At 42.8% G+C, this 123,687-nt stretch overlaps 2 protein-coding genes and 1 pseudogene across 2 annotated transcripts; 2 read left to right on the top strand and 1 right to left on the bottom strand.

Moving 5' to 3' along the window:
- Positions 1 to 921: 921 nt before the first annotated feature.
- On the bottom strand, positions 922 to 46,619 carry FAM124A (family with sequence similarity 124 member A). The gene is made up of 4 exons (XM_075086273.1): positions 46,471 to 46,619; positions 35,183 to 35,214; positions 16,885 to 17,624; positions 922 to 4,941 (listed from the first exon to the last, which is right to left on the bottom strand). Exons 1-4 carry the CDS (start codon positions 46,527 to 46,529, stop codon positions 4,138 to 4,140), a joined length of 1,635 nt encoding a protein of 544 aa, XP_074942374.1. The 5' UTR covers positions 46,530 to 46,619; the 3' UTR covers positions 922 to 4,137.
- Positions 46,620 to 74,389: 27,770 nt separating this feature from the next.
- On the top strand, positions 74,390 to 79,339 carry C1H13orf42 (chromosome 1 C13orf42 homolog). The gene is made up of 3 exons (XM_075081910.1): positions 74,390 to 74,803; positions 78,122 to 78,269; positions 79,098 to 79,339. Exons 1-3 carry the CDS (start codon positions 74,390 to 74,392, stop codon positions 79,337 to 79,339), a joined length of 804 nt encoding a protein of 267 aa, XP_074938011.1.
- A 7,163-nt stretch (positions 79,340 to 86,502) lies between these two features.
- LOC142052027 (guanylate cyclase soluble subunit beta-2-like) lies at positions 86,503 to 100,300 on the top strand (annotated as a pseudogene).
- The last annotated feature ends 23,387 nt before the right edge of the window (positions 100,301 to 123,687 follow it).

Here is a 123,687-nt window from a genome sequence, read left to right on the forward strand (position 1 = left end):
TAGAGCATATGATGTGCAAGAAGAGGCTCCAGGAGCAACTGAAGGCTTCCAATATGTAAAGGGGAATTATAGAGAAGACGGTGCCAGAGTTTCTCAGAGGTACACAGCGAAACAACATGAGGGAAAGATCACAAGTTCAAACATGGGAAATTCTGACTGCAGGTTACAAAGTAATTTTTTACCATGACAGTGGTTAAGCACTGGCACACATTGCCCAGAGACACTGTGAATTTGCCACCTTTGGATATTTTGAAACCTGACCGGACAAGGTCCTGAACAACCTGATTTAACTTCAAAGCTCTGAGGTTTGAGCAGCTTTGTGCCTGCTTTCAGCAGACACTTTGGACTACACGACCTCCAGAGGCCGCTTCCAAATCCTGATGTTTCTACGACTCTATAACTGCCATATAAATATATATAAAACCCACAATGTTAAACCATAAAACCGTAAAAACAAAGCCAAACTTACATAGCTCTGCATATACAATGTAACGCTGACATGCAGACACGTCCCATGAGGGGAATAAAGAAATGTATAAGATATCACCACACACTGATGGAAATAAGAGGGAAGCACTGTAATGAAGACCAACATCCATGAAACAAACCAAGATGGGGTTTAAGCATGCAAGTCACCACTATGGGTCACAGCTCCTAATTTATCATTCAGCTTTACTGGAGCAAATGATTTGCAACAACACAGTGATAATCAAAAGATCTGGTCTGCAAAGGCAAAGCGGAGTCCAACATAAAAATATTTTTGCTGTGTTTATTTTGTAATTATCCCACCGACACACACTGCCAAGAGCTGGAGAGCTTGTGTCACTGCAGTCATTTTGAAAACTAGTTAAAATCGTCAGTGAGTGTGTAATACTTCATAAATGAACACACAGAAGGTTAAGCGCGATTGACTTTTCATCTCTATTTTATTTCACAGAAGCAACACATTCTGGGGTGAGAAGGAGAGAAAGTTCAGGTAAAAACTTGCAGTTCTCAAATGACATTGTTCATAACTTAACAAAAACAATAAGTAAAAGCCATGAAACTTGTGCATATTCAACTCTCTGAAGAGATCAGCCCCTTCTTAAATAATGGGAAGATAATTAATGAAGCCTACCTTCAGTGAAACACTCTTCAAAATCTGGCTTTCTTTATTATAGACAAAAAGTTTTCTGTACACTATCATCTCTGTTTTATCTGACAGTAGGCCACTCAGTTATTCCAAAATTTGGTTACAAGCACCATGAATGTAAACAATTAAAACTTCAATTTCTAGTTAAGTATCAGCAAACAGAAGATAAATACTTGGAGACAGAACCAGTACAGACAGCAGAAATTCAGAGTCCGTGGAAGCTCATTTGGCTTTCTTCCCATTAGGATTAACGTGGTAAAATCTGGAGCTGAGATGTTTGCAGAGCTGCTGGTTAATGCTGCACAGGAGCCTCACAACTGATGCTTGAGCTATCCTGTGCTTGTTTGTAGACCTCCAGTACCAGGGCTTCCTGCCACGTCAGGAGATGGGCCCCAGATGCGCTGACTCCTCCTCTCAGAGTCACACCCTAGGTGGAAAGCTGTTTCAAAGCCTCCTCTTCATTAAAAGCCCCAATCAGCTTTTGTCAGGGGTCTGGATGTTGGCATGATTCCAGGATCAGACACATCATCTCAAACCAGTTTTTCATTTCATGTTCACATCAAATGTTACCTATGTTATTAAAATATTGTGAAAAGGCTTTTTTCTTCCTGTTCCAAATAATGAATGCTAAATTTTTTAACAGATTTGAACCAAGTTTATCATATTATTATTGGTTGTCATATCTGTAAGTGGTTAGTGTTGATAAAACGGCTGTCCCATAAATATACAATGCTATTTTCATAACTTATTTTTGTACTACCACAAATATGACAGAAAATATCGAATAATAAGTTTAAACCTGTGGAGTCTGACTGTCCTAGGCATTGCTGCTCTTTTGGTGAATTGCAAGCTGATGGAAAAAACTGCTGGTCTGACCTCACAGTGTTTTACAAGTATTTTGACAAGGTACAAACAATAACATGGAGCACAACTTTGGATAAATTGGGTCCGCTGTGTTCAGACGGGGTTTGATCTAAAGGCCACAAAAGTCAGACGAAAGACCACGTGGATTCTGAAGGAGTATAGAGCAGGTAAACACATGCACACCACGACAAATCCTTCATTGGTGCTATTTCTGGTCCCAGACATTTCTTAAGAGAACAGTTTACCCAAAACTGCAGTAAGCCTAAACAGTTTGGAGGGTAGGAGGAGACTCATAATCTCCTGTGCTCTCAGAGCTTGAACAGATTTTCCTATTTATACATTGCGTTTAGCACAAAAGACAAGGTCTACCTCTGGTACCTGCTATGATAGCATCTCACAAAGAGGAAACTTGGACGTCAGCCTGATGCCTCTTTCCCTGTGTGTAGAAAATGACAGCAAAAGGAAAAAGCCTTGAGCAGTAGCATCCTGACTCTTGACTATCCCTCTGGCCTCTTCTGGACTGGGGGTGCAGGTTTAATGGAATCCCCCCTCTTCCCCTATAAACCTGTACTCAATTTCACCCAGGCTTTCCTCCAGAATTGTTTGTACAAACTGTGCATTTACTTAAATGGGCCAGGGGAGCTGTTCCACTTTTTGCAAATATTATTTAGAGTATGTGTGTGCTTTTTATTTTTTTTTTTTTTCCAAAGCACTAATTCTTCTGAGTAAAACTACCTGGTAATATAGCAAATATTTTTCTCCACAAATGTGTTTTTATTCCATCCACCACAATGCCACCATGGCAGGTCTTCAGCATCTGTACCTGTATTTAGTTACATACAGCATTATACATACACCTTTTAACATGGTCATTTTCTCACTGGCTAGGCCAGAGCTGCAATCAGCACCACTTCTCCACCAAAAATGTAACTTTCCAGAACATGCATGATACAATCTGTATATACAACTTTAATTCTGGTGAAGGTACTTAGCTGTCATATTAACAGCTTTTTACTTACTTTTTTTGGTTTTTCTTTTCTTTAAATACCAAATGCATTGTAGCAAAACAGGTTATCAAGAATGCCTATTTTAAAAACGTCACTTGAAAAGCCAGTAAATTGGACTTGTTCTCCCTTTGGACAGAGGTATTTGAGAAGAAACATGTTTTATTCAGAAAGAAATATGCTTTCACTGGAAATAATAAGTTTCTGAATTAATTACTTTTAACAGTAAAATAATAACCCCTTAAAAAATAGGGAGGTGCCATATATTTGGGACTAGTGGTGTAGCAATATATAAAAATGCTGGGTTATCTTCCTTGTTTTGTATTCCAAAAACGTAAGCTCTGTATTGCCTGAGTTAGAAGTAATAAACATGGTTTACTTGGGTTTACCACTGTTTACACAAGCGAGTCAGACAACAGCCCAGATGGCTCCCTTCTAACTGGAAAGGATGGGCTTTTTGAGGGGATGGGTTGAAAATGTTCTGTAAGGTTTCCCTTTTGGCACTTTTTGCATCCTGGACTGTCAAAGCACCAGAGATTCCTCTTCCCTGGGGAAGGAGTGAAGCTTCTCCCCACCTCAGCACTGCCAACTCTCAGAAGTTAGAAGGAACTGTGTGTGTCCTCACAGGAATCATCTTGCCTGGCTCCACTGGAGACATGTTACTGGGACCTGCTGTGCTTAGAGCTGCCTTTGGAACTTACGAAAGGGAAAGAAGACACCTTTTCCCTCCCATCTTTCCTGAGTTAAGGGAATTTCTCAGAAAAGTTAAAGCAGTTTGGTGTCACAAATTACCCTTCGGCTTCTCCCAGAGAAAACTGTATTATTATGTGCCTCTTCTGGCATTTCCTTCACCACCAGTCCAAGGGTCAGTCATAGAAACCATCCACCTTGCACTGCCGCAGACAAGCCTCTGATCATCCCCTCCAGCACAAACGTACAGGTTGCAAGCTCAGACTGCTTCACTGTACATAGTTTGGGGACACCCATCTCTGACGGTTCCGAATGCTTTCGCCAAATATTTAGCGTGCTCTGCTGCATCACCTTCTCCTCAGCGAGGAACCTTCTGCAAGCTCAAGGTGGGCCCACTGCTGTCGTTCACAGACACACTTGCCCTGGAAGGTGTAAGACAGAGAAACCTCAGATATAAAATTCTTCTTCATTAGCTGGTGAAGCTGGGCAAACACCACCACGATCATCCAGAGAACAAGTAGCTGCTCTTGAGGACTGTTTGGGCTGCTTGGAGAGAGATGCTGATGTGAATGAGCTGGAAGACCATTCAGACAGAGAAGGCAGTGAACTGTCAACTGATTCAAAAGTATAGCACATGGCTGATACAGGCCTTCCACTGGTGGCTGCCCGTTTAGTCTTACCAACAGTTTCCTTCTCTGGGGGAAGAGAGGTTTCCAAGTCATTGCAAAATCCATTAAGGGCAGAGTATGCAGAGACCACAGACAGGTCTGAGAAGGACAACTTCATCCCTGTGTCTACATCAGTCTCCTGGGCCCCCTCCAAATCATCAATGTTAAGCCTAGGGCTGCATCTCCATGTTTTCAACCTGGTTGCAGGTGAGCCAGTATTTAAAAACTGAAATGGTTCACTGAAAAGAAAAGTCTCTGAGGCTGAGGAGGAGCTCACTGTGGGCAAGCAGAACAGCGACTTGCTTCGTTGAAATGACCACGAAATGCTGGAGGCACTGCTGGATCTGCGTGTGAAGTCTCCTCGATCACTGTGTCTCAAATCCTGCTGGGAGAAACCAAGATGATGACCAAGGCCGTTTCCGTGATGTACCTTGTTTTGACCCATTTCTTTTGGTTGTTCAGGGACAGATTGGTGGCTCTGAGGAGGAAAGGCTGGCAGAGTGGTGAAGCGGGAATCTGTTGACACAGATGGATATAGTTGCTTGTTCTGCCTTGCAGACTTCCTACACCAACTGCGCGCTTGCTGCAGCCGGGAGAGGGAGAAAAGAAGATCACATTAATACAGAATTGGCAGTCTTACAACTGTAAGTCTCCATTGCTGAGTTGTTACTGCAAATAATTACGAAGCAGACTTCATTCAGTATGCTTGCAGCAAATGTTTCACTTCAATAACAAAGAGAAAGCACCCAGCCAAAATCCCAAATATTTACATAAGAAGCCTTGAAGACAACAAGAATAAATGGTAGAGAAGCCCTGCCTTGCAGGCTGAATTACACTAGCTTGAAATTCTCACTTACTATTGACTTGTTCAGATTCATTCATATTCTGTCTTCCAACATTACTGCCTTAGTGGACAGCTAAAGAACAAAAATGAAGAAATGGGAGATGTATGTTACCATCTTTATTATTTCTCATTTCTTCCTTACTGTAGTGCAAATGTTTTTATTTTCTTCTCTGAAATCGCAACAAGATTTTAGCAAGCAACCTCATTCTGTGTTGTCTCAGTGGGAATTTGCTACTTCTTTCAACGCTTTCACATCTGGTTAGTTGAACAGTGCACCCTAGAACCCACTTGCTGTATTATCTAGCTCCTAATTACTTTAAGGACAGCTTTGGACATCTAATTTGCTTGTAGACATCTAGCCTGAAGAACTAACCTGATGGTTATGATCGGAATCTGGACCTGCATCTCATCCCTAGGGCAGGATTCAGTTGTCTACCTGCCAGATACTTGAGCGCTTGCACAGAGACAGCAGCTGTGACAAATGGGCAGCCAATGTCCTTCTCCAAAAGCTGCTGGAGGCCAGGTGGCCTTCCTGTGGGATTAGACTGTTGTGTGGGTAACTGAACTGAGCCCCTACTGTCCAAGCAATCATAAGATTTTTCATCGTCCCACTTATCTCAGCAAGGCTTTTAGAAGTTCGCATTCTAAAAATTTTAATTTAAGTTCTTTTTTCTGGAATTTCTCACATAACACAAAATGCTAGATTTCTGTCTCAAAAGGGACAGCAGGACAAAGTGCAAGATCATACCCTTGAGTACGAACATTAATCTCAGCTATGGGACTTGTCATTTGGAAACAACAGAGGAGAAAGTACTTGTTACCTTGGTCACTATGTGCTATTGAAGTGACAAGGCTATGACAAACATGCGTCTGGGCAGTCTCAAGTAAGTTAACACTGTGTACAACACTGCTATGGCCTCATCCAGAATGCTGCACATGAGTCAAGTCATGTCTACGTGAAAAAGAATAAATTCAAACTGAAAAAGATGCAGCCACAAGAAAAAAAAAAAAAAGATGAACTATCCATTAAAAAACCTGAACCACAAACTAATAAAAGGTTTCTAATGACAACGGAAGTAGGAGAATCTTCTGGGTGAGTAATGGATAAAGAAGAAGCGTGATCATTTTACCACAGAGATTATATGACATGACAGGAAGGGATGAGACCTGGCAACCAAGGAGATCCTTTGTATCCACTGTGTCTAAAAGAACTCCATACACTGCTGCTTCTAACATGTTGCTAGTGCACGTCACATTGTCTTAGTGACCCAGATCTGTCACAACCATCTTCTGGTTTTTACTGCAGTGGTTTTATAGGCAAAAAAGGATTTTCACATCTGCAAAAAATGTTTTGCTCATTCATGTTCATGTAGCTAGAGGTGATTCATAGGACAGCCAAACTATAGGAGTTCACTTAGGCGTTGTAGATTAATATCTATATATACACCAATGTATATTTAATGAGGTATGTTAATTCATAACCTATTTCTGTATAATATAATAAGCTGTTTTCCTTAGTGGCATAAAGAATTAAATCAATTAATGGGGAAATTAACTACAGTAGTATAGCGGTTTCATTAACTGGTGAGAAATTGAGTACAAAAGAGTCAAATAAAGTAAGTCAAATTGTTAACAAAACATTAACCAGAAATCAGTTTAGACTTCTACATGCAACATTATTTTATTTATGCAACAGGTGAGCTGATTTGTTTAAAAAATTGCTCAGCAAGATAAAAGACTTGTGTCCATGAAGAAAATACCAGATGTTTCTTTACTGGAGACATTTCTGGATAACCCATTAGTAACAATATGTCATGCTGAAAGTACACAACCACATCACCGTACTCTTTTGCTGAATTTTTTCAAGAAAACACCCCTCATTACATTGCTGCTTTCACCAACCAAGGTACTCTTTTTTCCTGTTCAGTAGTTCTGATAACAAATACACTACATGGACTCAACCACCACGCTTGCTAATCAACATAAGCACCTCCAGAACACTTCTCCCACCTCTCTCAGAGAAAATGGTGGGTTGCCTGACCAGGGCTATTTTTTATGCTACCTTCTTATGTTTTCGTAGATTTAGTTGATAATTTGGCAGGTCAAGCATCCAAAGGAACCAAGGATCCAAGCAAGTGCAGTCTTTTTGTTTGTGAAAAGGTAAGGAGACCCCTGGGATCACAAGGACTGGTAACAACTCAGACAAAACTGTATGTGAAAACACAAGGCTTCTGGGGGTCAGATCTGGCACTTGCACTGGGGAGTTCTGTGGGCAGTATGAAAGTGTCGCCTTTACCATGCACAGACCATACCATCTGACTATATATAAAGTAGAGCCCACAGACATCACAGGTAGGATTTAGTTGTCTAGTTAATACAACCAATGGAGTCTGGAGAGCAATTCAGTCTTCCCTAAAGGAAATTCCTGTGTCTGGCTAGCTGAATTGTTCTCTAGGTCTGTGGGCTGTACTGACTACACATCCATTGACTACAGTGAGAACACAGACTGTAGCTCACGTAAAAATACCTGCAGTTAGACACCAGTTTTAAGTGTCTATGATCTGGAGCCAAACCAAATCCTGTGGAGATAACTCCCATGTGCTCATTTTGCTCTGATGTATAGATGAGACATTCTGCACACTAGTAAGTCTCATGCATTTAGATTATGGTAATAATTTATTATTCTTATTTATTGACACAACTTTTGACACCTGTTCCAAATAAAAAGTAATTTAATTTGGTTTCTCAGGTCACCACTGGTGAGAGATACTGGGTCTTATTCAGCTGTGTAATTGTGGGTACCTGCTGTATCCTGCCTGGCCTAAAGCACATGCATGGGCCACTCCATATCAGGGATTTCAGTGCCTGGGAATGTTTCTGGGCACATTTAATTTATTAATACAGGTAAAGTCTTAAGCATTTTGGGAATAAAGCACAGACACAAGAATAGCTGTTTTGGCTCTTTCTAATATTTACAAACTCTCCAGTTTAAATCAGCTTGTGTTAGTTTTGGTTTGTAGATACGCAGCGCAATCACTACAGGTGCAACAAAACTACCAGTACTCAAAAGGATGCTTACCCAAGGCATCACCTGTGAGGGTGTGGAGCGGAGGATAAATGGATGAGGTGAGATGGAACACCCCTGCTAGAAGCCCTGGGGGCTCTCGTGTAAGAACTTTCTAACCAAAATGCAGATAAAAAGTAGACACTCAAAGGAAAGGGGAAATGCACTTCTAAGTGGGAGCACTTGGAAGGGCCAACCTGCCCCATGCATCTGAACAGCTTTAAGTACTTGGCCTAACTGGAACATACTTACACTAATGAGAAAAATCTACTTTAGGTAAGATATTAGTTTTAATGTTTTGATATTTTAAACTTTTTTCCTAGCTCTTTTAACATTCCTGTGGGCAGATAAGAGCATTTCATTTTATACAAGGTATTTACTGTTATTCTTGCTACTGGGTCACAGCTCCCGGGTCAAGCCCAGTTGGCCTGGCAGGAGGTAATGGTGGATCAGCGAGGAGAAGGAGACAAGTACAGCCTGCCCTTAGGATGCAGGGCAGGCCAAGAGACATCACTAACACAGCTTATTTCTGAACAGCTCTGTTTATAGGAAGAATTATTTACCTTGATCGTTTTTTGTTTAGATGTGTTAGAATTTAGAAGACCTATTTTCCAGTGCTGCTCTTCATGATATGGGCAGAAAAGGGAAATAATAGGGGGAGATTTTAAAAATACTTTCATCTTAAAGCAACATAACTGAAAACTTTCCCAACCGTGAGAATTCTGGACTGCACAACTGTACTACAGGTAGAGTGTCAGAAGTACCATCTCATGAAATACTAGTGAATAAAGACTACAGGCTAATCCTATATTGTAGAGAACTGGATTATGTGGACTAATAAGACTTTTCTATGTCTACGTTCTGTAGCTTGTCAGAGATCACAGAGAGGATTCGATGATTTAGCCAGGATTAAAACTCAGGCAAAACTAGCTCCTAGTGCTGTGCCAAGGCCGTTGACTGTGCTCGCTCGTACCAGCCTGGCACGGCAGAGGGTGAGCTGCATGCAGCCTGTGCGTTCATGTGATTGCTTCTCTTCGTTTTACCCTTACAGTGCCTGACAGTCCCACAAAGTTCAAACTGGGTTTCCATGTGTGACTGCTCTCAGAAGAAACCACAAAAAGCAAGCAGGAGATGCTGATCTTCCACTGCCCTTTTCGCCATGAGATGCTGAAAACGGCAAGACCTATTTTTGTGCCTTGACGACAGTGTGATGCACGTGCAGCTACTCTTTTCAGCAGATCTGCCTTCTTCCTCCTCCCCAGTTCTTCCTTTGGCTTTGGAAGCCGTTGCATCTGCTTTAATTTCTCTGAATTCTTTTCTTTTTTAAGTCCTTATCTTCAGCCTTCTCACAGCTTGCTTTCTGCATTGCCTGTTATCTGGCTGCAGCCCAGCAGAGCCCTGCCTGGTACAGCCATGCTGCCTGTGTCAGGCACAAGTGTGGCAGAGATGCTGGAGAAGGGGTCAGCTACCAGAGAGGACAAAGACTCAGTCCAAACCAACATGTTGCTTTTGACTGAAATTCCAAATACAGGGAGAGAGATCTGTCAGAGCTCACCATAAAGACACACAACAACCCTGGCCATTGGGTAAACTGACTGAGATTAGCTTTCTAACAGAACAGATTTTTTCATCTGGCACTAATCTGCTGCTCATTTATAATCTCTGCACAAATCTTTGTGAAGCCTGGAGGGATTTAGAGTCTTTGTGTATTACAATGGGCTGCAGAAGAATTTCATGATGAATATCCACGAGCACCATAAACAGCTTGGGGCAAACCTCACAGAAATGCACTTTCGACTTCACTTGGGCTTCCTATACCTGACACAAAAAAATCTACGAGTGCTTCTGCAGTCTATTTTAAGTTATCTGCTTTTTAAGAAAGCAGATAGTGATCTCATTACACATTATCTGTGTTAAGCACTGCCAGCAAGGCTCTGCTGAGGTCAGAACCCAGCCAAACAGCCAGCACAGCAATGATATCACCATCTCAGGCCCAGATTTTGCCTGCCTTGCTCAACAGGAGTGCAACGGTGTTTATATAATTGTATTAAAACCAGTGGGATTGATCCAGGAAAAAAAAAAAACAACACAAGAAAAAGTGGCAGAGGTTGGTCCTCAGTATCACCATAATAAGTCTTACTTGAAAGGCAAAATGTATTCAGAAGTGCAGCATATCAAAAGGCAAAATTTGCAAATTTGATTTAAAATTGTTGAACATATTTGAAAAGTGGCATGTACTGTGTTTACAAAACTAGAACAGGAGGGTGTTTTGTAACGCTAAATATTTTCACTCTCAAGAGTTTTTGCTGGGTGTGTAGAGTCATCAGAGACCTTGCTATGCCATGAAACATAACTACACTAAGGGAAAAGACAGAGAGAAAGTACCTTAGGAAACAACTAAAAAATCTCCTCCTATGTGTGTTAGTGACTGATTCACTGTGTCCCCCCAAAACCCAATCATTAGCACTAAGAAGAACCAAACAGCTACGGCAATAAAAGGAAAGGAAAAATGGAGTAGAAGATTTTTAAAAACAGGAGCCTGTTATTAGACTTACATATTAATTCAATCAGTTTAAGGCACCTCCCTTGACTGAGTCAGTTTTTACTCTAAAAGTCTGTTCTTTTCACCAGTTTCAACAGAAACTAGAAGCAATTTTTTGTAAAGGGGTCCTGTATACATCCTTGCTTGTCCTTGATGCTTTTCTTGACATTCTTCCTCTTTGTGTTCAGATCTGCTCTATCTGCACTATTAATTCCAGCAACCTTGAAGCTCTTTTCTCACCTCCATTTTCCTTCTTGCAGGCCAAACTCTTCTCTGTAAAAGTGCCCTCTCTTTGCCTGTTTTGTCTCCTTTTTACTTTCTCTGATTCCTGGTTTACTTGCTCCTCTTGCTCTTTTCTACTTGTACTTAACTGTAGTGACTCATGACTGCAGTAGTGGGACTGTGCTTTTGTTCCTTTATTTCTCAGAGTTTGTAATTGGTAATACTTTGAGTAGCAGGGACGAGATGATTTAACTGCATTTAAGGCTACAGGGGTACATTATGTCATCCAGTCTGACCTTGTGTTCATCATTTTACAAATCATTAAGCCATTTCTTTACTGAGCCTGCTGACACTTAAGACAGATGAAAGCTTTTCAGTTTTCAGAAGACTAAATTGCTGCTGCAGGCAGGAGTGTAAGACAGAGGTGCCACAAAGCTCAAGGCTCCTAAAATGGTAGCAGGTTGACTAATGCTCCTTGGCTGCATGTTTTATCAAGATCATACAAATGCTGGATGACCATCAAGGCACCCAAACTGGAAACTAAGGAAAGGAGAAGGAACACTGCTTTGTGTTGGTGAGAGGAAACGCAGAGCCAGGTGAGGACTGGAAGGGTTTGGAGGGTCAGCTGAAGTAAATGCAACCGTGACCACACTGATCTGGGTCCTAAATCTCTCATCAGAAACAGAAGTGGACCCTGAGCCTCCAAGATTTGCCTCTTCTTGTCCAAGATAAGCTTGAGACAAATTATTCCCCATGCTGCATTTCTTTTAGTCTCAGTTGGAGCTGTGAGAGGAAAAGGAAAGGCTTTGTCCTAACCTCAGATCTTGTAATTATTTCGACCTCAGCAGCTCAGTAATTCTCACCCTTGCTGTCCATGTATCTAAGGCAGGGTATTTTCTGCATTATCTGATCCCTCTTTCCCAGCTCCTTGCTTCAGTTATGGGCAGTCTCCAGCACTCTGTAAGACAGCACTATCTCTGCTCCCTAAAACACGTTGGGTCCGTTGTGCATCATGGAAAAATTTCTCCCCCTGATTTCAGCATTCAGCTATCTCGCGTTGTGAGGTTTGACTACAACCATACTTTTCATGCAGATACATACATGTTTTAAATAAGCTGAGGGAAATAAAGGCACTTTTGTTCTCCTTATGGCCCAGATAAAAGGGGATGAAGAGATGAGTTCATGAGTCTCACAGACACCGGTATGTAATACACTGAACAAACAAAGAGGTTTTCAGCTATAAGCTTTTGATTCTTTTTTTTGTATAATGTATTTGCTGATGTCTGTGTAGGCATGTAACCTTCATGCTGCTTCCTATCTTCAGGCATCTTGCAATGCAAATGCCTAGTACAGAATGCCTTTATGCATGCAGCTGGCAGAAATCTTCACCCCCAGATTGACTTCTGGCAACTCCAAGGACGTATTCAACAGTAACATACCGATCTTGTACATCAATGACTGCAGCTGACCTCATGAAACCATTAGGGGATGACTACTGCCTGACCATATATCTAGAGTACTCATTTTGTACACCAAGCAATGGAGAAATCTCCAAGGTAGCAGACACCTGAGCTTGCAGGTAGCACAGCAGCAGGTTAATCATTCTTATTGACTGGGTCCATGAGCAATCTTTTCTCAGAACCAAAGCTTCAGGTAATATACCATGTTTCCTAAATATGATTATACCACTTCTGAACTCAAGGTTACAGTTGCCCAGTAAAGGTAGGAAGAACACCGGCCAATTAACTCAGCAAATCAGCTTTAAAAACCCCTCTAACTAAAAGCTGTGATCAGTTAACATTTGCACTCTTATTTCGAGGATGCTCTATAAAGCAACACTAGGTGGGAAACAGCTACCCCATAAACAGTATAGGTTCATTAGCACAACAACTGGCATAAAAGCCTTACAATGCCAGATCTGACTACATTGTTTCAGACAGGCTTAGCATAGACTGGTAACAAACCACACATTTCTCGGGATTTTTGTCTTGGCTTCTGCCAAGTTGTTTGCTTCTTGGTGCTGAAGATGGTGGAGGGGGAGGGATTTCAGCAAGAAATTGGTTATTACCAGGTGAATCAGGTGCCTGAACATAGGCGTTGGGTCCATTTTGGTATCTCCTAGGGTGCCTGCCTGTCATTCTAGGAGGCCTGCAGGTCCTGAGTCTCATCTGCCAGGACACCTCTTCTGGGTGGCTCAGGCACACTTTGGCATGTAAAATGGCAGTAGGTCTTATGCCTAAGCGCGGAGTCACTACCGAGGTGAGATACTAATTTGCTGTCGCCCACCTTCCTCCAGAGTATGTCTGCATGTCCCCCCTCACGCAAAGCAGCTAGGAAATTCTGCCAAAATATTACCTTTCCTACCCTATCCAAAGACATTCTCATGATTTAAAGAAGACTTCTGTGCACTTTCTCCTGTCTGCTTACTAGCTCTGTTTCCCAAACATGCATAGCCAAGCCAGTCCCTTCAGTTATAAACCTTCCCTGCTTCCCATGTTGCACTGCCAGGACTGCAAGCTCATTAGCACTTCAGCTGTCTCTGTGAGGATTATGCCCAGAGGCAGCCTGGAATTTAGACAAGACCTATAAAATTGGCAGTATATTCAGTATACGGTGTATTCTTAGCTACATTATTTACGTGTTCTTCCCACTGCTCTGACAAGAGCTCCCCAGAGCTCCTGCTTCTGGGTTTAGCACTGGTGAAGCAGAGTGGGTGTCTTCACACAGGACCCAAACATGCTCTTAAGCCTTGCTCCTGTTAAAGCCAACTGAAGCTTACCCTTTGCCTCAGCTGGCATATAGCTGCACCCTCGGAGCTAACTGCCGATGTGGAAAAGCTACTGTGACAAAATAATTTTGAAGGGCTTTCTTCCAAATGAAGGAATAGTTTCTGTGGTATTAAACAGACTTATTCTGCCCACGAATACATTTATTTTCCTTTGCACTGACTTTATCTAAGCCCCTTGGTAATTGCATTTACAAAATGGGTTAAGAACATGGATCAATCTGGCTGGCAAGTATCCAAGTCCCTGTAAGCATACCAAGAAAAACACAAAGGTCACATCTTGTTAGTCTAATCAGGGAGGTATATCATACTTCAAATATTACATGCTGCCTGTAATTTAACAGGGATGATAATTTGGGGTATAATTGGTGATTTTGATCTGTAGAAAGGTGCAGTATCCATATGAAGTAAATAAAAATATTCTGATGATTCCTAAGTACCAACTGATGTGCAGGCTGAAAAATACTAGGAGGTCATTGTTTGGGTTCATATAACTGGGAAGAAGTGAAAGTTATTACACATGCTGTGGCATTGATAAGACTGTGAGAAGTCAAAAGGTATTCCTGTTACTTTAAAAGGCAGACACTATAATAGTTTTGAACTCAGAATGAGTTAAAAGAATATGAGGAGTCCATGGATCACCAAATCCAGTGTTTCCTATAACCCATGCTCCATCATATAATCCCTTTTCCTTAACTGACTATCCTATCTTGAATTAGCGTATTAACTTGTTAGCACCTGCTGGGTGGCTGTTATGTAGTTGGCCGTCAATATGTACAACTGCCCACTGACATCTATTTATTGTCAGGTTTTTGTTCCTGTGCCAGAAGAGTCACTTAGTGAAACAGCCTTCTCCCATTCCTGCCACTTACCTTCTGGTATATTTTCTGAGCACAGGCAGAGCTCCCTTGAGACTTATTTTGGCTAGGCTCAGATGACCCTACTCTTCCAGTTGCCATTTGTAAGACAGTCTCTCCGTTCCTCTGCATAGGGATGGGGAAGCCCTTCACTGTATCTGCACCCCTCTGAAGTCACCCTTCTGGATCCCAGGGCCGAAGACAGGTGAGGCCCGTGGGACCTTGTGCAATGGCACAAGCACTTCCCACCCTCCTTAGGGGATACCAGCTCTGGTACACACCAGAGACTGCATTTTTCTTTTCAGGGCTGTGTTGCACTGGTGGCTTGTAGTCATCTAAGTACACACAGGACATTTTCCCTTTGGTTTAGTTATAGAGCTCCACTTCTGATTGTACAGACGTGTTTAAAACTGGTATACGAGGACCTAGTCTTCATGACGTTGCAGTCCAATAGGTTAGATTCAAAGTCTCTGTTTTCCCCATTTTGCGTATATTAAACTTCTTTTGCTTCACCACACTTCCAATGTGATGATTTCCATTTCTGTAACTTCATTCCCATTTTCAATTTTGCCCTCCTGTTCAGCATCATCATCTTCACTGAAAGCAGAAATGAAAATTAATTGCACTTGGAGGCCACACTTAGCAGGCCTTTGCTCTTCTCTTTTGGTGCATACAGCTAAAATCTTAATTCTGTTTTTCTTTGTACCTGTTATTTCTGAAAATTTGCTGGTTTGAAATCAAAAGCCTTATTTAGAAGCCCTATTGTGGTTTTTTTTCTACCCTTCCCTTCAATTTACTTGAAACCAGTGCAAGATCTCATAAACCGATACCACATAGCAGAAACCTCCTGAAAAATAACAGGGAAAAGGGGACGTAGGTGAGTGTGGTTGCCATGTTAAAGTTTTGTGATGGTTCTTGTAAGCTTAAGTTTACAGGTTATTTCAAGCTAACAGAGATATGCCTACAGCGCAGGCAGTAACCCTGACAAACTGGTGACTCTTGGCAGATGGGCAGGGAAGTGGAATTGCCTCCTGTGCCCTACACATGTGCTTTCCAGCTCTGGCATGGGTGTCTCTGTGGGTGGCACCTGCAAAGCAGCATTGAAAGGTTTCACCTGGATGTGACTCGCCAGAGCACAGATGCCACATGTACCTGGATTTCCAGTCCCAGGAGCTACAAACCTAGAGGCACTGTGCTGCAGGGGGATGCAGCACGCTCTCTGCACGCTGGGAGGTCCATACAGCGGAATGATGGCACCCACAATGCCTCTTCCACAGAAACAAGGTCAGACAATTTGACAAGCCTCATGAAAGCAATTTACTCTAAAAAAAATACCCTTCTTTGAAATCTAAACAACAGTCTTCCAAAGGTGGGTGTCTACACTCCTTAATTTGAATGCTAAGCAGCAATAAATACCTCTGCAGTGCAGGCATGCACATTAACCTGTCTCTGGATTGCCACAGATACCCCATCAGCAGGGCAGGCAGCTATTAAAAGCTTGCTGCTTGTTATCCCCTTTATCTCCCTCGGATGTGGCATAGTGAAGCAAAGTATGCTGATACATTGCCCAGATATGGTACCTACAGATGCCCTAATAAATAAACTCTCCTTCAGGACTTGGTTACAAGCACTTGAGATGAGTTCAGAAAGAGAGTCTGTGGGAATGCCTCTCTTAGGCTGCTCTTCAGGGTGTATTTCTTTTCTTTCACCACCTCTCTCCCCATCCTGATGATCACTGTGCAAAAGAGAGATGCAGTTTGTCACCCTGTGATGCTAGAAAATAATGTGTACCATCAGGAATTCTGTTTGTCTTCCATAAAAATCTCATAACTGAGAGCTATTTTATAAACCCCTGTCAGTTCTGTGCCTGTATTTCTTGTAAAACTGCACCCATCAGCCATCATTTCTCCACTCAGGCTCATAATTCCTTCTCTCCTCATTCTTTTAAACAGCTATCTCATCTCACATCACTCTGCATAAACTGAGGTTGACTGATATCTGGATAGTATCATCCACTGCTTTCCTGATTAGTTATGCACACAGCAAGGGGGCTCAAGCTCGTTCTTTAGCAGTACTGCCCTGGCTCTTTCTCCTTGGACAGAGCGAAAAAAAAAAAACGGACGCCTCCTTTTCTGGCTGCCATTGCAGGTTAAGTTTTCCTGCACAAAACTAATGAATGTGTGTTGTCTGTTTCCCTGTGTACTGAACTTACCTGCAAAAGGATCCTATTTCCATCGTGGTCTTCTGTCTGCCACCTGCCTTCACTGATGGGGCTGCAAGGGTTGGGCAAGAGAGGCACAAGCTGCCCCACATCTTTTACTCTGAACTCCAGCACTGCTGACTCTGTTGGCGTGGGGGCCTGGCCCTTCGGAAGTTTTTTTAAAGAAAACTGAATGTCTATTTCCATGTTAGAATAGACAGGAAAAACACAAAAGTCTGCTTTTTTCTGACATACTGGTCTTTTCAGTATTAACTCATACAATTTCAAAATGTCAACAAAGTTTTCACTCCTGCAGTATATAGTGAAGCGGATAATTTCTTTCCCGTAGTGCACTGGGCGAATGGCCCACAGAGGAGTCTCTGGAGCCAAAGTGTAAAAGTCCTGGCTGCATGGCATATAAGGCAGGAACTTCCCATGCACTCGCTCTGTGTGGTGGTAATGCCAAGGTGGCCGCTGAAACGTTTCATGGAGCTGCAAGATCGGTTCTTCTCCATATTCCTCCTGCAGAAACAGAATGACGGCAAGGGCTGGCTGGGAAACACCAGCCTTACCTGGCCTTCTGTGCTTCTTGGGCACTCGTCTTTCTGAGACTCGAAACAGCTGGAGGTCTGGATGTATCCAGGCTAGAAGCTTATCGATGGCTTGCTGAAGAGTCTTGGATTCACCTGGGTCTGTGATAATATGTACACTAACAAGGAATGGGTCTTGTATGACTTCCACAGAAAGTTCACCTGAGAGTATAAAGAAAAATATCCTTTAAGATTTGTAACCAAGTTGTCAACATTTAGGTGATCCTCAAAGGAGAAACAGTTTACTCAGTCACAACTGGGCTTTTTTTTCATCTCTCTCAAGCTCACCTGCAATAAACTAAAAATAATGTAGAGATATAGCAACCATGAAAGTAATCAGAAGAGAGAGAAGTTTCATCAAGCATACCGTAAGAGTTGCTGTTTTTACTGAGGTAGCATCCAAAAGACATTACCCAATGTGTGTTTCTCTGTTAGAAAAGAGCTGCCCCATACAGATGAGAGGTAGAAAAGACAAAAATACTGATGTAGAGTGGGGGTGGAAGGGACACTAATGATGTGCAGAATGATCAGGGTGAACAGTGTTCGTCCCACCTTGTTTTAATTTGTGCCAATTGGCCCAGGGCATGGAAATCACACCACTGAACTCCACTCTATTACCTTGACGATGGAGTTTTCCACCCAGTTAAGAGTGTTCTGGAGGCAACTGTTTTAATAAGTAAGGCAAAGTTTGTAGGGAGAGGTAATAACTTTTATTAGACCAACTGATACAGTTGGGAAAAAAACCAGACAAGCCTTCAGGCATACAAGTCCTTCTTCAGGAAAAGATATTACTTGTCCCTACAAATCCTGCACTGTTTATATCTTCAGACCATCAAGATTGTAATACTACTGCTTCAAGGTTTTTATAAGATTAGGGAAGACTGGTGAAAGCTTGAAGCACAAAAAATTACATTTACTCAGGGGAAAAAAGAAACCTCTAGTTAGCCTTGGGAATGTTCACAGGGGCTCTATCTGTTGTTGTCCCTGAAACGTCTTTGATAGCTCAGAAGCAGAGCAATGGCTGGTTGGAGGGCAGGGAAGAAATTGTCACTTCAGTTCTTCTGGAGTTGCATGCCAATAAAGATGCGTATGAATGGAGATCCAAGACAGTTTAATAAATTATCCAGGTAATCTGGATATTTTTGCTGAAATGGTTCCCCCTGTGTGGTGTTCTGAAACCGTCTCCACGTCTGACACCCCAAGCCTGGGCACAAAGCCTATATGTGTGAAGCTTTAGAAAGGCTTCCCAAGCTTTTCATTGTGCAGATCACATTTAATAGAGGGATTGTCTCACAGGCTGTTTCCCCTCCTATTGGCAATCAGTATGAACCTCTCCCTCCTCCCTCCTGGCATCCGAATAACATTCCTGTGATACTTCAGCAATTCCTTTAATGGAAAAGTAGTATTATACAAGTAGTGTATTTTAGTTGTCTTTCAATACAGAATAGCTGCAAGACCCAAAGAAAAGCTAGATGCAACTGCATAGCTTTCCAGAGATGACCGGTAAACATACCATCAGCCTCAATTTAGAAGCTGCAGAAAGATGTGGTATGCAGAGCAAATGCATGCAAGCGTGCATTTTGCCTAGGGGAGATAGAGAAAAATCAAGTAAATTATCAAAAATACAATTACAGCAGAGGTCGTCTATCTCTGCATGAAATGGGTGATGTGGAGTGACTTTGTCAGATGGTTAATGGAAGAAAAAAATTGAAGCAGAAAAAAAATCTGTGTCAGTATATGGCAAGAGGCTTTGCTGTGGCAGTTGTTACTGGTAGGTCATTCCTTGAGATATCCCCTGTGGATAGTCACAGTGTTGGAGTAAGACAAAGGGGGTGTGGGGGAAGGTCCTCTCGTGGCCCTTTACATGGGACAGCAGGACAGGAAGGCAAACAAATTGCAGAGGACAGTGATCTAATAAAACCAGAAAGAAAGTAATCACCATAGCTACACAGTCATTCATTTTCTAAGACTGGAATAGAAGATGTTCAGCTCTTTTCTCCCTCTGTTTCCTTTGTTACACAAATTCTGTCAAAGCCTGCAACAAGTGACAGGCTTGATACTTATGCATATAAATGACTGCAGCTCTGAAAGAAGCCTGGCCACAACAATATGAAGCAAAGAGTTCCTGTCGGCTTCTTACTCTGCATTGGAAAAAAAAAAAAAAAGAATCCCTGAGCATGGCTTTTCTGCCCTCCTGTTGCTCGGCATGGTGCACGGACGCTGAACGGCTACAGCATTTTTCAAAAGTGGAGCCTTGTGGGAGCCAGCCCCAGCATTAGTATTCTGCAGCCATCACTGCCTGTGCCCATCCGCACCAGATGCTCACAGAGCCAGCCTCAGAAGACCACCAAAGCACGGCACAAAGCCACCATTAGGAGCTAGGGTTATATGAACCACAGAGCAAATTATCTTTTTTTGAGATAGAAGCAGCTATGCTGAAGGGGGGAAGCGTACAGTGTACAGGGGAAGATCAGTACAGAAAGAGCTTCGGTATCTATTTTATGTTAGCAAAGATGCTTTTACTGCAACACTTTCACACCTTTCATTACGTGGCTTCCGTGATTATAAAATGGCAGCCTTTTCTGTTTTGGTAAGAAAAAGAGAAACATAAGAAAAGCAGAAATACAAGGCAAGGAGCTAAGAGAAACTTCCCCTGAACTGATGATAAGTTGCAAATTGTTTCTATGTTGCTAACAAGTCGTTTTGCTTCCACTGACAAGGAAGTGGGGGGGAAACAACACCATTTCTCATGACACTGTTCAGTTTGCCCCTGGCAAATTGTCACAGAAGCAAATGAAAGCTCTGCATATGTATTAGCCTTCCTGTGTTACTAGCTAATCCCACAGAAAATATCAAAATGCTGAGGCATCTATTTGAAAATAAGCTCCACAGTTCTCACAGCTATTACATTTTTTTCTTTCCTATGACAGAAGGGGATTAGTTCTCTTTGAGTTGGCAAAGCACTAACATTGCTAAGAGGTAATTATTACAAGGATTGAAAGAGTATTTTACGATTCTAAACCTTTTACTCCTCTGTTAGGTAGTATTAACCACCCATGACAGGTTAAAGCAAACAGTCAGCAAAAATGCTGCAGGGCTGTCACAACTGGTGTCCGAAAGCTGGGAGCTGAAGCTGGCCTGATATTTTATGATTGAGCCTTGGATGGGTCCTTCTCTATGTATTATTTTTATTTTGTTGCTGATGCAATATTGCTGAGTGAAGAAAAGAAGAAGTCCTGCAAAGCAAAATGGCAGTCTTGCCCTGTGGTTCTTCCTCCCCTCCTTTCCCTGCCTAGAAACCAGGATCTTCTCACGAGAAAGACAATCTGGCAGAAAGCAGTGGGTGCCGTCAAGTCTGTCTGTGCCAGCTGCCTCGTTTCGATAGGACTCTCCTGAAATTCAAGCTGCCTTGTCTTGGGGACAAATAGGACAGGTACCTGTCTGTCTAGCCCAGTTGCTACATCCCCTGCTGAGTGCATGGAGAGAGGCTGCTGCCTCTGAAAAACCTGCAGAGGACAATCTTGCCTTCCGAATTCCTTTCCTCCCATTCACACTGTGGGGAACAGTTGTGCCTGCAGAGGACAACCCTCTTGACATCCAGAGCTGCCCAGCCCTCCCCTGGCCAGAGCTGCTTCGCAGGACAGCTATGGCGACAGTGGCAATCTAGTTACACAAACACCCATGGGTGAAGTGGGATGCAATGCGTTAAGTGCTCTGCTCCCTTGGGGGGGGGGGGGGGGGCAGCCACCACCCCGAAAGGTGCCATAAAGACTCTTGTCTTCAAGAGTCTCGTCTGTCAAGGTATCTGGTATCTTGCTCCAGTTGGCCAGGAAGGCAGGGCTCCTGGCCCAAAGCAGGCACAAGCTTCAGTAACTTCAAATCAGCATCCCTAGCAGCTGGGGAGCAGCCAGGCTCATCTGGAGGTACTGAGAACTGGAGCTACAACTCCTCCCTGGAGTATGTATGCATTTTACATTAAACCACACAACAGGCAAAATGTCCCTAGAAGAAATGCGCAGAGTTTTCTCCCATGCCACCTGAATAACCCTAGATTAGAGATGTCTCCCTCTTGCATTTGCTTTTTGGCCCCAGGACTCTTGCACACCTGGCTCCAGCAGAATGGTTACTGAGTAATCTGGCCACAACCTGGCAGTCTGGTCCCTCTAATCTAGAATAATAGAATCATAGAATCATTAAGGTTGGAAAAGACCTCTAGGATCATCAAGTCCAACCGTCAACCCAACACCACCATGCTTCCTAAACCACACCCTGATGTGCCACGTCTACAGGTTTTTTGAACACCTCCAGGGATGGCGCCTCCACCACCTCTCTGGGCAGCCTGTTCCAGTGCCTGACCACTCTTTTGGTAAAGAAATTATTCCTAATATCCAATCTACACATCCCCTGATGCAGTTTGAAACCATTTCCTCTTGTTCTATCGCTAGTGACCTGGGAGAAGAGACCAACATCCACCTCACTACAACCTCCTTTCAGGTAGTTGTAGAGAGCAAGGAGGTCTCCCCTCAGCCTCCTCTTCTCCAGACTAAACAACCCCAGTTCCCTCAGCCGCTCCTCATAAGACTTGCTCTCCAGACCCTTCACCAGCTTTGTCGCCCTTCTTTGGACACGCTCCAGCAATTCAATGTCCTTCTTGTACTGGGGGCCCAAGTGCTGTGAGAGGCCCAGGTTGCAGTCCCCCTGGAGCTTCCCTGCACAAAGACTTGTCCCTTCTTGGGGCAGTGCTCCAACCACTTTTTTATTTCAGGAGAAGTCACTACCTTCAGCAGTCTTGATGACATCCACTTTTCCAGTGGACTTGGCTGGAAATCCACTGACTGCCTAAAACCAGCCCGTAGCAGAGCTTAGGAAGGAGACAAGTAGTCTCCTTGAAATGTCGCTCCTAACCTTGTGTTGGTGAATCAATATATGGACCTAAAGACCTCTCAGACTCACCAGGAGATATTTAATAAAGAGTTACCTACAGGGTTAGGCAAACCTAGTAAGTACATGAGCTGAGTCCAAGGCAAGACTGACCATCTTAGGTGTATTATGAGAAAGGCTCATGGGCAGACACAAAGATGGAGGCTATTTTCATAAACAAGGAGCATCACTTTATGGGCAGCTGCAACAGAAGCCGTTACTGGACACCTCTGGCAGCAGAACCCACTGCTAGGTCATGCTTTGATGAATTATGCTGCATAAATAATCTTTTGAACAAGCAGGATGTGACAGATTCACCAGCTCCTCCATCCTCTTTCCCCGCTGTTTAATAGCATCTGACAAATGCAGGGCTGCAGGATAATGCGCTTCTCAGCATGCCCTGCTTTGCACACCACCTCAAACTCATGAAGGATGTTCAGAAGCAATAAGAAAGGGAATATTCTGCACAGCACAGTGACAAAAGGAGGAGAAACCTCTTTCACACTCCCATCAGAGCATTTTCCTGCGGAACTGCAAGCTGAATGTTCCCTAATGGAGATAATGGTGCCAGTATGCTCACTCCTCCAGCTGTATTAAGGCAGTAGAGACAATGCACAGCAGACCAGCGTACTGACAACCATGGCAAAATGATCAATCTGCTCCTCCAGATGGGCACATGATATAGGCTCTCTGAGCTGTTATCCAGTTGCTGTAGAACCAAAAAAAAAAAAGTACTGAGCAAAAGTAAAGCTGGAAAATTAAGCTCATTATCTGCCTGATGGAGATAAAAAGCTTTCTCTGGTACATTAATACGAACAGTCTTACGAGGTGTCATTGCCTTTAGTGTACAGCACGCAGCCAACCCTGCGGGAATGAATCTTATCAAAAAGTGATACTTACTGCCCACAGAGGCCCTGCGTGACCAAGTAAAGGCAATGGCAGATCTCATCATGTGGTACCTTTGCTGTTAGATAGTGCAGCAATTGCTGAAACTCCCCACTGTGCTACAGCCCCCAGTGAATTCTCATCCCTCCCCCACCAGCTACATAGCCCTGCCCAGCCCAAGGATAACCTTTCATGATTGACTTAAGCTGCTGTGGAAAGGGGCCATCTCACTCCATCTCACATCTTCACCTCGCCATGCGCTCCTGCCCACTCCCTTATGTTGGCCTGGGTACTTCTGTAGCTACACATCTTAAGCGGATCATGCAGCTGCACTCTGACACTCAGTCTCCTGGTTGCAGTCATATGGTCGATAGTGCCAAGACTGCCATCTCAACTTGCCTTCAGAACCATATGATCCTCATCTTCTTCATAGGAAACACAACCATTGTGGCCCAGAGTCATCCCACGGAAGGTTAGGTACCCTGACAGATGCCCCTCCAGCAGGAGGCTGGCTGTCCTGGGCTCCTTTTACAGTCCATGGTGAGAGACAGAATCAAATCTCAGATAAGGTCCATCACTCTCCACTGTCCACAAGTGTCATGGGAACCAAGTAACTCCACTTCCATCTTGGGCACCTCAGCTATGCAACTAAAATTGGAGGGAAAGTCTGTGGGCCTACATGCTTATCTTGAAGATCATTCTTGTTCTAGTATCTTATCTTATTTTGCTGTACCACTTTCTCAAACAGATGAGATGTGCTTTTGTGATGAGCATTATGGAAGAAAAGCTTTTGACCTGTGATTGTCCTGTCTTCCACTACAACCTCCAAAACCAACTTCTTTGACTAGTCAGGCTGCTGACTACTCATAGCAAAGTCAGGGACTCCACAGGTTACAGATATACTCTCAGTCCCTACTTATCTCCTCTCCTCATTCACAGTACTGCAGCCTTCTCACTTATCCCCTAACTACCTGGCAGACGAGAAGCAGTTCACACTTGGTATAAAGGTATGTGTGTGTTGCCTGCGGGCTGACTCTCCAGCTGTAGGCTGGGAGAAGAGGTAACTTGAACCCACATTACAGCCTTTTTTCTCCATGGAGACAAAAGTTCATCCCACTGCCTTTGATCCAGTTTGAAGAAACCTGTGGGAAGTTAGTGGCTCTGTGAAGAAAGATGGCACACATTCACATCATGCTTCCCTTCAAAAACAAGCTAAACAAAAAAGGGATGGGAGTGCCACATTGCGTTTCTAGCTGTGTAATCCCATGTCCCTGACACTACAGACTTCTCCTTGTTGTGTCTGTGTGTCATACCTAGGCTTTACGGAGCCTGTAGGCATGTCAAAGCAGAAGCTGTGCTTTACTGCATATTAAGCACCTAGCAAAATGGACGCCCAGCTCTGAGAAGAAGGTGTGTGGGATCTTCATGCAGAGAAACTGTAGGAACCCACAGTGGGTGCTTTCACACCATAGTTGCAAGCAAGCAAAGTGCTTGGCAATTCCTCACAAACACCCCCCAAGATAAGGATTTTTCCACCAATGCTGTGGTTTTCCCCATGAGCTCTTTACTCTTGCTGCACAGTGCTCTTGCAACCTGGTGTTATCCTCCCTCAAAATATGCTGCTGACACCATATGTTACATTGGCAATAGCTGTGTTAGAAATAATCAGAATTTCAATTTAGAAAAAAAATCCTTATTATCTACTTAATCTCTGGAGAGCACTGAAGCCTTACTTGAATACTCTCTTCAACCACAGATTTAGCTACTAACTTGCTGAAAAGCAAGAACCTCAAAATGTGTATTCATACACCTTCAGAATGCCAACTATTGTCATTTCCCCTCTTCCCTCCCACACAGTTCACACAATTGAGAGCTGTCTTGGAGTCTCAGTCTGCACATGTGTCCATGCCGCAAAACAGATTCACGTGATTTGGCATCTTCAAACTGTCTTAATTAGCTTAGCTGTCTTCACTCAAAAGCCACAATCTACCTCTATTTGCTCAAACGGCTTCATCACACAAAGTTTAATTCCCACAGGAGACCCAATACCCATAAGCGAAACAGTAAGGAAATTTTTTTTTTTTGATACCCTGAAAAGTACTCCTGAACTGTGGAAAAGAGCTAGCAATTGTCATTCTATGTCTTTCAGAAACGCACAAGAAGAAACAGTAATCAGAAATCCCTGAGTGGGGAACTGAAGCACATTGGCGAGCTGTTGCTCGCAGGATTTGCCCCAGTGAGTTTGGTGATGTTACTGGCACTAATGAGCCTGGGCCATCAGGGTAAGACATGGGACTTTATGTAATGGCGTGTATTGCTGCTAAATTCAGTCCAGTGGAGAAATACAGGGAAGGTGCATTAATTATTAATGCTCAACTATTACATCAAGTTGTATTATTGTTATTTTAGATTGTATGTAGAATTAAAAAAAAAAAGTCTCCTCACTTTCTAGGAGGGGTAGGAAGGGAAGAGGGCCTGAAACTGAAACACAGAGCGAGCAGTATTCCAAATGGCTGCAGATCTCCACTTTAGAAGAGTTAAGCTTTGCAAAGATGCACATCCTTCCCAATCATAAAATTTTCCTAAAGAAAGATATGGATCATTGTACTTGGCAAGAACCCAGACACCAATCTTTGGTATTAATATCAGATTCTGTACAGAATTGCAATGTGTACTAATTCATTAAAATTCCCATCAACAATCACTAGTTAATCAAAAGCTGTACTATGCATGTCAGCATTCAAACTGAGTCCAACACCATACTGCTCAAAGTCCTTTGATTGCAAGCATTGTATATTCTTAAAATCCGACTCATGTGCAAAGCTGAGTCTCTCAAAAATAAGTTTTTTATAAAAGGGCAGAAAGAGCATTGCCTTAAAAAAAACAAGAAACACTGTATACTTGAGCAGCTGACAAATTTGGTCCAACAATGAGCTCCATACCTCACACAATGTACTCTAGTTACCTGAGAGTGTGATTTTACGATGGGATTAAGACAATTTAAGACTTCACTGCTGGCACTCTTCCCCCTACTACTCCCAGTGAAGTGTTTCCAGTGCTGTCCATGTGCCAGGTCTAGGTGCAAGCTGAAGCAGCTTGCTGAACAGACTGAGAAGAAGCCTTCAGACAAGGAGTAATCAGGATTGTGCCTTCTGGTGGGAGTCAGAGAATTGATCTGGCTAAAAATGTTCATTTTCAGGTAGACCTCTTCTTTTAATCAGTTTGTGCTTTTGCACAAACCCCCCTGGTATCACAGAGGTGGCAAGGAAACCCAGCCAGAGAGAAGGCAGAAGCCACAACAAAGCATCTACACTCAAGACACATCCAAAGAAAATATGGGATCAAACCCTGAGGCATGGTCAAGCATTGCCATGTTTGTGTCTCTGCAAACAATCAACAATATTAGCATCACAGCAAAGGAGACATTTGGACTTGACAGTAGTAGAAAGCTATTTTGAATCTCATAATCCTTTCAGCTGATAGCAGTGTGCAGTTCAAAAAACCTACCCCATACCAGCTGGTGGAAAAGGGAAGCAGTAATAGAAAGCATGCTTTGTCTTGGTGCTTCATCCTGATCCCATTTGGTGGCAGCCAGGAGTCACCTGGTACACATTTCATGAACCTTTTAGAAATTACAGATACAAGATTTTTTCCCCAAAACTATTAATCAACAAATACATGGGACCAACAAAAATGAGGCAACCAGTGGACATCTGCTGCTCTAGAACGTGGCACGCACCGACTACCAAATATCCCAGCTCCTCACTGAGCTTGCATAAATAAATCTTATTTATTTCAAAAAGTTCAAATTAAAAAAACCCACCATGATAATGTACTGTAGCCATAAAATGAGGATTCTAATTGTTGGCATTGTCAAAACAGCATGCGTTTAGTAGAAACTACCTTAATAGCTTCAGCCTTCACAAGTTTTTTGTCATTTGACTCAGTGAGTCAGGTGGCTTTTCATGTTCTACTACAACTGGTGTCTCTGAGTCAGGAGTCGCCATGAGACAGATTTCTTTTTTTAGCTTCCCTCTTTGGGCTTTAACAATTCAGACAGACGTTTCAACAATTTCTAGATCATTCTCATCACTGTATCAGCTGAACTTGGAATGTCAAGATCTTTCCTGCAAACCATTGCTCAGGGTGAAAGACCCACTAAATGGCTGCCTAGATCTTTGTGGTTTTCTGGGACAGCAGCATTAACACTTCCACAGAGGGAAATTCAACCCACATCACCTAATAATCCAATTTAACTTTCTCTGAAATCTTTCCTGTAAATTTTTGCTAGAATAGTGTGGCACTCGAGAGCTAAGTGTCTATCAAAGATTTCCTATGCTTCTGAATCATGCTTGGTAATGAGAAAGATGAAAATATTGGCTTATGTGGTTTTGATTATGACTATGTGTGCTTAAAAAAGGAGCTAGAAAAACATGCTGATTGTCATTCATACACAAATTATTATTATTATTTTAATAACTAGTCCATCTGCTGTATCTGTGTGACAGGGAAAAAAAACCTGACCGGATGTGGTCAGAAAACAATATACAAAACAACAAAAACAAAGTTTTCATAGCTCTGGTCCAGTAACTGTTTAGGGTACACTTACACCCCCTCAATACAGATATCCCAAGCTAGCACTAAACCAGTAGGAAGTATTTTGGCCATGGTACACACAGTTTGGTGCGTGCTATGTGATCCCAAAGATTAAAACTCTGATTTTAGCAAAGAACAGAGATGCATGGGTCACTCCAAGTAAATACACTTAAACAGGAACTTCAGTCTTTACAAGGGGAAGGGTATGCTTGTGGCTAATGCCACACACTTGGCATGCAAAAATCAAATCTAGATTTGATTTCAAGCACAGTTACACATTTGTTTGTGCATGTCCTTACACATGACTGTGCCTCATTTCTTTTTTATCTTCTCTTTCCAGCCACTGCCCATCTTTAGTCATGTCTTTAAGGGGATGTTTTCTCTCTACTCTTTATGCTTCTGAATAACCATGTGCAGTGAGACCAACCTCAACATGCTATCACCCTACTGGAAGAGCACACTAACCTCAACTTCTCAAAAGGCAAAAGTGCTAATAACAATGTTGACTCAATATCAACAACTCCAGTACGGTTTGCAGGCAACGGTGCTTGGCAGCAGTGATAACTCCGTGCCATTCCTGACATAGGCAAGTGTCCATTTGCAGGTCCTGAAAATCAGGATGCATCACCTGTGGATGCTTGTGGACGAGACTGGGATGCTGGTGGGTCTGGGAGGGGGGGATGGTGCTGTGTGGTCAAATACCATGGCAAAACAGGAAGAAGTTGGTTAAAAACTGTGCAACTGAGAGGGAAAATTAGGGACTGTAGGGCAACAGAGCCTGCTGATGTTGCTCTGGGCTGATGATTCAAACTAAAATATAGGCAATTTATTTAAACATAAGAACAAACTTTTTTACAGTGAGGGTCGTCACTCACTGGAAGAGGTTGCCCAGGGAGGCTGTGGGGATATTCAAAACACGAGGGGACATTGCCCTGAGCAACCTGTTCTCAGTGCCCCTGCTTTCAGAGCTTGGACTAGACGATCTCCAGAGGTGCTTTCCAACCTCAACTTTCTGTGGTTCAGACTATACTTTTCTACCCTGTACACAAGCAGTTGCTCCTTCATTACGGTGGAATTTGATGACAAGCAGCTATATAAACATGTTTCACACAGCCAAAGATTGCTAGGTGGCAGGTAGCAATGGCATTTTCCTTCTTCACACAGCCACAGTGGGAAACAGCATTTCTCTTTCCCTCTAGCAGCATAAGCATAAGCCAGGCAAGATATGCAGAACATGCTCACTGTCTTTTTCACAGAAGCTGACACTTCAGATTTCACTACTGTATAAAACACCTGAATTTGCAATATTGACAGATGCTACAGGCTAAGAGCTCTACATGATTTGGGTCCAATTTCCTCTTCCATTTTTCCACATACTTTAATTAGTCTTCCTTTTACAATAACACCTTCTGGAAATGCAGCGTGATGTTGGTAAGCCCACTGTAAACTGTTTTTACAATTGTATTTAATATGGCTCATTACCAGCCATTGTAAAAGCATCTTAGTTCTCTATAGAAATAAGAAATAATATACTACAGTATATCTTTGTATTGCAGTAAAAGAATATAATTATAACCTTCCACTTATTAAATTACATTGTTTGTAGACATACTTAGAAGATACCCAGTCCAGCAGTGCCTGGGTCAGAACCAGTTGCCTAACTTAAAGTAGGCAACTATACTGTGAAATTTTAGTTTTGTGACAGATTTTTAAAAGCCCAAATCAAACCCAGCCCCCTCCCTGCTCCTGGTTATTTTCCACCACCTTTTACAGTTAAGTGAAGGCAGACAGATTTTGAAATGATACACTAGTAACGGGAAGCCATTTCTGCATATGCTGTTGTTACAAGGCACCTTACACCTGCATAATAGTATAGATTCTTACACTCCTGTAGCTCCCACGATCTCTGCAACCAGGAAGGCTACATGTTTTTTCGTCAAAAGCTCCATTACTGCTCATATTGACAGATGTGATCCCTTGGTCTCTGGAGTGTTTGGTAAGAAAAATTCTTAAGAATTAGAAACGGGAGAACTTCTGGAGGCACTGGCTTTGCCCTCCTCTATAAAGGACCTAGCGCTCAGTCTGGATCTGACTCTCTAGTTTATAAAGGGATAACATTTTCCTCTTCACATTTCCTTCTAACAATGCTTATGATCTAATAACTTGAATAGAGAGGGAAGAGGAAGATTCTTGCCAGGTAACATGAAGAAGCGGGTGCCATGGTGGGGAAAAATAAAAAAGAGAAAAAGAGACAAAACAGAGCAAAAGAGAGGGGCAGCATATTGTTACAGGCACGCCGTATGGAAGTAATGTGAAAACTGTCCTGGAACTGTGCCTTGGCAAGCTCCGAGCAGGGATGGGACAGGTGGCCTAACACTGACCCCTCACAACCTACCTGATGGACTACATCGGCACCTGAGTAGCTTTTGATAGGTCCTCAGAATGACAGTGCACACAAATACATAATTTCTACTTCTAATGAGGCCCTAACCTCACATCTGCCTTCAGAGTGAACACAGTTACTCAAAATGAGAGCAGATAAACACAGCACAGAATTTGCAAAGAAAGGTAATGCAGCTTCAGGAAAACTTCAGGAAAACTTACCTCAAATTCAGGACAGCACTATCCTTTGGGCAACCATTGTTTTTATTATTTGGATATTGCCACTTGACTACCTGCCACTAACTTACCCTGTCTTTAATGAGAATTGCTAGGTGTCTAAAAAAGACTAGAAATAAGTCTGAAAGAAAAAGGATGTCGGTTAGGGTATGTCATCTTGGACAAGTTCAGGGCGCTCACACAAACACAAGGTTTCAAGGGGCTTTTCATAAACAGTAAGTACTGTAGAGCTGGTGGTTTCCCATTCCCCATGGCCAGATCCAGCACCAATCAGGAAATAAAATCTACCATCCAAAGTGCCATTAGGGCAGCCTATTTCAACACACAGCTGGTGCACGGGGGTAAAGATAGAGCCTTAGCACATCACCCTGCCTCTGGAATCAAGAATAAGAGAAACCCTGTCCTTACTAGCCCTCCATAAAGACTGCAAGTTTTGCACATGAGAACTCTTGCCACTTGTAGAGAAAACAGAGTCCAAAACCAGCCCAGGGAGCTGATGCAGATGACACTGACAAAACATTGACCAAATCCCAGAGCAATGATCTGAATTTATACTAGCATAGGAACAGAATACCAAACAGAAAAAAAAATTATTAAACAGGAACATGCTTAGTTACCCACATATTTGTAAATCTGCCAAAAGAAACTGTCTTGCGCTTAATTTTTAGAATCAGAAAGCGGATGAAATTCCATGGGTTAAGGAAGTATGCACAGCACGGAAATAAAATTTTAATATCCTGGCTCTCAGGTTTACCATGGAAGAATACAACATCTAAAAACATCCCAGAAGGACTCAATCATTTCTCAGCTGCTAAATGAAAGGCAGGGGAGCAGGGGAAGGGAAATTATCAGCTTTCCACCTGCAAAGCAGGCGAGTGACAAGCCCTTTACCTCATTGAGAAGCACAACATGAACGACTGCGTGCTACAGGGTTTTACTATCTCACATGCTCTAAAATTTGCCACAAACTTATATCTTCTCCCGTAGGGACAGTTTTGTGTTTCATTTACCGTCTTAGCTGGAATGGTACAAACGTGTATCCAGGCAGCTCCCTACTGATTGCCGAGGTGAAAATGTCGGGGGTGGGGGTGGGGTGGGGGGTGTGTGTGTGTGTGTTAAAAAAAAACCAACAAAACACTCCCACAATTATTTCTAAGACAACCTGGCTACACTGGCTCCAGAGATGAGTAGGTACAGAATATTTCAAATGCTACAAATCACAAAAGCCTTGCTTCAAAATGCCCACTTCTGGTTTGAGCCTTTCTGAAGAGCCATTATCATAAATGTTGAGATTATGCAGAGGAGGAAATAAGCAGCCCCCATCAAAACTCTTCCTCCCTGGGCAAAAATCATCCCTGAAACACATAGCTCAAAGCAATTTGAAGATAATTAAAATGTTCATGTGCAGAGGCTGTTGCTTATTGTGCTGACCAATGCTAATTAATCATGTCTTCGTGATTCTAACTCTCTGTATCCATATGCCACCTATGGTCTTCATATTTTGGTATTATGTACTTTGGGTAAAGGCCTCTTCTGTGTGTTTAAAGTGCCTAGCACAATTCCCTCTTGTATATGATTAGGGATCCCTAATGGTATTGAAAACCATAATTGAAAAGGTAATTGAAAATATGAGCAAAAGGAAGCTTAATACATTTTCTAGATTAATGAAGAGCACACCAATGGGCAAAACATCCTAATAAGACAAAGCATACCTCCTGCTAAAGAACAAAGGGAAAAGTGGCTATACACACCAGAATTCAGAAAAAAAAAAAGGTCAAAATTAATTTAGTACTTCTCTTCCTTGAAATCACACTGCTGAACCTTTCAAAGCAGTAATACCTCAAAACCTAGCATCCAGCAGACAAGTTTCCGTGGCCTATTTACTCGGCTCAGTAAGAAATGGCAAAGTGGCACACAGTCACCCTGACAACAGCCAGAGCCTGCACCACATAACTGCTGCATTTTCTTGCAGAAATAAACACATTCTGCAAACTTTGGTACTCTTTGCCAAAGTATGTGGTGTACAAAACCACAAATGCTAGATGAACGCTGCCAGTAAAAAGCATTTTGGGGTTACCCAAAGCCAGGACAAAAGGGCAAAGAAGAAAAGAATTGAGATGCTGCATAAGACTCAAGGTCCAACCAACCCACCAGGCAGGGCTTTGAACTGCTGAAGTAGTACATCACCCACAATAACTGCTGCCATATGCTTAGGGAAAAAAAGTACTAGAAATAACGGATGTACAGAATGATCCTCCTATTGCCATATAGCAGCCGATGAGATTTTACTTCTGACTTAGGGGGTCTAGGGTTCCTGTATCGTTTTGCGTTGGTGCAAAGTCCTGCAGTTTGTTCAGCTGCTGTCATCGCAGCAAGTGATACAGGCAGCTGTAGTTAATTCACCTGCTAAATCTTTCTTATCCTTTTCTTGGCATGTTTGAGGAAAACCATTGTCCAGTGGAGTTCATCGAGAAATTTAGAAGATTATTCATTTATTAAACAGTGAAACAGGAGCCTCATTGGTACCACCGAATAAGACCCCTGTAAAATCAAATTAGCCTGTAATCCTTCCGGTTTACATGAGCTCCACTTCATTAGACCAGGAGCTTCGGATGAAGCAGCTGTAGCTAATGGAGATTGTTTGCTTTTTAATTTACAACAGCTTACTTTGTATTATGTTAGCATCATTGATTAGACTGCTTTCTGTATTATGAATGATACCCCTTGCTGAATCTTTTCTCCAAAGAAATTAAAATGGCCAAATTGCCTTTTTTTTCCTAATATCTCTTCCCCAATAATCTTTCTGTCAAACGTATTATGCACACCCTGACTGCCAGCCTCCGATACGAACGCATTTCTATTTTACTGAAATTCTTTTACGTAGCTGTTTCTGTTACTCTTGCACTGTCTGACCAAACTGACCATGCAAGCCCCACAAAATGCAAAGTTAGATACTGCTACTTGTGAAGCTGTATCAACATAATTTGCCTTGGAAGCAGAAAAGAGAAAGAAAGAAACTGTCCTGTCTCCTGAACTTTTGTGGTTTTGCTGAAATTATGCTACTTGTACTTGTACTGACAAATTACTGGTATTGAAATACAACTGTAATCCCCACTTATTCTGGACGGCACGGTCAGCAAGTCAGTGAGGTGACAGTTAACATAACACACTGTAGCTGCACACAACCAAAAATTACCCTTACGAACAGCTCATTTAATAAAACCAAAGATTACAAATTTAATTTGTTACCTTTATTTGTAAATCATGCAGCAGTAATGCAAGGTTGGTAAGGAATCAAAACCAAATTTTTAGATGAGAAATACTTTACTTACACCTTGTCTTCTGAACTTATCTGCCAAATAAGCACTTCTACTAAGCAAATAATTATGAGTCATCACCCAAAAAGTGGAGGACGCTGGCAGCGTATTCCCCAAGCCATCACCCAAAATTGTGAGCTGAGGGGGTGGTGGGGCACACATCTTTGTAACCAGTCAAATCCAATATGCTGTTACTATCACAGAAAAGTTGATTGCCTGGATTTTGCTCCAATCATTTCAAGAATCACGTCTGACAGCGAGGAAACCAGAAATCTATTTAAACAACAGAATTTAGGAAAAAGCTGCACTGACTTCTCTCTTTCTCAGATACACACACACACAGTGAGCAGATGGAAGAAAGACAGCAAATGCCCTGCTAGTCACATCAGCTCAGAAGCCAGACATTACGAACACTGTCTGATCCAGCTCTTGTTGAAATCAATAAAAGCCCTCCACTGAAGGCCATGGGAGTTGGAAAATAACCCTCTCCACACTTCAGCCAGAATGTGTGAATGAGAAAAAACTGACAGCTTTCTTCCCCTCTGATTTTCATCGTGCTTAAAGATCCAGATTATAAAACACAATTAGTCATCTGTGAATTTTTGATCTGCTTGCTGGGCATAAATAAAGCTCGTGTCTTCATGTGAATCAGGGAGACAGGCATCACCTTGCACTTTGGCAAGAGAGATACTAGTAGCTGGGCATGTATAGGCATTATTTATTTCAAAGTGCTGTGGATACAGTATGTCCTACAACTAAGAGAATGGTTGGAGTGGGTACATAAAGGACTGAAAAAACGCTCCTTGTTTAAAAAAAAAAAAAAAAGCCATTTTGCACTGATGAAAAAGAAAGAAAAAATTATCCAGATAGCAGGATTCATCTTTTATCAGTTGGATAACCTGAAATTCAACTGGCAAGCATAAACACCTAGAAAGACTATGACTCTTACTAGAGCATCTATCATCTTTGAAATCAAAGAACTGCTTCACAGAATTTGCTCTCAAGTGTTTCATTGGCATCAGCTTAAAATAAGCATTTAGTTATTCCTGTATCCCCCAGCTCTAACGACGTTCATCACTGCAAACTAATTTGGCTGGAGGACCCATTCACACTGGCCACGCTGTGTCTACAGATTTTGTTCTCATTTTGCCTTGCATTCTTGTGAGCTCCAATATTTATGACTTTACACATGGTCATAAACATCCAATCAGTTTAATCTTCTACACTGTTTCTAGACATAGATCCAAGAAGAGAAGGAACGGGGGCTTTACTGTGTCAATGTGAACTCCATCATAATACTAGGTTTATGTTAATAGATATTAGCAACCAGAAAAAATTAAAAATGAGAATCAATTTCAAAAAAATTCTCGAAGTTATACTCACTGCTGGTAGAGGACATACGGCTGTACTCAGACCTGCAAGACAAAGATTTTAGTTAGACGATATCAAATATAAAGAAGAAAAATGAAAAATGTACCAAATCTAACTCACATTGTGTATTAAAATAGTTTAATGACCATTTAGCATTATTTTTGTGCTAGGATAATAACTGGAACAGGTTTTGAACATGGCCTCTGAAAAACTGGCACCTTCGATGAATTTTGAAAACACCTATGTAGAGTGAATAAAGCAACCAGGCTTTTATCTAGGGGCTATTCACACTGCCTAACTTGAGGCATAAAAATTAAAGCTCAGAAGGCTCTCTAAAAGGAAAAAATAGGCTGCTTCAGACACAGGTTAGGAGAAGTCTACCATATTTTGACTCTGCTCATCATCTTCCTCACCTTATATCCTCTAAATGGTTTTTTGTTTTTTAAGAGAATACCATTCAAATAGCAGAATTTTTGTTGTTTTTTGGTCACAACTGGCAGGGAAGACATAAAATGAGTACCATAATATAAAAATTTAGATGACAAAGCTTTTTGCTTTAGGAAACCCTTTTCCTCTTCAAGACATCTCTCAGTAAAACCACAGGCCCACTGGTTCTACTTCAGTGCATACTGGGTTACCCCTGAGAAAGTCAGAAGTTACGTATTTTGAGCAACCATGCAATTAATTATGCTGCTGGGTATAACCCCAAACTCCTGAAAACCCTATTCTGTGCTGATTAAAACTCATAAACATGCCCATTTACATCCTAAAGATTCAGAAATACTACGGTAAAACAAGTATGCCAACACTGAATATACTTCTTGTAAAAAAAAAAAAAAAAGTTCATTTCCACTTCTGAGGCCCTACCTATGACTTCTGTGTGCTTGGTTTTGGAGTTCAGTCACACGGCCTCCACTCCCTTATTCTCTGGATTCCCAAAAGAGACCCCACTTGCCAGAACTTGCTGCCACAATTAACGTCTCGTATGTATGCCCTGCAGTGCCCCTGAACATAACAGGCAAACTGTTCGGGGAGTCATAACAGCGTTCTTGGATCCAAACCTAAATGCTTGGTATATATAAATAATTGCAACAAGTTTGCAATATTGCTTTAAATTAAAAAAACATGTGAGCCTTGACTCCTAAGATATTTGTCTGGAAAAAGATACCATCTAAGCATATTCTCAGGATACCTTCATACTCTAGGCTCTCAAGCATCCAAGGGAAAAAAGGCCATCAACCCCATGTGACTATAGTGGCTGCTTTTGATTTTAATACGGACATATTCCTGCAGAAGAAGCAAAGCAATTAATGTCATCCCCATATTTCACAGCTCCACGCTTAGCACTCAGTATCCTGCAGATCAAATGCTAAGACTTCTGGTTTAGGTGACAAAGACCATGAGGAACTACCCCGAACTCTTCTTGCTAATCTTGCTGGACTGCTGAAAGATGACACAATTGGAATTTTTCGTAATATTGATGAAAATAAATCCACCAATAGCATCAAGTACCGTGAGGTTACTGAAGTTTTTGAAGGAGGTCTGTGCAATGCTGGGGAGGAGAGTTGCTGATGGGGGCTTGCAGGTCTCTCTTGCTCTCTCCCCTTTACTAACTCCTGCATCCCCAGCCACTTTGATAATGCCAGGGAGCAAGGAAGCATATTTATGTCACACATGGCAGAGGCCACAAGATTAGGTCATTAGCAGCCCCTCTCAGTTGCCCCATGTACCTCTCACGTAGCACCTCCTCTACAAATAAAATGTTATCCCTCAACCAAGCTTCCCCAGGACCCTTGTGTATCTGGGAAAGGCAGAGGCAGTAACGACATGAGCAGAGGAGACCTCCTCCTTTCTACTGCTGGGCCATGTACACACCACCAGTCCAGCTCTGGGCAGGAACCAAGTGGAAGCAATCCCAGGGGCTGGCTGAGTAGGGCTGTGCGGGCCATAAGGCTGCATGGTATTTTCAGCACCAAGTCACACTGGTATCATTTGGCACCATGCATATCTGGAAGAGTGTTAAAACTGTGTAACGTGCCACTCTCCACAAGCCCAGAGGCAAGCAATATACATCCAGCTGCCTCCAAGCATCCTAAGCAAAGCTTCATTTAGTTTGCACTCCTGTTTGAAAACAGCCTGGGGCTGTCCTTCAGAGTATCTGTGTTCAGCAGTTGGTGGCTAATTCAATATGAATCTGCACTGCTTGTATTTCAGACAGAAGCGAGACAACATTTTGCCTTTTGCTTACTGGAAGTAGAAGCAGCTTTCTATTACTTCACACTGTTATTTTATTATCCCGAAGTGCTGCAGGCACATTATAGGACATGGAGAATTAATGAATCCTAAACCAAGGAAGTGGCAGTCTACGTACAGGCAGGACATGAAAAATGAGACAAGAGGAAAAATAAAAAGATGGGGAGTGAGAAAGGAGGAGACAGCAGTGTGCTTGGAGACTAATTGCACAGACACATTTTAATAGGCTTTAGGATTGTATTGGGGGTTTTTTGTAATTCTAATATGGCTCAAGCTAATATTTAATTCATGTTTGTTGCATAACTGACATACACAGAATTAAAAAAAAAAGGCTAATTAAGCTCAAAGGCTTATGTCAACCTCAGATGCCAAAATGAGAACTCTACCCTCCCTAAGCTCCCTCTATAGTGAAGAAAAAGAGAGGTCTGAAGTGTGTCTCTCCCTAGCTGTTGTCTAGAGATGAAGCCTACAGAAACCACATTCCTAATGTAGGACCCTCAGTACAGACCTAAAACCAAATGGGATGAATAAGAGTCTCTCTGTGTGTTCTCAGGGCCAACCTGAATCACCTTTTGTCTTCCCTCTGACTCCTTCCTTTCTTAGAATTTCTTTGTCTTGAATCTAGTCTTTAAGAACAAAAATAACAGTGTTAGTAAAATCCTTAATATTTTCCAAACATTAGCACAAACCGTTCAGATTCATGACGGGCTGGTATGTGGCTTACAAAATAGATATTTTTTTTCCTTATAGTCAGCTATTTAGCATACTAAATTCTTATTCTGAAGTTTCTCTAAGTCTTTTAAGCTTTTTAGACTAGCGTATGCAATGAACATTCCCTTTGACAAGATCACGCATTAGAAAAAATAAGTACCAAAATACACATCTCCTGAGTCACATAGATGGTGAACATTAAGCCATTTTGTTCCTTCCCATTCTTTCCATCCCTGCTTTAAACATCCCAAGTATTGGCTTCTATCAGTTCCCTTGGAAGAGGATTTTCCCATTAGGATAACTCAAGCATAAAGTACTCATGAGCTTTAATGGTGACAGACTGGGGCCATACTGGGGCTCAGAGGTTCCAGGCCAATTACATGGTCTTGCATCAAGATATTTCCTCTGATAGATATTACATTATAAATAAAAGGAAAGAGACATTCAGGACAGAAACTGAACAAATGGAGGACTGTTCCTTTTACAGGCACATAATGAGGTAAAAAATGATCAAAAAGGGTATTGAAGCAGTGGGGGGTACTGAAAAGGAGGGCTCATCGCTCAGTCAAAAGACACATCAGTCTGCAAAGAATTTGTGCTCAATGGTCAGCCCACCAGAAAAGAGGAGCTGTGAGCATGTCAAGAGACATTAAAATTGGAATGTAGAAGCTTGAGACAAATGTGGGACCTCGATTCCCATTAACGCTGTGGAAGGATCAGGACTGTGCGTTATCAAAAAATGTAAGACCATTGCAAGCACAAATGATCCTGAGCAATCCTCAGATCAGCCTGCACTACTCATTGCTGCTTACTAATACAGAGCCTCATAATTCCCAAGAAAGGGAAATAGCACACTAAAAAACACTAAGTACCTGCTAGCACAACTTGCAGTTATTGAGTATAGTATATAAAAACACTCTAAACCTGTTTCTTTGGGTAAGAAGCACAACTGTGCATCATGGTTTTAGCTGGGATAGAGTTAATTTTCTTCACTGCAGCTGGCCTAGTGCTGTGCTTTGGACTTAGTATGAAAACAATGTTGATAACACACCGATGTTTTAGTTGTTGCTGGGTAGCGCTTGTACTAGTCAAGGACATTTCCAGCTTCCCCTGCTCTGCCGGGTGCACAAGAAGCCGCAAGGGGAGGGGGCACAGCTAAGAGAGCGGATTCAAACTGGGCAAAGGGATATTCCACATCATGTGACGTCATGCCCAGTATGTTACCTGGGAGGGGCTGGCCGGGGGAGGGCAATCGTGCCTGGGAGACCAACAGCGTGGGTCAGCGGGTGGTAAGCGGTCATATCACTTGTTGTTTGGATTTTTGTTTTTTACCTCCTCCTGAGGGTTCACCTCTCTCTCTTATTATTTTCCTTTTAATTATATTATTATTATTGTTGTTATTACTGTTTTATTTTAATTATTAAACTGTTCTTATCTCAACACACAAGTTTTCTTACTTTGGCCCTTCCCATTCTCTCCCCCATCCCACAGGGGCAGGGGGAGCGAGCGAGCGGCTGCGTGGTATTTAGTTCCTGACTGGGGCTAAACCACAACACTACGTTACATGGCTGAATCACACAAGCAACGTAGCTACGCCAGCATCGCGCTGTACTTGGGTGACTTTGGCATGCTGATCAGCCGTGGCACAGCATCGCGTTAACATAGCTACAGCAGTGACATCTATGCTAATAAACAAATGTGCTCAAGAGAACCATCTGGGACTGAGGCCAACTGTGATGAAACAGTCTGCACCTGTACCATTAAAACCTCTTGCCTCCCAAAACAGACTGGGAAGTGGTCTGCTGGGAACAGTCCCTGGGCCATGGTAACGTGGTAAAACAAGTCCCTGGCCCATGGTAAAACACACCCAAGAATCACATGGGACAGCGCAAGATGGCCCGATCTGAACTGATGCCATCAACCATTTTATGTATTCAACAATATGGACAACTCTGTTATGGTGCTCAGGGACACCCCCACATGATGTTTAATGCACTGGCATGGCTGTAACTTGGGTTTCCGAGCCAGGCAGCATCTCCACAAGGCAGTCTGCTGTGTAAAACAAACACACATCTCTCAAGTTATTCTAACACAATACTATACCGCGATATGCCCAAGGTCTCCATTGCCAGGACTCCTTAATCCACCCCAAAAATGAAATCATGGAAAGTTTACTAGCTCTTCTGCTGTCTGCATTCTTCGCTTGCCTAGGACCGACGGAACAGCACCTGCTGGATTCACATTCCCCCTTCCTTTTCCACCTAGCGTTGTTTCAGATTTCAATGTTTCATATTAAGAGCTGTATCTAACAGCTTCTTTGCCCTCCCTTCCCCAGAAAGCACTCCACAGGGCACACGGGAGGATTTTATAGCCATTAAAGCACAATGTGTGAGTCAGAAGATTTAGATTTGTAGCTTTGTCTTGGGTTTCTTCTCACCAAATTCCTGTGGGTCAGCTTACAACCTGCTTCACTAATATCAGTCCAATGCAAATCCATTACCTTCACTGGTCTTCTATTTCTGTAAACAAGAAAACTGTGATGGAGTAACTCAGAACATCTTGTCTTAAAACGCCTTGCCCTGGATTTCTGGTTGAGTGATGAAGTCAGATGATGGATTCCCACCCCTCAGCTGTAACTACCACACTCAGGAGCTCATTACCAACAACAGTGCTTGAGGCCCTATGGGAGAGAAATCATCATCATCATCATCATCGTCATCATCATCACTGTGTAAGGATGAAGGGTTGTTTGTAATCTTTCAAAAAGCATCTGATGGGGCAGGACCACACTGCGCTTTAGTGAGCACACCTGTCTGTGCACCCACTCACCACTCATTCACAGAGCACTCCCCAGAGGGATGCATCAGGACTCAAGCGGCACGTACCTGCCCGTCCCATGTCACCGTCCCAGGGTCCTGTTGCTCTTAACTAACAACAGAAGAAGCCTAACTTATACCAAACGCATAACATTTACACAGCTACAGTTAGCTGAGGTGAACCTCCCAGCCTGCTGGGACCTAGCCATCACGGGTGTCAGCAAAATGTGATTTAAAGTCTGTTTCAACCTCGCTTTTGGTGCCTAGCCCCAGTGCCACATGCTAGCAGGTCTGCCTGCCCTGAGGTCCAACCAAACAGCTTCACTGATTAAATCTGGTTAGAAATGGTGCCTCAACCCCAATTTGTGACAAATAGCTCAACTTTGTATTATTTGAATGTCAAATGAGAGACAAGTTGTCTACTTGGCACATCTGGAATGATGGATATAGAGGAAGTGAAAGCCTCAGAAAAAAAAAAAAAAAAAAGGAAACCCAAGGGTAAAAACAGGCCTTAAAATAGGTTTCAGCAGCAGTAATTTCTGTTCCTGAGAGTTTCTCATAGATGGATGAAATATGTGGCAGAAGACTGACATGTCATATTGAAGGACTACCATACAGATGACAGGGTCGTAGATGTTGAATCCCTTTAAGCTAGAAACACATGACACGAAAACAATAAACCATTCAACTATTCATTTGATAATTTAAGCAACCTATTCTGACTGAGGACACACATGAATTACAATTTTTCTTAATACTTTTTCTTTTAAGTGGGGTACATCCTCTTATTTATAGGCTGCCTTGTCTCTCATTAGCAATTGTATTTTCTACTTTAGAGTCTCACACATTTTACAGAACTGCAACAAAATTTTTTTTTATCTGCTTAACAGATAAGTTAATAGAGGCTCAGATAATTCACGATTTGTTCAGGGTCACACATGCAGCTAGTGAAAACCACACAGAAAACCAACAAACAAGTATAGCAGAGTCAAAAAATTAACATAATCTCTGCAAAATTAATTTGAGGGATAGAACCAGAGGAGAAAATGAAAAGGGGGGAACAACCTCCCTGAATATAACTGTAACTAAACAGTAAGGGATTTTGCTTAAAAATGTTAAAAATAGCTGCTGTACAGTACAGTGCCCTTCAAGCATCTTTTGTTTGTTTTGCAATAGGTTTCTCGTATATACCATTGAACTGTTCCTTGGCAGTTGTCTGGTACCAACGAGACAGTATAATTTTCCTGCTTCCTAAAATTTGTCAAATACTCAGCAATTAACTACTAATGAATACAGTTGCATCACCAATATTTAGATTTTTAACTTATTATAAAGAACTTATTATACAGAAAAAACCCTTGTACTTCAGTAATGTCTCCCCACTTTCTCTAAAAAGATAAAGAAATTATTTGAAATATAAATGGAAAAGTTGGAAATTCAAATAATGTAAGTTAAAAGTTATAACTTCTCAAAACTTTAAATGACTTCTAAATGAGGAAGGAAAAAAGCCTAAGGGTTTAGGCAAACTTTGATACTACTACTAAGCCTTCAAGACATGGGCTTTCACAGCTGTCTAAGGGAACAAGTGAAGTTCTGTTGGGAATTGTCACATATATTGAAATCTTCATTAATGCCAGCTACCTCACTGAAGTGTTATGCTCAGTTAAGGCACATACACTTGATAAATAGGAGGGAGCATTCCTACAGAAGTAGTCCTTGAACACCACTAACAGGACCAAATAACAGTTTAGGAGTCAAAAATTTAAGACTTTAGGTCTGAGAAACTACCTGTTTTCCACATTCACTATGCGTCACTTGGGATATCAGTCCTGAACACACTGAATTCGGCTGATGCTTTGCCCTTGACACCAGTGGTAGCAAGAATCTGTCACATTGCTTCAAAATTACAAGCCTAACAACTTCTAAAATTGTTTTAGTTTGTCATCTTGGAAGTTCCAGCCCCAAAATCTTTGCTCTGCTATTCACAGTAAGGATAGTGAAATAACAGCATTTGCATGGCTTGTAAAACCAAGAAAACTTGAACATGAACATTTCTATGACTCATTTTAGGTAGCTTAGCATTTATTTTTCTAGCTTTTTTATTCTGTACAATTTACCTACAGTTCTTTAAACATACATATTTCTTCTCCCTTTAATTTCTTTCTTCCACTTGTTTTTCCCTCTGTTTGTTTTCTAATTAAAGACCAAAGAAAGATAGTTTTCTTCTTCCTAAAATGTCAGGTTTTATAGTACAAATCCACTACTAAAATTATTACCACAGAAATCTGTCTCTCACATACTTCTGGGCTAAAAGATTTCAGTAGCAGATAAAATAAGGTTTTTATACTAAAAAGCCCAAAAATACATTTCCCGAGAAGACAAAATTTGCACAGGCAAAATCTCTAAGACCAAGAATGGTCAAACTCTTTCAAATCTCATTAATAAATAGCCAACATAAACTAATTGGCTTATATGTTCTACTCCCTTTACTTAAGTACTTGACAACACCACGTCAAGCCATTCTTATTGGATTCAGGAACTCAAAATACACTATTTTTCTTCAGCAGCCTCTTTGCCAACCCTATTTACCGAGGCAAATGCAGTAAGAGGAAGGTATTTCCCAGCAGATTAGGAAAATGAAGGCTTCAAGCTGTAACCAATCTTGCCTGTAGCACAGTTTTGCTGATCTTGTAGCTGGAAGCTGCAGCAAAACCTTAAGGAACATATGTCCCGTAGAGTACCTGATGCATTAGATTGGTTAGTTGCTATAAGCAGCTTCAGCGGTACAGGCTCACACATCATTACATATGATCATCAAGATGACAAGGGCTTGCAGCGCCTGGATTTACTACAGTCACTATCCACTGTTGTTCCCTGAGTGACAGAAAGGGACCACTTGATGTAATATTGTTACTGAATTACTTTGACAGTTGTGTCTCCTTATAGTTTCAGGGGATGATCGCTGAACTTCAATACAGTTAATTAATTTTTTAACCATTGAATAATTGGAGAAAAAGCAAACCAGCTCAATTTAGCAATAGCTATATGGGACTGAGACAAAGCAAAAAGCAGATCTTGTGGTAAGAGGGAAAAACAAGTGCTGTTAACAGTTGGTTTGGTGAGAAAGCTGAAATATAAACATTGTGAAAGAGACATACGCATCATGTTTATCAGGCTAAAAGAGCTGCCTAACAGAACTAAAAATAATAATTGAAATGCAGATACCCACTGCTTTTCAAAATAAACTTCAGTGCAAAGCACTGCAGTTATTAATTGCCATATCTCATTGTTCAAATTCCTCAGACAGACTCTTCTGCTAACCTACACCTTCCAGTGTCAAGCCTGGGGACAGGGGTGCTTCATAAAATCATCAGCTTTAGCACCTCATCAACACCAGACACAAGCAGCTGTCATGCTGGTCACTGAGGTCCAAAGGCGAATGTCATCAGCTGGGTCAAATCCTTCCAAGCGCCCCTCCCAAGGAAACTCAGTTTTTTCTATCTATTCCAGATAAATACAGCAACGTAAGAGTGACTTGACCCATCAAGGATTTTTTAAGCTTTGAACCAGCCATAAATTCACTTTATGTTATTTTGTCTTCCTGTTACCCACATTCCCCAAAGACGAACTAAAACCCTGTTATCCCACTTTCTGGAAAGCGGCCTGGATTTTTTCCTTTAACCTCATGTCACATAAAACATTTTAAAACTCTCCCCATTAGGTGTATCCACAATACGACAACTATTTAAGGTGATGAAAAAAGTCCTTAACTTCCCGACCCACAGAAGATATTAAAAAATTCTTTGAATTCATAGCTAGATATTTGAAAAAGATTGCTGTATTCCATTTCCACCTTTTTTTTTTTTTTTTTTTTTTAAAGTTTGTAATATTGCTACTGCAGTTTTGGTGCCGTGCATCTGACACCACTTTGCAAAAAAGAATTGTCTTCACAGTTCTGCTGTGCTCAGTCTCATCCATCAACATGGTGTCCTGATCCAACAGTAGGGGCAATTATTCACCTGCATCAGTCTGGGATTAGGGTACCATCTTTTTACCGGAACTTCAGGGTGTGCTGTTACGGTAGGAAGAAGAAAAAGAGCCAAAGAAAGAACAGGAATGTTGCCTGACCTTGCTGCAAAGGGAAGTATCTGCCTATGTGTACACCCTTGTGCCTGTGCAACAGTAATACTAGAGACCAAAGGAGATAGACCAAAGGAGCTGGGAGGAATACACTTGGGAAAGCAAGGAGAGAGGAGAATGAAGACCTAGGAGACAACAGTTAACAGGAGTAGGCAAGCTCCTGGAGCCAGAGAAGGAGCAAAGGCTCGCTGTCTTTCCCAACAAGATGACACGGCATCAGTGCGTAAGACAGGCGCTTCCCTGCCTCTCCCACAGAGATGGGCTGAAGGTGGGAGCCGAACAGGGGATCCCACAGATCATCCTTGACGCTCCATGATCTTAGGAGAAGTCATCCAACTAACAAACATAGCATCCCTCTGGCAGCAGGGTCACGAAACCAGAAAAAAAAGTCATTCTCTTTGACTTCTACATGACACTTACAGGTTGGAGAACTACCAGCAAAGTTTACAGCATTCATAGGTCAGTACGATAAGTATCATGACAACAGCAACCCAATTTCAGGGTGCTTACAAGCCTAACCTTTTTTTGTGGCTCTCTGGTGGTCCTTCTAAGGAGTCAGCTCTGTCTGCTGGATGTTGTCCATGTGTCACTGCCACAAGGACAGCACAGGTAGCTGGGTCGGCTTCCAGACTACCCTCAACACAAGTTATCCTGAGATACAGGGATGGTGTGGCACCAAGCCCCAGCCAATGTGCCTACAAGCCCATAAAGCGTGGTGCTGGGCCCCACTGCTGAGGCAGCACAACGTGCTTTGAGGCCCAAACTTAAAGCCCACGTCCACGACCTCTTAGTATCGTCCTCCCCATGTGCAGAGGGAGGATGATGGGGAACTTTCCCCTACTCAACCGAAGGAGAAGGTAAATTCCCCAGGGCTTTCCAAGCATGGTGATGCCCCGCGGCATCAGCCTTCCCTGTCTCCCAGGAGATCACACAGGACCCCCCAGCCCCGGAGTGGGGAGGAAAGGAGCCGCGGCGCTGAGCGGGTTGCTGCCGGGGTGCAGCCCCGTCCGTCGGAGGGAGGCTCAGCCCAGGGCACCCAACCGCGACCCCAGCCCCGTCCGTCGGAGGGAGGCTCAGTCCGGGGCACCCAACCGCGACCCCAGCCCCGTCCGTCGGAGGGAGGCTCAGTCCGGGGCACCCAACCGCGACCCCAGCCCCGTCCGTCGGAGGGAGGCTCAGTCCGGGGCACCCAACCGCGACCCCAACCCCGCCGCTGCCGGGACGCGATCGGCGGCGGCGGCTGCAGGCAACAAGTGCCGCGGCCGGCCGGCCGGTCGCTGCGGCCCGGAGTGTGTGGGGAGCTCCCCGGCGCTTCGCCGCCACGGCCCGGCCTGGGGTGGGGAGAAGGTAAGAGCCCCCCGCCCGGTCCCCGCCACTCACCCGCCCGTTTCGGCTCCCGAGTCCACGCAGTCGTCCTCGCCGCTGGGCTGCTTCTCCATGGCGGCGGCAGCCGGGCTCCACGCCCGCCCTCCCGCGGGGGAGCGGCGGCTGCCGCGACCTGCCTCTGCCGCCGCCCCTCCGCCGTGTGGGAGCGGCCGCGGCACGGCCAGGCCCGCCCCGGCACGGCCCGGTCCGCCTGCCCGGGGCGCGGAGCCGCTCCTCCGGCCCGGCCTCCCCCTCCCCGACCGTGGCGGGCACCGAGCCCCCCTCCCCTGCCCTGCCCTCCCCTCCCGCCGCGGGGCAGCCGGGTCGGGGGGGAAGGAGAGGGCCCGCCTCGCCCGGTTCCCTGAGAGAACCCCCGTCCCGCAGAGGAAACCTTTCCCCCACGCTTGTCGACAGGCCACCATGTCTGGGCGGCCGTACTTTAGAAACAGGACCTTCATTTTGATTTTCCAGTTGGAAGAAGGGCTGAGAGGTGCTGCACCCCGTATCCGTAAAGGGAGCCTGTTGGATGGATATCCTCACTACCCATGACTTTTTGGAGTATCCGCTGTTACAGCCTTTTTATCTGAAGTCTTTTGCTGTGCTGAGCTTTCTCCAGTCACCCTTAGTGCTGCCTGGCACTTGCTCATTGCATCGAATATAATTTGAAATCACACACAGAAGTGCGCAGGGGATGGTTTTCCAACCCCATGAGAACTTCTGTGGTGATGACAAAAAATGATGTGATGCAAAAGGAGCATTTTGAATACTGCCAGTGAAGAAATGCTGATGTAGGAAAGCCTACCGGTAGCGGAGCAGTCATATTCAATGCTATGAGAGTGCAGTGAAGAGCTGCGTTTTGTATTTGGAGGTGAACACCTCTCTGTTTCTTTGTCACTTACACAAATACAAATATTCACCCACACAGGTGTGAAGCATTCTCTCACTCAGACAAAAAATTAGTCTTTCCTTAATCCACTTGGTCATTCAGGCTGTAGCAGGTGACAAGAGAAGGGGACAGAACCGATTTGTTTGCTTGTGTCTCCAAGCTGGGAGACCAGCAGTTGTGTCTTGTCCTGGATCAGGTTCAAGCACAGAACTCGGAGGTGGTGTTCTGTGTTTCCCTCAATCAAGATATTGTGGGACAATTAAAAAAATAAATCTATCCCAGAACTGTGAAACCTCTTCCATTAATGTTTTGTGGAAAGTATCAGGTTTGATGGATTGAAATGTTCTCTTCAAAATTCTCCAACTATCAAATTAGTATCAGCTGCAGGAGATGGCTACTTGCAGAAAGTGATCAGAAGTAAAAAGAAAAGTTTTTTAAAAAGAAATGTTTTCTTCTACTTTTTATTATTTGTGCCATACAAGACAGAAGAAAAATAGTGAGAATCTCAATATTTGAGACATAAAATGGACCAGAATGTAAAATTATACTGCATGAAACGATCTTACATTGGCATAAGAAGTACTAAACGGGTTTAGTTCGCCACCAGTACTTTTTTAGCTATGTCTACGTTGTATGGCATTGGTGTCCTTCATTTCAAGACACATTCATGCTTGCAGGTGGTACAATAAGCCACATATAGGTATAGAGTAGCACAAATTAATAATAACATATAATATTGTTTAACAGGCTCACGTTGGGTGTAGTTCATGCCACTGTTGTCTCTAACAGTGTATGGCCCTGGTTCTCTAAAATAACCTGGATGTGGGTAGGTCACTTGTAAAATCAAAGGAAAGGAGAACACCTTGGGAAGAGGTCTCACAGTGTTAGCATATTGTAGGAACAATGAGCAGGCACCAAAACCAGAAATGCTTATGAAACTGGTAAATTCCCACTGCTCTGACATGGAGAGATGCTGTGGCCTATTGGCATCGCAGGAGGTCAGTCCACCGTGTGTCTCCCGTGATCTTTAGAAGAAATTTCAGCCTCTACTATTCATCAAGATTTAGAAAACAATCATTGTATAGAAAAGTTGGTATTTAATCTGTTTTGAATATCTGGCTAGGTTTGCATGCATGTCATTCTGAAAGCACTATAAGTGACTTTTTCAGTTTATGCAGAGGATTTCCCATAAACATTACCATAAATATAAAGCTTTAGGTACAGAATAAGCCCCTTTAATTACAATCTCTTTTCTGTCTTTCCCCCAGGAAGTTGCTAAAAGCTAATTTGGACAAAATGCTGTAAAAAGTGCCTGCACAGAACAGTCCTGTACAGGCACCTCTGTAGTGGTTCAGAATGTACAGGAACAAACGCTTCTATCCTTCATGACTGGTAAACAGCCACCTAAACCAATTTACTCACAAAATTAAATGCATATGATTTCTTTTAGGACTGGGAGCAAAATGCTGACCCTGGCTATGAAAGTAACCATGGTGTGAGCTGGTCCTCAGCCTACTCATATTCGAATCACATTATTCAGGTAAGAGGCACTAACGTGTTTTCGGAGATAATGTGGTGTTAAGAGATTCATCCAAGGCCAGAGAGAGGCAAAACTGAGACATTAATTCAGTATATCTTGATTCCCAGCTTGAGCCTCAGTTTTGGGAATGGGTAAATAATTATTCTTCATCAACTGCAATGGCAGTGAAGGACCCTGAGCCCCCCAAAGGAGGTATCGGTAGTCTCTGTTACTAGAACTGGGCAGACCTGCTGCCTGTCTGATTCTTAGTCTACACGCATGCATTTATTTAGTTAGTGTGACTGTGCTTAAGAGCAGGTCACTTCCATTTGCTCCTAAGTGTGATTTCAAAGTGAAATAAATTGACTCTAGCCACTGTTGAACTGATTTAAGATGTAACCAAACCTCCTTAAATATTTAGGAATAGGTTTAGTTAAATTGATACATTTCTCCATGTAAAATTTTAGGTGGTCAGCTAATAGATCTTTTCCATCTCTGACTTTTATTATTCTAGTTAGTTATGTTTAAGCACTGGCATATGAGAGGATCTGGAATAGATTTTATGCTGCATTTAAGATTAATTCATTCCATCTGTCCCAGGGAGGGAAAAAAGAAACATTTGAAGGAAATATATAATTAAGATAGTAAGTAAAGCTACCACAAACTCTAGGTTCTCTTATTTATATATTTGCCTCATTTAACTCTGTTTTATTCTGGTCTTTCACATAATTATGGTGAAAAAGAGACTTCTCTGCATTGAATTCCAAGCATTTCAGAGATTTTAATGAATGAGGTGTTAAGTCCTAGCCCTTACTTAGATTTTCTCTGTTACCCGCGCTTCACATTAGCTTCCCCATAGGGTTTGTTGAAAAGAGAAGTTTTAATTACTTTTTTATACTTACGAGGCTGTGATACTGGTTTAAATGTGAAGGTGTAGTGAAAATATTCCTACATTAAATTTTCCCAAATTTCAAGCCTTTCATTAAATAGCATTTAGTAGCAGTGGTCACAAAGACTGTCAGACACAAAAGTATCAGGAGACATCTCCAAAGAAGACAAACAAGTAAACCACTCTGTTGTCAAAAGCAAACTAACATAGAGGATGTGAAATTAATGCTAGTTCTGCAGAAAGTTCTCTTGCTTCTAGTTGCCTTTAGTCCTATCTAAAATAGGACTTAAGGTACTTAAAACAGGATGTAAAGTGAATTTTTATGACTGTTCAAATCTGTTAGCCTGGTAAGTCCTACACGGTGGCTAATTAGGAGGTATCTACCTTCCAAAGGAAACTCTAAGTGTGCCTGGAGCTGTATGTCCAGATTGTACAAGGTTGGCCATCTTGGCTCGTATCAGCAAGGTTAAGCAACACCTAAGTGCAGCCTCCAGCTTCTGTAACCTCTGTCCTCACAGAAGGAAGTGCAGGCAGCAGAACCTCCTCCTCATCCCTCACACAATCATCTTAGTAACGGAGGACATGGTGCAGAAGAGTGATAGCTGCAACCTCGCACTGAAGAAAGGCGGAGTGGAAAGCTGAAAGATGAACCGCATCAGATCATATGTGTGCTAAAACAGAAGAGGAAGCAAAAGCATCAATTTCCCTGATGAATCCACACCTGGATTCAAATTTCAATCTCTCTTCTGCTTCTTGAGTTCTGCCTGCTGGGCTATCATCTTTCCTGCACCAGCTGTGAGGGTAGAGTATAAGCAGAGCAGTGTGAGCCTGGCTCTCCAGCCAAAAGAGGAGTGAGTGAAAAGAAGTGGCTGTTTTGATCATTGTCCCATGTGAATGTCCTACTGATTCGGGTATCACTTACGGAGTATTTCTAGCCTCTCCCCTATATTTCTTTCTATACAGTGGCAGAGCTTCACTGTAGGGTAGGGAGAGGGGAGGAAAATGTGTCCCTTTTCATGTAACTGAAATTCTGGAGGTAAGGTTACACTGGTGGGAAAAAAAGTACTCAGTTCAGTTCTTATCATGCAGCATTTTGAATCTCTCCGTTTTTCTGTGCAATCCAAAAGGAATGGGGACAGATGCTACTGCAGTTCCGTCTGGAATTATACTATAAATTAAAAAGCCCTTCTAGTTTTTGAGAGACAGAACACGGTCCCAGCTTAGCAGAGGATTCAGGACTCTAAACAAAGAAAAGACAAAGCGCTGAAGGATGGGATATTTAATTCCCAACTAAAACTTTTTAAAATGGACTATAATCACGCTGTCTCTATCCTCTGCTACCTGACTCTGGAGGCAGAATCTCGCCCCTAATAAGAGGTTCTGGATTCCATTCCTGGCACTTTCCATCCCACTCTAGGTGTTGCAGTGATGAACTTCTCAGTTTACACGATCTGGCATTTATAGGAAAGGTTTTCTTCTTTAGTGGTCCCAGAGGAAATTAGCGCTCTGCAGGTCAAGGCTTTGTTAACATTCACTACTGGACTTAAGACACTGGGCTGTGGATTAAAAATTGAGACAACTGCAGTTTTGGAAGGAGGAGGGGAGTTGCAGCTTGGCATATGGTTCCGTCTTCATGCTAGGTCAGCCTTAAAGACCGACTTTCAGACTGGTAAATGTTGCCAAAATATTTGTGGCAGTTTCTCACATAGACTGTTGGGTTGCTGGGTTTTTTTAAGGGTTATGATGAGGTCAGTTTCATTTGTGGTAGGTCTCAAGGCAGACACCCAACCTCCTAAAATTCTACAATTTTGAGGTAAAATACAACTATGCAATAAAAAGCTGTTTCTTCAAAGCACTGAGGCAAGGGTTTTCAGTGGAGTTTTAGGGATTTTGGTTCCCAGGTCCCACTCTTTTAAGTTTCATTTGAAAACCCTAGCATGCACACTCCTACCAAAGTTCATGGTACAGTGCAGTAAATATGTATTTTATAAGCAAATTGCTCTTTTTTACTTGAATTCTAGTATATTAAATTTTTTATTGAAAACTTCTAGCACTCAGTAACAACTGCTATAAAAACTTGAGTAGTTGGAGTCCCTTTCTGTATCATCCTGAAGCCCAGAACTCAACGGGAGTACAAGGGGGAGCAGAGCTGCACGCCATCTCTGTGCAACCACCTAGTTGGAGGCTTGACTAAGCTGGACTATAGAAAGCCCTTCTCAGGAGACGTGAAGTCAAGGTGATTCTGTGTCATGGACTTGAAGGAATTCCTGTTGCTTTCACATTGCAAATGATCCCATTTAGCCAGATCTTTTATGTGGATGTAATCAGTAGGTTTGCTGCATGTAGGTACCAGGATTAGCACCCAGGCTGGGACTTCAGGGCAGTGGCTCTGTTTAAACAATAATGAGTCAGTCCCCAGGCTCTGCGAGTGGACTGATCAGTACCAACATCCCAGATAAGATAGAAGAGGTGAGCCTTTGCTCCAAATCCTGACCCAAATGTCACTGGTGTGAGGGAACCTAGGAGAGCTTAGCACCAGTTTGGACATCCCTGAATGTGGAAAGCCTGGTGTGGACTACATGCTACAGTTATGTGAAATGATGTGGAGGTCATGCAGGTGAATTCCCCTTCTTCTGGTCACCAGCTGCTGGTGCTACACTGCACCTCTCCTTTGGTGCCCTACAAGAGAGAGCACACCAGCACAGTCCAAACAAGGCAATCTGGGACTCCAGTGGTACTGGAGAGGTGCTTTCGAGAACTTAATGACTGGGTGTAGACCTACAAATTTGCACTATTTCCAGGTACTCTTAGCCCACTTGGCTAGAGGCTACTCTGATCTGTGCTGGCCGATGGATGGAGAATGTATTTGTCTTCTGTGGACTTGTTGAGTTGGGGAGGCCTGAGCCAGAGTGGGTGTTAGGTGACGCTCAAGTGTTTGCTTGGTTTCTCCCTTGATGGAAGCGTTAAGAGTGTATTGGCACACATCCATTAAAGCACAGTGGAAATGTTTTAGTTGTCATTTTAGGAGTGCTAGCAAGTGTCATGTGGTGCCAGGTGTGTGAAGTTTCTCAGAAAAGCAGACAATGGACTTGGTGTCACTTTTATAAGGTCAGTGAGACAGTTTTGGCTTCTGGTGAACATCCTGAGCCCTCCACATATACTCAGTGAATGATCATCATATTCACAAAAGCACTCCTATGATGGTAACCATGGCAACTCCTGTCAGATGAAGTTTGTAATGAAATAGTGTGCTTTACAAGGCAGAGGAAACATTTATTTTCAAGGACCAATGCTGTACCCACTGGTGTTCAAAGAGGAAGGATTAAACCCCTATGGCAGCAGCAGTAAACATTATAGCAGCTTTTACATGTAGTCTTCTGAAGGGGAAAATGATCTTCAGGTTTTTTCCTTTGCAGCTGGTCGTGACAGTAAAACATTTTACTCTGGAAAGCAGCTACATTTAAAACACTGTTGGATCTCCAAGGGAGATTTTATTTCTTAATTGTTCTACCACATTTTTAAAAATCCAGTTTTGAATTACCTGTGATATAAATTTTTAATCATAAGATTGACAATCAGATAGTCCTAATAGGTTTAAATGTTTTTGCTAAAACTCTTCATCCTGTAGTTACGAGTTTTAGCAACTAATTTATCAAGTGGACAGCAGGAATGCCTGTTTTACGCATAATCTAAGCCATGGTATACATAGAGAAGTAGATCACAGAAATAAAACTGAAATATTTTTTGCTAGAAGATATTTGATTCTGCTTCCACTTCTGATACCAGTAAACAAGAGTAGATTTGTTTGGTTTAGAGGGAGATGTTGAACTCCCATTTGCTCTGGCTGGTGTAGGAGCTACTGGGTCCAGTGGCTTTGTACAGCTTTCCTTTCCCCTCCTGCATTAGCCTGAGGCTATAACTACTCCTTTTACTGATACGGTGAGAGAAGAAATGTTAAAATATCCCTTCTCTCATGTCGGGAGCAACCTTGTATACATTGTGTCTCTACCTGTGCTGAGAATGTTAGGAGACAATGATTGCCAGTGAATTGTGAGTCAAGAGCGTTTTGGTTCAGAGGTGTCATCGATGATCAGCATGGAGAGAAGCAGGTGCGAGAGAGAAATGGTACTTGATATAAATGTGCGCTTCTATTAAAAACTGGCAAGGAATGAAAGCAGAGTCTTGTATAGGAACCATAGAAAGAACATCACCAGGACTTAAAAGGAGAAACACTCTGCCTTAACATATGGGTCAGGCAGTTCTTTAATGTCCTCCCACAGCAGGCAAATCGCTGAAAGAATGTAAACCATCCCAGTTTTCTGCTTGATCCATTTGTACCAGGGTGGCCTTTTCTGAGAGCTTATGGATCAAATTAAAGGTCTCAACTAAACCTGCAAACTGCATCATCCAATGACCTGCAGAACCAGGGTGTCTCATGCTTTTCCTAGCAGCAGAGCTCCTCAGCAGCTAATACTCAGCTGAAGTGAGGCTGCAAATTCTGCCCTTCTCTCTTGTCCCTGACCATGCATGTCCACCTCCTCATCTCCACACTACGTGGAGAATTTGGAGGAGCTGATTGGACTGAACACCAGCCCGAGGAAGGAAGTGGTTTATCTTCAGCCAAATTAGTTCCTGGAGACACTCACCTTCTGCTTGCACAAATGCCAGCAGCAAGAAAACAGAGAGGGGCAGAACAGCATGGCTGGCAGTGCGTGGCCCCTCCAGGGCAGAGGACAGGACCACAGCAGCCCGGATTCAATTTAACTTCAGCTGCTGTTCTCAAACTGCACTGAAAGAGTTGCACAACTATAACTGGACTATATAAAACTATGAAGGGCAGAAACTTGGCCCCAAAATGCATTAGCCAGAAAGGATTATTAGGAAAAAAATTTGGATTATATTTTGGTGGTCTGCAAGTTTTAACTGAAAATTACGTAACTTCTTTTGGCTTGTATGAATCAACGTTATGAAAATATCTTTGATGTTCAAGAAGCTCAGACATGTAATAGCTGCTCTAGCGTTTTGTAAGAAGTTCATAAAATGGCTTAAGACCATTAGTATCTGTTGATGCGAACTCGTTCTGTAGCTTGGGAGTCATCTGCTTATCTCTGGAGTTTATTGCCATCCATCTACCTTAGTGTTTTGGATGGCTGCCCATCACTGGAGCGTGTGAGTGCCTTCCCTTTGAACAGCAGTGCCTTCTGGAATCCCTGGCTACTCTGAAATCTTCTTTCTTTAGAGGCTGTAAGATTGGTCGTACGAGGTCATATCCAAGATCCATATAGCCCAGCAGTGTCTCTCATTCAGTGGCCAAAAGGAGATGTTTAAGAATAGCAGAAGGACAGGGCAAACTGCTAATGATACTTCCCTAATTTATCTCAAGATGTGACTTTGATACTTAAGAAGGCCAGGGATCATAAGAATGTACAAAGTGGATCAGAGCATAGGTGCTCTTAGCCCACCTCTGTCTGGCTGCGGTTTGACTATGAGAACATGTGTCTGATTTTGTGAATGCTACACATTCTAGTAGCATTCTAGTAGTGATGAGGAAAAAAGTTTTAACGAAACAGGAAAGCTGTCTTGGCAGCAGTTACACTCTGATTTCATTCCTCCTAATCTAATCTAACAGTGATTGTCCTCAGCTCTGATATGCCTCGGTCAGAGTTTTGTGATGTAGCAAAAGCTTCTTGGTGAATCTGCCAAGACCTCCACGCTAGTGGCTGGCAGTGCTGCTGCCTGGAGCTGACCTCTTGTGATTTATGGGTATCACCCTGTACACAGCTGGGTGGTTATAGCCTCTCTGAATATGTTGGTTTGATTTGATGGGGGAAAAGGTTTGTCTGGAAGAATAAAGGTAACAACATCAATCACCACAAAGAGATGTCAAAAGACAATGTCCAGCTATCAAAGTTACCAATTGCACCTCAGCTCTGAGCTATTTGTTGTACAAACCGAAGCCCAGCTGCCCCCAAGTGTGAAGAAACACAGCTGGATTTAAACATTCTGCCTTTGAGGAAGAAGAAGGTCCTGTTCATGACAGTAAGGTTGAAATGTATCTTCTCTCCATCACACTGCAGGATGTGGCCTGGCCCTGCACAGCCCTGCCTAGTCCCACTGGCCCTCTGCCTTGTTTGTGGGCAGCGGGCACAACTCTCCCCTCATGTTGTGGCAGAGGGGAGGAGGGGGTCTAAACTCTCATTTCCCTCCTCCACATTAATTTTACTCCTTCCCATAAAATTCCACGTGGCCAATCTGCTGGGTGTACAGGGGCTGTGTGACTCAGGGCAGGAGGGTTGTGCTGCAGTAGAAAGCCCCATACCCCAGGAGAATGCAGGAGCAAGCAAGCTGTCTTTAAACTTTAAAAACCCACCGACTCTCGAAGATGAAAGGAAAAGGCCTAACTGCTGTTGCACCTGCTGTTACACCTACTATAACAGATCTCTTGGGAAAAGTGTCACTACCATAGTTTAACAGGTAAAATCTTTTTAGGATGAACCTAGAAATAATTATGCAGATAAAAGCATTTATGCTAGTAGCCAGGATCAGGTTTTGCAATGCGGATGGAAATGAAATGGAAACATTTATTTGTAAACTTACTCCTCTTCTCTGTTGATTGCTGGATTTTCCCCCAGACTTGGGCCCATGCAGCTCACTGGCAAATAGATCCTTGCAGAAAACTTGGGCAGGCAGTAAAAGGACTACTTGAGAAAAGGTTTCCAAAAGCTGTTCTCGAGGTACCTAACATTTAGCAGCTAAAAGACAGACAATAACGTGCAAGACACTTTTAATCCAAATCCCAGTAATGGAGTTACATGATAGGCTGTAGTCTCTTGCCTCTTAATTTATAAAGGATCAAGTGGTATTAGAGCCAGTCAGTTATGCATCATAAAGTGCTCATCACAGCACGTCAGTGTGTTAAAAAAAAAAAAAGCCACTCCACAAAGAATGGGGAATATATTCATCATCTCTTCTTTAACTGGCTATTCAACAAAGCTGATCAGCATGTTCTTGTCTATGAGTGAGGAATGTTGTTTATATTCAAAGAAATGGTATGTGACTTTCATGAAATGGTTTAGAAACAGATTCTGGGCAAATAGAAATGCATGAAACCAGTGAAGCAGTTATGTTCATTGTCTGAAAATGCACTGATAATTTCAACTCTAAGACAACACTATTTGTTATTTTTATCTGTTCAGCAAATGGCACTGCTATGTAAAATGTCAAATTTCACTTTGAAAATGTATATCCTTTATACCCTTATATGTGTGTGTGCATGTTGGCATTTCTCGGACTGTTTGCTATGGCCTATTACTACATAGTATGTTATGGATCTACACAGTATTTTTGGAACATGCACTATGGGCAGTGTTCTGTATTTGTAGGGCTGATCTCATAAATAATTCCTTTTCAGTTGTTTTCCACAATAATGCTAGAGCTATAAGAGCCACAAAAACCTGTAAGAAAAACTTAGGAGAAAGAAAAAAAAAAAGGTCTGAAAACTTATAAAAATTTTATTCCAAGGCTGTCAAAGGAAGAAAAGAAATACATGATTTTAAGCACTTGCCTTTCTTCAAAGAATGTGAGAAGAAGTTTTACAAGTTACTTCTGCTTGCCCAGAAGTTGCTCCCATAACTGTTGTCCAGAAGTTCTATGCATGGAGTAATGATTCAGATGCCAAGTTTATTCACCTGGGATTTATCAAATAAAATCTCATCCTACATTTAGACAATCACTTTCAAGTCTATCCATTTAAAGTTAGGTATCTACATCTGTGTTCAGATTTCCACATAAAACTGACAAGATTTTCAGAGCTTACTGTCCATGGGCAATGCAGAAGCTCAGCACTCTTCAAAATCTACATCTCTGTTATTGTTCTGAATATGAGCCATTAATTCAAATGTTGGCTTCACAGGATAAAGGTATGGAGTAATGTGATGTAATGTACATAATGTGCATACATAATGAAATGTAACGTATGGAGTAATGTAATGTAAAAAAGTATGGAGTGGTTAATAGGAAGGCCGAGGATCCTCTTATCCCATCCAACATTACACCATCCCTTTCTTTTCCTCCAATTTTTATATAATTTGCCATCTTCTGCCCTTTCTTTTGGCTCATAACCCTAAGGGGTTTACTTTTTTTGAAGTATCTTTTTTTTTTTAACTCCCACAGCTTGACCTCCTTTAGCTCATCTTCATGGTCCCTACCCTATTTGTTTGTCTTCCTCCAAAATCCACTTTTTTTTTGGTGTTCTCAGGAAACCAGAGTGAAAATACCTCTTACTATGAGTTCTAGCACCTGCCTATTGTCCTCAGACAGTCAGCTGAAGTTTGGAGAATATTTAGTATAAGGTGGTGCAGGTGTACATTAAAATCTGCACTGCTATAAACAAGGGCTATGTCATCTTCTCCATCCACTCTCGGTCTTCAGAATTCTCTGCTGAATGTATGAGACAAACAGATCTTTGTCCAGAGAACTTAGTGGTGTTAACTTACAGGTAAAAAAAGCCAGATGCATTAGTCACCAGCGCAGTGTATGAGTATAGAGGAAAAGCCTCCACTTGGGGAAAAGTTAAAGGGAAGTGATTTGTCTGAAATATTTGAAAGAGAAGAATGGGGGTTGTCCGTGCATGAAAGCAGGGAGCAAATTCATTGGGTAAAGACCTGTGTGCAGCTCCATTTTATATTCCAGGGGAACAGTGACCATACCAAACAGGTATCAGACAGAATGAATTTTGCTTAATATTAGGCGCTCTTCTGAGCATTCTTAAGTGAGGAGCTTAGCTGACCAGGTCGTTAGCCTTCCTTAGTCAGTGCAGAAAGCCAGGCACCCTCAGGGTGATTCACACTGCATGCCGCCTCTCATCATTGCTGGAGAAGCAGCCTACATGTGGGTGGCAGGGAGACTGTGTCGAGGCTTATGATAGTGTTCTCCTGTATAGACAGATGCCCCCAAATTCCTTGTTCTTGAAGGAGCTTTATAGTACTAACCAATAAACTACAGTTAATGTTACTGTCAGTGTACTGCCTATTTCTGCTAGGCCAACGTCTCTTGTGGGATAAGATCATTTATCTGGGGTAGAAAAGTTTCTTTTAGTAACTATTATAGTTACTGTGGTTGCTGTATCGTGAGATCACCCACATGAAGAAAATGTTTATTGGATTGTTTGAGTGATTACTTCCTTTCTTGCATTTTTGGCAAAGCTTTTGGGTAGTGGAAGAAGTAAATGGACCAAAAAAGTCTTATTCACCTCCCCACCCACATTGTCAGCCATGATTATATCAGCCATGATATAATAACATATTTTTAAACATTCTGTAAGTAAGGAAGAATTTTAATGGGTGATAATGGTGGAAAGCTTATGGTATAGCCTGTGACTAATTTTGCAATGGCAGTGGAAGGGGTATTAGGTGGCTCAGGGAACTGAGTGTGGGCTCTGGATCATTTCACAAGCCAACAAAAAATAGCAAGTGGTTTACAGTCCAATAATTATATGGTGATTTATCTGCTGTAGGTTTCTCTTCTAGTGTGTGTGGCAGAAGACCACAGCCGTATCTAGCCACCTTGCAGGGGAGGCAAAAGGCTGGACAGAAAGGAAAGCCAGTCTTCCCACAGAGCAGGTGGCTGGTTAAAACTAGCTCTTGCTGGGGCATTGAGAATATTATAGGGGTTTGTTGAGATATATGATTAGGTGATGTTTACACAGTGCTATGAAGTTATGAAGTGCTCTAAGAGTGTTGACTTTGTTATTTTGCATATATTAGGAAATCTAAAAGGCTATGAATCCTGCTGCTAATCTGATCTCTTTATTTGCCGAATAAAGGTCTACTTTCAACAGCATCCTCAGTAGCAGAATATTTTAGTCTGTAAGAGAGACATTGCTATTTGCCTTTGTCACTATTTGTACAGGTCTGGTTATAGGAGGAAACTTTTCCATTATATTCATCACGTTGGTTTTTTTGAGCTTATTTTAGGGCTGCTTTTCACTTGCAGCTTGGCTTTCTTTTCTCTTTTCATGCATTTAAGAAACATACTAGGACCAGCCCTGACTCCTCTGTACTGCAGGTTAGCAAAAAGGCCTTGCACAGACAGGAGCTCCTCTGATTTTGAGTGCTCTGCCTAGGGGACAGGGGATGGGGTGTTGCCATGGCTGTTGCAGTAAGGCCCTTGGCCGCGGGCTGCCTGTCTGCTGCCCTGCACAGCACTGGGGACATGGTGCTGCAGGACTGTGGCTGTGCTCCGGCAGATCTCCCTCACTCCCACGTAGCAAATATTCTTGGAGAAGATTAGTGGGCAAGTGGTCAGACTGCTGAAGTTTAGACACCTGGAAACTTGTCTCTCTGGGCTTCCTTCAAAGCCAGTGAAGAGAAATAGGTCCTCTGAGTCACCTGCAAAGGAATTTGTTCCCTTTCAAGTACTAGGCAGCACACTTTTTGCAACAAGGCAGTATCTTAAACACCTAATTTCACTGCTTTGTTAGTGAAATCAATAGCCCCTGTATGTACTTGCAAGGCAGATTTCATGCCTTGAACCAGAAGATTCACATTAGATCTAGACGACAGTGGTGAAACATGCAGTTTGTTGGGATGCTGAGCTGTGAGTGTGAGTACTGTTATTGCATGATCTTTTCTTGATCTTCGTAGGTCACCAGTCCATTCCGGCAGGGTGGCCAGGGCAGACAGAAAGCAGCTGCAAGGAAGCTGAGGTGCTACTGGTGTTTATCTGAAGTCCATTTTACAATAAAATCTCTAGAAGTTGTATGCTTTGGGACTCCTGGAGGCACTCAATTTACAGTAAAAGCCTCCAGCAGCTCAAGAGCTCTTTTGTAAGAATATCTCTCTTTAAATGATGGACGACTTCTTCCACTGCTTTGAAGCTATACATGGGCAAGAGAAGAAAGGGACTGCTTGTAGAGCATTAGAAATCCACTCTAGCTTTAGTCACTTAGTGGGAGCCTAGGCCCATGTCCTAAAAAACTATCAAGTGCTTCCTTTCCCACTCCGCAGTTAAACGTCCTTAATGCAACCTCCACTCCTGCGGTGCTGGCAGAGGTCCTTGTCTGACATCTCCCTGTCCATCTCTGTGGAGGGGAGATGTTAGAAGGGATGTCTGTACCTGGGAATGGAGCTCAGTACTGAGATTCCCCAGTTGGTGGGGATGTTCCCAAGCCAGGTGGACCTGCCAGTTCAAGTCCCAAATCACGCTGACTGAATTCACGTAATGGTGCATCTGAAACAAGGATTGTGAAACTGGTTGCAGCACCATGTGAATGCGGACTGATTTTGCACCTGAGCACTGTCATATCCAGATACCTTCCTTCCACCTGCACAGCACTTCTGGTTCCTATTAAGGGGTTGTCTCCAGGCATCTCTAGCTCCTTTAAGGCTCTGACTGAGATTTTATCATGCTTATGCATAGCACATCCCTAACAGTCTCAATAACCTGGCCCTCAGGGCCAGGGAGAGATCAGAGTTGTGGGTGGTCACACAGTGATCATTAATCTCACTAATGAGAATGTTCTAGCTAATCTGCTCTATGTTTTCTAGTCCCTCCTAGTCACCTCCCTTTCCACATGAAACAAGAATGGGATTATGGCTGAGAGTAATTTTGTTTTTTTCTGAGGAGAAAATAAAAAACTAGAACCAGTGTATAAATAACTGAAATCTGACTACCCTAATGAAAGTAGGGCTCATGTCTATAAAAACTGAGCTCTTTCTCAGTAATACTTAGTAATGATTTCCATATAATACTCAGGCAAGTCTATGTGACAGTGGGTATTGTTCAAGGTGGAAATTGCCTGTATCTACAACTCTGTAGAAGAGAAACAGTTGTGGGAGAAGTGTATAGATGTGACATCAAACTTTGCATCTTTGATCTTGATCACAAACTTGATGAGTGAATGAGGTAAGCCATTCTGTAGCCAGAATAATGGCCAAGGAGGACAGTTTGCTGCTCATTCCAGTATTGACTTTGTTACAGCTGAACTAAAACACAGCTTGAGAGCAGGGTAATAGAAACTAGGAAAAAAAAAACCCACAAAAATGGAGGCAAGGTGCAGGAAGAAAATGGGAAGAAAACTCTTACACTTAGGAAAACTGCTGTGAAATGTTTAACATGTCAGGGGCTTTTCTGGGGAAGTTCAAGTCATTTGAGATGAGTTCTCACTTGCAGGGAGACCTCATTCTGATCTCTCCTTATGTTCTCACGCTAGCGCCTATATAAGGAAAGACTCAGACCTGAGGAGCACAGCAGTTCATGTCTTTCATTAGACCGAGATGTTTGGGGTTTTTTTGTGTCCTCTGCCATCCCCAGAAAAATCTAGTGAAATTCCTAGGAAGTGGGAGTACTTTGTAGGACCGCTGCCTATGGGCATGAGAATGCAAGGAGAGCCTGACAGTTTTTATTTCTAGAAAGATCCTTCTAGCCACTGTTGTCACTGCCGTTCTCTTCTCTTTGACAGCAAGGGCAAATGTGACCATGGCTCTGACTCCTGGGCATGGAGCAGTCTGCCTGCATTTCTGCACTCCAGTGGCTTCATGCCATTAACCTAATTATATCAGACACTGGAACCAGTGCAGCCTTTGACTTACATCTCTGACAGGTAAAACTACATTAAACTTTGTAAAATTGAGCAATCAAAAAAAAGTTTTCTGTGGGCACCTTTATTAGTAATTAGATTAGGGAACAGTTTGTGAATCTACAGAATTTGGTGAATGTCTCAGCAGCAGCTGGCTCATTAATGGAAGAAAAGATTTAAGCAGTTTGGCCCATAAAATGAATGTTCATGTAACTGTGTTATAACTATAGATTAAAATAAAACTAAAATCAAATATTAATTCAAATTTTAGCCATCAGGCTGGCATTCTCACCTCTTCCCATACACCAGGCTCCACTCTGTGTACGTGCATTTTCCGCTTGCAAAATCCGAGGCATCTGCACATCACGGAAAACTGGAAATTATTAGTATAACAAAAAGGTGCTATTTATAGACGCTTACCACATATTTATTATTTACAGTTTTCCATCCAGTAAACACAAGCTGTACCGCAGAAGGCACTGATGAAACACAGTGACCTCGTCCTTCATTTCATGCTGATACCATTATCAGTGAGACTTTTGCTTCTTTTCTCCAAATAGCTTTCATATTAAATGGTAATTCTTAAAGGGACACTGGCATCCTGAAATGCTCTTGGTTTCAGAAACGAATTCAGAGTATTTTCAGATAGTACAGCCACTCATGATTCCTGCCGGTTGGTGCTTTTGTTGGGTTTTATTTGCATTCAACAGTAGCTTCTTCCTTTCTTCCTTAGTATATAAGAGGTGTATACAAGTTGAATATGATTAGTTCAAGCTATCACCCTGTAATGGTGAAGTTGAGGCAAGCTTAGCAAGAAACTTCAGCTGGTGCAGGACCATGCCCTAACCCGTGTAATATGCTTCACAGGAATGGATGGGAATGTGTACACAAAGAAACTTTGCCCAGGCCCAAGATGTTCCGTCCCTTTCAATTACAATAATCTCCAGTGTTACTTGTGGTAACACCAAACAAACAATTTTCCAGGAAAAGTATGGTTTTTTACAGTGTCCTTTTGAAGTTCAGACATACTATATTTAAGTAGTCCATCCCACTGAGATAACATGTATATGGTGTGCATTATCTTATTCACATAAGGCATTCACCTTGTAATAGCAGTAGTATTGCTTGTTACAATGTGGTTGTTTTACAGAGATGGTACATCTTCCCTTTCCTGTCCCAATCCACAAAAAGGACCCCCAATGAAACCAAGCAGAACTATGAAAGAGATGGGATGAATGAACAGAAGGGATTAGTGACATCTAGAGTAACCACAGCACAATCCTAACCCCAAGCAGAGCCCAAGAGAAAAGCGGTTCCTGTGAAGCCCACGCGAAGGTTGGTTTTGCTGTCTGTGTTACACACAAATCATTTGCAAATGGCAATGTGAAATTCCCAGGTATGTTGTGGTGAAAACAAATCTATAGAAGTCTTTTTTCCCTAACCTGTACTGATTTGTGCTAGTGTGTACCAAATCCTTGACTACACTGAATGTGTGTAAATCCTTTGAATTAGCTTATCTATACCAGCTGTGCCTATACTGGTAGATGAAACAGGTCCATGGCACCATGGTATCATGACTAGCCTGCGATTGTCCACACTGGCAACATGCTTTTCATCAGTTTTAGCTTCTGTCAGCTAGTACTCCATCAAACAGTGCTCATTGTAATTTGGGCAACAGCACAGACCAGAGATATTTCTGTCTGGCATTGAAGACAAAGTCAGGTTTTCTGGGGTGAAAGGAGAATCTATTTATGTAGACTTAATCCATGTTGCCCTCAGAGCCAGGGGTCTGACCTTTCACTGTCAGATATACCTGTGCAGGTGTAACCTCACACGCCACTGGTTGACATGCACACCATCTAATCTAAACTCTTCTGGGGTTTAGTAGCACTACAGGCATAACAGTTGCAGTACTCTGTGTGAGAACAATCATAGGGGTAAACAGCAAGATTATGTAAGATTTTTGCGATTTTATTCAAAAAATAATTGAAGAGCAAAAGCCAAGGAACTTTATCCCTTTGCCCCTGGATCTTTCCATTGACTAAGTAAGGACTAGAGACACATGAACATCAGTAATTCTTTCCAGGAGTAGCCTTTTAAGTTGCTAAACAAATTTTAATAAACTGTGTTTCCTGTTTGCTTTGTCTAAATATTGAAATTAATTTGCTGTCTGCTAAAACAGTGGAGTTCTCAGCATCTGACTTGGCACTTGGGAGCAGAAATAGCTCCCATTGATCTCATTGATGTTGGCCAACAGCCAACATCAGTTTTCCTCAAAAGCAAATTCTGAGCTCATAATTATGAGCATTCAGCGGTTCATACCCCATTACTAAAGGCTATTTCCCCAGTCAGAGGATGATCCCATGAGAGCTGTATGTCCTAAACACCTTGAATGCTGAACATAAAAATTCATAGTGAACCACTCCCAAATAAGATGTAAAAAATATTCATTCATAGGAAGTATTTGGTGAGTAATTTCTTACAGTAACAACTGAAAACTCACTCTTCATTCATGAGGTCCTTGCAACCAGCAATGTTGTAGGAAGCTCAGAGTATATAGCCACTATATATGTTGTATCCTGGAACCTCCGTACTGCGCTGGGGAGCTCAGTGCTGCCAAAAGGAATAGCCTTCAACAGGCTTTGCAACCCCCACTATATACCACGGGTGACTGCCCTTCTGTGCTGAGACTGATGGGAAGCAGTGATCCCGTTCTCTTCCCTTTGCTTATCCATGGCTGATCCAATCTAGCTCCATATCATTGGTAAAGATTTACATAGCCCTAATAATCTCTACAGTTTTATCTGAGAATGCCACCACTCCTGAGAGGTTTATACTTTCCATGTACGGTTCAATAAGCTACAGAAATGCCTAAGCTCAGCGCATTGTTACTTACATTTCTGACTGTGTAGATAAACAACTCACCGAGAAGCTCGAGTGTGCAATTGAATGGTCAGGAAGCTAACGGAGTCCCTCTGGAGGTCAAGGCTTCCATCTAGTGGTAAAACTTAAAGGTGCAAAAGGAGCAGTTCATGGGAATGAGGATGGCTGGGGTCCTTGCGAGCATCCTCCGTGTTCCAAACTGTAACTGAGGGAAAGAACAAGAAAATAAAAGGAGGAAAAAAGCCAGGCAACCCACAACATCTCCGAGGTTTGGGAGGAGCAGTGTAGTTCAGGCAGGAAGGGAGAACAGTTCACTGTCGTGGGTGTTTTGTTTTACTTAAAGCCAGGCAGGACATTCTGCAGATGTACTGGCAGTAGTCGGGCGTACCAGGGCCTGACCCACAGCCTCAGGCATGGCAGGAAGCAAAGCCTGACCTCTACACAGTAATCTATATTTTCAGATTTCATTTTTCAGAACAAAAGGTGACTGTCGCAAAGGGCGAGGAAAATTACATTTTCCAGGTTACGATATCCTGTCAAGAGCTCTTGATAATCTTTTTCCTCTCACATGGTTTACAACTATAATCTGGCTCATAATCACTTTTGCAAGGATATGCCAAAGAGATGGAACAAATGGAGCTTTTCTTGGAAACTGTAATGACATTACAGTCTCTGCAAAAGAAGTGAACTCTGTAAAGAAAGAAATCTGTGACCTTGTGGAGGTTGCTTTTGCAGTATTAGCCCACCTCTTTTTCCCCTGCAACACCCCCCGACCCCCCCCCCCCCCAAAAAAAAAAAAAAAAATCCCAAACCAAACACCTAACCACCAACGAACAATTCTTGATATCCACAGACACAAATCCAGACATACTGTGGAGGAATCTAAGTGCATATTTCATAAGTAGATCAATGGCCATAACCATATTCACTATGCAAAAAATGAAGAACAGTGACACCTGAGTGATAAAAGATAGCGTTCTGCATACTGTTGAAGTCAATAAGGTGAACTGAAGTGAATTGAATTGAAATATCAACTCAGTTTCTGCTGCCTCATGCTTTCAGACAATTGGATTTCTCTTTATACAGGAAGAATTATGGATGATAGATTGCAGTTCTTTTCCACTGCAGCAAATTCTTCTGGATGTTCCTGGTGTATATGCGTAGCTCCTGTGGATGTGTAGAAGATCCTCCATGAAGTCCTTGCTGACTGTCTTTTGACTCAGAAATACAGTGACCTTCACTTGCTGCCAGCTCTGGCCATTATTTGATCTGTTAATTTGGCATGTGCACTTTTGTTACTACCACGGTTTCCTGGAGATGATTTTTCTTAAGAATGGTTTTAGAAAAAATCACAAAAAGAATGCTGGCCACCTCAATCCTTTCCATTCTGATGGTCCCTTTTGGTTTGTGCTGATGCCCAGATCACAGGCCTGTAAGACCCAGCTGTTTCAGTTCACCAGAGTTCACATAAATATTTCCTTTTGTTTCAGTTAACCTAGCTTCACTTCCCTCCTGCCTGACTTGGAGGTCTCAGAGAAAAACATATTTAGCACCTCCATATTTTCCTCACCTTGGGTCAAAGGCACATGTTCTGACTGATTTCAGGGTGCAGGCATAAATCTCCACGTTCCTTTGGGCACAGCCTAAGTTGTGAATTTAATGAGTAGCTTAGCCTGGAAAGTGTCATTTGGCTTTGCAGATTACTGCGAACATCTTGCTAAGCTGCAAACTTACTTCAGCACGTGTGCCCACCTGCACCTATGTCTCCTTGTGTGTTTCTTCCTGACATGACTGAAATCTTACCCAGGTACCTTTCCTCAGAGTTTTCAGGTTGCTTTAAGAACATGAGGAGATAAAGGTTATTTTTGTCTTACTTGTTTTAGTGTTATTGGTGAGCCATCTCAAAGTTTCCTAAAACTTCTGAACCCACTGCAAAAGGTGTCTGCTCCAGGGACACCTCAAGTATCCACTTTTGCAAGTTGCCAAAGGGCTTCATGCAGCTTTTTTGAATCCAGATATTCCAGCAGCAGCTACACTGCACCCAACAGGCTGGTGGCAGGTCTCTTTACAACTTCTGTGCAGCCATTGGTTTAGAATGATATTTTTTCCCTCATATTTAGACCCCACGTAGTAGTAGGTCAGCTACTATGAAAGGTTATGTTAATTGTTTGAAAATTCCTGGGAGGATGTAAATGAACTCTCTTTGCCCCAGGAAATAGCCACAGCTCTAAGGAGTGTATGATTTGACTGTTGACAGTGGGTATAGGGGAAATGCTTTCTGAAGTTTAGCTTGACAGTTGTAGGTGAGGCTGGACAGCCTCTTCTTCCTCTCCTTCCCCCGCTTTTTCAATGCGTCTTATTGAATACAGACTGGCAGGGCTGCATTACAAGAGCAGTGGAGGGGAGGGTGGGAAGTGAGTAAGGGCAGACAATCAAAGTAGCCAAGGAGAAAGAATTCATGTTTACCAGCAACAGTATTTCCTGTTAAAACTGGCAAACAAGAACAACGTGGTGAATTCTTCCGCTTCTTTACTGACCACTGAGAGAGAGGCAACAAAATCTGCTCCTGCCAATCCTGGTTAATAATCCCCCTGCATATTTTGGTTGCGCCCCTTCAGAGAGCTACTTGTTATCAGTAAAACTTTTCAATTTCGACAGTGCATGGAGTGATAACAGGAGTTGTTGGAGCTGACAGCTGGTGGTGTGCAGTCATAGTAGTGATGGTACTGAAGGACTCACTCCTTGTACAGTGTCGTTGCATGTGTAGGGTCCTGGCTGGCTCCTTGTATTCCTTAGCATGACCAGAGTTGCTCCAGTTGGAAACTGCATTTGCAGGTGCTGAAGGAGTCGTACTAGGAGATGTGTTCAAGAAACATACAGGAAAGAGAATAATTCCTTTTTATTAATTATGTCATTGCAGCAGGACCAGGGTCAGGGCAGGACCACTGTGTGTTAGGCTGCGTACAGATATATTTTTCCCCAGGGACATTGTGATCTGAGCAGAAGAAAAGTTAATATGCTCAAAAAAACTATTGGAAAGTGCTCAAGATGTATTTCTTCTTTTTCTTTCCATCCTCCCTAGCAGTCATATGATATCTCACTGGTATTGAGTGTCTTTTTCTCAGATATCCCAGCCAAACTGCTCCTTCTGTGCATGTCCAGTTAAACTAGTCTTTGCCCCATTTCATTGGTTTAGCAGAGTAGGAAGGAGATAGAAATGGGAAGCAGGGATCCAAAGGTGCCTATGAAAACGTCTGTAAGTATCATGAGTGGGCCTTGCCTGGAGGTGACTGAACGGTCTGGCACCTGTGTGACTTACCAAAAGATCCAGACTTTCCCTTCTTATAAATCCTCCTATGGACTTCCTTTGTAGGAAGGATAAATAGTGTATTAGAATTTAATTGGAATGAGAAACAGATGATCCAGTTAAAGATCAAGACAAAAAGGTCATTTAAATGTTTGTCTTCTATAAACTAATTTGAAGAACTGCTGCTTACAGCATCCATTCCTCATTGAGCTATCATGAAGGAATCTTAGCTATTTATCACATTCTCCTGGCAAAGACTTTATCAATGGGTGATGGATGTGACAGGCAACAAGCTAGACATCACAATAATTCTTCAACCATCTTTGGAACAAAAGACTCAAGAGGCGAGACAATAACTAATTCAACAAAGACTAACAAAGCTTTGAAAGGTCCTAACAGTGTTTCTACTAAAAGGACACAAATTCTTCCAATAAAACAAGCAAGGCCAACTGGTTGTCCCTTGACCCTGTGTGACAGAAGACAAGACAAAGTTCCCGTGTCAAGCTTGTCACAGAAATGGAGTTTTTAATGACAGCAGGGTTATTCGAGGAAACAAAGGGAAAGAGGAGGCTAGATACAGCAGGGGATAAGTGTGGTAACCTCTCACCCTCTGAAACTGCTGCCAGGCAACAGCTATAGAGATAGCTCTAAAGCGGGGCATGTTTCACTAGTGTGTTTTATTGCTTTGTCATAGAATGCACACAAAACTTTTCCCAACAGTGATGCCAGGATAACAAATAAGAAAAAAAAAATTGACCGATATCTTATTTGTGTAGTCATTTCCTAAGCATTTCTCTGTACACGAATGGCATTTCTTTATCTTCTCATGCCTGATAGGAATGCAGTCACTGCTTTGGTTGGTTGCAGTTGGTGCTTATGCTGCAACAAAACCTATTCAATGAATGCAGATTTTGCATGTGGTGAAAATTTATGGAGAATATGCAGGGTCTAAGTCAAATGGAAATACTTAGATTCAAATTTAGATTAGATGGAAGGATGATGCTCCAGATTTACAAAAAATTCTATTCATCCTCTGACAGGAGCCTTGATTTTCTCACTCAGCTGGTTTTGCAGGTCAGTGTTGTGCAGGTGACGGCATGGCTCAAGCATGTACCCTGAAAAAAAAAGATCACCTTAAATCTGACATGGACAACACATCTAGATTCCACTGCATTTACATCTAAATCAGCTCAATTGAAAATCTTTATCTTCATTCTTGGGAAACTGATTTCTCCAGTTTCATGCCTCGGAGAAGCAATTGTAGCTATTTCAAATGCATGTTATCAGAATTGCTCTCCTTTCCCATAATTTAAGAACTTCCTGAGAGTGGAAGAATATCAAGCAGCCGCTGATAGCAGTTCTAGGGGGCAGAACAACTCCAGACTGTTGCCTTTGTGGGCTGAAAGAGATGAAACAACCATTCCTAGGGATTCTTCTTTGCTTCATAGCAAGGTCCATTCTTCTTCCATCTTCCCTTTTAGCAAGAGAAAGGTAGGAGTCCTGTGGTGTTGCACCTCTAAATGTGGATGTTTCTTGCCACCCACCAAAAGCACTGAAATTCAGCACCTGGTCTATCATTTGGGATTGCTCCACCTTCTAATTTTTCAAGCATGTGTGGTCTTTGAAACAGTAAGTGTCATGACAACCACCATATGCAGGTATCAAACATTGGGATGTTATTTTTCTTTAGTATTGAGCTATGGGCTCAGCATTCCTGCAGTTGATGACTTTGTCTTAAATCTCTAGGAGACTGTGTATTTTTTGTGTGTCTTTGCAGAACTTCAAGGGAATGTATGAAGTGGTAAATAGTAAGGGACTAGGGAGCAAAGTGTAGATACCCGAGTGATGAATTGTTTGCTCTGTTTTCCTCTGTTTTGGATTCTTTCAGTTAGCTCACTCCAAACAATCTACTCTTTTATGGAGCTGTATAGACATAGCAGAGTTCAACAGTTTGACAACTGCGCTTTAGTTTCTAAATTATCTAAAATAACACAAGGCTCAATAACTTTACTATCCACTCACATATTTTATAAGTGTGGACTTTTTTCTTTAAGAGCAAAGAAAGTGGTTTCACTTTAATTTTTAAAATATAATAAAATATATTATGCTGAATGAGCTATAACAGCTTGATACAACTTTATGATAGAAAAATAATACCTTGTATCTACAGTTTGTCGAAGGTTTTCTTCTTCAGCACCAGAGCTTTATTTTGTTTCAAGGATGATTTGACATTCCTTTGTATCAATCACTTGGGTGAAATGTAACTATCAAGTAGACAGATTTGTATGCATGATATCGTGTTGTTCTGGAGATAATGCATTTTGACAAAAAAGTTGTGAAAAACTTAAAATATGTGTGTTTTTCTTTTAATTGTGTTTATCTAGAAATTAGATTTGATTTTTTTTTCATCTGTATAGTTAATTTAGTTAAACCAAACACATACATTGAATTTTCTACTTTGACTTTCCTACCCAGTCATGATGGCTCAGGAATTGCCAGAATGCCAGGGCTAGACAACAAAAGCCATTTTGGGAATGACTGAGTGGTTGTCTGTGGAACTTAGATCACTCTGCTGGCTACAAAGGAAACAAAAGCATTGAAAGCAGTAATAGAAAAAAAAAGTCACTTAAAATAAAAAATATTGAGTAAGTGAAGTTAGATTCAAGTAGCCAAATGAGCAAACAAGGTATGAACATTGCCTTGTGAAAGTCAGTAATCTTAGATACCATTAAATATTTAGTGTGGTCTATTCGATCTGCTTCTCAAAAGTTCTTTCTTTGGGAGGTCTTTATTTATGCTTTAATAGCTGCCCGTGAATTTGGTACTTTGAATTAGCAGACTAAATGTTTTTTCTTCAACCGTATTTGCCATTTGATGGGTGTCTTTGTGCAGAAGGAAAAATTCTTGAATAAGACCCTGGTTTTTAATTACCAGCTGTCTTAGGTAACGGTAGTGTATTCAGTCCCCAGCGGTAACACTGGGGAAGAGACCTGTGATCTGTGGTAGTGGAATTATAATTGCGCTGCTGTTTACTTAAAAGGGGGTACTTACAGCTGCACAGGGACCAGAGTTTGACTACAAGTAAATAAATCATTACTCAGGAAACATGTTTCAATGCAAATGCCATATAGGAAAATGTCTTAAAAAGACATAGGGCATTCCTCTTCTCACAAAACACACTAGAGACATTTGTGACCTTTAAATATATCCATTATTTTGTCCTTTAACTTTCTAAATCCATGGAGCTATTTAAATTACAGTAGGTACTGTGAAGAAAACAAATTAATATTTATTTTTAAAATAGGAGAGGAAGATTGTATTCCCACTGCCCATAACCGATGCATAGAATAAAACATTCATGTCTGAAATAATTGTAAATGACCCTTTATTACTCCAAATGAAATTCTAGTATATAATGCATGCGTTTATAAATCCTTCCTTATTTTAACACCACCATGAACAATGGGAACCACACATGTTGGCAGAGAATGAATGTGGCCCACCAAGCTTTTTTAAAAATTGGGAATGAACATGCTTGTAATTGAGAACCCTCTTAAGAGCCCGAAAGCTTTTATTAAGTTAGTGAGATGTCAACATATGTTTTAAGTACTTAGCTGAAGCAGGATAGAAAAATCTATGGCCCATATGAAATATTTTTGAAATCACAGTGTATATCATCAGATTTACTCTTCACAGATATATCTTTTTCTGTGGTTTCATGAACAAAATCTTGAAGGTTTTTGGTTTTCTTTTGCTTTACCCTGTAGCTCTTTGTAAATCCAGATGAGCTTAGAAATCAATCTGCTATTGAAAGGCAATGTCCGATCCTATAAGTAGTTGCTTGGTGGAGTTCCCATTTACCTTACTGACTCAACTCTTTGTCAATAATTCCCTGAGCTCCCACTGATTTTCTTGAATCACAGGTTTTGTGACTATGAAGTCACTTAGAATGCCTCTGTGAGGCTCACTTGTATTGTATCATGTCTATAACCAAAGGCCAGTATCCCATGTAGCAAATCTAAGTAATTTTTGATAGGATTATTCTGGAACAATCTCATTTTTGTAACTTAGTGAACACAGTGTCTAGAATGACCTTGACAGATATTTACCTCACTCCTTCAGGGCAATAAATGAAAATCCCCGTGTAGCCTTCTGCTCTGAAAAATGAAATAAATCTGTAGATGGAATTATTATTATTCTACACTAATATCAATGACCAGAAACTTTCTCCATCTCAGACACGTAATTTTGTGGAATGATCTCATCTTTTTTCATAGTTTTAATGCTCTATGCTAGCATAAAGTCAACTTAATCTATTACCTAGCTGTGGGATTGAGTGGGACTTTGGAAATAATCAGTTATGGAATACCTCTATACAAGTACTAGATCTCAAGCAGCTGAATGTACTCTCACCTGCAATGGGAATTGTGTCCATGCTAGTATTAGAAGGCTGAAAAAGTGGTAAAAAGCTAGTTTGCCTCATATTTTAGTTATGTTATAAAGACATTTCCTCTTTGGCTATAAGTAAAAGGAACAAAGTGCATGTTTTAAGATGATTGTGGTGTATGTTTAGTATCCAGTAAATCAGAGTTTCTGAGGGAATAGATACAAATTTATATTAGAACCTATCTTTCCTGTGGACATCCTACAGCTCTTAGGATGCTTAAACCTTAAATTGGCACTTCCAGTGCCATTAGCAGAAATTTGCTCAGTAGAGTCTGCAGGGTGATATCCGCTGGCTTTCAAAATAATTATTTTGTCAAGCACTCAGTGCTTGAGCAGGATGAATTACAAAAACTCTTTCAAATATGGTAAATCTGGACATCCTTGTTTTTTAAAAGTTGCTGATTGTCTTAGTCATGAGAACTAACCAAATTCACTATCTACTTATCTCTAAAGCATACATCATGTTGTCACACAGACACAAATACTAGCAATGCTTGGATATGCCAATGTTCTCAACAGCTTTCAGCCAAAAACTAGTCATCAAAACCACTGTATTAAACGTTCTTGCATTAATCTAGGAGAACTAATGTGGAAAGAGACTAATTTGTTGGTTTCTGTCCGCAATATTTTTCCAGATGAGTACTTAGGGAGAGTGCTTTATTTTACAGCATCCCTTACACAGGGCATCTTTATATTGAGTGTAATAGAGCCTGACATCTGAATCCACTTTGTTCCTAGTAGTGCTGTGGTGTCAGGTAGCTGTAGCCATCTCCTGGTTACCGTCGGCTGAAACCCAGAGCGACATCTTTCAGCAGCTGGACTCCACCCGACGGGAACTACTCTTCCCCACTCAGACTTTTGTTCCTGTGGAGGCTGATCTCAACAAGCTCTTCCAAAAAGGAGAGTCCCCGCCGCTCGGCGCCGGCGGGAGGCGGGCGGGCGGGCGGCCGCTCGGTGGGAGCGGGAGCGGTTCAGCACCACGGTCAGCGCCCGCCGCCCGCCGGTGGCCGCAGGAGGAGGGGACCGGGGGTGACACCGCGGGGACCGAGCAGCGCCGAGGGAACGGGGAAGAGGGAATTTCGACCCCCATGCTGCTGTTTTTTGTGGGGAGAGGCCGTCAAATAACAGGTCAAAGCATGATATTTGTCCTCCTGTACTGTATGATAAACTGAGGAAAGGATAAAGCTATTTCACTGATACAAATGGAACAGAAAATGCACTTCTGTGTTACCGTCATGCTCTTCACAATGTATTAGAGTGAAAGCAATTTGTGCGGCAATAGGGCTTTTTTTTTCCCCTCCTCATTACAGTAGGTGGCAAAATTGTCTGTCTGCTGAGGTCGAGAGTAACAGCTGCTGATTACCAGATCTAGGGTTTAATAAAGGAACTGAAGGAGAAAAAGTATAAAGGGGAGGAAGTGTCACACTATGTTCAGAAAGATCAATTCTATATTTCACCCCAACTCCCACCGAAGAAATGTGACAGATGACATCCCTTACTGTGATGGGACAGGTTCTGCAGTGAGATTGATCCGCAGCACTTCTATGTACCTCCTTGGAGGTAAGCAGGAGAAAGTTAGTGAACCACTAAAAAAATGCAAAAGTACAACCAGCATCAACTCTTGCTTCCAGCCAAAAGAGGAAGACAGAGACTGGATGTACTCTAAGACTCAGGACTGCTTGAAGTACTTACAGGATCTGTTAGCCTTGAGGAAAAAATATCTTGACACCATCAATAACTTGAAATCCATGCATATGGCTGCAGATTCCCCAACATCCACAAAGTCATGCAAAACTGGAAAGAAGTCATTTCTTCCACTGCCTTCCAAAGAGTCTTCTAAGGTAATTCCTAAGAATTTTTGCCATGTGCTTGGTCTTAAGCCCTGAGGTGATTAGCTGTATGACCTGTGTTGATTTTCTGCTTTATTGGTCTCAGCCGGTTGTCTTTTTACTGTTACATTATTTGAAATGCTGCTAAATAACTTAAGATTCTTTCTGAGTAGTGTGAAATTAAGTATGAATGTCTGACTAGTCATGGAAAGAAATGTATATGTCTATGTTTGTGTGAGGGGAGAGAAAATAGGAGAAGGAAAGAGGTATGAGAGTATGGGAAGTATCTGAAAACATGTTATGAAAGAGTGGGCTGTTCTCTTGGTATTCTGGCAGGCTACTTAAGTGTCTCAGAATTCTCCATTATTGTTATTTATAGCTGTTAATGTCTGGCAAGCACAGTAGTCCCTAAGTTTACTGGCAGCCTTTTTATTGGCATAAAATTACATACACAAAATAATTGTAAATTCATTAAAACAAGTAGGATTTTTTTCTGCCTGATCGAATAGCTTGCCAGTGCTACATTTAACATCAGTGCAAGCTCTACTGACAGGCTGTAGGGCACAAGAAATTCCTAAGGGTTCCTTTCTCTGTTCATTAATGAGTTGGCAGTTATTTTGAGATGGTATCATTCTTTGCCTTTTACTATAATGGTACTACAAAAATAAAACTGAAATATCATCTTAAGTGCAGACTATTTCTATGTATCCTAGAGAGAAAAGCATTGCAAAGCTTCCTCCTGGTTGCAGTTTATATATTGCATGTCTCTAGACAGTTCAGTCATTAATATGACCCTGGACATGTTTCAGTGGAAATAAAGGAAAGGATTGCAGCAGGTGGGGTGATCTGTTTAGGTAACACAACCACAAACATGACTTTGACAGTGGACTCACAGGTTACCCAGTGCAGTCTTTAAACTGGATACTACTGGAGATGGTGGGAAGAAGGGATGTATGGCTGACTGACTGATTAGGCCAGGTAGTCTTTGCCAAAAAGTTATTGCCACATTTAGATGTTCTGTCACAGCAGAATGTCAGAATGACTGAAGGTGAGCTCTGTTGCAGGCATTGCTTAACTAAAGGACAAGGCTCATGTGTTTAGGGCTAGATACCACATTTTTTAATTTTACATTTTGATCTAATACCCATTCAGTCAGTGGGAATTTTTCATTCGGTTTTATTGGGCTTTATTTCACCTTTTTCATGCTTTGGATGGTGATGCTCAGAAGCTAGGAATGATAGTAGGAAACAATACTCAGCTCAGTGGGCTGGAGAAGATAGATTTTATAAAGATATTACTATTTAGGGCCAGGGAAGCATCCAAAGAGAATGACTGAGATATACGAGAGTGGCCTGGTGGTGCCAGGTGCTATGAGATGAATCTCAACACTCCAGATACAGTCTGTGAACTGACTTTGGCTTGAGGCAGCAGAGATTTACAGCATGCCAGTTCCCTGATGAACTAAGCAGTGAAGTAGTGGAGCAGCACCTGACTAACCATCAGCAAGGTGGGAAAAAATGAGTGCAAAAGGTACTAAATCCATGGACCAGGAGGCTGGGAGACAGATTCTGCACAACTAGGCTTCATGCAGGTTTGTGAATATCTGAGATTTGCCACTGAACATACCACTTATGAAAGCCCACTTGGGCTTGCCAAAACAGTGAATCTCCCACAGGCTGAGGCTAGGAGTGCTGTCATCTGACTGTGGCCGGCTAGCTCTTACGTATGAACAGCCCTGGTACTGGCTGGCACGCTATCTTCACAAGCCGTCCTCTTAAGAACAGACAGGAACATCAGCAGGATATGCCACCCATATGAGTCGTTCTTGCTGACACAAATGGCAGTGTCACAGCCGCACAGCCCTGGCTTTGCAAAAATTAGGGAAAGGTCAAGAAGGCTTCTAGAATAGCCAGAATACTCTGCTTCCTAACTACAAATTTTATGTTCACAGGTTGCAAGGTTCATCTTATCAACAGGCTTGAATGGTTTTGTCCTTAACTATCTGTTTGTGTTAAATTACCTGTCAGTGGAAATTCACTTCTTTCTCCTACCTGCTGCATGATTAATGGGAAGGTACTTTGTCCAAACAACCCTGTCCTCATGGGAGGTTTAATCCAAAGATCCCTGGGGCCTATACTACAGGCTGAGTGGATTCAAAATTTGCCAATTGGGTCTAGTGAGAGAGAAGAATAGAGAGGTGCATAGATGCTGGAAGTACCTAGGCATTTCTTTAAAATGTCTTCTAACCAATAAGGGCTTAGTCATAATAGCAGTCACTATTTTCAGTAGATGTGTGGTAGCAGTTGCCTTTTAGCATTTGTGAGGACGTCAATCAACCCATAATGTCAGGAGGGGAATAAGCTAGCTCATCTCTCTGCCTCCACAGAACGGGGAGCAAGCTGGTCTTTCAGCGATGTGATAGAGTGTGTACCTTTTGCTTGCATGTTTGAAATCCAAGGTAGTACTTTTCTGACTTGGTAATACTGCCTGGCAATACACCCAGCTTGGACTGGCAGGGAAAATATACAACCCTTCATTAGGTGGAGCCTGGCAGGAAGTATTCATCCCACATGGACCTACAGAATTGCTAGCTGAGGCTTTATGACTGCTTCAGCTTTTATAGGCAGGCATTTGCTTTTTTATCTAGAGAGGCTCGTAATTTTAAACCCCGTGGCTTTCCTGTGGGAATTATCAGAGTGTTGAATGACTCATATTTTAACACACACAGTCCTTTTCCATTTCAAAAAGACTTTAGCAATTTAGATCTGGATTCATTTTACCTAACCTAGGCATTTTAATAAGATGCTTAAATTAGTTACCAAGTTACCCCACAACCCCTCTGCAGCTAAGAGAAAGAGCTGCCTCCAGAGGGGAATTCAGCCTACCTAAGGCCTGACTCATCTTCTGAAGGTACTCGAGCCCTGCATTAATTACACAAGGAAATCTACATGACTACATTTCTAATGTGTGTCACATTAGGTGCCTACTGCTAGGTAGAACAAATTTGGCCACAAAGCCCAGCTGTCACTTAGTAGCCACCTAATTAAATGGCCTGGTACAGGGATTCTGAGGGATTTTGTAACACCTGGCTAGCAGTGCCCAAGTGGAAGATGTTTGGTGTTGAGCATGTAACAAGATGGATATTTTTTAGTGTGGTGTCCTGCTTTCTTTGATGACTACGAACAGTGGAGTAATCTGGACCTGTAATCTGACAGCTCAAAGTATGGAATTAAATACAATTTTTGCAGCTTCCTTATACAGTTTGCTCATTAAGAATTCATTGTGCCCAACCCTTAGCTAACTCTCTTTTTCCCCCTATGTGATCAACAGGCATCCATGGAGAGAAAAGGCCCACAGTCCAATACAGATGCAAGAGAAGCGATAGCTTTCTTCGACTCAGTTATTGCAGACCTGGATTCAGAGAGATGGCGGAGAGTTCCTGATGTGGATCTGCCAAATGTGGATGTTGATTTTGATGGTGCAGTATAAACCATCTGAAATATAACCACTTTTGGTGTGCAGAGGGTAGAGGGAGGAGTGGCCTTGTAAGACCAGGCTTGCTTATTTAATGGGCACAGTTTTCCCCCAAGTTTTGCTTCCCAAATCTAGGACCATTACATGCAATATGTGAAACTACAGCAATACATTGCTTGTTCCCTGTTGAAAGGGTGCAACTATTTTATGTGTGGCTATTACGTAAGCAAATGTAGCACGTGTAGTGCTGCAATAGCACTTGTCTTCTGCCCAGGGCTGAACTCCACCCTTGCATCGCTACCCCAGTCTGTCTGTGGAGGAGAGCTATAAAAAATGTAAAGATAATTTTTTCTTCATCTGGTTTTAGTTTTTCTCATTGAGAAATGGCTGGATGTTTTCTCTCCAATTAGCAAAAAAAGAAGTCATTTAGAGCTTAGGCTAAATAATGGTATGTTTCCATCAGAACGGGTGGCATTGCCCAGCTAAATGAACATGTGTCCATATAAACTCATCATCTGTCCTGTATAATCAATGAAGAGAAACAGACATTTGTCTCCTTTGTCTTAGGCTTAGGTGGATATCTGAAATGGGTCAGTTTAGCTGTGCCCTAAAAGTGCCTATAAAGGGCCTAGCTCTTACCTACATATTTCCACTGCAGACATTGAAATACTAGACAAGATTAACCCTATCCCAAGCAACATCCTGAAGTGAAAACAGGTTGGTTTCTCAACATTACGTCCAGGAAGGACCCAGCAGGCATCCCGTTCTCTCACTGTGCATGTAAAAATATCACTGGCAAACTGTTAATGCCAGATTATCTTTTGTCTTTCAGTTGCTACCAGCACAAGTGAACATAGTTTACATTCAAACTGGATCCTTCGCGCTCCCAGGAGATATTCACAAGATACTGCCCAAACAGCAAAGGCTGTAAACCGGTCTCAAAAAAACAGCCAGCGGAGAACCACTGGCTCTAGGAAGAGGTTGGAAAGACATCCCATGTACTTGCCCAAAGCAGTGGAAGGGGCGTATAGCACTTTAAAATTTAAGCCCAAAACACATAAGAAAGAACATTGAAAGAATATTCCCTCTTCAGCTGAAGATAGAATATATGAAATAAGGCATGTAAGACTTGCTTCTTTATTTTTTTTTTTAACCTCTGACCCAAATCTTACACTCTAGAAGTGATGTGTGCAGTCACTGAAGGTTCTTTGTGTGGGGCATATGTTAAGTCATGGCTATTCCAACGTTGGACTCATATGAGGGTTTAACTCATCAAGTGTATTGTGCCTAACAATACTGCTTTGTCATTCAGCCTGGGGGGAACTCCAACTTGACAAACCTTTTTTTCTAGTGCTGTTCCTGAAAGCAATGATTCAGAAATTGCCTGGTGCAGTAATTTTTCTTCTGACTCCAGTACTGTGAAGCAATTCAAGCAATTCAGCTAATATGTTGGAGTTTTTGCACCAGTGTTTCCAACTTCAGAGCAGTGAAGCTGAATTTTCTTCTTTTTTTGCATGTGAAAATTTGTATGTGCCATCATCGACTCTGTCATCTGAGAGTATACAGCAGCACTGAGGTATAAGCAGGCTGTGGTACAAGCAGAAAAATCTGCAGTGAAAGAATCAACATTAGAAACCTGTGTCTTGAGGAATTGTTCCAGTGTGTTTTGAAAAAACTATCTTGTACTCTGCTTGCTATTGGGAATGGTTCTGTCCTGGGATACAACATCAAGGGATTCACTGCATGCACAGATGTATTCAACTTTTTTCATATGGCTACACCACCTGTTAGTTTTCATCTGTTTTAACACCCAGTTGCTGAATCTAGACATCCTGGTGTACACTAGAAAAGCTTAAGATCTTGGAGATGAACATTTTGTGAATAAACTGGAGCAAAGGTTGTTCTCAAGGACAGAAGACAGTTGGCAGACAAATCCACTGCATCAGCATTAAATTATACCCAGTATTTGGAATTCTGCTACTTCATCATTAAAGACTATATATTAGGAAGGATACAGTCTAGAAGTGTTCTTCAGGCTCTTTCATCCTAGAGGTGCTATGTCTTCCATGTGATACTTGGAATTGTTAAGCCCCATACTCTGCCAGTTTTACTGATGTGCAGCAATGTAAAAATGCATAGAAAGTGACAAGGAGCTAGCACCCTATGGAAATACTAGCCTATGGCCCTGCAGGTAGGGCAATACCATTTATACCACAGGCATCAGTCTGAGCCACATCTCCCAGCTCATGCTTTGTCTTAAGAATTTGCTGAGATGTTTGAGATCAAGCCTTCACTTACTCTGATTTTTTTCCCCTGGTGTTCATTGGTGGTTCACTGTGACAGATGAATCACGGCAGCACTATTATGATCAGCTGGGGATTCACTGGTGATTCTTTGTTTCTATGTTCAGTAGTTTTTGTGTCCACAGGCTTGGATAAATTTCCTAAGGCGCTGGCCATCAATATAATCAATATAACCCATCTGATATATCATAACCTCAATAAACTTTGTGCCGACCACACAGAACAGTTGGTAGGTGGCAATTTTTGCTGATTTGTGTTCCTAGACTTTGGGACTGAGTTATTCAAACAGCATTTCTGCCACAAGGTGGAAGTACTTCTCTCAGATCTCACCGATCTAGGACATTTTCTGTCATGAGATAGGAGAGTGCCAAAAACACATTCCCTCATTCAGGGGTCTCTTTCAAAAGAATTCTTGCAGAAGAATTATTGCAAAAGAATTTTCTTTGCCACCGCTTCAAAATGACCAGTGTAACCAACATCATTGATACAGCTTCATGAAGAGTTTAAATTAAGGTCTAGGTTTTGCTTCCCAGCTGTTGTGCTTCTCATGATTAGTCTGTATTTTCTATAAAGATAGTGTTGCTGCCTTTGTACCTCCCCAGCCCTGGTCCTGACTGCCCTGAACTGAACATCATAACTGTCTTTAAAACTGTTCTGCCTTTGACACATGATCATTTAAGGCCAAAACCTACACATTTTTGGCAACCGTGTCACCCTGCAACCCCTCTCCAAGCAGAATCTCATGCTGAAGTTGCCAAGGAACATGTTTACTGAGTGTGTGGACACCTTTTTGGTACTAGAACCTGCAACTTGAATGGATGCTGACAGAAAACCTCACTGTCTTTTAAAGTTACTATAACAGAATTAGGCATGTGCATAATTAAAATACGGATGAAAGAAGAAGAAAAGGATTCCAACAGTGTTCTACCCTGGGCTGTACTTCATAGTGCCAAAGTTTTACTCATCGGAGTAGCTGAACTTTTTGCTATTGTTTTAGGGATGCACTGTGATGTGCAGAACCAGACTGCTACAGCATGTTTGACCTTCTCTGTGACCGTTTGTCTGTCTGTGTAAAACAGAGATATCTCTGGTCGTCTGCTGTGACAGAGGGTAAGGGTCCCCCTGCTGTCCAGCACACAAAATCCAGTGTAAAATATGTGTTTGCTTTTATGAATAAGAGATAAAGGGGGAAAGAGACTTGTAATTTTGATTTGGATTCTGTGATTATTTTTTTTCCTTTTCTTAAAGCTCACTTCAAGCTTGTTATCATCTTAGGAAATTTTAATTAAGGAAATAAAATAAAGCAGTTTTTCTCTGGGAACATTTTCTATGTCCTATCCCATAAATGCAGGCATTTTCCTTCTCCTAGCATATTAGCCTTGTGAGGTCCTCACTGGACACAGCTCAGCTCCAACGGACTTATGGAGAGTGGTCCTAGCGTCTTATGGCACTCTCTGGGGAGATGGGAGCTGAGGGTTCAAGCCCAGAAGTTAGGTGTTGTGCTACTTGTGCTAGAACAGGACAGCTGAGCAGAAGGGGAGCAGGAGAGGGGAAAGGGAAGCATTTCCATCCCCTGTGTTAGCTGCCTCCTCAGAGAAGCTTTTAGTGTGGATGACAGCACCCTCTGTATTGCCCCGAGACAGAACCATGTCCCTGCCTAACACCAGCAGCTTTCCACATGGTTTCCAGGAGCAGTCAGTTGCCCTACAAAGCTGCTCCTTGGCTGCTCTGAATTGTTCACCCAAGGTCTTTGGAGGCAGATCTCTCTGCCCTGACATGAAATGGACTCCATCTGCCTTGGGTAGGCCCTCTAAATGACCTTGCTGCAACATGCAGCTCTTTTCAGGCATTGCAATGTTGAAATTAAGCACCTACTGTAGGTGCTCTGACAATGCAAATCATACAGAAGAATTATTCACGACCAGCAGAGCTCTGTATGACCTAGATCCCTTGCAGAGATTATTAGTGAGCTCTTTCAGTCATGCCCCCAGGTCCTGATAATGAAGTGCATCAGCTAGGAGCTCTGTCGATCAAGGCCACTCTGTATGAGCATCCCCCACAGCACTGATCCCCAAAAGCTCTTTCCCAGAGTGCATTGGAGTAATAGGCAAGATCTTTAGGAGAGTATCTCTTATTTTTTTGTTTCAAATTCAGCTCAGCTGAAGTACTGTGGTATTTCAAATTCCTCTAGCTAGTGTCATTGCTGAGCACTAGTTTTGAAGGGGCTATGAATTCCTGTGATGCCACATCCATAGCTGTCTGTGAGAAACTAAAGACACTGTGTACAAGAATCCAGACACTGAATAGAGATGAAATCTGTTGAAGAAATCATGTCCTGGGGGATTCAAAATCATTTTGTCCTTTCGTGTTGAGCAACTCGGTGTAATCATAATGCACATAAGTGAGCTGAAGTTGCAAGCGTCTTTGGCAGAAACAGAAGAAATATAAGCAGCTAATGGGAAGTTGGCAGCTGGACAAGATGTGCACTCTGGTTTGAATCTTTTGGTGCCGTAAAGTTACAAGGCAGAAGGCAGAAGGTGTCAGCACCGCATTAAGAAATGCAGGAAGTCCTCCAAGGTAATGCATAGCAAAGATACATAGTTATCTGCTGCTCCACACTGAATGGGGCATATAAAAAATATTAGATTAGCACCTAGTGGATGTCTTCAGAATTTTCACAGCTGTAGGGCCAGTTGTAGTTCTGCTTGGGCAAATTCAGGAGAGCGCCTCTTCTGCTTCTGCAGTGGAGCAGGTCCACAAGGAGATGAAAGCAGCATGAAGCTGGCCAAGTACAGCAGGCTGTGTTGAGGGGGCTTTTGCCACCTTTTGAGCCTGTAGCTCTGAGTTATGCCCGTGGTAAAGTGGAACCAAGTTGTATCAAGTCAGTGGGATGACTCTTCACTTATCTTGAGTTTAACGGCTAGAAAAACAGGTTGTGCTGGAAGAATTTTGAGGGCAAATCAGAACATATGAACCCAGCTGCTTCAGACCGGGCTGAGAAGCGGTGGGTAGAGTCTCTTACTCGATTAGCAGTAATTTAGTGCATGGTAAAAAGTTTTCTACTAACAGTCTTGTAATATGAAAAAAATATCCATCTTTTTTAAGGCAAGACCAGGTATCATCACCTGAGTGGCTCAGTGATTATGATATCCTGACCCCTGTCGGAAGATAAGGTGACCTATTAGAGAAAATATAAAAATAATTTATGGGATTAAAAGTGAATTATCCCACCCTTTTATTAAAGTGAGACTGAGAAGGGAGCAAGACCTCACCAAGAAGCCTAGGGCCAATGCTAGGGAGGCACTGCAAGTGCCGCCAAAGTGAAATGTGTGATCAAGTGGAAAACTTTCACTAGGAAGTACAGGGGACTGTCACTTATCTTAAAGCAACAGCTCTTGAAGGAGATTTCTAGAAAGGTAGCTAAAACTGTCCATTGACCACACGGTGGCAGTTCATTCCTAGCTATTCTGCAGCCCTCCTATTTCTCTGATCAGCAAGAGAACTGGGGATGAAAGGGAAAGGGAAGTGTTTTGTCCTGCTTCATCAACAGAAAATCGGTGTGTGTATCTGTTATTCACTTCTAGGCTCTTTAATTCACAAGCATTTGTTTGGCAGTTTCCAATTAACATTAGTTTTTAAAATGAGTTTATTCTTCCAGGGAGATGATTTCCTTAGGAAATAAATAAGCATGACATCATAGGAGACACTGAGACCTCAGTAAATCATGTCTAAGAAGCTGACCACTTGCCTCTGACTGTGTCTGGAAACAAATGGACAAAGTAATGCCATTGCCAGAAACAATGCACTCTTAGGCACAAAAAAATTGTGAAGGTGGATTAAAAATCATAAGCAGAGGATTTGCAGATTCAGAAGTTCAATCTTGAGATAGGCCTGAGCTAATAGTTTCTGACCTGATTCTGAAGTTCCTTCCAAGACTCAGGGGAATCAATAGGTGAGGTTTCCAACTTTTGGGGCCTGTAACACTGTTATTCCACAATTTGCTAATCCAAGCAGCTCAGTTAGTCAAAAGAAAACCTGCTCCTGCATCAGCTGCTCCTGTGTCTTCCAGGGGTGTGTTTATATTTAGTGCATGCACTCAAAACTGCTTGAGTTCTTTTTCTTTGTTTTATGCCAAAATACTCATTTACAGAAAAAAAACCAGTCTTTGCACTGGTTATGACTACACATCAGCAATGGGAGCTTTCATTAATTCAGATGGTTGTACAGTCCCAAAGTGTTCAGATTAATGAGGTTCCCTGCATTAATAAGGCCCAGGTATAACATCAGCGCTGGGACTGCTCACCCACAGGCTCTTAGTTTGGGATTCCTTGTGGTTTGATGTATGACACTGCATCCTTGTTAACAGACAAACACAGTACAGTTGTCTCCAGATACTTGTATGGGGAACAGCAAAGGGGAAAGAGGATTAATCAACAATAAAATACTCTGTGCTGTTCCTAAGTTAGAGCTATCTTTAGTATCACTTCACTGTAGAGAACTGATTCATCACATTCTTACCCTTCAATAGCTTCACTTTTCAGTTTCCAATATGCAGAATTAATCTTTGCCCCCCTCACCTTAATGGTATAGGTCTTTGCTCTGCCAGGAAAGCGAGCAGTTCAGTGGAAGGACTCCAGTGTGAGCAGAGCTGACCCATAATTACAGCTGAATAAACTGAAGTGAGTATACTTGGGGCCAGATTTGCAGTTGCCCTTAGTGGGATTTTCAAAAGGCACGTAACTAGCATCGATGGGAGTTAGGTGACTTTGACAATTGCACTGGTGCCTGACTGCTTTTGGAAAAGATGGTCTGGAGCCAAGCTTGAGCAGACACAGCTCCACTTCTAGGAATTAAAGTAGACTCACGAGAAGTCCAGAATTAGCCCAGTCTCTCTGCCTCTAAGCCTACTAAGCCTACGCCCTCGAGTGGCATAATTCTGAAAGAAAGAATTGTCACACACCTTTGTCAGATATCCGCAGCCCATGCTGCTGTCTTCCTCCAGGGCTGTTGTTGTTACTGATGCTCCCATGTAACCTGAACCTGGGCCTTAAGGATTTGTTGATAATGTTCCTGGAAGTGCAATTACTCACAGAAGCAGAATTTCTATGAACGTCATGTGAATATGAGAACAGCTGCTGCTCTTCTATTCACATAAGTATGTCCAAGGGCTCTTGCAAAAGTGCCTCTCTTTCAGGGGATGCTTGCACATGAAAACATGTCATTTTCCACAGACAAGCTGTTATGGCAACATCCCACTGCGCTTCCAGTTCCTCAGGAGATTTCAGACTTGTTCTACCCTGAAGTGAGATATGAAAGATCAGAGTCTGATCATCTCCTTCACTATGGTAGACCTGGGGCTCATCTGTTGACTTTAGGGGGCTGAAGGAAACAGAAGATGGGAAGAAATGAAATAACCCAGGAGAGATCTCAGGATTAAGAGTTTCAGTGCAAGTATTGCCTTCTTAAACACACTATTTGGTCTTTCTACTTCTCATATGTAAGATGCCTTACAGTGACAACGATCAGCAGGACTTGCCAGGTGCAGTTGGTATGCAATTTGTGGAGAGTACCTCGTCAGCTGAGAGGCAGGGCAGGCAATGGACGGCACTTGGTTGCCTGGACATACCCTGAGACGCATACTGATGGACAACATCTGAGCTGGCTTAACAGCAGCACTCAAAATGAGCAGCCAACTTCCAGAATCTATGGATTTCAAAACTGGTGCTGTTCTATTAGAAATGACACCCAGTCCCCCAACATCTCTTGAGCAACTTCATGTTTTCACCTTGAAACACTTAGTTCAGACTCAGACCTACAAAAATACTTTTCTCTGTTTTCTTCAGAGCAGTATGCCCTGCTCACCTGGGAAAGAATATGTAAGAAGACAAATGCTGGGTTTTAGATTTCTCTGTGGATCACTCAGTCCTGTATACCATGGCCTCTAGATATTCAAAACTGACGTACTGTAAAAAAAAAAGAAACAAAGAAGAAAAGAAACTCACAGTTGGTGTGCCAGAACAGCAACAAGCAGGAGCAACTTGGATGCTGCAAAGAGCTGAGAGCACCTGCCTTGCAGAAGCTGCAAGCAGACAGGCAAAGCATGGTAAGCTTCCTTCAGTATTGCTGCTTAAGATGAAAATATGCGGTGAGAGAACACTTTAAAAAAATTCAATAGCAAGCTTTGTAAGTCAGATTTAAATGCCAATTGCTGTGTGGTTTCCCCAAACAAAACAGTTGCCTTTCACTCAAGTCTGATATGAGATCCATTAATTTCCCCTCTTTATTCTGTCAATAGTTTAGCCATATTGGTTCTAAAAGGATTCAAATTACCCAGAGATTATTTTCTTGTAACTGTCTTTAATTACACTGTGGCTTCAGAATTTACTATGTTTTCTTTATGGAAACTTGAATTACTGATGTGAAGAATTCAGGACTGGGGGTCAAAATGAGCAGAGCTATTAAAAAACTAATTGTACAAAAAAATGAGGGTATTGTTGTTCTCTTTAGAGACTTGCCATTACAATTTAACTACCATTTCAAGAGCTCTGTTTTTCCCTTTTTATTCCATGAGGTATAATATGTTAATGTTTTCCCTCCTTTAGTATGGATTTATCAATTCCTGTCTGAAATCTCTTATTATAGAGAGAACTTCGGCAAAGAGACCTGGGAAAAAACTCAAGTAAGTATTTTATCCTCCAGAAGAGAAGTACTGGTCCTGGATGGGGACTTTTGTAATGGAGCCAAAGGGGGCTAAAATCTGATGACGTGGTGAAGAGGATTATCAACAGAAATGGGGCCCCCACAGCTCTGCACTTCACCATTATAATTATTTTGAGCAGCCTGTGCCAAAATTCAGTGCTGAGTCATACCCCCATAGAAGTTGAGCGGCTTGTGCTCAGTGTAAATCAGGAAACAACTCAGAAGAGGCAAAGACATCCCGCATCGGTGGTGACAGATGCATTTGTCTGTGAGATTAATAATGCCTTTACCAATTGCCAGGTTCACCTTTCCCCTCTGGGATTTCATGTGTTGTGTATCATAAACCAGACTTGCACATTTGGACGACCTGTGCTAGAAAGCGGCAAATGGCTGACAGAGTCCTTCCTTGGCTCGATGTTGACCCACCACTGCTCTCTCGGGTGGAGGAAAGCTGTGAGCCAAGGCCACACTAAATGCCGATGATCCTTTCAAGGGAGGTGGCTGTTGACTGGAAGGGTTTCCTGAGCGCAGTGCAAATAACCCTGCACTGTGGCGTGGGCTGGGAAAAACTCCATCAGGGGAAACTCATGCAACTCGCCTCTCTGCGGCCCTGTTTCATTGACAGGAAGGATGATTTCATTAACAGACCGCAGAAAGTACATTTATAGCTCAAAAAACCCTCACAAGTTCACAGCATGTTATTAACCGAGCCCATTACTTTTTGGGCATGCTCTTGTTCAGCAGAAATTTTAAATAACAGGCCCATGGCAATGGACATCCTAGAAATGCTGATACTTGTGGAAAAATGAATGGCGAGCTTTCTCACTAGTAATTTTTGAAACAGCAGTTTCAGTGGCTGCTAGGTGGTTTGCATGACACACAGCTCTGTTCCTCAGGAAAGAATTTGCATCCCAATATGCATTGCTTGCCTTAATTATTATTATGAAGGCTAAACACAGACAGATGGCAAAATAAACTCTGTTAGGTTGGTGTGAATCTGAAGTTCCTTCCACCAACATAACTGGGAGCAGATATTGAGCCAAAACATATAGAAAGCTCTTGATGTGAGTCTGAGATGTCACAGTTTGCACAAAAAAGATCTGAGAGTCAAGTTCTTGGCCTCTGGGGCCCATATATCAAACCAGAGTGGATGGTGACATTCATAGAGATTTTCTGGCTCTTTTCAGCATGCACATACATGCTTAGGTTGGGCCTCACACTCATTTTTGTCTGGATCTGGCAGCTTGCTTTCTATGCTGAGCTGATAGTAGTTTTGTCTTTCAGATGTTTACTTGTGTTGTGCCTGCAAGCAGGCCAGAAACACTCAGGCTGTTCTGCCTGTGCTCTGATTTTCTGCTCTCAGCCTCTGAAATGGATTTGCACATAGTGTGTTTTATTCCTCCTTCTTCCCCCGGTATAACTGTATTTCTCCGGTAGTGCCTTGCTGCATTAATGTCAGGAGAACAGGAAGAGAAATGTAATGTCAGATGTAGCCAAAATACAAGAGGATGCAGAGGAAGAGGAGGGACTGATATAAACATTTTCTATTAGACGTAAAGAAATGCATACAAGTGAACTCTTCTGGACAGGGTACATGGGCTCATATTCAACCTGTATAACGCTGGCTGAGATGACTCTTACCATCTAAACACTTACGCATCTAGGATAAGGCATGCCTTGGCTCCCTGTGCAGTCACTGGAGGCTGACAGCATTCATACAAGCTATTCATCTCTGGGGTAGGATGGGGACTCACCTTCTGAAAATACCTTTCTCTCACAGTCTATGAATGGACTCTAGGCAGTTAGCTCTGGCTACATGCATGACTTAGCTATCCAAAGGTAGGTGAAATGAATTGTAAATCTTCTTTGCAACATGTATGGTATGTCAGAGCAACTTGCCATTCAGCCTGCCTACTACCCAGATCTACTCAAATCCAATGGAAAGGAATCATATTTAAGCATACTGTGGGCAGCCTGAATATACCTCTGTCCCTTTCCCTGTATTTTTTGTGCTGCTTTGATTATGCTTATAGAGCCATCAGGAAAGGATTGCGAATTAGATCAACCTCAGTAGCTGCAGTGGGAAGATATTTGAATTTACTACTGGCTGCTTTATGCCATTAGTATCTCAGATCTAGAAAGCAATTGCAACAGGACCTGTCTCTATCAGGAGTTTCACTAGGTAGATAAGAGTGACTTTTAATGTAGGAAAGGAGACTAAGAGATGAGCATTCAATACTGAATGTTCCCTGTGTAGAGGTAAATATTGTTTATCATAATGCGGTGGTATAGGTCAAGGTTTTCCAGAACTTCTAGCGATTTTAGGTACTCAGCTTAAAATACTTGGTGATCGGGTCCTGTGAAGTATTTCAGACTGGGTATCCAAAGCCTACTTCTGAAACCTTGGTGTTAACCACTCCTCTAAACTCATGCCATCTTTCTTTTCTTCCCAGCCTTTGCCTGCTCCCACTGGGCTGGAGATGCTTTCTTATGCAGGTTTTTGTAGCATCTGACACACCAGGGCCAGGTTCTTTTCTGGCCCCTCTGGAAGTTGCTCAAGTATAGAAGATGGAGAGGGATGCAGGCTACGCACGAGCTCTGAGGAACAATTGTATGTGGCCTTCTGCCTAGTGTTCTTATCTAGAGCATCTATGGATCTTCTGTATCAACAGGGGAGGAGGAGAGAGCTCTGCACTGAGTTGAAAATGCTTAGGATAAATAAACATGAAGAGATAAGGCTAAAGGACTAAATTTTATTTTCTCATGTTTGTTTTTTTTTTTCCACTTGCATGTCTGTTTGAGGAACCATACCTCCTAGAGAAAGCACAGAGGAACCCCGACATGTCCCCTGTGTTCCCTTCAGCCCACCACTCCAAAGAACTCTTGACGGGGATTGATTCAATTTCTTTATTTTTCCTTGGAAATTGCATTTATAAAATCAGGAAGTTTAGAATGCTGGGCCCTGCTTTCTGGTTCTCCTGTGTTCAGCCCTATCACTGGCGGGATCATTTTCAGAGGGAAGTGGATTGGATGATTTCTGCTGTATGTTACCTGAAGTCATCATCCTCTATATTTTTCAGAACCCAGGCAAGAATCAAAAACACCTCAGAGACCTATGCTGTGTATGTTGTGACCTATGCTGTGATGTTACTGATTTAAGAAGCCTGTAGCATGCTAAATAAAGACAGTTTGCTGCTTCTCTGTGGCTTAGAGAGTGCTGACATCTATCCCAGTGCCTCCTGGCAGACCTTGCTGTCATACCAAGATGCCAGATCATGGCAGATCTGCCTGTAGCCTCTCTCTGAGGGCAAGAGGGAATCATTTCCCGTCTCACAGAGTAAGCCCTGTGAGGATTTCTCCTGCAGATGACAGGGTCTTTTGCCTGGGTTTGGTGAAAGGACATGCAAAGGGCGTGTATATATAATCTACATCTACCCACCACCTTTGCACTAGACTATGTCCCAGGCCTTTCCCGCTGATGCCAAAGTGACACTTCCAGATGGCTACATCTAATCAGTCGTCTTACAGATAGGCTTCACTGGGCATCAGCATGCCTGTGCAAAACTAAGCAGTGACGTGTAGCCACCATTCAGATTCAGACTGTAGACACTTAAGTTCAGGTGTCTATATGTCGGTGTCCATACATAAGTCAGATGTCTAAGCTCCCGTGAAAGGCAATGGAGATCTAGCCAATGGACCGAACCGAGTCTGCAGTTATTCAGCTGACCAGGTATATTTATCTGCCTCCAGAACCTGAATAACTCCACAGACTTTGTTCACTCATTCATGCAGCAGTCAGTTCAGGTGCCTTCAAGCCTGTCCTAGAGGTTTTCCCTACAAAGTGATGGGGAAATGAACACCACTGCTCAGGCTAATGGAGAGCATAGCATCTCTGCATGAAGAGGCAGTGCTTTGTTCTCTGAATTCACACTTACACAAGATCAACAGCCCTCTCTGTTTCTCCTTGTGGACAACCAAAGGTCATGAGAGACAGGCAGCACTTCTATGTGGCTTGCCCCAAACTAGCCTTGGTTTTCATTAGTCATACCTCAAAATATAAATACAAAACTCCACAAAGCAAATAAAAGGGGATGCCTCATTCCAGTAGGTTAGGTTATTTTCTGATCTTTGCTCAAGACATATCTTTTAGGTCAAACAGGTAGTATGCTGATTTCACCAGCAGCTGATAAGCCCATGATAATTTTAGTGTCTGTAGGACTTTGGAAATGCTATGAAATTCTGCTCTGAAAAAAAATCTGGGTGTTCACCTTTCTGAAATGAATGCACCATCTTTTTGTGTGGAAAGGAGGACAGACAGAGTAATGCTTCTTCACTCCTGTTTTGCCAGGAGAGGCCTTTGTAGGTCAGGTATGACAGAATGTATATATGTGCACTGCACCTGGCCAGGCATGCCCTGACAGTCTTGCTTCAAGGAAACCTGTGAATAAAGGACACCTTCTGAGGAAGTGTAGTCACATGCAGGGATCCATAATATAAAATACTTCAATGTTTCAACTCCAGCCTCCTCCCTCTCCTTCCTATTTTTTTTCCTCTGAAATGGCAGTGTGTTTCTCCATGCCAGGCTTTGGATGATATACGTGGGGAGCAGTTCACAAGCAGCAAAACTGGAAAATCTGACCAGTAGGTAGGGTGATGACACACTTCTTGGGCAGGCTGGGAATGGTATTCCCTTTACCAGGGCAATCAAAGCTAGAAGAGACTGTATGAACAAAGCCTAAGCTACTTGTGAGCCATACCTGGGTGTGTCTAGAAATGTTCTGCACTGGATCCAACACATGATTTGCATTTTCTGTTCTTAAAAGTGCCTGAGATCTCAGATCTTGGTTGATGTTTAAGACCTATCCACTTGCAAAGAGACAGCACTGGCTGTTCGTTTGAAGATCAGGATTTATTTTTTGGATGTGTGTATGTATTACTGTGAGCATGAGCATCATGTTGTTGTGGGCAGTGGAATCATAATAGAAATAAATAGTTGCTGCTCTTAGTGCTATGGCTTTAACTTGATCATATCCAAATAGCTGTGGTTATGCAGCTGGTGCCTGTAAGCAGTGACAGATACTCTATAAATACCATAGACAGAAAATAATTGAGATAGCATTTAAAGGGTCAGATGAACATCGTATTTTTGGGTTTATAATTTTATGTTGGGTGTGGGAGACAAAACTTGCTTTCCCAGCTTTTAGTAATATAATTATAAAATTGCCTGGTGTTTCCATTTCAGAAAGACACCCGTTTTCTTGCACTTTCCACCCCCTCTAGCACATGCACACAGAAGCTTTACAGTTTTTACTGTGGATGAAATTCTGAGCCAGATGTTGAATTTGGTTCTTCTGGTGTAAATCTGGCATCGTTATACCTTGACTAAAATTCTTCGAGATTTACCAAGTCGCAGGAATATAAATCATTATTAAATTGGTTATAATTGTCCCTTATATGGCACATTTTATACTCAACAGTCCTGTTGATGAGCTAGGTAGCAGCAAAAATGCAGGTTAAGCCAGAGGGAGAAGAGAAAAGATGTTTCATCAATAAATGTAAAAAAAATGGCATGATGTGATGTAGAATAATTTACTTAAACCATTAGGCCACAATACAAAGCTGTGACTGCTTTTAAATCAGGTTAGGTAACCTGGAGTCTGTTGCCAGAGAGTTCTTCAACAGTGAAGTGACAATGGAAATTTTAAATTGAGGAGAAGAGGAGTGCAAAGGCAGGGAGAAGCACGTAGTATTCTGTGTGCTGCAGAAGTTTAACAGCCCAAAGAGGAAAACCAGAATGGACACAAATTCAGAAAATGGAGCCTTTCATAAAGATAATGAGGTGCATTCAATGATTTACAGAAATGGGGAAAATTGCTCACAATTTTCTCTGCCAGTTTGGAGGTTTTTTTTCATCTACCAGAAATATCTCAGAGATAACACACATTACAGCCTTGAAGTTTAAAGAGGAATAGAGATGGACGAGTTAGATTGTCCTTTATCTTGCCATTCATGCAGGACAATTGTCTGTGAGCTAAATCAAGCCAAGTGGCTGTATTTTATACAGGTGTAAATGACTGAAGGGTACTTCGCAAGTGTGATTCAGCTGTCACATTTTAGACATCTATTTTCAGATGAGACGAATTACACTGCAGAAATGCCTATTTCTTCTTATTGACTATAGAGGGAGCCTGGGGTGACCATCCCGGATAATGGGAAAACATAACAAAAATGTGTAAGAGAGTATTTGAGAAAGGGTGTATGAGCATGTAATGAAAGAATGCATCATCACTCTTTCACAGACTGAAGCAAAATGAATACTGCATGCACCGCTGCCACCTCATGTTTAGTAAGTGCTTATCTTTCAGCCTTCGTGTTATCTGAGTGTATCATGTTATAACGGTCTACCAAGATGATTCATGTCATACACAGGAACATGAGCACACTCACGTATGTTCTTCTGTATGCTATTCCCTAGACAGCACAAGATGAAGCTTCTCAGGAGACAAAGAACCATTCAACATTGTTGTGAAATCGAGAGAAGTAACCCTCCTGGGATATTGTGCAAAAGTGTGTGAAATTAAGGCAAGGTGAGAGAACATCCTCTTTACCTCCTGTACAAGGATCAGAATGAGCTATGGGTCTCAGCAGTACAGACACTTTCCCACAAGGGAGACAGCCTGCTGAATATAAATATTGTAGGCAGTGAGTCACCAAAGATGATGTCATTGATTTATGCAAGGATTGCAGAGCTTGGATTTGGTGGGAGAGGTTTTCTTGTCTAAATGCAGCCAGACCGTGATGTGCAGGGTTTATTTGCTTCTGATTGTAGTAGAGCTTTTGCTTAACTTTTATTTGTATGGTTGGGTGCGTTGGGTTAGCTGCTCTGGAAAAATACATATTCTGGATGTCCTTTTGTTTCTTTCAATTATTCTGTGTACATTTTGTCCTGAAAGGAGGTTGTTTTTTCAGCAGTTACATAATTGCTGCGGCTGCTTATACAACCGGAGGAGGAGACAAGAATTGTTTTCAGTTAGCTTTCCAGAGAAGTGTCTGAAGTGAAAAAAATGCAACACATCTTTGATAGATGGTGTCAGATGGGACACTGATGTTTGGAAGGATGATGAAGAGGAAGAGACAGTTCATTCCTTATCAGGATGATAACTTATTAGCGGATATGAACTGCTGATGGCTGTCTACTACCACCACTAGTGTTTGTACATACACTCACACACACGTAAATGTACACTGGCTAAAGACAGGATCACAGTTTTAAAGATCATGGATCTAGGACATGACAGAATTCATATACAGCATATATTCATATACATTCCCAGATGTGCTACAGTTCCACAGTTTGTTTGGGACTGTCTTTGCCTTCTTTTTGAACTCTTCCACTGGCAATTAGAAAATAACTGCATTTCGGTCAGCCACAGAATTTCAGTGGGCTGAGGCAGCCAAGTTACTGCCATTTCAACCAAGCCACATGAACTGCAACTACTCCTTTTCTGTATTCACAAGAACATTTGTAAGGAAGAAAGTGTCATCTCACAAGTCGCTGAGGTAGCCTCCAGCGCTATACAAAGGACTTTTGTATAGCAATAAAAAAAACCCTGTTTGCATTATTATGTGCAGGGTCTTTTTCTGGCAGCATTTTCACAAAACTTGTTTTCTGGACTTAGTACAGTCTCCATAAAACCATGTTGTTGTGGGCAGAATTTTGGCATCGGAGAGCAGTTTCAACATGATAACTAAGGTTTTGCTTTCGTATTTACTTTGGGACATTAAAATTAATTTGGTTATTGCTAATTTGCATGTGACAGTACCTGGGTTCAGGCAGGCAGATTTCATCTTGGCACACCAGTATGAACCTGTTGCTTTTACTTTGGTAAGGTTGCATTCACCAAGAATAATACAATGTATGTGCATGTTGTCACAAGAACTGGAAAAAAATAACTTTCAGCCTGCTTCATAGAAGTATTTCAAACTACTGCATTAGCTTGTATTTCTTTCCTTACCAAAATAAAATAGCCACGTTTTCAATTAATTCTTTTGATGAAAGGTGTAACAAAAACATTTCTGCAGGCAAAGTAAAATGAAAGTTCACTGAAATAGTTCAGATTTCCTTGAAAATCTGAAAACAAAACTGTTTTCTATTTTCTCATAAAAATAAACACATGGAAAAGCTTGACAAGTTTCTACAAATCAGGGTTTTTAAGATATTTTGTTTTGTGAAAAATAAAAATAATTTTTTATTGATTGATGCACTGGGACCACTTTATTGTAGATAAAGAAGATTTCTGAAGGTACAAAGAGCGGAAATGCATCCAACACCTTCAGCAAGACATTTTTTTGTTCATTTCAGCACCACTTACGCCTCTCAAAATTGTCTCCTTGGTCTCTATTTTGTCTTGTTATGTCCTTTTACAGAGAACTTGTAACTTATTTTCAATCCTTTTTTATCCAGAGAAGCTTTAGGCCGAAGACAGAAGATTCTGCTGTGCAATTCCTTCCCATGCTGTGTTCGATGAAGTAGTAAGGCAGTATACTTGGTTTGAACATGGAACGAAACCTTTATTTCTGGGAAATAAGTCTATGGATGGCTCCTTACCTGGCACAAATTGTCCCAACCTACTGTGAAATCGATGCAGGTAGTTAGACTGATTGTATTTTTTGCAGGCTTTTTCTTACCTGATATTGGAAATCAAGGAACACCACATTATTGACTTGATGCTTGCTGGAAAATGAAAACCAGCTTAGTTAGCATTCCCAAAGTGAGATGTACTTCAGGACTGGGAGACTAGGGCTTTGTGATCTTCATCATTAGTGTTTCCCAAGGGAAGGGGCTGAGACTGAAGCAGAAGTCTGGCATCTGCAGAGTCAAAAATCTGTCAGAAATTGAAGCACAGAAGTTAAGAGTTCAGTCAGCCAAGGACCCTTCTATAGTCAGTGGGGCGATGGAGATCTCCAGAACACTCTCAGGTTTGGAGTTCAGAGCACACATCAGGCTTTTAGAGTGCCTGTCTTTATCCCTTGACTACAGAGGGAACTGAGAGTGACGTTGTCCTTGCATTAAGTGTGATGATGTCCCTTAAGTGCCAGTGCCATTAATTAAGATTAAGTGCCAGTGTCAACAGTGCTGGTATAAACACTGACCCCTGAGAGGTTTCCTCAAGACAATAGTACCAGCAGGCCTCTCTCCCAAAGTGGGGATGAGAAACAGGGTTGCACATCATCCAGTGTGTCTTTTGTTTTTCTTCTCCTCTCTCACCATGATATCAGTCTTCTCGTGTCTCCCCCATCCACACATATATCTGCAGACACACACTGTAGCATTATCTTACATTTCTTTTGAAAGAGAGCTTTTTAAGTCTTTATTAATAATTTCTCTTCCTTCAGCTGTGGATCAAGCAAGCAGATATGAATATTCAGAAGTTCACATCAGGAATATGGAATCCAGTGACCTATTTAGATAAATATTTTGCCATCATCCATCTACTAGTTACCTTCTCCACTTTTGGCAGGAGGAAATGTATGATCAACTTTTGTTCTCAAAGCAAAAGGAGAAAAGTAATCTAAATCATGGAGAAACCAGTCCATCCTGAAGCTCAGAGGTATCTTTTTACTTCTGTCTTTGTGAAATGAAAGCAGGGAGAGGAGAAGATTAAAAAAACCCCAACGAACAAACAAAAAATTGAGCAACTTAAGCTTTTGTGAGTATATGTTTTATAGAAAAAGAAATGCCATACAGAATATCAGCTCTTCTGGAGATTTTTTTCCTATTAGTGCCCTCCATTCCCAAGCACCCAAGATCCTAAATGTCATTTTCTGGTATGATCGGATTCTCTTTGCATTGTCGTAGCTCCTCTCAGTGAGAGCTTTATTGCTGACTTCAGTGAGAACAAAGATGGTTCGCCAATGAACACATTAAAAAATCTTTTCATTAATGTATCATTACAGTGATGTTAGCTCCATCCTTGTTCCTAACAGTGTCTCTTGAAACACCTTGTCCACTCTCCATAAAGATGACAGTTGTTTGTTGTGATGTCTGGAAAACCTTCCAAGTGTCTTTGATTCTGCTCCATGAAACAAGTCCTGCATTTGCTGTGTCACAGGGCAGGGACTGGAGATGACAGGTTGCAACAAAGGCATGATATGTTTCCTAGCAAGCCTTTTGGGTGTACAGAGCTCTTCCTAGATGGCTAGTTATGGTCTTCCCCTATTCTGTGGCCAGGTGCAACAACCAAATTCATAGGGGAGCTGATTGTCTACATCTAAGGGCATGGAAACAAGGAGAGAGTGTAGCGTTGCCAATGAATAAGGAAGGTATAGCTCTTACTGTGGGGGAGCATGATGAAAAGAAGCCACAACTGTATCTCAGCCTGTGCAGGAGGCTTTAGTCAGTTGTTTATACTAGCCTATTATTGCAGCTTTCCCTCCTGAGTGTCTTTGTATGTTGGGGCAAGTACTATTAGATGTGTCTAAAAAATATTAGGTCTTGCTAGATTGTGTTGTTTCTATCACAGACTAATCCATGGGTTGGGAAGGTGTAAAGGAGAAAAATGTGTGTCCTGGTAGTGTCATTGGCCCGTGCTTTTATTTAAAGGATGGATGATCTGGATGGAGGCCATGCAGTACCTGTCATATTTGTGCTCCCCAAGTTCTGCAGCTTGGCGGAACTAGAGGAGCTGAAGATGCAACTCCCCAACACTGCATCTCATGCCATCACAAGGAACCTTATCCTGATGAACCAGTGGCACCTGGCAGAGACAGAGCTTTCAAACCAGCTGGAGAGAAAAAAGGAAGACCTCAGGATCTTTTCCAAGAATTTGGAGGCAGAAAAGACAGAGAACTTGCCGTTTGCCATGCTGCTGAAACATGTCAGCTTAAGGAAGCTTAAGAAATAAGCTTAAGGAAGGGAAAAAAGGTGGATGCAGGCAGTGCAGGTTCCTTTATTTTCCTCTGCTTACAGTTTTTCTAGTATATCTCGTCTTAAACTTTGCAGTTCCTGTTGTAAGAGCGTATTTACCAGAGCAGTCCCAAGGTATTCTTTTTTCTCTACATGATGAATTACAACACCCAAAGCATACAAGCATCATCAGGGACCCTTGCAGCTATGATGATGGGGAACAGATGGCTGCACATGAAGAACAGGCCTTCCCTGGGAACTCCAGCTATGAGAGTTGCATCGTAAATTCATGCCTGAGTACCACTGGTACGCAGCTTTTCAAAAGAGAACCATGTTATGAAGAAGTAGAAGTGGTTCACAGTAAGAAAGGAGGGCATTTGTATTGTGTGTATTGCTTTGTCTTCAATCTGGAATATATGAATTCAGGAAAGTCCCGTCCCACACTTGCTAAGCAAAAGGTTTTTAGCTACTCCAGTCAGAGGTATCTTTACTTAGTACACACAGTTTGCTGCCCACTTTGCATGTGTTTATTTGTATTAGAACTCTGAGCTTCCAAACTTGACCACACAAAATGGTGACCATGAATTTGGCTTTACTGCCACAAATTCATGCCTTTAATTCTTCACTAAAAATAGGGGTTCAGAGAGATTCTCTGATTAGGGCTAAACTGGGAGGCACAAGAGTGCTCCTAAATTCCTGGGCCCAGATCTATCTCCTCACCTTTCCCAACTTCACAATGCACCATGTCCCTTGGCTCCCCACTCCTCCCCAGATCACTGCTTTCCCTAGGCAGCAAAAATCGCTGAGTGGGAAAGGAGCTGAGGTATTTTGTTAGCAAGTCCCTAACTTGTCAGTTTGTGCCTCCACAGCACACCTCCACAACACAGGATATAAGTTCCCTTTGGTCCTATCCTGCTGTTTAGCATGTCTTCTCTGTGGCTCTGGGCACTTGCACTTCAGGAAAGTCCTGTCTGAAGAAATAACTTTCTAAACAGATGCAAAATAGAAAGGGCTCAAAATCTGCCAAACATGGATGAGGATATTAGCACACTCAGGCTTGGGAGTCAAAAGAAACTTGGAAGTGGAGTGTCCACTCTACACATCAGTGTAATTCACCTCCCAAAGAGAGAAAGGTGGGAATCTTTCCTATGCTTACAGGGAGCTTTTCTTCAGCTATTAAACCAATTAATAGGATTTTGGCAAATTACAGAAATGTCTTGTCAAATTCTGTTACTGACTTAGTCAAATAAGAATAGAAGCCTTTATGAAGAAATGTACGTCTAAGAGCCAACTTCTTCCTCAGGAGAATTTGATTTGTGCACAGTCCTCTTCAGTGATGTTGTGACATTCACAAATATCTGCTCTGCCTGTGACCCCAACCAAATGGTGAACGTGCTGAATTCAGTGTATTCCAAGTTTGATTGATTAGGCAATGTCCATAGAGTTTATAAAGTAAGTGTTTCTATTAATATTTTCTTTGGTGGGGTTTTTGTGTTGTTTTGTTTTGTTTTGTTTTTATTTCTTTTGTTGTGTGTTTCTGATGAACTTTCTTCTCTCTAACCAAACAGAACCTATGGTCATCATAGGAAGTGAAACTGGCCTGAAAATTTGGGGTGGGCATTATTCCTTCTGAACTTAAATCCTCCGTTCTTGGAAAGTGACGCTCTCGCTCTTTTCAGTGCTTTGAGATAAGAATTTAGAGAACCTTTCCAATTTCCCTTTTACTCATACATGTAAAAAACCCAAACTAAAAATTTGTCACTGGGCAATCTTTGAAATGATAAAAAAATTATTTGCTGATCCTTGATAAGGGTGACTATTTATCCTTTGAATGTGCAAACATCCATGCCTTCAATGGAAATGGAAGCACTTAGCACCTCATGAGACCAGGCCATTATTTGAGTCCGTTTCACATCTATGGGAACTTTTCTGTTGACTTCAGTGAGTTGTAGGGATTGAGCATTTTATGACTGTAGAATTTCCCGCTGTCAGGATGAAGCAATAGGAGATCAATACCTGGTGGTTGGAGGTGATACAGTCCCCATCACTAGCCATGCACTAAGAGTAGCCAACCTTGCATTTGGTACGGGATTTGCCCCCGAAAGAGGTCATAAACCCCATGACTAAGGAGCCCATTCAGGTATGGATGACTGAATTCTTGCTTTGAAATAGATGTTATATATTGGTAGATATTTAAGGAAGACCTAAAATCCCTGTGAAGGTCAAGATACTTGCACTTCAAGCTAATATTGATGTTAAATGCTATGCTGAATTCAGGCTGTGGCGCTTTGATTTTGCTGCAGGAAGAACTTTGCAGTCCAGAATCCAGTAATGTGCCAAAATGTGCCTTTAACAATAGCCAAGTAGTCCATTCACTGACAATTTAGAGAAGCAAGTACTTGGAAACAAACTCCACCTTTACTGGTGTTTGTGACTAGAAAGTCATTTAGTAACTCATGCACAGACACAAAATAATTGACGTAATGATTTATTTTGCATGTGCTGCTTGGTTGTAAAAGCTGCTTATACAAGGGCATGTGTTAAATTTTTAATTGAAAATATGGAATTTTACACCTCTATTGGACAGCTACAAGAGCATAACATAAATTGTACATACACGAACACTAACATTAGCGTGTTGGGTAACGAGGAGGAGAGAACAGGCCAGTGGAGAGGTGTCCAAAGTGATGTTTGCTATAGCTACAATGGGGCTGTAATCTGTTCTTTTCTGCCAATTGCTATCACCAGTGTGACAGTCACAAGACCAGGAAAGTAGCTAAACTGCTACACATCATCATCCTCACAATGCACTCCCTGTCATCAGCCCAGGGCTATGTCCTTACTTCTGCAGGTGCAGGGGTTCCTGCAGAGGAGCAAGTTGTTATTTAGTCCCTAGAATGGGAGGTGGGGAAGAGCCTGTTCAAGGTTGTGCACGGCGTTGTTGTTCAAGAAGGACTAACAAATATTGTAGGTAATGACTATGAGAAGCTGATATGATGTGTCACATGTCCTTGTTGATTCATACCAACTGATCAGAGCTGGGATCCACTCTGGACCAGCACTGGCTGGAGCTGTTGATGGGAAAATGCCAAAGTACCACTTGTTTGGAGACACTGTCAACACAGCTTCACAGATGGAGGGTCATAGTCTTCCCAGGAGCATCCACCTTGGCTCAGCAGCTTCTAGGGAAAAATGGAACAAACCGACCTGAGTATTTTCTTTCCCGTGACTTCTGGCTAGAGCAGTCATACGACAAGGGACATTTTGGTATTATGTATACCAAGCTACTTTGGAGATTGTATTTGGGGGGTGTCCCTAGGATCAGTCAGTTCAACATGTGAGTCAGTGGAAAAAGGTAGGTGCTTCAGGGGGACAATCCTGCATGCCTAAGAGAGACATCAAGGGAAGCTGTTAGGTGGAGGTGTGAACACTGCCACCCACAGACACACATCATGTGAACAGAATTGTTTTCACATTACTTAATATTTCCATCCACCATCTAAAATCCAGGTGCTTAAATGGAGGAGCAAGATTCTCCTGACACTCACCTTGTAAAAATCCTAGCAAATGCTTTACTCACACAAGAGTCAATTGTTGGCAGACAGATCCAGACCTCTCAGCAGTAGCGTGCTTCCCTGCCTGGACAGGTTTCCATGGGCTCAAGGCCGCTCAGAGCAACAGGGTGTACTGAGTGAAGTAATAACTTGGAAAGGGTATAACATCCACTGCCTTCTGTGTTTGGACTTTTTGCTGGCAAGTTCTCCTCTTTCTGTTCAGCTTTTACCTGAAGAAAGTTGAGCTGAAGAGGATCTAGAGAGTCCGTGAGCATCTCAGTTGTGTCCTCTCTAGTGCATCTTGGAACTCGGCGAGGTGGGTTGCTTTGCAACAGCATTAGAAGTAGGACAGATAAGCTGGAATCAGGCTTTCTGGGGACACGCAATAAAGTAAGAGCACAAAACAGAGGGAAGAAGAAAGCAAAACACATAGACAATGAAGAGAAGTTGCTTGGGCACATAAACATAATTTTTTTGCAGGTACCTACAGATTTTGCAGAATAGTCGAGGCAGCCCTTTTAAAAACTTAGGCTCAGTATTTACACTTACCTGTACCTGCAAAAGAAAATGGAACTTATTTCCTAGTAGTCCTGATTCTGGCTTCCTATTTTATACTTGGGTTCTCCAGCAGGGATGTGTTGGCTCTGATTTATGGTTCGCACATTTTTATTGGTCATGGTCTTTCAGAATAATTCACAGCTAAAGCAATTTTTGGGGCATCCAAAAGAGCAATGCTTAAAAATAAAATTTCCATGACCTGCAGTGATTTAGTACCTGGCACAAATCCTAACCAACCACAAACTCAGCAATAAATAACTTACAAGAACAGCTTTCTTACTGTGGCATTACTTCCTCCCCTAGTGAACAAATAAAGAGTCCTACTCTGCATTCCATGCTCAGGCAAAATTTCTGTTGGTTTTAATGGGACTTTTGCCTCAGTAGTCCAAAATCTGCTCAGCAGTTGTCAGTCATAGTGGTGACACAGTGGATTGAAGCTAGTCCGCTCTGCTCCCTCTGTACTACTGAGACTTTCAGCTGGCTATCTTACCTCCTAGTCACTTTGGGCATCACTTTGTATCGTGCAACCCGGAATGATTGTGGTTTTATCTGCAGGAAAAACAATGCCCGGTTTCTGAGATTGAGACTTTTACACGTTATTATATAAAGCAGGAAAATATGCTCTTGCAATGTACTTTAAGAGTTGAGCACCATAGAGTCTTTTTGACTTGGGTTGTGCGTTACCGACACATGCTCCCACGAGAACAGACAGAAATACTCATTAAATATAGAGTCACAAAATGCTGCTTGCTGTGCTCTACATATAACACCTTCACATATTTCACACCATCAATAACTATTGTAAAGTGCAATAACAAACAGGAAAATAAGTGTGCAAATGAAGTCTTAAATGCCTAGAGCAGATCCCTTTCTGAGAAGTCTTGCAAAGCTGTTTTCTGCTCAAAAAAATTGCTAGCAACAAGTAATTTTTATTAGCACTGCAGAGCTAATGGAGCTGTAGGAGAGAACTCTGGATTCCTTTCTGATTCATGCCTCGCAGTGGAATTGTTAAGTTCCAGTTGCAAGATTTTTTATTTCTGGTGATGATGAATGAGCCAGAAAGGAGCAGAGGCCGAATGGTTGCAGAACTGGCACTCATGAAAAAGACTTCGTGGTAAAACTGAGCAAATCAGATCAGAAGCCACAAGTATGGACCCTCACACACTTTTTTTTTACAGGCTCATTTTTCCTGTGTTGTTTTTTTGTTTTGTTTTGTGTGTGAAATTTGCATGCTTAAATGAAATCCACCCCTATATAAAGTTTAGCTGAGCTCCAATCCTGCAACAAGACATGTTTGGTCAGAGTGCTACCCCATGTGCAGGGAGCAAGGCAGGAGAGCTCCATGTGGTTTAGCTGTTTACCCATGTGCTGTACATTATGAACTAGTTTCTGGAGGGTTTTCTGTTTGAATTAATTTGTACAACTATTTAATATCTAGAGAACCCACCCTCCATCCATCTTTTTAAAAATTGTCGCCTTTTTCAAAACAACTGAGCTTTCGATATCTCTCCCAGTCCAGGTAGATCCTTATCAGAAGTAGCAATCTGTGCTGTATTGACTGCTTGGAGGATTGGGACTGACATTATTATGTGCTTTTGTATGATGCTATATAAAAGGACATAGCACACAGGGAGCTGTTTACACCCAGAACCAGTTACAGCACAAATTCACCTAGAACAATAAGCTATTGCTTTGGGTACCATTGTTCTGGCCACCAAAATGTACCCAGCACTAATGATGCTGCACTGCCCTTTCAGTTTTTAATTTCCTTTTGATAATTCTTGGTCCCCATGATGCTGTAGGCCTCCTTGTCCTAACTTCCACATTTGCTGTTGTGCAGAGCTCTGCCAAATCAAAACTTCAAAATAGATTAAAGAAGAGAAACTGAAGAGGAAGTGAAAAGGGAAAAGGGTCACATGCTTTTTGAGGAAAAATCTGCATGCAAGTGAGGATGAAATCAAAGCCTCACTGCAGCCAGACTGAGCAGAAAGGCCTGATGTAAAGCAGATAAAAAAAACATTGCTCTGAATTCTGGGAAAAGGTAGCAAGCTTCATTTATTTTGAAGTGTCAAGTAATTCAGCCATTCTTCATTTGAAGCCCAAAGAAAAACCTTCAAGAAATTCAATTTATATCACAGTGCCCAGTTATACCTTATTTTCCCCTTCCCTGTTGGCCATCAGTAAGCACACTGAAATGAGATAGCAGGATGTCTTTTGAAAGTAGGTAGAAAGGAAAATTTAAGCAGTAGACACAGAATTAGATCTATGTCTCCCCATGCTTGGGAAACCATACATGTAAAACAGAGAAGCACTGTCCTGGCCCAAAACAGATAGCAACCAAGCACTTGAAACTGGAGGACACAGCATAAAACCTACGTGAATAGGATATCAAATGACATAAAGCTCAAGTTTTCTTTGTCTCAGTTACTTTAATATTTTTGGAGAGTGTCAGTGGAAGGGGGAAAGAAAAGCCAACAAGCACCCAGAGACAGCAGTAGGAGAACTTGTCTCGAAACTGTCTGGGCAGACTGCGAGAGAGACACGCAGAAGGATGAGGGAGCAGGGGGAGAGCATTGCAAAGGGTCAGAAGCACAAATAGAAGCTCTCTCCTGGGTGTAGGAAAGGGAAGTCTGAGGGATGGTTTATGTTTAGAAACATGACTCAAATGACTAGTTTTGAGCCCTGCCTCTGAACAAAATTACCCCAGGACATGGAATATTGGCTGCCCCCCACCTTCACATGCAGCAGCCTATGCTTGCACAGAAAGGTGTGTCTCCTTGGGCCATGTACCACCCTACCTTCTGCCAGCAGGAGCCAGACAATGTCTGTTACTAACATGCTTGTCCCCTCTGAGAGGAGGGGATTTCACTGCACCATATGCTTAGCTGCTTGTCTTCAAAATGCCCGTGGATGGGGTGTTTGCTCCTACCCTTCGGTAAACAAAGAAAACAAATGTCAGCAACGTACCATGAAGTGGCCCGTGAACCTCGGTCCAGATGCAAACAGTTTGCCTGTTTGTTGGCTCATATATCACTCCATGCAGGGATAGGACCTCGTCACAGAGAAAGAGTGAAATACTGACGGAGGGGAGCATCTGTGGCAGAAAGCAAATCAGCGGGATCCCACTTCCCATCTAGTGAGACAAAAAGGCTATTGTTTCTGGCAAAGACAACATTTTGAACCTCAGGAGTGTGAAAACAGCAACAGATTTATGAATTCCTCCTTGATGCATGTAGCCGCGAGCCTTTAGCCAGCACACACTAGGAGTGCAGAGCCTACATGCGCTGGGCATGCTGGAGATGGTGCTGGGATCGAGGAGCACAGCTAAGCTCATTTCTCACTTTTGTGCCCAAATTACATACGGGAATAACAACGTGAAGGCGGAGGAACGGTCGGATCAAAGGTCTGTCTAGCTCAGCATCCTAGCAGGGACCACTAGAAAATCCTTAGGGAAGATCCTTAAGAAAGAGAAATGTAGGGGCTGAGGCTCCACTTGGCATCATCTCCTGGCTTCCAGCAACCAGCAACGTAAAGGCTGTCTAGGCCTGGGGTTGTGTCCAGACTGAGTTTATTACCCTCCCTGAATTTGTCTAATCCCTTTTTGGACCCATTACTCCATAGCTCTGTGATAGCTGCACACACAAATGCAGCTTGGCAACTACACATGCCCTTGTGTGGGTGTGAATATCCAAGCAAGCCTGCGCTCATTAAAGGAAAATAAAATTTAAGAAAGCCTGGCCCTTAAGAGCCTTCCTTCCCCCCACTCATCTTTTGAGTCCTTGGTTTCCAGCCTCCTCAGGGCACTAGATATTGCCACCTCTGCTTTCTTCCTCCTCTAACTCCTTCTGGAGGCAGGTGCTGTAGGAAGCCTCGGCAGCGAGGTGATCGCTGTTGTGGAGTACACTGATGATGAGCAGCTGCTCACCACAAGCGGCACTACTGGCGGTGAGCATGTGAAAGGCTTGTTTTAAAATGGTCCTGACACTTTATTTCACAGAAGGCGAGGTGGGCTGAGGATCATCCAGATAAGCCTAGTAAAGCCAGGTCATACCTCATCTGGTTCCTATGGCAAGTAGCATGCTGAGGGACAGATTTTTTTTCCAACAGCATTTATGTTCTCCATTCTTCCTGATTCCCCTGGGAGTGAGGCAACAAAGTCCCTTTGAAACCTATCCCTTTGGTTTTGCTAATGGACACCGCACAGCCCTAACAATTTACCTCTGCTTGTTGCTGGCGGAAGCTGCTGCTTTGTTTGCTGACCTGGATTTGCACCACGTCCCTGGCTGCTCCTAGGGCAAAGACTCATGATCACCAGTGCCAGTGGAAAGTTATGCTCCAGCCTGGTGGACCTGCACAGCAGCAACGGGATTTGGCAGCAGGGATTTATGTTAGTGCTAAACCCAACCATAGCTAAAGGGCATCACTACTAGGTTCCCACCACAGCAAACCATGCTAAAAGCCAGATTTCAAACCTTGCACTATGTGGGACCCTTTCACACAAGCTGAAGTGGTTTTATAACCTAATTTGGCCTTATTCACTCTGAACACTGCTGCCATGAAATACAGTACTAATCTGGTCTGGTCACAGCGGAGTTCACACTTTTATGTGTTGATGATGAGTTACTATGAGGGTCATTTACTTTGTGTAGAACAAGCCATCACCTCCCAAGCTGTTCTGGCAACCAGCCCTGCTGATGCCAAATCACCTGCCTCTCCAATAGCCATTTGCCCTGCAGCAACCCCACTTCAAAATCACAAGTCACCTTCATCACTGAGTTTTCAAGAGGTCTTTGGGGGAGTGTGGAATCCCCTAGGGACACTGTAAAATTGCTGTTCGCTTCACTGGCAAATGAAGGTAGATGAGTCAGTACAGCTCTAAGGAAGAAAAATGGATATAAGAATGTAGACACCCTGTGCTTCTACGGTGTCACTCCTTCACCCCATCATCCTCACCTCTGGTCTGCTGGGTGAGAGTCACAAAGCAGAAGGGGATTGTTCCCAGGACTTTGTGCTCCACTCCTTTCATCTATGTTCCTTCAAGCCATCCCATGTGCATTTGCTGTGCCTGGTTATGCTCCACCCTGCCTGCCTTCCTCTGTCTCCCATAAGCAATTTTCTAGCACACTTTTGCTCTGAGGTTTTTGGTTTTGCTGCTTTTGCTACATGACCTGTAGAACTTGCAATAAGGTAGATGACAAAAGAAGTCAGAAGTGCAGCAGCAGGCTCTGTCAGGCAGAGGTGGACGCAATGCACCAGCCCTGCCCAGGAAAACAGGCGAGTCTCAAGGGACAGCACAGGCATCTAAGCAAGGGGCTTCTCAACTTCGCCAGAGTTTTCTCCTGGGGTGAAATCTAACAAGCTAGATCTGTTCATGCTGAGGACTGCTTGGAGATTTTCCTGGCATTTTTTTTTAACACCTCTTTTTGTTCTCACTTGTTATCTGCCAGCAGCTGAAGCCAGTTGGCTTAATGGAGAGTGTACAAAAGGGAACAATGAAGAGTGGCTTTCCAATCAGACAAGGATGCAGTGCTTTAGCAGTGGCAACGGACATCCTAGGCTTAGTGTTGTGTCGTAATACATGGAAAATAAGGAACAATAAATTGCAGAAAGTCTGATATTGAGCACTTTAATGAAAAAAGATGATGAGTTTTCAGTCCAGACTTCAAGAATTCCAATACCGTGTAATAAAAAAGGTAAACAGAAGTGTTCGGTGCTTTAGCTATCGAGTCCCAAAATTAAAAAAAGAGAAGTTTTATTACCTGCTTTTTAACAATCAAATACAGTCTAGAGCCTTTCTCTTTGTCTGCTAATATAAAGATGATGATGAGATATAATATCATGACACAGTAACTGCCCTTTAAAAGAGGAAAGAGCCCCCAAACTTTGGTTTGCTAATATGACATTTACTGAGAGACTATTTTAATAAAAAACATACAGGGTGAGGGCAGGTATCTACAAGCTGGATCTGGAGCCATAATTCAAATCCTCTGCGCTATACAGAAGAATCAGAGGTAACATTGACCAAGGACTTTGGTTTCCTATGCTTGATTTCATTCACAAGTGAAGCACAGCACAAAGTTAAGCATGGGGAGCCAGAGATCCGGTAGTAGGCGGCCCATATAATACTTTGGCTAGGAAACCAAGATTGTGTTGTCCTCCAAGGTCTGGAACAGCAAGTACCTAAGACTTATTACTTACAGCTATAGCAGATATTTTCAACCTGGGGTCTCTGTGGCCTGTGGAGACAAGGCACGCCTCTTGTTAGCAGACTTAAATTCACTAAAAAATGGTGTGTCCTTCTCTTAGAAAAACTTTCAAGGGACTGTAAACAGGGAAGAAAAAGGTTGGAAACCATAGGTTTACAGAATTGAATAAAACTGTGATTTCTGGCCCTGACACCCTCTTGATTTTCATGGTGATGAACTCTGTCCCTCCTTGATGTCTGCACAGACCTCCCTGAATATTTTGCCTGTGATTTCTTCCTTTTCTGCTGCAGGCATTCCCAAAGTCAGAACCCTTTAACAGCTCACAGTAGCTTGGTTACTCCTTGACATGATTTAGACCCCTCATTGCAGGAGCACCAGATGCCTCACCGAGCTGCGTAAGCACCATTTAATTTCATTCAAGGGGAAGCAGACACGGAAAGGCAAAATGACTTGGCAAAGGTCACGACATGAACAAGAGAAAGCTGGGGCACTCATCCTCCACAATCCCTTCCTCTCTGTTAGGTCATCCATAGAAAAGGTCCCATGAGCACTCCCAGACCTGTCCCTGGGAGGTATAAGAGCACAAAAGCACTCATGGCTCCTGCAGACCTGGCAAGCATTAACTCAGGCTGTCCTGTCTCCATGAGTGCACTTCTACCCTCTCTGACTGGAAACCAAGTGAAGGCAGTGCTGAGCTCTGTTATTATTATGGCCTGTTTTAGCTGGATCTGTTAACCACACTCTCACATCTTCCACAGTTGTGTGCCCCAGCAGCAATGTGCAGAGCCAGGTGCCCCAGCCCACAGCAGGTCACACAGATGTACCCTCATGGATGTCATGGCCTGCACTAGGCTGGGCATTCAGCAGCAAGGCATTCACCTGGCCCAGGCGAAGGATACAGAGAACAGGGGACACAGGGGAAGTTCCAACACCGTCTCATCCATTTGTGCTTCTGGGAGATGCAGAGATGAGCTAAGAGAGGAATAGGGAAGTTGCGTGGGGGGGGTTATGGGTTCTGATAGAGCTAGAGAAACAAGAGACCAGTCAATAGCATTATAGTGGATCATAGCAATTCCCATGTTATGGACCAGCTCAACAGGACAGGGGAGGAAGGAGTTTGGAAGGGGCTTTCTGAGATGCCCCAGCTGGCTCAGCTCAGACAGTTTGCTCATTTGTTTGGATTCTTCATGGCTACTCAGTGTTATCACACCTCACAGGCTCCCTCTGGAAAGGAACCACAAATGGGACCAGGTGTGGTGGATGGCCACAGCCATATGGTGAATAAGCAGCCAGCAACAGGAAGGAAGCAATGGACTCTGACATTAAGGAGGAGATGTTCAACTCTAGCAGCTCAGAACTTCTAGCTCTTTGGTTTTTTATGCCTGGTCATGCCATTTCACATATGTGTTAAAGGAAGCAGGAGCATTTGTGTCTTCTGGCATCCGGTGTTAAGACTACCATACCTTTGACAGCTATTTCAAGGAAGTTCTTCAAGCTCTTCCATGATCTACAGAAAAAGAGCTTGGCCTCCTATCCTTGGAGGAATGTTGTCTGTGTCCAAGTGACACAAAGGGAGATGATGAGGATTTCATAGTCACCAAATCATTCACTTCTTCCAAAAGGGAAGAACTTTCAACCCCGGTGTTGAAGAGGGATATCAGTTTTGAACCCTAGGGGTATTCTACCTTCTTAGATACACCATTTCTATTTCTTGCTCACTGTCCTACCAGAAGGTGCCACTACGAACAGAGAATTAGTGATTAAATGCCTGGATTATTTCTGCTAATTGTAGGAGTGGGCAGCTAAGCTGCATTTCCTTGCAATGTTAAATCACCTGTGATCGTGAGCATGAAACCTCTCTCATAGGACACCCAAGTACCTTCCTCAGTGATCAAAGACAGCACATCAGATGGTCAGATGATAGGGCAAAGGCTGCAGCCTTAGACTGCAGGACTCCTTTTGGGAGCAGGACATGCCCTCAGCTGTTTTGTGGCCACCGGGTGATGAGTAAGCTGATGACAGATGAGGCCAGCTAGCTGTCCTTTGAAAGAGAGTTCAGAGAGTACAACAGAGTGGAACTGCAGATGTATGACTGCAGAATGACAAGGCCCTGAGAGGAAACCGGTTGTGGGATTTTCCTGCTCGGTAAATGAGATACAGTACGTGACTCTTGACCCTTCTGTGATGGTCTTAATCAAACCAGGCCCCGCATGGAGGCAAGGGACTACAAACCTTCTGAGCAGAAAAGAGTCGCTTGAGTGCAATGGGATGTTGTCTCCTCAGGAGAGCGGGATGACCTCCTTCCAGCTATCTCCCTCCTCCATCTTACGGACCATGTCTGATCTTAAAAGGCCTGGTAATGAGCATACTTTGATTAAGGCCACAGAGAATTATTGATTTTTCATTTGGGGAGGAGACTATGCAATGAACTGAAACAGAAAGAAAAAAATTCCCAATATTCAGCAGAATGAAACAATTAATTCTGGCTGACTGAAGCATTTGAAGTGACCCCAGATAAATGCTTTCCTCCCATTGCCTTGGGGCTTTAAAAAAAAAGGCAAGAGGCAAAGAAAGACAGTCAGATGGGGAGACTAGGTATTCTAGCCAAAGCCATTGAAAGAAATGCTGCCTTTCTCCTAATATTGAGGCTGAAGGGCTTGAGCAATACTGACTGGGGGGCTCTTGTGTACAAACAGGCTTCAAAACTTTGGTATACCCAGTTCAGACTAATGGACTTGCATTGACATCTTATGAGAGGGTGAGAGGGTGGACACAGGGTGTTGATATTCTGATTTCTAAAAATGGTAGCTGTGAGGGCAAGAGGAAGTAAATGTGTGACGAGGAGGACTTGAGGCTGGAGCTGGAGGAAGCAAATGCCAGCCGCAGGCAGTGAAGACCCTTCTTCTTGCACCTGACATTGAGAATGACTGGAAACCACAAATGAGTCAGGGCAGCTTCATCCAGGATGCTGGGAGAACACCCTGATGGTGGGAGATTCAGGGGAGACTCCCCTGTGCAGAGCCATGATTCAGGCAGCAGGGGTATTTGAACTCAGGTAGAAAGTATTTGAACTGATTGCCTGTGTCCTAGGTAGGTAGGGGAAGCTCCAAAAACCTCTTCGCAGAAGGGGCTCAAGTTCCCCTGAGAAACCAACCCCTCCAGATGGAAATAATTTTTATCAGAAATGTCAACACTGAGCATAAATAATGCTGGTGGCCACCCAATGTTGGCTTTCGGCAAAATAAAGGTGTGCCCAGCCCCTCATCTCTGAACACATTCCTTATAGCAGCATTGCCACAGGTACAAAATGAAGGACAAGGATAGCATGGGAATTTACTCAGCCTTTGAATACACAGTATGATGGCACATTTGTTACCTAGACTCACTGGCTGCTAACCATGTCATTTACTTGGGTTGCTTGTTCTGCCAAGCCCGCATAAGTCATCAGGAGAAATGCAAACACATTTCCAATTTTTTACATGACTTAGAGTCACGACACAGGCTTTCTTATATTTTGCTTCTATGGAAAATACTTTTTTTTTTCATTTTGTACCAGGCAGTTTTCCTCCTACACATCATGCAGACAAATAAACAGCCCCACAATCTAGCCAGGGAGGTTAGCAGGCTTGATACTGTGCTGTGTCTAACCGAGCCAGTCTTTTACATATGTTATATATTCACCTTTTCTCTGGCATCTGCATTGCACTTGGGAAAACACTCGCACGCAAAGGGATGGGCTCTGGGGAATGGAGAAACATTATCTAGCACGGGAATACTCAATTAATTTTCAGCAAGCAGCTTTTATAATACATAACATACACTTAACATAATACACTTTGGTCTTGTGCCAGAGATTCTAAATGATTAGGCTGTATCAATTTACTCTTGAAACACTGATTAAAATCTCAAAACTTTCATAGCAAATGATGCATGAACCAGAATCTGAAATGTGATGATTGAAATATTGCAATGTCACAGATTCATCACACAGCCTTTCCAAATCCACTCTCAGTTTCAGCTGGCCCCTTAAATGTTCTACTCACACGTCCTAGCGATCAGCTTTTTTCTCCCACTCCATCTCCCCCTCCCCAACCCTCTGCCTCTTGGAAAGATAATAGCCAGGCCTTAATTGAAGCAAACAGGTCATTAAAATAGTAATTTTGTAGACATTTGCAATGACAGACATTTATTCACTGCCAAAGACAAGCAAAGAATCGAGGACTGGATATTCCATGAACATTAATTCTACCATAGACCAAATCAAAGTTAAACATCCTCCCCTCTTCTTACTGTGAGAAATTTCCACTGGGCACAGAATTTAAACAAAGAAAAATGGAAAATAACTACTCAGCTCTTGCCCTGTGAATCGTGCCCTAGCCTCGAAGCAGGTCTTGACAAATGGTGTCACACCTTCTGTTATGAGAAGGAGGACTCTCATCTCCTGTTTCTTGGTGCACAGTCACATTTGTTGCAGATAAGAGAGGTCAAATCACCCCGATTACTTTTACAGCCTCTCTGTAGGATGACTCTGATCACAGTGTCACTAAAACGCACTTAGTTCTCAGTGAAATCCACAAACTCCAAGCCAAATTGCCTGCTGTGTGAAGCACACTGTCCAAAGATGCCTGACCTAGGAACCATTGTACAAGAGTTTTCTTGAAATTATACTTTAGCAGCAAGCCATTGCTATAAATCTCTTATTGGGTCTCAGAAGTCTGTTAAGCTAAGTATACTTGGCTGCCTTCGAACTGCCAGTTACAGGTCCCTTACATAGCTGTCAAACTGCAGGGTCTCCAGGGAGAAACGATGTGCAATTCAGATAGTCTGCTGGTGAGGATGTCCTGACCTGCTCCAGCAAAGGAAAGCAGTCATCACTCTGAAGGTAGGCACCTGGGCCTGCACTCGTCCCATTTTTCAGGCCAAGTTGAGAGTCTTATTACGCTAAGATTTTTTCCCACAATCAGTAGAGAGAAGCATGACCAGACCCTTTGTCAGCACTCAAATGAAGACACGTTTCTGTCTCCAGTGACTCTGGAGGAAACTGCTTCTAATAAAGTGTTCAGTTAAATGCCTAAAATGAGGTGACTTGGTGAGTATTGCAGTGTAGCTGCCTCCACATGAACTGCCTCTGTGCTCCACTGCCAAGTCCACTGGCAGGTTAAGACCAGCACGCCTGGCCATGACTGCCATTACATTAGCATCTAAGGATGCTCGGGCCTGAGGAGATGACCTCTGCTCCAAACATTTTAGGGGCCACGTGAGGGAGAGAGAAGCTAGAGGAAAAAACACATCATCGTTTCAAGGCACAGTGTAGATTCCTCTCTAGAACCAGTGGCAGTCCCAGAAGGCTCCCCTCCTCCCAGCTGGCAGTGCTCTCCACTATGCTTTCTGCATGCTTGAACCCACAACCATGAGCTCTCCTGGTCCACCACCTGCCACTGTTAGAGGACTACTACTGTGCTCTTTTCAGAGCTTTTACTCTACTCCAGCTCAAGCTGTATGTATGCAAGAAGGGGGGGGAAAAAAACCCAACTGAATGAGATCATTTTTCTCTTCTCATCTCAGACATTCAGCCTGCTAGCCAGGGTTACTGGAATAAAGCAGGGAAGCTCTTTTTCCATAGCAAGCCATCTGGTTGACATAGACTCACACTGATGCTAATCTGTTGGTTTCTTTCTTTTTATTTTTTTTTTTTTTCCTGAGGAACACTTCATCTGCAGCTGTAAATTCAGACCTGCTCCCTCTGTGTGCGGAGCATTCATTTTGCACACATATTTATTACCGCATTATGCCCCATTGTAGGTGTCAAGAAATCATTGTTATCCTTGGTGTGTCTACGTTGTTCTAATGTCAGGGATGTACTTTCAAATGGAAATTAAGCAATTATGTTTCACATGGGGAAACCTGACAGACGCATAGATTTTTACACCACTGGCAATGTCGCTGTCACAAAAGCAGACATTGTTCTCGGTGGACTGTCAAAGAAATATAATGTATTTCAAGAGCAAAGCGGGGCAGGGGAGGGGAGCAAGGAGGGGGAATGTGGGGTAATTAACTGTGTGATTCGAGTTTATAGATCACGGAGCTGTTTAACTTCAAAATGCAATAACGACATGACAATGAGGCTACTTAACTCATCCTTGAAAATGAGGTTTTGAGTAGTCTTTTAAAACACAAATAAAGGCTTTCAACCCTATCTTCACCTCCAGCCTGGTTAAACTGGGATGCTGCTGCGTGTTTACTATTTGCACTATTTATTTAGGAATTGGTTTAAGTAGCCACCAGGACAAGTGCTCTAGGAGCGAAAAGCTATGCTGGTTCCCAGTTTATTAAACATCAGCCCTCTAGCTGAGCTGGCTGGGAGGCGTCCTTGAGGCAGGAAGCTGGGGGATCCTTTGCCTGGCAAGAACCATGCTCCAGAGGTTGGTGCTGCACATGAAATAGGGACGGGGACCTCTTGCTTGGCCCCTGTGGCTCCGTTGTTGTAATGCAGTACACAGCGCCGGTCTAGAGCCTCATGCAGCACAACCTGCCTTCCCTCCTCCTTGCCTCCCCTCCGTTATTTTTGGTTTGTTGCAGGCTTTATTCAACAGTCTTTTGTGTAACTCTCCTCTCCCCTTGGTCATTAGCTTCATACTACTCCCCCAAGTGTAATAGACCAACAACAGTCCAAAGCTGGCAGCCAGTGAGTGCAGGCAAAAGGCTGTACTTGTGCCCGGTTGAAATCAACAGTAATCTGGGGCCCAAGGAAGAGGGTATCTTAAAAAATGAAGTCTTTTGAAAATGTTTCAATCAAATATTCACCAGTAAATACACATGTTTTACAGCAAGGGCTGTAAAGAAGTACAGCGGTGTACATTGAAAACTAAGCATCCTGTTAAGTGGATTTCTAGACAAGATCAAAAAGCACTTAACACCATTCAGGGAGAATTTATTTGCTTAATGGATATTTTAGATGGGCAAATCCTGTAGTCTTCACTAATGCAAAATTCTTACAGTTGAGATTACAGAGGGACAACTGAAGATCAGGACTCCTGTAAGCCAAGAGCTGCATGAGCATGGCTGGGAAATGGGCCTTGCCTCAAGGAGCTCACATTAAAAACACAAGGCATCACAAAACTGCTGATGGGGATGGGGGAGGGGAAGCAGAGATTTCTATCCCTCCCCTCCATAAGGCAAAAAAAGGGTGTATCTCTCACCCCAGGTCTCAGTGGAGTTTTGGAGCAAGCCAAGAACTGAACCCAGACTGCTCAGATGCCGCCTGGGCTTTTAAGCAATTCCTCTGGTCAGTCAGGTGACCTTTACCTGTGGGACAGGGGAATGAAACCCACTCCAGCTGGGTGCAGGTGTCCAGGGCCTGCTGCTCCTAGAGTTGCAGAGCAGAAGCACTTGTTGGAACCTGGACACATCTGCTGAATGTGAAGAGATCCTACCCCATGCCCGCAGCCCAAGGAGCCTCGCTGGGAAACTTTGCCTACTGCCACCCATAGCTCTCAGGCTGGAAACCAGTGTTGATGTCATTGGCTTCAGGACATGAACCCTTCTGTCCCTGTCTTCTGCAGCTCCCTGCTCACTTTTCCTACCTACTCACTGACCCTTGTTGCAGGCTCTGGTTGTAATTCTTTTCCTGGTCCCCTAGGGAAGGTATCACTTTTTCATTAAGACACCCCACTCCTGATCCTTCCTCCTGTCTCATTTATTTCATTCTCAGCCCCTTGCAGAAGATAAACCACATGAAACCTGAAAGTGCTCCTTGCGGAGACTAAAGATCACTGGACAAACAACTGCTGCTGTAACATCAGTAGCTTAGCACCACATGGCTTCTTCAAGGTCAAGGTCGGGTTGGACAGGCTGTCTCTGAGCAACCTGATCTAGCTGAAGATGTCCCTGCTCACTGCAGAGGGGTTGGACTAGATGACCTCTGAAGGTCCTTTCCAAGCCAAACCATTCTATGATTCTTCAATGAGGCAAAAATCAATGCCCCACAAATTATGTGGGTAAAATAAACAAAAAACCAAGCCCAAATGATAGAGTTCCCTGTAAGTGTAGAACGGGCATCAGTATCAGCATCAGCATCAGCTGGGCTTTTGTCAAGCAAGGCTGGGGTGGAGGGAGATGGCCTTTTTTGCCCCTCTGCAAATACATATTTTACAACAACTTGGCAAAACACACAAAATCTTTCCCAGGAATATTTGCAGCTGATAGGGTGCTAGAGGAGAAAAACAAGTTAGTGACACTGTCAGGACAGTAGGCCACAAGCTATCCATATGCAGGGTGGTGCTGCCATGCCTAAGGGTAAAGAGCACAGACCGTCCCAGGAAGCAATGAATCTGAGAGAAAACATGGTGTGGGCCCAGTGTACAACTGACGGACCGCCCACACCATCTGCAACATTGTGGTCGAAAGGGAGAATGTGATCCTTGGATATCAACTGCAAAATTCCAAGTAGGACCCAGATTTTGAAAAATTCAGACTTGAACCAAGAGAAGGGGAAAGTACGTCTTACAATGAAAGACTCTAATGCATTCAGTCTCCCCCCAAAAAGCTGAAGGGTGACAACTCAGGCTACAGAAAGTGGTTATGTTCTACACCCTACAAAGGAGGAAGAAATGCAGTGCTGAGAAGGTAAAGCCCAACGTACTTTGGATAAAAATAAAGTACATACTTTCAATCAGAAGGATACATAAGCACGAACACCTTGCCATGGTCTGGATGAGCAAATCAATGTTGAGTGTTTCTTATTCTCCTAAGAATGGTGGTCTGCTTTATACGGGAGTTCATCTAGGTCCTCTGTTATCATAGGACAGTAGAATAATTCGGGTTGGGAGGGACCTCAGGAAGTCTCTGTGCAAACTCCTGCTCAAAACAGGGTCAGATAGGAGATCAGACTGAGTTGTTCAGGGGTTTATTCAGTCTGGTCTTGAAACCTTCAGCAATAGAGACAGCACAATCTCTTTACTGTTACAGTCCACTGCTGGACTGTTCTCGTGGGGAAAAAGTTTTTCCTTATTTGCAGTCCGAACCTCTCTTGTTTCCACTTCGGTGTGTTTTCTGCTTTTTTTTTTTTTTTTTTGGTACTGCTGTGAAGAGCTTGGCTCCATCTTCTCTATGACCTTCCTGTAGGCACTGGGGGGCTGCTGGTGGGTCTCCCCAAGGATGTCTCTTCTCCAGGCTGAACAAGCCCATCTCTCCCACCCTGTCCTCACAGGGCAAGTGCTCCAGACCCCAACCATCTCAGTGGCTTCCCCTGAGCTCCCTCCAGTTTATCGATGTCTTTTTTTTGCACCACGGGCCCAAAAGGGGACACAGTATTGAGATGTGGTGTAAAGTGTGCTGATCAGACTGGGATGATCACTGTCCTAGCATACTGATGTTGCTCCTGTCAATACAGCTGTTGCAGGAGGCTGTTGCCCATCATTGCTGCCCATCATGCTGTTAGCTGCTGTGCAGCTCTCTCTCCCCAGGACCCCAGCTCCTTTCTGCAGGGCTGCTCCCCGGCCAGGCAGCCTCACTGCAGGGCTCTTTCCTTTCCAGGTGTAGGACTTGGCGTTTGTCCTTGTTGAATTTCATAAGGGTCCCGTCAGCCCATTCCTCCAGCCTGTCTCAGGCCCTCTGGATGGCAGCCCTACCCCTCAGTATATTGACTGACCCCACCATATTGACTGATGTAGTGTCATCTGCACACTTGATGAGAGCACACTCCTCACCTCATCCAGGTCACTGATAAAGCCATTAAACAGGGCAGATTCCAGAACAGACCTGCAATACCCCACTAGTCACATGCAACCAGGTAGGGTCTGGCCAATAACCATGACCCTTTGAGCTTGGCCATCCAACCAGGCCAATCAACCCGTCTGGTTGCCCACCCATCCAGACCATAATGTCCCAACCTGGGTAAAACAAATACTATGGGAAAGTATGTCAAAAACCTTACTAAAACCAGTGCAGGTGATATCCACCACTCTTGCCTCAACCACAAATCCAGACTTTTTGTCTTAGAAACCAATCAAGGTCAGGTGTGATATACCTTCTCTTAAATCTGTGCTAGTTTTCTCCTTCATGTGCCTGGAAATGTGCTCCAAAAAGACTTATTCCATGCTTTTCTCAGGGCCTGCAGTGACTTCCCTAGATTAGTCTTTTGGCTTTTTTTGCAGATGGGTGCAATGTTCACCTTTCTCCAGTCATCAGAGACCTCCCTCAGTCTCCACAACCTTTCAAAAACGATAGAAAGCAAACTAGCAAGGGTGTCGGCCTGAACTGTTACATCAACCTTGGATGCAGCCTGTCAGTCCCATGGACTTGTACAGGTTGGATTCACTCACGTAGTCCCTGGCTCAGTCCTGCACTGCTGGTTGTTCTCCTTGAACCCTTTCAATGCACACGGAGGTCTGGGACACGTTTATTGGTGAAGACTGAAGCAAAAGAAGGCATTGAGCACCTCAGCCCTGTAGATCTCCAGTCAAAATATCACCTGCCCTATTCAGCAACAGGCCCACATATTTCTTGTTCAGCCTATTACTACTAATGTAGAAACCCTTCATGTTGTCCTTTGCAAACCTGAGTTCCAGTTGTGCTTCAGGTTTCCTCTCAGCATCCCTTCATGCCTGGGAAATGTCTCTAAATTCCTTCTCTGTTGTCTGGCAGTGCTTCTACCTCCTGTATGCTGCCTTTTTGCTCTGGAGCTCTACCATGAGTCCTCTGCTTTACCAGGCTGGTCTCCTGGTCTACTTGTTTTCATGAATTTTGGGATGACCTATTCCTGTGCTTGGAGGATGCTGTCCTTACAGATATGCCAGCTTTCATGAGGTCCTTTGCCCTCCAGAGCAGCCCCCATGGGATCTCACCTACCAGTTTCCTGACTAAGCTGAAATCTGCTCCCATGAAGTCCAGGGTCTGCATTCACCTTCATCACTCCCGTCAGGATCTTAAACTCCACTATTTCATTGTCATTATAGCTCAGGCTGCCATTATCACATCCCCAAACCGTCCTTCCTTGTTAGCGAATAGCAGATCCAGCTATGCATCACTCCCGGTTGATGTGCAAAGGAGTTATCTCTGACACAATCCAGAAGTCTTCTTGACTGCTTGTGTCCAGCAGCGTTGCCCTTCCAGCAAATGTTAGGTAGGTTAAAGTTCCCTGTGAGAACCAGGGTCTGATAGTCAGAGACTTCTTCAAACTGTTTAAAGTATTCATATGCTTCCTCACACTGGTCTGTGAGACACTCCCACCATGATGTCACACTCACTGTTTTGTCTTCTGGTCCCATCCCACATGCAGCTGTTGTTGGCCCTGTAGAGGAGCTCCATATATGGGGCGGAATGGGATCGACCCGAGAGTACTGAGGGAGCTGGCGGAGGAGCTTGCCAAGCCATTCTCCATCATTTATCAGCAGTTCTGGTTAACGGGAAGGTCCCAGGTGACTGGAAGCTTGCCAGTGTGACACTCATCTACAAGAAGGGCCGGAAGGAGGATCTGGGGAACTACTGGCCAGTCAGCCTGACCTTGGTACTGGGGAAGGTTATGGAGCAGTTCATCTTGAATGTGCTCACCAAGCAGGTGCAGGACAACCAGGTGATCAGACCCAGTCGGCATGGCTTCATGAAAGGCAGGTCCTGCCTGACCAACCTGATCTTTTTCTATGACAGGGTGGCCCGCCTAATGGATGAGGGAAAAGGCTGTGGATGTTGTCTACCTAGACTTTAGTAAAGCTTTTGATACTGTCTCCCACAGTATCTTTCCAGAGAAGCTGGTGGCTCATGGCTTGGACGGGTATACTCGTTGCTGGGTAAAAAACTGACTGGATGGCCAAGCTCAGAGAGTTGTGGTGAACGGAGCTAAATCCCACTGGCGGCCAGTCAGGAGCGGGGTTCCCCAGGGCTCGGTGTTGGGGCCAGCTCAGTTTAATATCTGTATCAATGATCTGGATGAGGGGATGGAGTGCACCCTCAGTAAGTTTGCAGACGACACCAAGTTGGGTGGCAGTGTTCATCTGCTTGAGGGTAGGAAGGCTCTCCAGAGGGACCTGGACAGGCTGGATCTATGGGCTTAGGCCAACTGTATGAGGTTTAACAAGGCCAAGTTCTGGGTCCTGCACTTGGGTCACAACAACCCCATGAAATGCTACAGGCTTGGAGAGAGTGGCTGGAAAGCTACTGCCCGCTGGAGAAGGACCTGGGGGTGCTGGTTGACAGCTGGCTGAACATTAGCCAGCAGTGTGCCCAGGTGGCCAAGAAGGCCAACAGCATCCTAGCTTGTGTCAGGAATAGTGTGGCCAGCAGGAGCCGGAGGTGATTGTGCCCCTCTACTGGGCACTGGTGAGGCGACACCTTGAATATTGTGGTCAGTTTTGGGCCCCTCACTGCAAGAAGGACATTGAGGTGCTGGAGCATGTCCAGAGAAGAGCAATGAAGCTGGTGAAGGGGCTGGAGCACAAGTCTTCTGAGGATCGGCTGAGGGAGCTGGGGTTGTTTAGTCTGGAGACAAGGAGGCTGAGGGAAGACCTCCTTGCTCTCTACCACTACCTGAAAGGAGGTTGTAGTGAGGTGAGTGTTGGTCTCTTCTTCCAAGTTACTAGTGATAGAACAAAACGGCTTCAAGCTGTGCCAGGAGAGGTTTAGGTTGGATATTGGGAAAAATTTCCCCACTGAAAGAGTGGTCAGGCACTGGAACAGGCTGCCCAGAGAGGTGGTAGAATCACCATCCCTGGAGGTGTTCAAAAAACATGTAGACGTGGCACTTCAGGGCGTGGTTTAGGAGACATGGTAGTGTTGGGTTTGATTATCCTAGAGGTCTCTTCTAACCTTAATGATTCTATGATTCTATGATCCAAACTGCTCCTTCACATAGACAGTAGTCCCTCTCTTCATCTTGCCTGCCTCTTTCCTGAGCTTGTATCTATCCATTACACTTGGGCAAACTGTCCCACTATTTTTCTTATACCAATGGTGTTGTAGTGTTGTGTCTGCATGCAGAGCCATAGTTCCTCCTGTTTGTTTCCCAGACTGGCTGTATCTGTGTAATTATACTTGAGGCAAGATCCCCTTTGCTCTGCTTTATCATTTATGAAGTCGTTCTTTCATCGAACATGCTGCAGCCTCTGCTATTGACCTTGTACACTACTACCTCACTTAACTGGGTCATCATCACTGCCTCCCTCCCTTGTCCTTCCTAGTTAAGCTCTCTTTACCAGGTTGGTCAGCCTATTGGCAAAGATGCTTTTGCTCAGGTGGATCCCATCTCTGCCTTGCAGGCCTCAGTCCTCAGAGAGTGACCCATGGTTGCAAATGCCCAATCCCCGTTGACACCAGGTGTGCAATCAGGTGTTGACCCATGGGAGCTATCTGTTCCTCCCCAAGCCCTTTCCTTCCCTCATGGAGACCAGGTGTTCTGACCATAATGGCTTAGGCTCTGCCAACCTATAAACATCAGTATGTTAATACGCACTGTTCATTTAAACTCAATACTTCCAAACCCCAGAAAATAATTTAGCTACACAACTCCCATTCTGCTCAATAGGATTTGTGTGGTTACACTTTGGCGGAGTTGAAAATACACACATGTAGACCAGAACACATGGACACAAGTATGAGGACAACTGAGAATGTCACTGGTTTTAGTTATTCTGCAAGTCCTGTTGGACAGATACCTCATCTTTCAGTGGTCTTCAAAGCCAAGTAGGACTTTTTTGTACACTGTAAAAATAAACAGTCTGCTGAAACAGAACTGCTGAAAAAGGCCCTGGAAAACTTTGGACCCAGAATCCCTCTGAACCTTGTAAGTACTACTGTCAAGATCATTAGGAGTTGGACTCGATGATCCTTGTGGGTCCCTTCCAACTCAGGACATTCTATGATTCTATGATTTCTGTGGTGTTTTTGTCTTAAAAAGGTCCAGTAATGTTTTCTTCTTGCCATGGAGTAGCATGTCCATTCTAATGAGTTACTGCTTTTTAGTCGTTTCCTGCTACCCAGTGGTTTTCACATACCACTGGCACAAGTAAAGAACATTTATTGCACAACTCCCAGACAAAATGAGAGGATGGAAAAGTGCTGAACCATGGTCCTCTTTCCTCCCCTGTGCTGTCCAAGCTCTCTCTCTCCTCTCTGCCCTTCTTACCTCTGCTCCTGTATTTCCCATCTTGAGCCTCTTCGCCCCCTAACTTCCTGCAAAAAAAACCCACCTCTGATCCCTGTAGGAGACCTTTTGGCTCATGCTGCTGGTCAGTAAGCAGAAGCCTAGCCCTGGAAGGGAAATGTCAATCTTTTCAGGCCCAACGTATGCGCACAGGGACAACTTTCCTTGGAAATATAAAACACAGCAGACAATCATCCCTGAAGGCCTCACCTCTGCCAAAGCTGTACTCTCTAACCAACTGGCTGGGAAAAAAGGACATAGCACACTCGCTGCAGTTTTGTGGCAGCACATCCATTACAGATTTCACAGAATTATAGAACAGCCCAGGTTGGAATGGACCTTGAAAGATCATCTGGTCCAACCTTTTGTGGGAAAGTGAGCCTAGATGAGATTATCTAGCACCCTGTCCAATTGCATCTTGAAAACCTCCAGCGATGGGGACTCTACCACATCCCTGGAGAGGTTATTCCAGTGAATGGTTGTTCCTACTGTAAAAAATATCTTCCTTATGTCACAATAAAAACCTCTCCCAGTGCAACATATACCTGTTGCTCCTTGTCTTCTCCAAGTGACTGCTCATGAAGAGAGAGCCTTTCTCTTTGTAGCTGCCCTTTAACTACTGGAACACTGTGATAAGGTCCCCCTGAGCCTTCTCTTCTCCAGGGAGAAAAGACCTAACTCCATCAGTCTTTCCTCATAGGGCAGGTTCTCCAGCCCTTTGATCATCTTTGTGGCCCTCCTTTGGACCTTCTCCAGTCTGTCCATGTCTTTCTTGAATTGAAGGGACCAGAACTGGAGACAGTTCTCCATGCGCATCCTGACAAACGCAGAGCAGAGTGGGATGATCACGTCTCTCTCTCTGCTAGATTTCCCCACTACTTTCAAACTTACGTCCTCGTTTCAATCTCACTCCAGTTCTGCCACTGCTCTATCTGCTTAGAGCTGCAGCAGAGCGCATGCTTATGCCTGTGCTGGGGGTGCAGCACTTGCAAAGGTTAAAATCCTGTCCTGCCTGGGAGGAGTGTGAATGGGGAATCTCTCCTTGCCTTCACAGATCTTGCA

This window comes from Phalacrocorax aristotelis, chromosome 1 (assembly GCF_949628215.1).
Source record: "Phalacrocorax aristotelis chromosome 1, bGulAri2.1, whole genome shotgun sequence".
Lineage (NCBI taxonomy): Eukaryota > Metazoa > Chordata > Aves > Suliformes > Phalacrocoracidae > Phalacrocorax > Phalacrocorax aristotelis.

Excerpts from the sequence above, each read along its gene's own strand:
- FAM124A (XM_075086273.1), bottom strand. The coding sequence starts at position 46,529 with ATGGAGAAGCAGCCCAGCGGCGAGGACGACTGCGTGGACTCGGGAGCC. Across the intron at positions 17,625-35,182 it reads CCGTATGTCCTCTACCAGCA|GTGAACTTTCTGTGGAAGTC; the intron begins GTGAGTATAACT and ends TTATACTCTCAG. Across the intron at positions 4,942-16,884 it reads GAAATAGGATCCTTTTGCAG|CAAGCGCGCAGTTGGTGTAG; the intron begins GTAAGTTCAGTA and ends TCCCGGCTGCAG.
- C1H13orf42 (XM_075081910.1), top strand. The coding sequence starts at position 74,390 with ATGTTCAGAAAGATCAATTCTATATTTCACCCCAACTCCCACCGAAGA. Across the intron at positions 74,804-78,121 it reads CTTCCAAAGAGTCTTCTAAG|GCATCCATGGAGAGAAAAGG; the intron begins GTAATTCCTAAG and ends TGTGATCAACAG. Across the intron at positions 78,270-79,097 it reads TGTGGATGTTGATTTTGATG|TTGCTACCAGCACAAGTGAA; the intron begins GTGCAGTATAAA and ends TTTGTCTTTCAG.